At 44.3% G+C, this 144179-nt stretch overlaps 4 protein-coding genes across 4 annotated transcripts in view; 3 read left to right on the forward strand and 1 right to left on the reverse strand.

Annotated features, from left to right (window-relative positions):
• Positions 1-6526: 6526 nt before the first annotated feature.
• On the forward strand, positions 6527-20056 carry gng13b (guanine nucleotide binding protein (G protein), gamma 13b). The gene is made up of 4 exons (XM_055651084.1): positions 6527-6819; positions 10977-11038; positions 16428-16572; positions 19951-20056. The coding sequence occupies exons 3-4, from the start codon at positions 16475-16477 to the stop codon at positions 20054-20056; spliced, it is 204 nt and encodes a 67-aa protein (XP_055507059.1). The 5' UTR covers positions 6527-6819; positions 10977-11038; positions 16428-16474.
• Positions 20057-20169: 113 nt separating this feature from the next.
• chtf18 (CTF18, chromosome transmission fidelity factor 18 homolog (S. cerevisiae)) lies at positions 20170-81835 on the reverse strand. Its single transcript, XM_055651083.1, has 22 exons — positions 81598-81835; positions 78790-79044; positions 77756-77900; positions 75865-76051; positions 74982-75071; positions 72064-72116; positions 70090-70246; positions 69261-69488; positions 68091-68188; positions 66446-66569; positions 63920-64056; positions 61758-61851; positions 59499-59597; positions 57031-57161; positions 56750-56915; positions 56181-56405; positions 51784-51933; positions 41704-41834; positions 31693-31840; positions 30490-30606; positions 24744-24804; positions 20170-21203 (listed from the first exon to the last, which is right to left on the reverse strand). Exons 1-22 carry the CDS (start codon positions 81695-81697, stop codon positions 21061-21063), a joined length of 3039 nt encoding a protein of 1012 aa, XP_055507058.1. The 5' UTR covers positions 81698-81835; the 3' UTR covers positions 20170-21060.
• Positions 81836-82425: 590 nt separating this feature from the next.
• On the forward strand, positions 82426-94516 carry rpusd1 (RNA pseudouridine synthase domain containing 1). The gene is made up of 6 exons (XM_055651085.1): positions 82426-82663; positions 84160-84367; positions 85462-85585; positions 88326-88428; positions 89631-89732; positions 91725-94516. The coding sequence occupies exons 2-6, from the start codon at positions 84186-84188 to the stop codon at positions 92114-92116; spliced, it is 903 nt and encodes a 300-aa protein (XP_055507060.1). The 5' UTR covers positions 82426-82663; positions 84160-84185; the 3' UTR covers positions 92117-94516.
• Positions 94517-142613: 48097 nt separating this feature from the next.
• The window catches only part of mslna (mesothelin a), an 86498-nt gene continuing 84932 nt past the window's right edge, over positions 142614-144179 (forward strand). The window contains exon 1 of the mRNA XM_055651086.1: positions 142614-142674. The gene's annotated coding sequence lies outside the window, so the exon portion shown is untranslated. The remainder of the gene's footprint in view (positions 142675-144179) is intronic.

Genomic DNA, 144179 nt, shown 5'->3' on the forward strand with positions numbered 1-144179 from the left:
ATAGGTAACACACAAATCATTCAGCATCATAAGCCTTTATTTGTCATTATTGACAACGTCATCAGCAGTAGGGCATGCAGTCAATGAAACCATTGTCATACACACGGACGGATGTGTGTGGGAAGGAGCTGCAGATGCTGGAGTTTAAACTGAAGTTAGACACAAAATGCTGGAGTAACTCAGCGGATTCAGGCAGCATCTCTGGAGAGAAGGAATGGGTGATGTTTCGGGTCGAGACCCTTCTTCAGACTGATTTCTAGTGGGGCGAGAGAAAACTAGAACAGTTATGGGGGTGGGACAAAGCCGTGATAGGTGGGTGGCGCAGCGGTAGAGTTGCTGCCTCACAGCGCCAGAGACCCGGGTTCGATCCTGACCACAGGTGCTGTCTGTACGGAGTTTGTACGTTCTCCCCGTGACCTGCGTGGGTTTTTCCCCAAGACGTACCGGTTTGTAGGTAAATTGGCTTGGTTATAAATGTAAAATTGTACCTAGTGTGTGTCAGCACGGATTGGGTGGGCCGAATGGTCTGTTTCTGCTCTGTATCTCTAAGCTAAATTAAATCAAAGATCAGTTCCGCCACTTTGAGCAGCTGAGCCGCACTGGGGAAGAGAAGGCTGGCGGTTATCGTTTGCAAACCCAAGCACACGGTTTGCTTATTTCCCATGGAGTGTAACACGTCTCTGCCGGACCATGTTGTCACTCCTCACGCATGCACACACTTGCGCCATTTCCAACACGAAGCACTAACGCTGCAACTAAAATAGAAAGAATCCCCAAGTTTATAGCGCCTTTCACATCCTTGTGATTTTCACAGCACTTAACAGCCATGAGTTGCTTCGAAACGTATGCACTGCAGTTTAGTAGACATCACCAATTAATGTGTGGCAGAATGTGTAAACGGAGGAGCTGTCTTGAGCCCACAAAGGTGATCTTCAAATGTTACCAGAATGGTCCAGTTTAGAGATACAGCATGGAAACAGGCCCTTCGGCCCACCAAGTCCACACTGTCCCCACTCGTTCTATGTTATCCCACTTTCTCATCCACTCCCTACATACTAAGGATGATATACAACAGGCAATTAGCCTACACACCCATCTGCGGAGTTTGGGAGGGAACCAGAGCACCCAGAGGAAACCCACGTGGTCACAGGGAGAACATGCAAACTCCCCACAGACAACTTTACCGACTAAACCAACATTTAGACTTTGGACTTCAGAGGCACAGCACGGAATCAGGCCCTTCGACCCACCAAATTAGCACCAATCAGTACACTAGTTCTTTAATACTCACTAACGACCAGTTTTACAACTTACCATAGTAAATTAGCCCACAAACATGTACGTCTTTGGAATGTGGGAGGAATTCGGAGCTCCCGGAGAAAACACACGTGGTCACAGGAGAACGAATAAATTTGAGTGGTACATACTCCTGCCGTCTCCCCATAACCCCTGACACTCGCACTAATCAAGAATCTGTCAATCTCTGCCTTAAATATATCCACTGACGGCCTCCACAGCCATCTGCGGCAATTAATTCCACAGATTCATTAACCTCTGAGGATTGAAATTCCTCCTCATCGCCTTTCTAAAGGTTGTCGTTTTGTTCTGAGGCTGTGGCCTCTGGTCCTAGACCAGATTGTAATGTGGGATTCAGTATTGGGGGGGGGCAGGGCAACGGGGTTGAGAGGGAAAGATAGATCCGCCATGATTGAATGGCGGAGTGGACTTGATCCAGATGCTCGATGCAGGAAGATTGTTCCCGATGTTGGGGAAGTCCAGAACTAGGGGTCACAGTTTAAGGATAAGAGGGAAGTCTTTTAGGACCGAGATGAGAAAATCATTTTTTACACTGAGAGTGGTGAATCTGTAGAACTCTCTGCCACAGAAGGTAGTTGAGGCCACAGTTCATTGGCTATATATAAGAGGGAGTTAGATGTGGCCCTTGTGGCTAAAGGGATCAGGGGGTATGGAGAGAAGGCAGGGATGGGACACCGAGTTGGATGATCAGCCATGATCATATTGAATGGCGGTGAAGGCTCGAAGGGCCGAATGGCCTACTCCTGCACCTATTTTCTATGTTTCTATGACGGGCCAGACGGAATAATTTTCTCCTGGAACTTATGAACCTACGACAGGTCTGTCACCTTGTGATGCGGGGTGATACAGCTGATCGATGATAATTGAACAACAAGGACACACGGCTCGATTCATCGTGTCTACGGAGGGTTTCAGCACTTTAACACGGCAGCTGCAAGCAAACAATCATCAACCTATTTTTCATCCCTAATCGGTTGAATCAGGACAATGTTCTGTTTGCATTTGGCACTGATTGAATATGATAATCCCCGGGCCGGAGATTAACATTTTGAAACTAATGTATGGACATCACATTTGCTTAGACTTTGGGATTTTGGTTATTTGGAAATTCTATAAACAACTGTGCCAGCCTCCTCTCCAAGGGCGAGGTGGAGACAACGTCCAAATATGTTTGTGGGACAAACTGTGCTAAAAATAAACCCACGTTGGCCACTTATTAAAACACCTTTAATGATATTTGCAGCACCGACATCTGATTCGAGATGTCAGATTAAATATACAAATCGCCTTTATAAAATGCAATCTTTCTATTTTTTAGTGGGAGAAGGTATGACCTGTAAATTTATAAACTGCCGATGTTCCCAGAATGAGGGGATATAAATGGGAATAATTGATTTAATTGTTTTTTAAACTCCTCTCCCTGAGTGATTTCTCACACTTTCAACCTTAACGGCGAATAAATAAAATCCACACACATCACCACCTCCAGATTCAGGGGACAGTTTCTTCCCAGCTGTTATCTGACGACTGAACCATCCTACCACAACCAGAGAGCAGTGCTGAACTACTATCTACCTCATTGGTGACCCTCGGACTATCCTTGATCGGACTTTGCTGGCTTTACCTTGCACTCAACGTTATTCCCTTATCGTGCATCTATACACTGTAAATGGCTCGAATGTAATCATGTTTTGTCTTTCAGGTTAGCACGCAACAAAAGCTTTTCACTGTACCTCGGTACACGTGACAATAAACTAAACTTTTTTTTTTACAGGCATCTTCAGTTAATTTTTTTTTTTTTACAGGCATCTTCAGTTAAAACCATCATCTGCAGTTCCTTCCTAGCCATATCTGAAGATAGACACAAAGAGCTGGAGTAACTCAGCGGGACGGGCAGTATCTCTGGAGAGAAGGAATGGGAGATGTTTTGGGTCGAGACCCATCCTCAGTCTATATCCGCTCGGTCTGAATCTAAATGTTTGAGAGGTCATTGATTTCCGGGTGCTGACATTACCAACTCACTCAGACATTAATACTGAAAATGAATCTTTCTTGGGTGAAACAGGAAGAACAAGGAAACAGATCAGCGTTCTCCTGATGTCACACTTTGATTTTCATTATCTTGAAATATACTCACAGTACAGACTTGCAAATCGCATCACCAGTCCATGCCTCAACACTGTAATATCTGGAGGAAAACATCACATGGAAATGTTAAAAACCCTGCTAGATTTCATTTTCAGATAAGCAGAAACATTAGGAATGAGAAGGTATGCTGTCCATTACATCAGTCTTCAGTTCAGTTCATAGAAACATAGAAAATAGGTGCAGGAGGAGGCCATTCGGCCTGATCTAGCACCGCCATTCATTGTGATCATGGCAATCAATAACCCGTGCCTGCCTTCGCCCCGTATCCCTTGACTCCACTAGCCCTTAGAGCTCTATCGAACTCTCTCTTAAATCCATCCAGTGATTTGGCCTCCACTGCCCTCTGTGGCAGGGAATTCCACAAATTCACAACTCTCTGGGTGAAAACGTTTTTTCTCACCTCAGTCTTAAATGGCCTCCCCTTTATTCTAAGACTGTGGCCCCTTGTTCTGGACTCGCCCAACATTGGGAACATTTTTCCTGCATCTAGCTTCTCTCCAGTCCTTTTATAATTTTATATGTTTCTATCCAGTCCAGTTTATTGTGTACCGAGGTACAGTGAAAAGCTCTTGTTGTGTGCTAACGAAGCCAGTGGAAAGACAATACATGATTACAATCGAGCCGTCCACTGTGTACAGATACGTGATGAGGGAATAATGTTTAGTGCAAGGAAAGCCAGTAAAGCCCGATTAAAGATAGTCCTCAGGTCCCCGATGAGGTAGATAGTAGTTGACTGTCTGGTGAAACAGGCTTACTTCATTTGAGGGAACTGCAGATGCAGGTTGCCAAAGAAAAGGCACAAAGTACTGGAGTAATTCAACGAGTTAGGTAGAATCTCTGGAGAACTCTTGTTTGGTACGGGTGTCAGGGGTTATATATAATAGCCTCAGAATTAAAGGAGGTAACTTAAGAAAGGAGATGAGGAGAAATTTCTTTAGATTTAGGGCGGTGAATCTGTGGAATTCATTGCCGCAGACGGCTGTGGAGGCCAAGTCAATGGATAATTTTAAGGCGGAGATTGACAGATTCTTGATCAGTAATGGTGTCAGGGTTTATGGGGAGAAGGCAGGAGAATGGGGTTGATATAGGAAGATAGATAATTGAATGGCGGAGTAGACTTGATGGGCCGAAGGGCCTAATTCCACTCCTGGAGCTTGTGAATATGAACAGGTGATGTTTCGGGTTGGGACTGGAGAAGGATCCCGACCTGAAGCGTTGCCTACCCATGTTCTCCAGAAGCGCAGCCTGATCCGCTGAGTTACACCAACACTTTGTGCCTTATTTTCTTTACTTAATTGACTTGCAAGGTTCCTCATTTACTGAACAGCATATTACTCACACTCTGTTAAGCATCCGTTTGCATAAAGTGTGGTGCTCCTGGTATTTCAGTGAACTGTGCAACACAAAATGGTGCATAATGCATTCAGAGCAGAACTGCTAATAGCTATTCTGACTGGCAACACTGTTTGTCTTTTGTTACACATCTAATTTAGCAGTTTCACTCCCCCCCCCCCCCCCCCACCCCCCCCCCCCCCCCCCCCCCCCCCCCCCCCCCCCCCCCCACCCCCCACCCCCCCCCCCCCCCCCCCCCCCCCCCCCCCCCCCCACCCCCCCCCCCCCCCCCCCCCCTCCCCCCCCCCCCCCCCCCCCCCCCCCCCCCCCCCCCCCCCCCCCCCCCCCCCCCCCGAGAACATAGACAGGGCTTTTAATCATTTAACCTCCTACAGAACAGTAGCAATGGTGAGGTGAAAACAAAATACTCAAAGTGCTGGAGCTTGTCAGGCAGCATCTCTGAATAACATTGATAGCTGACGTTGTGTACACTGAATGTGTAGGAAGGAACTGCAGATGCTTGTTTAAACTGAAGGTTGACACAAAGTGCTGGAGTAACTCAGCGGGTCAGGCAGCATCTCTGGAGAGAGGGAATGGGTGACGTTTCAGGTTGAGACTCTTCTCCGAACTACTTGTTGTTGTTCATTATGGTGAGTACAGAGTCTTACGTTGACATATCTGTTGTGCTGCTGCAAATTATAATGTCATTGTTTGGTTTGGGGACATATGACTTTGAAACACTCTTGACTCTATAAGATCACCCCTCATCCCCCTGCACTCCAAGGAACAAACTTGCCCAGTCGCCCTATCTCTCGCTATAGCTCAGACTCTCAAGTCCTGGCAACATCTTTGTAAATCTTACAGAGTCATACAGTGTGGAAACAGTTCCTTTGGCCCAACTTGCCCACTCTAACCAACATGCCCCATCTACACGTCCCACCTGCCTGGGTTTTGCCCATATCCCTCGACACCTGCTCTTTCTGCCTACCATATGCCCACTGTATTCACGCCTACTATATTCTGTTGTGCTGAAGCAAAGCAAGGATTTCATTGTCCTATCTGGGACACATGACAATAAACTCTCTTGAATCTTTCTATGTATTTATCCAAATGTTTCTTAAATGTTGTGATAGTCCCAGCCTCAACTACCTCCTTTTGCAGCTCGTTCCATACACCTACCACCCTTTGTGTAAAAATGAATTGCCCCTCAGGTCCCTATTAAATCTCCCCCCCCCCCACCTCTCCCCCTCACTTAAACCTATGTCCTCTGGTCCTTGATTCCCCTACCCTGGGTAAACGCAGTGTAAACCCTATCATGATATTACACACTAATAAATTGCTTTTAGTTCTCTCAAACAGCCTGTTCCATCCACTCACCATCCTTTGTGTAAAAAATGTCCCCTCACCTTAACCCCCCCCCAAATCTCCCCTCCCCTCCCCTCAATCTTCTCTGCACCCTCTCCAGTTTAAGGGGAATTAAATTAGTCCAACTGTATTCCTCGTGTAGACACAAAAAGCCGGAGTAACTCAGCGGGACAGGCAGCAGCAGCAGCATCTTTGTGTAATTGACATGGCATCGCTGTCAATTGTGGTGGAGCCTCTGTAGCTGCTGAAAGCGACCACGGTCCACAGGGGACACAATCAAGGCAGCGGATGCTGGCGAGAGGAGGTGGTTTAGCTATGATACCATGGACGAGTGGTCCACGCCACACCCAGGGAGGGAGGGCACAGCCTCCAACGAGACGGCATCCAGACACATCTCGGCTCCTTGCACAGTGCGGGCAGGCGGGGATAGCTCAGCTGTGCAAGCCCTCTCCCTCCATCTGAATGAATTGGCAGCTGCATTAATAGATTACACCACGGATTTGCATTTCCGAGAGGGGAGAGTATAAATAACATCTGTATATATATATATATATATTCCGTTCCCATCTCTCTGGGCGGCAGCAAGGAGTGGCTTGGCGGAGTCAGCGCCTCGCGTTGTGGTTCTGACAGCACACACTCTTTCACACACAGAGCGAGGTGAGTGAAAATATCCTTTTAAAACCAACACCCATCTTGGCAATCTAAAGTGCTGAATATCCACGGGGGCCAAATTTTGACCCCAGGGTGGTGACGTTTGTCTCGGTGTTTTAAGATGGACACAGTGATTTTTTTTTTTGTTTGTCCATCTTAAAATGCTGGACATTGGATAATAATAGACAACGAGTTCTATCAGGATTTGCAGAGCCGTTGGAATAAGTCAGACAAGGAGGGTTTTTGATTGTCAGCGCCGTTCACAGCACCAGATTCCACATCACACCCACAGACTGCTGTGTTATTTAGAGGTGGGCATTTTATATAAATGGAAGCGGATTTGAACCTGCTATTTCGTTGTGTTCGGGGCCCTGGGTTGAACGGGGCATTGAAATCACTGCTTGAGTTTGAAGAGGGAGTCATGGACTCGGCGAAAACATGGACCCAGTATTTTTTTTGTAATTTACTGCAGCGATTCGCCAATTGTGGCTGTTCAAATAGGTGTGTTTAAGAAGGAACTGCAGATGCTGGAAAATCGAAGGTACTCAAAAATGGTGGAGAAACTCAGCGGGTGCAGCAGCATCTACGGAGCGAAGGAAATAGGCAACGTTTCGTCCCGAAACGTTGCCTATTTCCTTCGCTCCATAGATGCTGCTGCACCCGCTGAGTTTCTCCAGCATTTTTGTGTAACCTTGCTGTTCAAATAGACATCGGCGGCCAATTTCGCCCAGGCAGAAGAAGAGGCTGAGTTCACCTAGACAGATCCATGCGTTCCATAATACTCTGGATGGGAACGATTTTAGTCATGATGTGTAATATTTTGTTTTATAAGGAGTGGTTACAGATAAAGGATTAAGAGGTGTTGTAAATGATGAGAGGTTTTGATGGAGACAAGGACTGGACACAGGACCAGCCCAACTTGGTTTGCAGAAGGGTCTCGATCCGATACATCACCCATTCCTACTTCTCCAGAGATGCTGCCCGTCCCACTGAGTTGCTCCAGCATTTTGTGTCCATCTTCCGCCCAACGTGGTTAGTGAACGTGTCGGGGGGGTTATGGGGAGAAGGGGTTAGGAGGGAGAGATAGACCAGCCACGGTGGAGTAGACTAGATGGGCCGAATGGCCTAATACTACTTCTAGCATTTATGAACATGGACGTGATAGCTTGGTCGGGATGGGCAAGGTGGGCCGAAGGGCGTGTTTGCTATCCCTCAATTCCCAACAATGTTGTCACTAAAATGGTTGTTGGGAGTGACTTGTCACTTGAAGGAAGGGAAGGAACTGCAGATGCTGGTTTACACCGAAGACAGACACAAAATGCTGGAGTAACTCAGCGAGACAGGCAGCATCTCTGGGGAGATGGTCTAGGAGGTGGACGTTCCCAGTCGAGCCCCATCGTCAGACCTTCAGACAAGGAGAATGCACATGGAATCAGTGTGTATTTTCATTTTAGTCTTAATGTACATTCTTGTTTTTCCCAAACATGGCGTGAAATCGTCCACCTGTGATATTTCGTTGTGTTCGGTGAAACCGACCAGGCAGACCCCCACCCCCCCCCCCCTAAACCTGACCAGTCGCTCAGCTGGTAAGCTCCACTCGACACAAGATTGATTAGAGGAAGGAACTGCAGATGCTGGTTTAAACCGAAGATAGACACAAAATGCTGGAGTAACTCAGCGGGACAGGCAGCATCTCTTAAGAAAACATGGACAGCTGACGTTTCTGGTCGAAGCCGTTCAGACACTTCATCCGAAGAAGCCTCCGACTAGAAATATCACCTGTCCATGTTCTCTAGAGATGCTGCCCGGTCCACGGTGTTTTTCTTTGGTAAATCTGCATCTGCAGTTCCTTGTTTCTCCTTTGTATTCAGATGTTTATTTCCCTTTTATTTGAGTCCAGTCCTGAAGCTTCGCCCGTCCATTCTCTCCACAGATGCTGCCTGACCTACTGAGTTCCTCCAGCACTTTGTGTTTTACTCAAGATTCCACCATCTGCAGTTCCTTCTATCTTCCTTTTCATCTCTGCGGAGTGTAGATAAATTCATAAGATCTAGGAGCCATTCGCCCCATCAAGTCTACTCCGCCATTCAATCATGGCTGATCTATCTTTCCCTCTCAACCCCTTCTCATGCCTTCTCCCCATAACCCCCGACACCCGTACTAATCAAGAATCTATCAATCTCCTCCTTAAAAATATCCATTGACTTGGCCTCCACAGCCTCCACAGCCGTCTGTGGCAAAGAATTCCCCAGATTCACCTCCCTCTGGCTAAAGAAATCCCTCCTCATCTCCTTGTTTAAGTTACCTCCTTTAATTCTGAGGCTTTGGCCTCTGGTCCTAGACTCTCCCACTGGTGGAGCCATCCTGTCCACAGGCCTTTCACTATTCGGCCAAATGTTATTTATGTCAATGGATTATCCGAATCTAACCATTATCCCTTAAAAATCATTTCACATCAAATCATCTGTAATATTCTGTTCAAGTTCCAGCAGCTGTCGACTAAATAAAATGCAAAGCTGCCGGTTAAGTATCTGTGATTTGATCCACATGATCCAAGGAAACCTTCCACAGTTCACCTTTCCCACAACCAAATTAGGAAGCCGACACAAGGAACTGCAGGTAATGAAATTTCAGACAAAGCACAAAGTGCTGGGGGAACAGGTTGCATCTGTGGAGGGGAATGGAGTGGTGATGTTCTGGGGCTGGACCCTTCATCAGACTGATTAGGATGCATTGAAGGTGGAAGCAAAATGGTGGAGTAACTCAGCAGGTCAGGCAGCATCTCTGGATAAAAGGAATCAGAGATGTTTTTCGGGTCGAGATCCTTCTTCAGACCCTGCATCCATTGTGATGCTGACGTGCTCTCCATGTTGTCCATCCTGTAAGGGTACCATTGAGACTCGTTCAGAAGAACGTGGCTCTACTTGTGAAGGTACGAAGGTCTTGGTTACTGGCCGTTTAACTAGCTCTGATGCATTGGTAAATGGGGCCGATTCTCAAGAAAGATCACTGATGTGAAATGTTCACCCTCCCCCGTTTCAGTCGAGTGGCTAGTATTGTCGATAGTGTTGTCCAGCTTCTTGTGTATATTCTGATGTAAACCAGCATCTGCAGTTCCTTCCTACACACTTTGTCAAAAGTGTTTAATTGTCAAATGTACCGATAACGGCACTATGAAATTCTTGCAGCGGGTTAACAGGCCTGTAAGCACAATACACACAGATAATATAAATAACCTGTAGCCTAGCAGTAGAGTTGCTGCCTCACAGCGCCAGAGACCTGCGTTCGATCCTGACTACAGGTGTTGTCTGTACGGATTTTGTACATTCTCTCTGTGACCGCGTGGGATTTCTCCGGGTGCTCAGGTTTCATCTCACACTGCAAAAACTGCACGGGTTTTTCAGGTTAATTGGCTTCTGTAAATTGTCCCTAGTTGTCGGATAGAGCAAGTGTACAGGGATCGCTGGTCGGCTTGGACTCAGTGGGATGAAGGGCCTGTTTCCGTGCTGGATCTCTAAACTAAACACCAATACTAGTGCAGAAAAATGCCCAAAGTTCTTAGTGCAACCGAAGAGAGGTCACAGTCCATGGTTGATGGCTAGTGTTCAAGCTGTTCTTCCCAATAACCATCAGAATCAGTCTGAAGAAGAGTCCAGACCCAATTAACCCACATTGTATTAACCAACATTGACTAATTGTTCACAATTGCAATCAATAAGAATTATGTGCAGGTACATAAGAGTTGGCCTTAGCATCATGTGCAGCACATTGTGGACCGAAGGGCCTGCTCTTGTGCTGTACAGTTCTATGTCCCACTTATAAAATGCTCCTTAATACCCACTTCTCTGACAAAGCTTTTAGTCATTGGGCGAATCCTCTCAGTCTGAAGAAAGGTCTGGGCCCAGAAATATCTTCCTTTTCTCCAGAGATGCTGCCTGACCCGCTGAGTTACTCCAGCTTTTTGTATCTATCTATCTTTGGGTTAATCTCACTTTTATCGGCACACAATCAAATTTGGTTTGTTAACATCCTGTGAAGTATCTGGTATCTTTAGAAATGCAAGTTATTGCTGTTGTTCTTGGTATGCCTGGATTCAGGAATCATCCAATGATCGTTCAGACGGAGGTTACAACATGAACTAATTGACACATCTTTTTTTTCAGGTTGGGTCCGAGAGGCGGATGCAATAATCCACTAGAACAAGGATTTATAATATTTTATTAAGGTGAGTATCTCTCAGAGTTCTCACTGCCAGTATTGGGGTGGCACGGTGGCGCAGTGGTGGAGCTGCTGTCTTACAGCACCAGAGACCCGGGTTCCATCCTGACTACGATTGCTTGTCTGCACGGAGTTTGTACGTTCTCCCAGTGAGTTTTCTCCGAGATCTTCGGTTTCCTCCCACATTCCAAAGACGTGCAGTACAGGTTTGTGGGTTAATTGTCATAAGGAGTAGGAGTAGAATTAGGCCATTCGGCCCTTCTGGTCCACTCCGCCATTCAATCATGGACAAGGGGTCACAGTTTAAGGATTAGGGGGAAGTCATCTAAAAGTGATATTGTCATTGAAAATATAGAATTCGAGGACATGTCAAATGATTTCCTTCACCTAGACTGAAATATTAAATCATCATTTAACCTGTTAAACTTTAGAACTTAGCAGAATTTAGGTGTATTTTTTTTCTTTGTAAATCAACACCACACTCACTTCAAAGTCAACATCTTTTGCTCACAGTATTCCTCAATGCATAAAGCTATTTAGCACTATTGTAGTCTATTCATTTGTTCTTAAGGGGTTGGACAGGCTAGATGCAGGAAGATTGTTCCCGGTGTTGGGGAAGTCCAGAACAAGGGGTCACAGTTTAAGGATAAGGGGTAAGTCTTTTAGGACCGAGATGAGAAAAACATTTTTCACACAGAGAGTGGTGAATCTGTGGAATTCTCTGCCACAGAAGGTAGTTGAGGCCAGTTCATTGACTATATTTAAGAGGGAGTTAGATGTGGCCCTTGTGGCTAAAGGGATCGGGGGTACGGAGAGAAGGCAGGTACAGGATATTGAGTTGGATGATCAGCCATGATCATATTGAATGGCGGTGCAGGCTCGAAGGGCCGAATGGCCTACTCCTGCACCTAATTTCTATGTTTCTATGGCTGATCTATCTCCCCCTCCTAACCCCATTCTCCCCATACCTTCTCCCCATAATGTCTGACACCTATACTAATCATGAATCTATCTGTCTCTGCCATAAAAAATATCCACTGACTTGGCCTCCGCAGCCTTCTGTGGCAAAGAATTCCACAGATTCACCGCCCTCTGACTAAATAAATTTCTCATCTCCTTCTTAAAAGAACATCCTTTAATTTTGAGACTACGACCTCTAGTTATGAGCTCTCCTTTGGTAAACCAATTGGCTTGGTATAAATGTAAATTGTCCCTAGTGTGTGTAGGATAGGATTAGTGTGTGGGGATCGCTGGTCGGCACGGACTCGGTGGGCCGAAGGTCCTGTTTCTATGTAGTATCTCTAAACTAAACGTGACCTACACCATACCATCTTTTCAAATCAATTGTTTTTACCAAGCAGTGTTCTGTAATCATGTTCTATCTATACTTTCAGCGTTCACCCATATTTACTCAGTAGACCCCTGCAATAATTCAGAGCTGGCTCAGATCCTGAATCATCAAATGAAATATTGAAGAATTCCATTGTTCTGTTCCCAGAGCAAATGACATATAAACACCTTTGACACTTTAAAGTTGAGTAAGATATTTTAAATAAGTGGGAAACATATGGAAAATTTCACAATCATATGTGATGACTGGATAAAAGCACTATCTTTTGAAATCAATAGTGATAATATTGATGGTAGACAAAATTGCTGGACAAACTCAGCGGGTGCAGCAGCATCTATGGAGCGAAGGAAATAGGCAACGTTTCGTCCCGAAACGTTGCCTATTTCCTTCGCTCCATAGATGCTGCCGCACCCGCTGAGTTTCTCCAGCAATTTTGTCTGCCTTCGAATCTCCAGCATCTGCAGTTCCTTCTTGAACGTGATATTAATGATTCCTACTGACACATTTTCTGCTGAGATTGTAAGACAATTTTCTGCCCTAGGATAGACACAAAAAGCTGGAGTAACTCTGTGGGTCAGACAGCATCTCTGGAGAGAAGGTTTTGGTCCGAGACCCTTCTTCAGACTGAGAGCCTGGGTAGAGGGAAACAAGAGATATAGACGGCGATATAGAACAAATTAATGAAAGGTATGCAAAAACGTAACGATGATAAAGGAAACAGGCCACTGTGGGCTGGGTGAAAATGAGTTGTAGACAATGAAACTCAACAAGATGACTTTGAAGCTAGTGGGAGTAATGGAGAGAGGGGGGATGCAAGGGTTATTTGAAGGTAGAGAAATCAATATCATACCTCTGGGTTATAAGCTGCCCAAGCGAAATATATAGAGCTGTTCCTCCAATTTGTATTTGGCCTCACTCTGACAATGGAGGAGACCTAGGACTGAAAGGTCAGTATGGAAATGGGAAGGGGAATTAAAGTGTTTAGCAACCGGGAGATCAGGTAGGTCCAGGCGGGCTGAGCGCACGTGTTCAGCGAAACGATCGCTCAGTCTACATTTGGTCTCGCCGATGTATAAGAGTCCGCACCATGAACAACAGTAGATGAGGTTGGAGGAGGTGCAAGGGAACTTCTGCCTAACTTGAAAGGATTGTCAGGGTCCCTGGACAGAGTTGAGGGAGGAGGTACAGGGACAGATGATATAACTGATGGCCGGATAAAAGCAATGTCCTCCAAAATGAAAGGCAATAGTGACAATGACCCATTACTGAATCTCTACTGAGTCTGTAACACGGTCATCTACCCCTAGGAATTCCCTTTCCCTGTTTCTGCCTATCGCTCTTATCGGTGGGTTAGAAGGCTCACTTGGCTCCCACTCAAATTCCAGACAAGTTCTCATTCGGCAGGTCCAGATTCAGATTCAACTTTAATTGTCATTGTGCAGTGTACAGTACAGAGACAACGAAATGCAGTTAGCATCTCCCTGGAAGAGCGACATAGAATATGAGCAATAAATAAATCTATTTACGTGCATACAGTCATAGTGTTTTTCCTGGTGGGAGGAGTGTCCGGGGGGGGGTGATTGGCAGTCACCGAGGTACAGTGTTGAGTAGTGTGACAGCCGCAGGGAAGAAGCTGTTCCTGGACCTGCTGGTCCGGCAACGGAGAGACCTGTAGCGCCTCCCGGATGGTAGGAGGGTAAACAGTCTATGGTTGGGGCGAGAGCAGTCCTTGGCGATGCTGAGCGCCCTTCGCAGACAACGCTTGCTTTGGACAGACTCAATGGAGGGGAGCGAGGAACCGGTGATGCGTTGGGCAATTTTCACCACCCTCTGCAGTGCTTTCCGGTCGGAGACAGAGCAGTTGCCATATCATACTGTGATACAGTTGGCAAGGAACAAAATGTGTAAAGGACTTGATGTACGTATGTGCCTGTTCTTCTGATAGATTGATTGTAATGTTGGAAGTGGTTCCTCGTGAAGTGTTTCGGATTCAGCTAAAATATGAATACTGTTGATCAACAGGAGTCAGAGGCAGGAGTTGGGAGCACGTGTGGGAACTAACCCAGCCATAGCTCCAGATTTACAGAGAATCCCATGCATTAATTTATATTTATACGCAAAGCTGTTTAGCCGATTTCAGATGAAATGCCAAACCAATGCTCCATCTGCCGTGTCCGGTGGGGATGATAAATGCAGAAACATTTTTGGCATTCCCTCTGCTTTCGTGGATGATATTTACCCTCCACGACTAATTTATTAGTCAGTAACACATTGCATCTTGGGGTGTTTTGATACCTGCAAATCGCTTGCCCTGTGACCCATATTACAATTAATGGATTAAAAGGCACAGTAATGAAATAGGGTCTTTGGCCCATCGGGTCCATGCTGGCCATCGATCACCCGTTCTATGTTATTCCACATTCAAATCCACTCCTTACACACTCGGGGCAATTTACAGTGGCCAATTAATTAACAAGCCCGCACGTCTTTGGGATGTGGGAGGAAACCGGAGCAACCAGAAGAAACCCAGGCAGTCACAGGGAGAACGTGCAAACTCCACACAGACAGTCCATGAGATCTAGATCGAACCTGGATCTCCGACACTGTGAGGTAGCAGCTCTACCCACTGCGCCACTGTGCCGCCCTTAATTGTAATCTATCTATACATAACTAAAACTCTGATCTTGTTATCTTCCAGTTTGGCGGTCTTTCTATTTTCGCATAAACGGTTCGCGATAGCGCTACGATTTTTTGCCAGTTCACTCACCGTTCTCCCATGTTGCGAGTGCACCAAGTTTCGTTCCGATCGGTTGAATGTCGTAAAAGTTAGCGAGGTTTAAAAATCTTAAAATCCGCGCGTGCGCAGATCGATCTTTTCTGCGAGTCAGCGCTGCGCGGATTAGTCTCTTCCCCGTCACTCCCCGGGACAGTCCACCCCTTCCTGCGCCATCGCGTCTTTACTGGAGCTGAGGACAGCTGGTGGAGGATTCCAACAGGACTTTCGGAGGGACCCACAGCAGCCCAGCCCCGAACAGCCCAGCCCAGCCCCTCTCCAAGCAGCCCAGCCCCAAGCAGCCCAGCGTCGGAGAGCCGACCTGACCCGACCCACCCCGCGTTGGAGACACAGCCCAGAGTCGGAGACCCAGCCCAGCGTCGGAGATGTCGCCAAACGGAAAGCGGAGACTCTGATCCTGGTGGAGGAGAACGACCAGCGCCCGCTGCGAGTCCCCATTGCACCACCAATTCCAGCCACTACCCCTCTGGTCCCCCTCGCTGGCCTGGTTCCTCCCCTGTGATGGCCCCTTCTCCCCCATGGCACTCCCCCCCCCCCCCTGCCCACACAGGCCTCCCGTGTGACTGGGACCCAATGGGTCCCACTTAGTCCAGTGACATAATAGAAGCGCTTCATTAGTTTGAAAATTGTGGGTTGTGGAAGTACCTTAGATTATGCAAGTCTTTTCATCAGGTGGGGAATAAGATTAGCCCCAGCTATGATGCCTCTATCCCATACTATTAAATAGTTTATTAGTGCTCACTGGCCACAATAGTTGATTGTCTCTATCACAGGAAATGAGGTTTATATCCCAAGACGTAACATTCACCTGTCTTTATAGTTTGCAGGTACTACACAATGTTACTACTTTCGGCATTGTTTAGTTTAGTTTAGTTCAGAGATACAACGCGGAAACAGGCCCTTCAGCCCATTGAGACCACGCCGACCAGCGGTCACCCCCTACACTAACCTCCACACACTGGTGACAATTTGCATTTATACCAAGCCAATGAACCTACAAACCTGTATGTCTTTGGAGTGTGTGAGGAAACCCACGTAGGTCACGGGGAGAAGGTACAAACTCTGTACAGACAGCGCCCGTAGTCGGGATCGAACCTGGGTCTCTGGCGCTGCAAGGCATCAACTCTACCGCTGTGCCAATGTGTCACCAGCACTTTGTGTTTCGCTTGAGCTACTATTTATTCGCTGGGGTTTTTAATGCATTTTTTGAACTGCTGAGATTTGAATTTCTTTGCTTTTGACTTATTTCAGGCTTTTGTTTCCACTCAAAAAGAAAACACTTAAAATAACCCGTGGCCATGGAAGATTGGGATGCACCACAATTCAAGATGGAAGTCGATAGTCTGAAGTATCAACTGTCCTTCAAGAGGGAAATGTCTTCCAAAACTATCCCTGAGTAAGCTTTAACTTGTTTTTTGAATTGTGATTAAGGTTCCAAAAGAGAACAGATTGCCCTGAGATATTGGGGAATAAAACTGTTCTCTTCAACTTGCAACTCCTTACCTTACTTGAGATCCTATAAAACCACATTCACATTAAAAGTAAAGATTCAGAATTCTAAAGGTTTAATAGGATAGAGGTTGAGCAAATATTAAGTGCGGCACAGTGGTGCAGCTGGTTTATCTGCTGCCTCACCACGCCAGAGACCCGGGTTCATTGCAGACCTTGGGTGTTGTCTGTGCGGAGTTTGCACGTTCTCCCCATGTTCTCCCCCGGGTGCACCGGTTTCTTCTCACATCCCAAAGACGTGTGGGTTTGTAGGATAATTGCCCCGAGTGTAGATCAATCGGTTTTACTATTGCCAACCCGATCCGGATTCCATGCCGGGTTTCCACTATGCCATCTGGTGGTGTGCGATTAGCTAAGGCCTCAGTTTTAATCTACGATGCTGTACCTTGCAGATGCCATTGCCATGGTCTCTGCATGTATTCTTAATAAAATACCTTTTTATGAAGTTAAACAACTTAGTGTTACTTATACTTCTTACACCGAGGGTGTAGGGAGTGGAAGCAAAAGTGGAAACACAAAGAACTAGTGTGAACTAGATGGTCTGCATAGACCTGGTGGGCTGAAGGTTCTTTTTCTATGCTGCACCTTTCAAATCAATGCAATGGTGATAACCCATACCAATGGCATCAATACAAGGCAAACGACTCTAACAAATCTACAAGCAACCCCCAGCGTTACAGGATTTGGAGTAACAGAAGTTTGACCTGACAGAATTAATAAATCACCAGCAAAGATTTGAGATACAGAATAAAAATTGGCTCTTATGGAATTTGTGTGAAAAAATAAACAAAAAAAGGCAAAAGAAAAAGCAAACGTGCGAATTTTTGTCAAGAGTTTGCTAGATACCCGGGATCGCCTCACAGCACCGGAGACCCGGGTTCAATCATGACCCCGCGTGCTGTCTGTGTGGAGTGTGCATGTTCTCCTGGTGACCACATGGGTTTCCTCCAGTTTTCTCCCACATCCCAAAGACATGCAGGTTTGTAGATTAAATAGCCTCTATAAATTGTCCTTGGTGTGTGGGGATCGGATGCTAAAAATGGGATAGCATTGTGAACGGGTGATATACCAGGCCAAAGAGGCCATTTCCATGCTGTATCTATAAACTAATAACTCAGCAGGTCAGGCAGCATCTCTGGAGAACATGGATAGATGACGTTTTGGGATCGGGATCCTTCTGCAGACTGTGTTCGATTCAGAGCAGAGGGTTTTGTGCTTTCGACAAGGGAGAGTCTAGAACTAGATGGCATAGGCTCAGAATAAAAGGACGTACCTTTAGAAAGGAGATGAGGAGAAATATCTTTAGTCAGAGGGTGGTGAAACTGTGGAATTCATTCTCAGACAGCTGTGGAGGCCAAGTCTTTGGGTCGTTTTAAGGCGGAGATTGACAGATTCTTGGTTAGCAAGGGAGTCAAGGATTGAGAGGGAAAGATAGATCAGCCATGATTGAATAGTGGAGTAGACTGAATGGCCTAATTCTGCTCCAATGACTTATGATCTTTGGCTGTACTGAACATGGAAAATACAATCATTAGCTTTGTGTATTCTCCTTACAGAGAATGAGAATTGTTTCAGCATTTGTGCTGGATTGCATTCATAAAAAGAACTAAACCAGTCAAAATAATAAAACAAACCCAATTCATGAAAAATATTTATTAACAGTTCAAATCGGTAAATTTGTCAATAATTGTGTTATATACTTCACGTTTATATCCCATTCCCTTGTAGGGGAACACAGAGGCTGGTTCAGACCAATGCTTTTTCAATCACCTACGTCTCAGCTGATGGCTTCATGATTTGACCTTGTCCCAAACACACAACTAACAAACTCCAATCACACAAGTGTGCACGGTGGTGCAGCGGAGAGAGTTGCTGCCTCACAGCGCCAGTGTCCCGAGTTTGATACTGACCTCGGGTGCTGGCTGTGTGGAGTTTGCACGATTTTCCTGTGACCGCCTGGGTTTTCTCTGGTGGCTCCAGTTCCACCCCAAAGACATACGGGTTTGGAGTCATTATTAACCTCTGTAATATTGCCCCTAGTGCGTAGGGAGTGGATGAGAAAGTGGGATGACATGGAACTAGTCTGAAAGGGCATTCGATAATCGGTGTAGGCTCGGTGGGCCGAAGGGCCTGTTTCCATGCTGTATTTCTAAAGTAAACTCACAGAAATAAGGAAGTGCAGATGCTGGTTAATACATTACAGGACGTCAAGTGCTAGAGGAACTCAGCATGTCAGGTAGCATCTCTGGAGAACATGGATTGCTGATATTTCAAGCAGGACCCGTCTTCAGACAAATATGCTCGATTCAGAGCAGAGGGTGATGCGCTGACTACATAGGGGTCAAGGATAGCTTTTAGCTACATTATTGTTTTCCTCATTGGTGAGAAAGCATGATCTCATAGAACTAACATGAAAGGGCAATCGATGGTCAGCATGGACTCGGTGGGCAGAAGGGTCTGTTTCCATGCCGTATATCTAAATGAAACTAAAGCAATGGGGCCAGGGAGAGATGCATGATAATTTTCTAATGCGTTCTGCTGTTGAGAAGGAGTGTTAGGTATTTTCCTCAGCAATCGTCATGAAATTTGCAGCAACGTCTTGCGACTGGGATAAAAGCACAATCAATAGTTGGGCGAGCCAATTAGTCGGGCTCTTGCATAATGGACAGGTCTTTCTGGGAAATGATTTTAGGAAATAAAACTCTAGAAGAGGCAGTCAGGCTTACTCTAAATAGAAAAGGTCAAACTGGGATAATAGAAACAGGACGTTGTTTATGCTCTCAAATTCCACCAATTGTGATAAAATACTACGAGAGAGGTTTCTCAAAAATCCAGGTGTCTGGGGTTATGGGGAGAAGGCAGAAGAATGGGATTGAGGGGGAAAGACGGATCAGGCATGATTGAATGGTGGAGTAGACTTGATGGGCTGAATGGCCTAATTCTGCTCTGATAACGTATCAAACGAGGCAATTGTTACAATTATCTGCACAGGCAGTGAAGCCATTATTCTTCCTCGTATGATTTAAGAGTTCAGGGTAAACTTAATTTGAAGATAGACTGGAGTAACTAAGCGGGTCACACAGCATCTCTGGAGAAAAGGAATAGGTGATGTTTCGGGTTGAGACCCGTCTTCAGACCGAGAGCCAGGGGAAGAGCCACTTAATTAATTAATTTAATTTAACATCAACTGCTTTCATTTACTGTTTCCACGAATGTGAATTGTGCTACTAATCACCTCTCCTTTCTATTCCATCTCGCTCGGAAGCTTTGTGAAGTGGATAGAAGAAGGAGTTCCAAACGACCCATTCCTCAACCCAGAACTAATGAAGAGCAACCCGTGGGTAGAGAAAGGCAAATGTGCTATACTTTGACGTCTTCAAACTGCTCCTTGTGTAAGAAAATTGATTTGTAAAGAGAGAGACTCTCTAGGAGAATTTTGTTGGCAATGTCTTTTAAATTCTTAAACACATGCATCACGTTTTTTGTACATTTTATGGTAATTCCAAGCAAAGTCATTGTATGATTGATAATTAACTTCTTTGTACAAATAGAAAGAAGCAATGTAGATGACAAATAAAGCAATAATGAATGATAGAAGCCTTCATGTCATGTCTGTCAAGGCTGGAAGCAAACACCAAGAATTCAGATCAAAACCAGTTGTTCGATTGAATTGATTGAAAGATGCAGCATAGAAACGGGCCCTTCTGCCCACCGAACCCGCGCCGATCATCGATCACCCGTCCACGTTAGATTTACTTTACCACACTTTTGCGATCCACTCCTTACACACGAGGGGCAATTTACAGAGGTCCAATTAACCTACAAACTAACACGTTTTGGGGATGTGGGAGGAATCCGGAATACACGAAGGGAACCCATGAGGTCACAGGGAGGACGTGTATACTCCACACAGACAGCACCCAAGGTCAGGATCTGTCATTGTGAGGCAGCGACTCTACCTGCTGCGCCACTGTGCCACATAGCCATGGTTTTCAATACTGTAGATCTACAATTGGAGGTAGGCTGCTGGCAAATGGCATATTATACACATGTTATACATTATAGACACACACCTGGGCACCAATAAGCAACATTCAGCATGGATAGCTGCTTTTTTAGTAGAAAAATAGTTTCCAAACCTATGCATTGTTGAATACTGGTCTCTTGATCATGCTCACACCACAGCATTAGTTGCACAGGTTGGTGTTCAATATTACTGCCATTTGACGGGAACTTACGTCCCACAAGAAAAGGCAGTGGAACGCTTATCTTCAGACCCGTGTGAGCTCAGGCACAAGTGAGAGTTCTGTTCGGTACAAGAACACGCAAACTTCTAAATGACCGCTGCTCGTTATCTCAGCAACCTGCGGCACTCTCAGAGCAGATCCTTTATATAAACATTGCGCCTTACTGCGTTGGACATCCCTTCGTTGAATCGGAACCAGACATCGCTTTTTCCAACTGCTTTTCCAATAAATTTCTCGGCTGATTCCACCACAGGTTCGGCATTTCCAGTCACTGAGTGGCAGTGGGGGAAGAGAGAGAAAAATCAACATGTTGATCACTATGGAAAGCGCTTATTTTAATCAGACAGCTAAATTTGTCAACGAGTATCGATAAAGTACATTATAAACACAGAGGCAAAATGCAAAGTGCTGGAGGAACTCAGCGGGTCAGGCAACATCTGTGGAGGGAATGGACAGGCGATGTTTTGGGTCAGGACCCTTCTTCAGGCCGAAGAACTACAAAGGATGCAGTCATAGGGGGCCGGCAAGAACAAAAGGGGTCTGGGGGGGGGGGGGGAGTGGGGGTTGACGCCACAAGCAGCGGCAGGCTGTAGGTAGGACTGTACGGTGAACCTTCGTAACTTTGTCACCGCCAAAATGTGGCGACACTTGTGCGAGGTCGTCTACGTGAGGTCTTCTACGTGACTAACTGGATTGTATGCAAAACAAGCACTTCACTGTACCTGGGTACATGTGACTATGACGTATCAAAGCATCCCATATTTTCTCGGGTGAAAATTCTCCTCAAGGGCTTCCACAATTGGCCACTGGCAACAAGGACATGATTTATTTAGGAAGAGCTTTCATGATCTGAATAGAATTGAACTGAATTGAGAATTACAACATGTGGAAACAAGCCCTTCAGCCCACCGAGTCCATGCTGACCATCGATCAACTATTCACACTAGTCCACTTTTGCAAACACTGCCTACACACCATGGACAATCTTACAAATCAATAAATAAATAGAGGCTGGAAGATGCTGAATGTAGGAGTCAAAACATTAGGTTCTTTGGGTTTTGAGAGTTCCAGTGTTGGGCTCCTGTGAATGGGGAAGATGGATGCCTTGAATTCAGGGAGGTCACAGTGAAGGCAGAGCCTCGGACCATATTTGATTTTCAGGATGAACACTTAGCAACAATCGAATGGCAGAGCAGACTTAGGACTGAATGGCCTAATTCTGCTATGTCTGAGCCAGGATCGAACACGTGTCTCCAGCGCTGTGATGCAGCAACTCTACCGCTGCACCACCGTGCCGCCCCTTGTAACGGGCTTGTTAATGTATGGAGAAGTTTTGAGACCAAACTGCTTTTGACTATAAGTCATTGATCAAGACTACGGGAGCTGTCTGTACGGAGTTTGTAGGTACTCCCCATGACCTGCGTGGGTTTTCTCCGTGATCTTGGGTTTCCTCCTACACTCTAAAGACGTACAGGTATGTAGGTTAATTGGCTTAGTATAACTGTCGCTGTGCAGGAAAGAACTGCAGATGCTGGCTTAAATCAATGGTAGACACAAAATGCTGGAGTAACTCAGTGGCACTCGACCCGAAACGTCACCCATTCCTTCTCTCCAGAAGTGCTGCCTGTCCCGCTGAATTACTCCCGCATTTTGTGTAAACGGTCCCTGATGTGTGTAGGATAGTGTAGTCTACGAGCTGATCGCTGGTCGGTGCGGGCTTTGGTGGGATGAAGGGCCTGTTTCCGCGCGGTATCTCTAAACTAAACAAAAAAAAGTGCAGCCTGTAAAAGGCAAATAAATCCTTCAAAATACATTTTTCTTTCAAGAGGCTTTATCTCAGCTAAACTCAGAACAGGAACAAGATACTCACTAGCTTTGAATAATCACAGCCATTTATAACTATAAACTGAAAGATAGGAATATACTGCTCTGAGAAAGATGTTTGGGAAACGTCATTCAAGACACGAATCAGCTCTGGTAATGCAGTAAATTAAACAGCAAAAGTCCGCCTGTGTTTGATATTTATGTAAACCTTCGATTGAACCATCAATCTCTCACAATATCAGAGACTTCATTTTGGCACGTCACCATGGAAACCAAGTCAGACGGCGAGAGGAAGGCACTGCTCTGAACAACTGCTACAGGAGCACTTAAATACGCTGACCAACATGGCCCCACTCATAGAGCAGTGGTGAAGACAGGAGTCCTCACCAGAACCTGCTGGAAAGATTCCAGTCTGGGGCCACTTCATTTCAGTGACAGATGCGAGGATAGGATATTTTCTAAAATGCTGGATTTAAAAGAATTTCAACATTTTGACTGCATAGAGGAGGAGCTTGCAGATGGACAGATTAGCAAATGAATTGGAAGTATATTTTTACAGTGGGTTACAATTTGGAAAAGGATGGAGATCCACATTCAATAATAATGCTCAGCAGGTAATTGGATCTATAATTGCAAAGGAAACATGTCCAAGGCTGGTTAAAATGGATAGGGGAGATAGACTGATAGGGTAGGTCTACTTGGTTTAGTTTCGTTTATTATTGTCATGTGTACACAGGTACAGCGAAAAGCCGTATTGTCTCGTGCTACCCAGCCAACGAGAAGACTATACATGATTCCAATAAAGCCGGCCACAGTGTACAGGTGCAAGACAACGGGCACATTATTTAGTGCAAAATGGCAAACACAACCATTGAATGTCTGAAGAAGGGTCCTGACCCGAAATGTCACCTATCCACATTCTGCAGATATGCTGCCTGACCTGCTGAGTTACGCCAGCACTTTGTGTTCCAGTATTTAAAATGCAATTTTGTTTGGTCATTTATTGCAACGGGGTGATGAGGAATTAATACAGCTGCAGCAACACAGTGCGCTGGGGGGCAGTGTAGAGAGTCATGGTCTTATATAATCAAACTCCTTTGTCCAAATTCCTTGCTGACTGAACATATCATAAAAGAGGAAGCATATCAGCAACAGGGTCACCAACCCAGGTTGAACAAATTCCCAGAGATTTCCACCCTTGCCTCTTGTCTTACCCTAAAGTGCTTGTGCAAACCAAGCGCTTTTAGTCTTAACATGCATGTCTAGTTTGGTTTAGAGATACAGCAAGGAAACAGACCCTTCGGCTCACTGATACAGTGCCGACCCATCGATCACCTGTTCACACTTCTGAAGGGTCTCGACTCGAAACATCACCCATTCCTTCTCTCCAGAGATGCTGCCGGTCCCGCTGAGTTACTCCAGCATTTTGTGTCTACCTTCGATTTAAACCGGCAACTGTTCACACTTGTTCTATGTTATCCCACTTTCTCATCCACTTCCTACACACTGGGTGCAATTTATAGAAGCCAATCAACCTACAAACCCGCGTGTGTTTGGGATGTGAGAGGAAACCGGGGCACCCTTCTGGTCACAGGGAGAACGAGCAAACTCCACACGGACAGCACCCGAGGCCAGGATCGAACCCGGGTCTTTGGGGCTGTGAGGCAGCAACTTTACCGCAGCGTCACCGTGCTACCACAATCTTTCTTGGGGCGGGGAAAATAAGTCCATATGTCAAATAACTAATAAATAATGTTAAAAAAAATTAATCCAGCACACATCCTGTTCTGATTATTTGACTGGATTTGAGATAGCAACATCAGTGTTTAACAACCAACTCCTGGGAGACTGCAGCACGATTCTGGAGGATTGGGAATGCAGTCAAACAGCGTGGTGCTTCATTATACAGCAGAGGGCTGTTTGTTTCTGATCATGGAGACTTTTGGCTGCTGCTCATGAGGAGAAGGGTAATTAAGTGAGCAAGTACCTGTGGAGGTTGAAACTATATTCTTTCTGTCCATTCGTCGTCCAAAGAAGTCTCGTTCAGTCTGAAAAATAATGTACAAATCACACTTGAATACTTTTGAAGGAGTAGGTGTAGAAAATGTGAAAGAAGGGCATTAGTTTATCAATAAATAAACGACTATTGCAGCACCAAACAAGCCAAGTTGCAGAACACTGTGCCACTGGCAACGGGTTATAATGTCAATGATGTCCCTAGACTAAGGTGCAAAATGGGAGATCCTCTTCAGACCTCAAACTGCACTTGTTATGCGGACAGTGCACCCCATGTCAGGGGGAAAGGGGAACAGTTTGTCTAGTTTAGTTTAGAGATACATCGTGGAAACAGGCCCACCAAGTCCGCGCCAACTAGCGATCACCCCGTACACCAACATTATCCAACACATACTGGGTACAATTTATAATGTTTACCAAATCCAATTAACGTACAAACCTGTAGGTCTTTGAAATGTGGGAGGAAATCGGAGAAAATCCACGCAGGTCACAGGGAGAATGTACAACCTCTGCATAGACAGCACCTGTGGTCATAATCAAACTCGGGCCTCAGGTGCTGTAAGGCAGCAACTCTACCGCTGTGCCACCCAAAAGAGGAGCACTCTCTCACTGATCCATCACTGCCTTCATGGATAGAAAGTTATCTTAGGTGGTTTAAACATAACCTAGTCCGAGCTACAGAGACACAAGGAACTGCAGGTTCTGGAATCTTGCAGAAAACACGAGGAAAGTCCAGACCGAAAATGTCACTGCCCGTGTCATAAGATCACAAGACACAGGAGCAGAATTAGGCCATTTGGCCCACAGAGTATAAGCCGCCATTTGATCACAGCTGATTTGTTTTTTCCTCTCAACCCCATTCTCCTGCCTTCTCCCCATAACCCCTGACTTCCTTATTAATCAAGAGCCTATCAATCTCAATTTAAAAATACCCAATGACTTGGCCTCCCCAGCCGTTGAATCACACAGATTCACCACTTCCTGGCTTAAGAAATTTCTCCTCATCTCCGTTCTAAAGGTGATTTTTATTCTGAGACTGTGCCCTCTGGTCCTCGACTCTTCCAATACTGGAAACATCCTCTCCACGTCCACTCTGTCTAAGCTCTCCACAGATGCTGTCTGACCTGCTGAGTTACTCCAGCACATTCTATTCCAAGCTGTCCCTCTATGCTCCTCAATCACCCCTCAGCCTCCTGCACTCTATTGGATAAAGTCCTAGGCTGCCCAACCTCTCCCTGTAGCTCAGTTCCTCGAGTACTGGCCACATCCCCTTTCCAGCTTAATAACATCCTTCCCATCACAGGATGACCAAAACTGGACTCCAAATCCGGCCTCACCAACCACTCATACAACCTGTTTTTGTAGAATCCTGCTTTATAGTATTAAATTAATATTTTTAAAATTAGTTAATATTAAAACGAGGAGCGCAGAGTGAAAAGTGAGCAGTTATACCAAGGGGACAACATGTGTAGGAGGGAATTGCAGATGCTGGTTTACACCGAAGATAGACACAAAATGCTCAAGTAACTGAGCGGGTCAAGCAGCATCTCTGGAGAAACGGAATAGGTGACGTTTCAGGTTGAGAGCCTTCTTCAGATTGCAGTCTGACTGACTACAAGACCTACACCAAACCCAAACCAATTAGGAGCAGACGAGGGCATTCGATCCAATTTGTGATCCCAGCTACAAAGACAGATGTATACAGCAATTCGTTCTTACTCCGCACAATTAAAGCATGGAATAATCTCCACCCAACTATAGTTAGCCAAACAGATGCAACTACATTTAAAGTAGCTCTTTCTTCCCAATAACCCTTTCTGGCTTAAGCCCTCCCTTCACCACCTCCAGTTTAAATTCCATTTGGAATATTTTGGAGGCCCAAGAAACCAAGAACCAATAATATTCCTTTTTTGCAGGGAGGCTGCTGAGTTACTCCAGCATTTTGTCTCTATACCATGGGTGCCTGAGATTATGGGGAGAAGGCTGGAGAATGGGGTTAGGAGGGAGAGATAGATCAGCCATGATTGAATGGCAGAGTAGGCCGAATGGCCTAATTCTGCTCCTATAACTGAGAGATAATTATAAAACCAGCTGCTTTTAAATGTTGTTTGCTATGATGAGAGAGCAGGGTATCTGGAGAGGAGAGAGGTACCCCAGTGATCTTAGCATCCTCTCCTTCCCGTGAAGTTTAAATTGTGAGGCAGCACAGTCTCCCCAGGGCAAGACTGGCAGCCAGGCTCCTTTGCACCAACGCGCTGATATCCTGCTCAACAAGCTGCAGCTTGCTCCAATTAGTTGTTTATTTCCAGACAGTGCATCAGGCAGCAATCAAACATCCCAGAACATGTTTTAATGACAGGAGTTGCACAGAGTTGAAGCAGGACAAGTGGTAAAGATTCTCAGCAGACACATCAGAGTATCACGAGGCGTAAAGAAACGGACAATCTTAGGGTTACATTTTTCCGAAAAGGATTATCTCCAAAGATTAATTCTCCTCCCACATATATCATAACTGGTAGAGTTGCTGTCTCACAGCGCCAGAATATCAGCGACCCGACCTCAGGAGCGGTCCGCGCAGAGTTGGCCCACTTCTCTCCCAGTGATCGTATGGGTTTCCTCCGGGTGCTCCGGATTCCTCCCACATCCCAAAGACGCACGGGTTTGTAGGTTAATCGGCCTCTGTAAATTTTCCTTAGTGTGCAGAGAGTAGATAAGAAAATGGGACAACGTGGAACAAGTGTGAAGGGGTGACCAATGGGCTTGGTGGGCCAAAGGGCCCCTTTTCCACGCTGTGTCTCTAAACTAAAGATGCGATTGTCGAAGTACATCAGGAGTCCTCCAATATGGTGGTCATGGCCATCATTGGTCCTTCACACCAAGCCAATATAAAAATACTCCTGATCATTAATCATACTTGGCTGTGGGATCTGACTGGGCACGCAGGTTACATCCAAAACTAAATTAAAACAAAACCGTCATCTCTAAAATTATAAATGGAATCCCAAAGTGCTTTATTTTGCCTATTTCCTTTGCTCCATAGATGCTGCCTCGCCCGCTGAGTTTCTCCAGCATTTTTGTCTACCTTCAAGGAACTGCAGATGCTGGTTTACAAAGAAAAAACACAAAGTGCTGGAGTAACTCAGCGGATGAGGCATCTCTGGAGAACATGGATAGGTGACGTTTCGGATCGGGAACCTTCTTCAGACTGTTTGTGGGGGGAGGGGTGGGGGTGGGGGAGGGTAGCTGGAAGGGAGAAGGGGGCAGGGCAAAGCCTAAAGCCTACCAAGTGATAGGTGGAATACAGGTGAGTTGGGGGTTATTTGGCAGATGGGTGGACAAAAGCCAGAGACGGGAGCACGACAAGAGGCTGTGAGATTTTTTCCTGCGTTCCTGTGATACGTCGTCTTCAAAGATTTCCATCAATTTACCCCTTCAAATACAAAGGTTTTGAAATGTTTGCTGTGCATGGAGGCTCCTGCCTCACTATTTTGAGGATTAAGGATTTTCATTCTTGATCGGAAACAGAGCGCCAATCAAATAAGACCATCATGAGTCTCAGCTGCAATGCTTCCTCAGCCCATCAACCTACTAATGGTAGATGAGAATGAGCACTGTAGTAGAAAGGCTCAGAGACTGAGCTCAGTATGAATCGAGAGCAGAGTACATAGAACAAAACATCACAACACTGAAACAGCCCCTTTGCCCCACAGTGCTTGTGCCAAACATGATGCCAAATTGAACCAATCTCATTTGCCTGCATATAATCCAAATCCCTCTATCCCCTGCACTTCCATGTGCCTATCTAAAAGCCTCTCAAACATCACTATTGTATCTGTTTCCACCACTACTCCTGGCAATGCATTCCAGGCCCCCACCACGCTCTGTGTAAAAAAACCTACCCCGCACATCTCCATTCAACTTTCCCCCTCTCACCTTATAGCTTTGCCCTCTAGTGTTGGACATTTCCACCCCGGGAAAAAGGTTCTGACTGGCTACCCTATTTATGCCTCATAATTTTATATACTTCTATCAAGTCTCCCCTCAACTTCTGATGTTCCAGGCAAACGTCTTCTGGAGTGAGGAGCTTGAGGACCATCAAATAATTATATCCTTTTCATAAAACGTGTAATGCTCAAAACATACGATGAGTGTTTGATAGCCGTGGGCCTGCACTCGCTGGAGTTTAGAAGAATGAGGGGGGACCTCATTGAAACATACAGAATAGTGAAGGGCTTGGTTAGAGTTGATGTGGAGAGGATGTTTCCACAAGTGGGAGAGTCTATAACTAGAGGTCGCAGCCTCAGAATTAAAGGACATTCTTTTAGGAAGGAGATAAGGAGGAATTTCTATAGTCAGAGGGCGATGAATCTGTGGAATTCTTTGCCACAGAAGGCTGTGGAGGTCGTCAGTGGATATATTTAAGGCAGAGATAGATAGGATTCTTGATTAGTACGGGTGTCAGAGGTTATGGGGAGAAGGCAGGAGAATGGAATTACGAGAGATAGATCAGCCATGATTGAATCGCGGAGTAGACAATGGGCTAAATGGCCTAATTCTGCTCCTATCACTTATTACCTTGTAAACAGGCTAGGTAAAGGAAAAGAGCAAAGGGAGTGATGGGGTAATTGTGGATGGGAAGGCGATAAGGTTTCGGAAGAGAGGGGCAAAATGGTGCAAAGAGTTGAGGGAAGAAAGGGAAGTGGGTGGAAATTATTCAAGTGTAAAATATAAATGACTATATTTATCTTAAGGCTGTAATTTAGTTCAATCAAGGGTTTCACATTACCAAAAGCTTTGGGTAATACTTATGAGCAACAGTGGCTTTTGAACACATTCTCACCAAATGCTCGCTAAGTAAAGAGACTGTAGTTGAACTATGGTTTAGTAATTTAATAGCAGAGATTTAAAAATAGGAAAATCCACAGATGTTGTAACAAAAGATCGCTGACTGAGGGGAGGGTCAACTGACAGCCACAGGAGAGAATGGAACGCAATAAATAAATCTGGGGTTTTGCACTACTGATTGATATAAGGAGGTAGAATTTCCAACTTACATACAAGGAAGCTCCAAAAAAAAGAGGCTTATAACTACATTTGCCAGATCAAATCTGATTGATTAGAACGGGTGTCAAGGGTTATGGGCAGAAGGCTGGAGAATGGGGTTGAGAGGAAAAAATAGATCCTCCATGATTGAATGGCAGAGTAGACCCGATGGGCCAAATGGCCTAATTCTGCTCCTATGAATTATGAACTTATCAAGGCCCACACCTTTTGAGAGATGGCTTCATGCATACACTTGCCATCTCAAATGAATCGAAAGGTGATTGAGGTTAGGGTGTTTGAGATAGAGATTGAGTGGGGGAAGTGAAAACAGGCAGTCATCAGGGTTCAGTTTGCTAGAGTGACTCAGGGTGTCGGGACAGCATCTCTGGAGGGGCTCATGCTGTCGACCTCCACGTGGTGAGCCCTGACAACTGGCCTCAGTCAGGCGAACGACAACAAACAGAGACAGCAGAAGTGCTGCAGCTTGGCGCCAACCCGGAGCATGTGCCTTTTTTAGGGCGGGCACCAACACGGATGTCGAACCAGATAGCATCACCCTGCTGCAGACCTCCGCTGACTCAAACACAAGTAGAAGCATCTCTGGAGAAAATGGGTAGCTGACATTTTAGGTTGGGACCCTTCTGGATTTCTAAATCACCATAGACAAGCTTTACCTCGTCTCTCACGGTTGCCGACTTGAGAACCTTCTCCAGGCTTTGTTTGTGGTTTTTCACACAAGATGTGAAACCCTTTTTGCTCTCGGTTGGTTTTTTGTTGACGTCTCCAGTTTCCTGAAAAACAACATCAAATAAAATCAGCTGCCTTTACTGCCCGTTGTAAGTGAAGGCTTGAAGCAGCGCCCACGGCACGCGAGTTGAACATTGTTACGCGTATTACATGTACTACGGATGAAAGGCACGGGAAAATTATGCCTACCTAAGGTCGATAATTAAAATAATAACCATTTAATAATAAATACTGAATTTAGTAAATGAGTTGGAAATCTTTACTATTTATATTTAATAATTACCTTTTTAGAATTCTAGTCAGGGTAGGCACAGGTACATGGAGCGGAAAGGTTTAGAGCGATATGAGCCCAATGCAGGCAGGTGGGACTAGTGTAGATGGAGAATCTTGGTTGGCAAGTGGGCCAAAGGGCCTGTTTCCATGCTGTACGACACCATGACCCTGAGTTTAAATATTTAAAGTTTTGATCCTGTCCATGTTTAGTTGGAATAATATAGGTACTTGAACTACCCCCAGATATGGTGTGTATAGTTTAACATGATCGCAATTGCCGGCTAATTAATGGGATTTGTTTTTCCTGTACCTACACAAACAAGTATTCTCCAGGGACACAATTCACCTTCTAACTCTGAATCCACACTTTGTGGCTTGAGGTAACAATCTCTAAAGGCCTCATTAATCTGGCACAACACATCTGGGACAAAACTGCACGTCAAAAGAGAATTAATTCTGTGCTGAGTAGAAGGTTGACCCTGAACGCGACAAGTTTTGAAAGCTTTACAACATCAGCACAACGAATGAAAACTATTTTAAATTGCACTGGTAATATAATCATGCCTATGTAAGAACATATATTACACCAGATATTACTCACGTGGTCACAGGGAGACCATGCAGACTCCAGACAGACCAATGTCAGGATCGAACCCGGGTCTCTGGCGTCGTGAGGCAGCACCTCTACCCGCTGCGCCACCCGTATATTTGGGTTTCCTTTTCTGTGCAGGGTATGGCACCAAATCCCAAACATGCCGGCACCAAGACAGGGTTCAAGCTCAAATACTATCATTTCCTTGCAAAATCTGCACCTCTGATCCCTCAAAGCCAACAGGATCAATCTGAGGAGCTCTTACCTTCTTGTCTGTGTTGCGTGCATTCAACAAGGCTTCCACACGCCTCATCTTTTCCAGCTCAATCTCCCGCGCAATCAGCTGCTTGGCCTGGTAGGTCATCGGTCGCCGTGCAGGAAGGTCAGGGAATCGACAAACATCTTCCACGTTACTGAGAAACAAAGTTAGATCAGTTTAGTTTCGTGCTATGCTTTCCCAGTTTTGCATCCTACACACCAAGGATAATTTACAAAGGCCAATTAACCTACAAATCTGCATTTCTTTGGAATACAGGAGGAATTCAGAGCACCTGGGGAAAACCCATGCAGTCACAGGGAGAACTTACAAACCCAGTACAGACAGCACCTGTAGTCAGGATTGAACCCGGGTCTCTGGCGCTGTAAGGCAGCTATGTCACTGTGCCACTCTAATCAGGCTAATAACATAATCAATAAACTTGATGTACCATGATAGTTATTCATCTTGCCAGGGTACATTTTTATGCATCCATGTCTGTGCTGAACATGATTGCAAATTAAGCGAATCCCTACTGCCCGCACATAATGCATATCGCTCCATTAAACGCCTCCGGAACGCCACCATTATATCTACATCCACCACCATTCCTGTCAGCACGTTCCAGGTGCCAGCCACAGCTTAGGTAAAAGATCTTGCCCTAATTATCTCTTTTAAACTCTTCCAAGTCAGGATTGTATGCAACTGGGAGCAAACATGCAGATATCGCTGTTACCATGCTCTTGCTGCCATTTTGGCCTTCTTGGTTGCAGAGGTCACAGTTTGGGACGTAGTGTTCGAGGAGCGTGGGCGAGCTACTCCAGTGTATTTTACAGAGGGTATACACTACAACCATTGTGCACCACTGGTGGAGATAATGAATGTCCAGGTTTGATTAGATGCTGATCGTGTGAAACTGATGGATAACCTTCTTCATGGTGTGGGCAATCACTCAGCTCACCACTGGAATACGGCTCTTTGGTCCATTTTAAGACCAAAGACTGTGCTGAAATCCAGAACCAAGTGGTCATGGTGAAATCCAAGACAAGACTGCAGGTTCCCGGAATTTTGAGCAAAAAAAAAAACAAACTGCTGGAGGAACTTAGCGGGTCAAGCAGCATCTGAAGAGGGAACGGACAAGCAATGTTTTGTGTCACCATCCTTCTTCAATCTGATGGGTAGGGTGGGAAAGCTGGGAGAGAAAGGTGGGGGGGGGGGGGAGGGCAGTAATAGATGGATACAGGTGGGGGGGGAGGTGGTCAATTGGCAGATGGATAAAAATAGTGAAAAAGGCAAGAAGTGGAAAAGGAGAGAAAATGGTCTTAGATCGGGAGGAGTGAAATGTAAATCCAGGATCTGCATGGGGGGGGGGGGGGGGGGGGGGGGGGGGGGGGGGGGGGGGGAACAAAAGGGGAAGCCGGCATACTTTGTAACTTTGTCAATGCTGTAGGTGACTGCTATTTGTATACATTGTGTGTGCAAGCAAAGAATCTCACTATGCCTAGTCACACATGACAATAAAGTATTCCTATTCCTTCCTGCTTCAACCAACACCCCCAACAGCGTACTCCGGGCACTCACCACACTCCGTGTAAAAAAGAAAACTTGCTCCCCACAACTCTTTTTAATCTTTGCCCTTCTCGCCCTAAAGCTATCCCCTGTAGTAATTGATTTTTCCATCCTGGGAAAAAACTATCTAAGACTGCAGATGGGGTAGGACTTCAAATCCAGTGGGTATTTTGTCAGAAGTAACAGGGTTACATGAATGCTGTTTTCTGAGCCTGTACAACAATGAGTGGAAGAATCACAGGCAAAGTTCTTCAAGATTTTGTGATGGTTGCAAGCTCTTCATGAGAACCTGGTGGATTTGTGGGGAGACATGGCATCTTTCAGATTGTTTATAACGGCAGTTTTGCATGAATTGCCAGAAGCACCCTCCATTTTGTGCTTTTACATCAGAGCATTATATTGAAGATGTAACTCATTTATTTTGGCCATAATTTAACACCTCCACAGCACCACACAGGCCTGTGCCATATCTAATACTGATCCAAATTGCTCAGACACGAGTCAGCTCTTATTAATTCTTTTACATTCTGTTGGGAAATTAAATAAAAATGAATAAAAAGTTTTATAAATATCAACTTTATAGATATTGGGAATATTAAACATTATTTTTTGAAAGATAATAGAATCTACTACACAAAGAGCTTTTTCACTCAGAGGGTGGTAGGTATATGGAACGAGCTGTCAATGGTGGCAGTTGAGGCAGGCATAGTTTTAGGGCGAGAGGGGTAAAGTTCAAAGGGCAGCATGGTGGCACAGCAGTAGAGTTGATGCAACGGCGCCAGACTATGGTTCCCTCCTGACTATGGACGGTGTCTGTACTTTCTCCCTGTGACCACGCGGGATTCCTCCGGGTGCTCCGGTTTCCTCCCACACCCCAAGGACATACAGGTTTGCAGGTAAATTTGGGGTTAATAAAAACCTAAATTGTCCATAGTGTGTATGAAAGTTTTTAGGACGACAGATAGCACAATGGGCTAAGAGTTCGGCTGGCGACCGGAAGGTAGCCGGTTCAAATCCCGCTTGGAGTGCATACTGTCGTTGTGTCCTTGGGCAAGACACTTCACCCACCTTTGCCTGTAATGGAATGTTACGGCGGCAGGCGCGGGCACACCGCGACGCCCTGTGTCTCCCTTTCAAGGGAGATGCTAAAAATGCATTTCGTTGTCTCTGTACTGTACACTGACAATGACAATAATTTGAATCATTTCATTTCATTTCATTAGTGCATGAGGATCGCTGGTCAGCACAGACTCAGCAGGCCAAAGAGGCTGTTTCCGTGCTGCATCTCTAAACTAAATCAAATGCATGGTAATTTTAATTTTAAAACAGAAGAAAAAGAATTGTCGTGGCAGAATTTTGAAAAGAAACTTGACAAGTTAGATGACTAAAGGATAACTATCAGTCATGGAGTCTTACTGCGTGGAAACAGGCCCTTCAGCCTAACTTGCCCACACCGGCCATCTACACTAGTCTCACCTACCTGCGTTTGGCCCATATCCCTCTAAACCTGTCCTATCCGCGTACCTGTCTAATGTTTCTAAAAATGTTACGATAGCCCTTGCCTTAATTACATCCTCTGGCAGCTCGTTCCATACACTCACAACCCTTTGTGTGAAAAGTTACCCCTCAGATTCCTATTAAATCTTCCTCCCCTCACTTTAAACCTGTAGTGATTACAGTTGTGAGTGTCCTAGAGACCGAAAATAGAGGAGATCAGACCCTTCAGAGGTTACAAGGCTAGAGGAAATTACAAAAGCATGGAAGGCAAACACATGCAGGGATGTGAAAAAGGGTGAGAATTTTAAACCAAGATGCTGCTCGACTCAGAGTCTGTGCAGGTCAGGAATTGCAGGAATGACGTTTAATATTAATTTGACCCTTCTGCTGGATGAAACAAGCAATATTGAGGTCACATACAAACCCATTCAGTCACTGGTGCACAGTAATTCTCTAAACCAAAAAAACAGGGTGGATGATTGGATGGTTTTAGGCAGATTATAAAATGTCAATGATAAATATGGGAATCAGTTTAATGCTCTGTAAGGGATGACTAAATAAGACATTACATATTCACAAACATCAGTGTACTAAATTGACATTTGCTGGATTAGAAAGTAGTGGAAGGAATAAAATCCAGCCTCAGAGGTGACGTGAAGGGCATCCTATTTTTTCCGCAGATTTCTGTGCATCAGGGAGGTAGAAAATGAATGCAAAATTACAATTGTTAATGACTGCTTTTGCGTTAATTAATTGTGACCTTGCTTTATAATTGGGCCTTGGGCTCGCAATAAGGGGAGTAAATCGGTTCAGATAGATTCAATCATAACATAATAGATGGGAATATAGAAGGTGAATGCACAGACTTTTACCCAGCGTAGGAGAGTCAAAAATAAGAGGGCATATGTTTAAAGTGAGAGAGGTAAGAATTAAGGGCACAAATTATAACGTAGGGACCTTTATACCAAACATTCAACAGAAAGCACAATATTGATTAGTTTCTTTAGTATGGTACCAGATTTCCTTCCTCTGCCCTGGAATTTCTAAGCTTTTTCACAAGTACGTTTGAGCCCAGATATTGATCATGGGAAATTTTGCCCACATACAGGACATTTTAGTTTAGTTAATTGTCAAGTGTACAGAGGTACGGTGAAAAGCTTTTATGTCACGTGCTATCTGGACAGTAGAAAGACTATACATGATTATAATCAAGCCGTCCACAGTGTACAGATACAGGATAAAGGGAATAACGTTTAGTGAGGATAGTTAGAGTAGGAGGTGCTGCTGTTGGAATAGAGGTTTAAAAGATTGGAATGAATGATTTCAGATCCACTTCTGGGACAAACACAGAGAGTTGCCTTTGTTCACAAATGTCTATTGTTTGCAAACTGGGAAACACTGCTGATTCCACAAGGACTCTGAAGCAGCAGTCAGCACTGTTTGCTTTAGCCAGAGTAGCTAACAACAAAAGGCAAAAGAAAACTCTGTTAGTATTGATTTATTATTGTCACGTGTACCGAGATACAGCGAAAAGCATTTGTTTGTGGGATATCTAATCAATTCAGGTAATACTGTACATGAAAATAATCTAGCCTTGCACAAGTACAACAGGTAGAGCAAAGAGAAAAGTAGAAGATTGCAGAATATAATTTCTCAGCATTATGATGTTGCAGTTCCCGATCATATGTCCAATGTCCACAATGAGATAGGCTGGAAAAGCAGATGGTATCCTAGATCTCAGTTTCCTAGACTATGAAAGAACCATTCGGAAGTCTGATAACAGAGGGGAAGAAGCTGTTCCTGAGTCTGGTGGCAACTAGCATGACACAAATAACGAACTTGCATTTTATACAGCAACAAATTGACCATGGGACTTTCCAAGTTGTGCCCTTTAAGAACCTTCATTCAAGAACCAATTTTGGTGCAATTAATAGTGGTAAGAAAAGGTAGACAGAAATATCAGGATGGCTTCCTGTTAATTGGGGTCTTTAACAACTTCAAGAGGCAGAGGCTTCATCTGAAAGGCAGATGCTCAGAGTGCAACAGTCCTATCTTGTCTGCACTAGGGCATCAGTTTAAAGCATAAGCTTTGAGCCAATTGTTAGCTGAAATCTAAGGGCTTTAGACTGTGTAGATACTTTAGACTAGAGATACAGCATGGGAATAGTCCTTCAGCCCACTGTGTCCGTGCCAACCAGCGATCCCCGTATATTAGCTCTACACGAGGGGCATTTCACAATTTTTAACAAAGCAAATTATCCTACAAACTTATACGTCTTTGGAGTGTGGGGGGAAACCGGAGCACCTGGAAAATCCCAAGCGGTCACAGGGAGAACGAGCAAACTCCAGACAGACAGCACCTGTAGTCAGGCTTCTGACAAGAACTTCCACAACTTAATCAAGAAGGTTATTAAATACATCACATTATTCCACGAATGGTAGAAGTTTCAGAATCCCAACAGAAAATGCTGATTTTCTTTGAAGAACATTTTAAGTTTAAATCATTACAAATTAATTTATGACAATTTTTTAAAGGATTTCAGCAAACTTGCAGATAAGGACATAAACCACAAGAGGTAAGTTTTCTGAGGACCATCTTTTGATCCGCAGATGGTCTATGTATACAAATTCAGTTTTTACATTTTATCCCCTCTTTTCACCCTGCTTGATTCAACTCAGGTATACACTGTGAGACAGCTACCAAAAGAAGAAAATCACAATACCAATGCAAGAAAAAGTGGATGCCTTAACATAATAGATGGCAGCTTCAAACAATGCAAGATTGAAATGAAAACTCTAAGCTGCCACTAATTTTTTAAAACACAATTCCATCAGTGCATGCTACTGACTCCTTCTCTCAGCTGCTATCAATGGTTCTTTATTGTCATTTGTACCGAGGTACAGTGAAACATTTTTTTTGTGCATACAATTCAGCAAAGTTTTACCATACATCAGCACAATCTTAGAATAAGTACAAAGAATACAGAAATAGTCCAGAGACAACATACAAGAGTCGCCGGGTTTTGGTGCTATTTTCTACGTCCAAGTTGCTCTAAGAGCAGGAAGGAACTGCAGATGCTGATTTAAATCGAAGATAAACACAAAATGCTGGAGTAACTCACCAGGACAGGCAGCATCTCTGGCAGGAAGGAATGGGTGACGGTTAGGGTCTTCAGTCTGCAGGGTCTCAACTTGAAACGTCACCCATTCCTTCTCTCCAGAGATGCTGCCCGTCCTGCTGAGTTACTCTAGCAATTTGTGTCCAACTTTGTTTTAAGAGCACATGGCCATACAGGTCCTGGCGGCGTTGCAGGGTTGGCCTGGCTAGGTGAAGTTGTAGGTGAACTCCACCGCTCTGTGCTACTGCAGGCTGCTTCCAGTCCACGCACTCGGTCTCTTGGAGTGGCACCCGATCCAGTGATTTAGTTCCATCTTCTGTTGAAATCGAACTTGTGAACGGTGCAAACTTCTATTGTCAATAATTTCCAAATACTAGTTAGCTGGAGGAGATTACCACTCCTGTCTCTCCTCTCCTCAAGGAGAAGGTTGAACAGGTTGGAATCAGCAATATCAAATCAGCACCGCATATGTCAGCATCCGAGGCTTCGTTGCGCCAATGAAGTAGTCACCGTGACCCCAATGGTCCCTCTTACCATCCACTCCCCTTGCTTCCCTGGGACTTTTCAACTGCTAATTTGAGTTGAGGTGACCAGCGTGTCCATAATCGAGATCCTGCGAGAGATTTCTCAGTGCATTCTCCACCATCGACCGATGCTCCATGGCTGGCAGGTAGATGAAGGTGTAAGTAAGCCAGAGTAAGAAGAGAGCCACGGCCAGGGGCAGACCCCAGTTGGTGATCAGGATCGTCTCGTCACACCGCGCCTGGAATGTAAGCTGGTGAATGGGAACTGACAAGTGGTCAGTCTGAGACTGTGCTGCTGAGGAACACATTCCCCCTCACTCCGGCTAACTCACTCTGTGCAGAACCTGTCAGCGAGCTGACCCCCAAAGACAGGACAGAGGAGAGTTGAGGGCGAGCTGCCCGCGGAACTGATTAAACAGGTGTTTATTTTTGTCTTCCAGATGCCATGCGGCTCGTTATCCTCTTCCGTCGGCTGTGAGTCGATCAAGAATAGCTCACCCCACGCCAGGTTGAGAACACGGCCAGAAGGGAGGATTTTCTCTTCAGTTCTTGGAGAATCGGAGATTTGTGAATGTAAAAGGAAACGAGTGCAGAAATGCAACATCACTAAGCCATAAGCTGGAGGGAGGGATTTTCTGATATTAGCAGATAAATTTGACCTTTGGAGTAAACGACTTCCAGAACGGCACGTAATGAAATCACATGAATGCTACTGTAAAAACCTACATTACAGAAATTAAAAAAACTAGAAATCCGGCCAGCCTGGTGTTGATTTTCTTGTGTCAAGGGATTCAATGGGGTGAATAGCTCATGGGCTCAACGTCATATAGTGTGTTCTTTGCATCTTTCCCTCTGAGGGTAGCATTTGCACCTCTGATTTACAGGCTTGTGGGGCCCCATTCCAGTTAAGGGACGTTAACACGACATTCAGGCTGACTTGTTGATGCAGTATTATCTGTGCAAGGGCTGCATTGTGACACTAGAGCTGCTGCCTCGGAGGCCAGCATTCAATTCTGAGTACGGGTGCCCTCTGTGTGGAGTTTGCATGTTCCCCCTGTGAACAAGTGGGTTTCTTCCAGGTGCTCTGGCTTCCTACCACATTCCAAAGACGTGCAGGTTTGTAGGTTAATTGACTTTTGTAAATTGTTCCCTACTGTGTAGAACACGAGTTAATGTAGAACTAGTACGGGTGATAGATAGTTGCAGCGGACTCAGTGGGCCGAAGGGCCTGTTTTCACGCTGTATCTCAAAACTAAAATTAAGGAAGCAACATTGTTTGGCTGACATATTAAACTGTGGGTAGACACAAAATGCTGGAGTAACTCAGCGGGCCAGGCAGCATCTCTGGAGAGAAGGAATGGGTGACGTTTCCGGTCGAGACCCTTCGTCACACTGATATTAAACTGTGGCTCCAACTACTTTATCTGGCAGCACAAAAGATCCCCGGATAATATCATGAGGAAAAGCATTGGAGTCTTGTACAATACATATCCAACTAACAGACTAAAAATGATTATCGGTGGCTGCCGAGTTCCTCCAGCATTTTGTTGTTTGCTCAAGATTTCAGCATCTGTAATTTCTTTTGTCTCCATGAAATAATTGGGCCAAATGAGCCTCTTCAATGCTGTATATTTTAGTTTAGTGTTACGAATACTGAGGTACAGTGTAAAGCTTTGGTTGCGTGCTAACCAATCAGAGGAAAGACAATACATGATAACAATCGAGCATTCCACCGTGAACAAATGTAGGATAAAGGGAATAACGTTTAGTGCAAGATAAAGCTCAGTAAAGACTGATTAAAGATAGTCCGGAGATCTCCACTGAGGTAGATAGTAGCTCAGGACTGCTCACTAGTTGTTGATAGGAAGGTTCAATGCTTGGTCGCAGCTGGTAAGAAACTGTCCCTGAATCTGGAAGTGTGCGATTTCACCTCTTTCCTGATGGGAAGGGGGAGCAGAGGGAGTGATCGGAGTGTGACTTGTCCTTGATTATGCTGGTGGCCTTGCCGAGGCAGCATGAGGTGTCAATAGATGCAGTGTTTTGTAGTGATTTAATTAAAGTAGTGAGAGAATGTAGCCTTCCTTTAAGTTTATTCAAACCTTAAAGAAGTTGATCATTTTTAGTACAAAGTGGTGTGAATAGAAACAAGTGTTTCAATCTCCTTTCTAAAATGCAATTAGTTCTTGAATGAGCTTGGGACACCACAGGAAGTAAGTACTTTGTACTAAAAATAATCAACTCCTTTAAGGTTTGAATAAACTTAAAAGAAGGCTACATTCTCTCACTACTTTAAATAAATCACTACAAAACACTGCATTTAATGGACCTCCTCCTTCAATTTAATGCAGAAAAGCCACATAAGTGGCACAGCAGTACAGTTGTTGCCTTACATAGAGACATAGAAACATAGAAATTAGGTGCAGGAGTAGGCCATTCGGCCCTTCGAGCCTGCACCACCATTCAATATGATCATGGCTGATCATCCAACTCAGTATCCCGTACCTGCCTTCTCTCCATACCCCCTAATCCCCTTAGCCACAAGGGCCACATCTAACTCCCTGTTAAATATAGCCAATGAACTGGCCTCAACTACCCTCTGTGGCAGAGAGTTCCAGAGATTCACCACTCTCTGTGCCAGAGACCTGGGTTTGATCCTGACTACGGGTGCTGTCTGTGCGGAGTTTGTACGTTCTCCCCGTGATCTGCCTGGCTTTTCACTGGGATCTCCGGTATCCTCCCACGCTCCAAAGACGTACAGGTTTGTAGGTTAATTGTTTTGGTATAATTGTCCCTAGTGTGCGGGATAGTGTTAGTGTGTGGCAATCGCTGGTCAGTGCCGACTCGATGGGCTGAAGGGCTGAAGTCACCCATTCCTTCTCTCCAGAGATGTTGCTGATCCTGCTGAGTTACTCCAGCATTTTGTGTCTATAGTCGTTACACTGACTGGCTAGCACACAACAAAAGCTTTTCACTGTGCCGGTACACGTGACAGTAAACTAAACAACTAATACTGCAAGGCTCATAAAAATGAAAAATCTAGGCCACATAAAGTTCTGTGAATCTTCAAATCGGAATCATTCCAAGCTGGATAAATCCCACATGCCTCAATATAACTTTTACTTCATTACTTTTGTACAGAATCCCTCCCAAGCCATTCACGTGAGAAGCAATTACATCTAGTCTTCAAATGTTTTCAAGTTTAAAGATTTGACTTTGTAAAAGGCAAGTAGAAATATTTAAACTGATTGCAACTGTTTATCTCATAACCATACAAATTAAAGGGTGTTTGAGAAAGTAGAGACAATGCTTACGGATCTAATAAGTAGATGTACTGGCCCTCAAGAGTCCTCTCCTGGTGATAGGTAAGGTTATAAGACAGCATGGCTCCGATCAGGTCAGCTAGCTGTTGCTTTTCCCGAGCACTATATAGCTGGGTATTAACCTGAAACAAAATGTTTTATGTGTTACGTACAAGTTGCATAAAAATATCTCCCTTTTAAACATCCATGTTGGTTGCTTTTGAATGTAGCTAGGTAATTCAGTACATCTTTTTTATAAAAACTACTGTCGTGGAACATGGAAGTAGCACTCTGGATATCAAAACTGAATCAGGATTTTTTTTGTGCGATTGGTTTATTATTGTCACGTATACTGAGGAACAGTGTAAATCTTTGGAAAGCATGCGATCCAGTCAAATCAGATAAAACTGTACATACAATCAAGCTAAACTGCAGTAGAATAGAGTGAAGGGAAAAATACAGAGTGCAGAATATAGATCCCAGCATGGGTTAAATCCCACTTATCAAAATGAGTTTAATAAGATGGTAACACCTGTCTCTGCAGTTAAAATGTCACCTGACATTAGCATCAACCTCACCAAATTGCAATATTAATGACAAAAACAAAATAGATTATAGCAAAGTTGTTTTATTACAATTTTTAGGTTTGCTTCTTGTGTAAGGTTTGCTTCATTTTGCATTCAATCAGTAATAGAAATACCTTCATCTTGCCATAGTTTAACTGCCCTTCCTCCTAAATAATTTTTAGCTCGCATGTTTAGATAGTGTTTTAGCTTGGTCTGGAGCAAAACACAAAGTACTGGAGGAGCTCAGTGGACCAGGCAGCACCTGTGGAGAGAATTGATGGATGCTTTGGGTCAGGACTCTTCTTCAGACTTGATCCATCGGTCTGAAGGAGAATCTTGACCTGAAACATTGTCCTCAGTCTAAGGATGAGGAGCCCCCACCTCAGTCTGAATAAGAATGCCAACCCAAATCCTCATTGTGTATTCAATGAGGATGGTGAATCTGTGGAATTCATTGTCACAGAAGGCTGTGGAGGCCAAGTCAATAGATATTTTTAAGGCATAAATAGATATTCTTGATTAGTACGGGTGTTAGGGGTTATGGGGAGAAGTCAGGTGAACGGGGTTAGGAGGGAGATTCATCAGCCATGATTGAATGGCGGAGCAGACTTGATGGGCCGAATGGCCTAATTTTGCTTCTATCACTTATGAAATTTTGTCATGTCTACCTAGGTACAGGGAAATGCTTTGTTTTACATACAACCCAGTAAAATCACGTAGCAGACCGTATCTAGGCAGGACACCACGTTTTGGCAGGTCACTCCACAGATGCTGCCTGGCCCGCTGAGTTCCCCCAGCTCTGTGTTTTGCTCAAGATTTCAGCAACTGCAGTTTCTTGAGTCTAATTATATAACCGTATAACAATTACAGCACGGAAACAGGCCATCTCGACCCTTCTAGTCCGTGCCGAACACATAATCTCCCCTAGTCCCATATACCTGCGCTCAGACCATAACCCTCCATTCCCTTCCCATCCATATAACTATTCAATTTATTTTTAAATGATAAAAACGAACCTGCCTCCACCACCTTCACTGGAAGCTCATTCCACACAGCTACCACTCTCTGAGTAAAGAAGTTCCCCCTCATGTTACCCCTAAACTTCAGTCCCTGAATTCTCAAGTCATGTCCCCTTGTTTGAATCTTCCCTACTCTCAGTAGGAAAAGCTTTTCCACGTCAACTCTGTCTATCCCTCTCATCATTTTAAAAACCTCTATCAAGTCCCCCCTTAACCTTCTGCGCTCCAAAGAATAAAGCCCTAACTTGTTCAACCTTTCTCTGTAACTTAGTTGCTGAAACCCAGGCAACATTCTAGTAAATCTCCTCTGTACTCTCTCTATTTTGTTGACATCCTTCCTATAATTAGGCGACCAAAATTGTACACCATACTCCAGAATTGGCCTCACCAATGCCTTGTACAATTTTAACATTACATCCCAACTTCTATACTCAATGCTTTTAACATTACATCCCAACTTCTATACTCAATGCTCAATTATACTCAATTATGGTCTAATTATTTCAGAGAATTCAAAGCGTTGTTTCAATGGGTTGTTTATGGGTTCAATGGGCTCCAAAATGTTGTTGAGGAAACAACAATTCCAAGAAAGAGCAGATTCACTTTTATGGAAAATCCTGTAGGACAAGCAATGATTCTTTTGCTATTTTCCATTTTAATGATGTTTTGTATTATTTAATGTGCCCAGAGAATACACTGGGCTCATTTGCACATTAATTCTGCATGACAATTTTAGTTGAACATTCTGTCTCTGCAATTCCCCAACCTAGAACTGACTTGCACAAATGTAGAAGAAAGAACTGCAGATGCTGGAAAAATCGAAGGGAGACAAAAAATGCTGGAGAAACTCAGCGGGTGAGGCAGCATCTATGGAGAGAAGGAATTGGCGATGTTTTGGGTCTCTTGGCACTCCCGCCTCACCCGCTGAGTTTCTCCAGCATTTTTTGTCTACCTGCACAAATGTAGGTTTTCCAGAGTGAAGGGCAATTTGTACGAGTACATATAACAATGTTAATGCAATGAGCATCAGGAGGGCTTGTGTTTTATCATTCACAACATTGCTATTATAAAAATCTTAAATTCTAAAAGGTCTGAAGAAGGGTTCCGATCTGAAAGGTCATTAATCCATGTTAGAACAGTACAGCACAGGAACGGGCACATCAGCCCACAATGTTTGTGCCAAACATGATGCCAAGATAAATTCATCTCATTTGCCTGTACAGGACCCATATCCCACTATTCCCTGAACTTCCATGTGCCTACCTAAAGCCTCTTCAATGCCACTATCGTATCTGCTTCCACCACCACCCCTGGCAGCATGTTCTAGACAACCAAACTATTATGTGTGACCTTCCCCGCATGTCTCCTTTAAACTTTCTACCTCTCATCTAGGTGGGCAAAAAAAAATCTAGCTTTTCATCGGAAATTATCCATACTTGCCATGGAAGAGATAAGGGCTTTTCTAAAGAGTTTCAGTCTCAATAACACTAATCTCATCCCAATTTAGAGCAAAGCACACTTGATGTTGAACATTTATCAAATAGCTGGCCATTCCATCAAGAACAAACTATTTGGAGGATATCAGAATAAGGAGATATTAAATTAAAAATACGACAAAGAGAGGTTAATGCAAGAAGGAGATGTGGCATAACTTCATACAGAGAAAAGGCAAAAGAAAAATCTAATGAGATCAAGTTTAAAAATACATGCTAAGCCCATAGAAGGGTGGCATAGTTGCTACCTCCAGCACCAAGGATTGGGGTTCAACCCTGATCTCAGGTGCTGTCCGTGTGGAGTTTGCATGTCCGCTCTGTAACTGAGCAGGTTTCCTCTGGGTTCCTCCCACATCAAAGACGTACGGGGTCGTAGGTTAATTGGTCCCAGTGTGCAGGGGATGGTTGAGAAAGTGGGGATAACATGGAACTCAGTGTGAACGGGTGATCAATGGTCGGCATGGACAGTGGGGCAGAAGGGCCTGTTTCAGTGCTGCTCTATCACTAAACATAAGGAGAACAGTCTCGACCCGAAACATCACCAATTCCTTCTCTCCAGAGATTCTGTCTGTCCCGCTGAGTTACTTCAGCTTTTTATGTCTATCTTCGGTTCAAACCAGCATCTGCAATTCCTTCTTACACATAAGGAAAAGGAAGACGGGGTGCAAACACAAACAATTCAGGCAAAGTATAAATATATACAGCAAGAAACATGCATTTACATTTCAGTGGTTTACTGTCAACGTGAGCCCGTGGAACATGATCCAAGTCAGGAACTCAGCTGTGGGAATCCTGCCAGGCGCAGCTTTATACATTTTAGATTTATTTAATGAGTTCATTTCCTGAATTCAATTTTATCGTTTCTTGGCTACTTCACATTACCGACAAAATCAATTTTGTGACCCAGTTCTGGGATATTTTGATAATGCTGCCGGAAAACCTCACAACTACTTTTGGCGCAATGTCATAGCATCCATGTTCCTCTCTCACAGTGTTAGGGTGAGAGGGACAAAGTTTGGGGGAGGTGTGTGGGGTTTGTGTTTTTTTTTTTAATACACAGATGGTGGTGAATGCCTGGAACATGCTGTCAATAGACAATAGGTGCAGGAGCAGGCCATTTGGCCCTTCGAGCCAGCACCGCCATTCAATGTGATCATGGCTGATCATCCCCAATCAGTAACCCGTTCCTGCCTTCTCCCCATATCCCCTGACTCCGCTATCTTTAAGAGGGTGATAGTTGAGGCAGATATAATAGTGGCATTTAAGAGACTTGTGGATAAACACATGAATGTGCAGGGAATGGAGGGATATGGAGTACGTGCAGGCAGATAAGAGATGATCTTGGCATCATGTTTGTCAGTCACTGTGGGCTGAAAGCCCAATCCTTGGGCTGTAATGTTCTATATTCGCTAGCATTAACCTACTTTTCATCTGCCATGAAGCCTCTGGGAAGTTTATGGCATGGATAGCTAGATAAACAGTAGGTTATCATGCGTTTCAATAGGAAGGTCTCTAATGGAACAGACATTCTGCCTGGGCTAGGATAGCCACTGTACAACTCAGCAAGGGCAGGAAAAAGCTAAATAGATTTGGGACTTGATCCATTATCAGGAATAATGACGATGATGACCCCTGCTTGATAAATACACAAATAATCTGTACACTGAATGGCTTGATTATAATCATGTATTATCTTTCCATTGACTGATTAGCACACAACAAAAGCTTTTCACTGTACCTCAGGTACACATGACAATAAACTCAACTAACTAAACACGCACCTACTTTTAGAGTGCAGTTGAACAAAAACAAACACTTTCATGCTCAGGGATGGAACGGCAGGTGCTCTGTTGACACCACACAGAGCTGAGATTGAACGTGGTACCTCAAGGTTCAGAGGGCTGAACAGAATATCCACAAGCAGCTGATAAAGCCATCTTCAGAGCAGAAGGTTGAACGTTTAAAGATTGCAAAATTATTCACAAGTTTCAATGATTAGGCTCAGATCAGTTTTAAATATCTCATTCAATAATCCTCTGGATAGAGTTTTTGTTGACGACAAGGCGGGTAAAGCAAATCCCAAAAGCTAGTTGTGAAACATCTCAAGAGTAGCAAATACCAAAAATGTATAACTCGTTGATAAATTCCACATGAATAATTTAGAATGAATCAGAATAATGAAGGGAATTATCATACCGCCAATCAACATGCCACACACATTACTATGAGCTTGTGTGAGCTGCTATCATCTTGTGTACATGTACTACTTAACTCAACCATATGCACAGTGCATGCAAAAAAAAAAGATGAAGAGAGGCAGCCACATTAGTAATATGGACTGTGCAAATGGCAGGAGCAAAATCTGATTTGGTATTTCACGCTTTTGCAGCACGTCACTAGGGTGATAATGAAGTGTGGTCACGAGTAGCAAAACCTTACATTGTCTATTTAAATTTTACTGCACAATTTAGTTTTAGCTTCAGAGATGCACCATGGAAACAGGGCCTTCAACCCACTGAGTCCATGCTGACCACTGATCACCCATTCACATTAGTTTCACATTGTGACACCATGGTGGCGCAGTGGTAGAATTGCTGCCTTACAGTGCCAGAGCCCCGGGTTCCATCCTGACTGCGGGTGCTGTCCGCATGAAGTTTGTACGTTCTCCCCGTGACTGCGTAGGTTTTCCCCGTTTCCTCCCACAGTCTAGAGACGTACTGGTTTGTAGGTTAATTGACTTTGGTAAATATTGTAAATTGTATCTTGTGCTAGTTTATGGCGATCACTGGTCAGCGCGACTCGATTGGCCGAGGGAGCTGTTTTGGTGTTGTATCTCTGAACTAAACTATTGTCCTCTGCTGGGAGCATAGTAACAACTCAAAGTGTTCGGTGTTTATTGTGATGCTAGAAAATAGGATTAATTTCACCTTTACACTCACTGGCTTCATTCTGGGTTGGATAGTAAAAGGCATTTATTCATACAAAGTCGAGGCAGCATTACTAAAGTGCATTGCAAACTGCAGCTCAGTCCCGATGGGATTGTGAGATTCATTGGCTCCTTAGTGCAAAGATCCATTAGTATGGATATGATGAAGGCAGCAGACAGTTATCCTCATTGGAATCTTTCTTTATTAGGTAGAATGCCCAAACTGCACAACCTGCAGGATTTAGAGTGCAGTACTAAGGGCCAGATAAACAATCAAATTATTTTTGGAAATGATGTTCACATACTGAGTAAAATGTCAGGCAACCTTGGTCTAATAATCCCTTCCGCCAACAAATTATTTTCCTGGCCCAAATAATATTTTCGTCTTCCCCATTTCTTGTGAATGATAGTTTCTTGCTGGGATCCCTATTTACAGGAGGCACACACCCTCAGCCATTCAGACAGCCTTAGTGTTAACAACTTATTCAGCTTCAATTCTGACCGTCATGTTTTGTTCTGTACACGGGGCGGCATAGTGTCGCAGCTGGTAGAGCCGCTGCCTCACAGCGCCAGAGAACTGGGTTCTATCATGACTATGAGTGCTGACTGTGTGGAGTTTGCACATTCTCCCTGTGACCCTGTGTTTTCTCTGGGTGCTCCTCCAACATCCCAAAGACGGGCGGGTTTGTAGGTTAATTGGCCTCTAGATTGCCCCCCAGTGTGCAGAGTGGATTGTGTAAACGATGGTTGGCATGGACACAGGCAACTTCTTTGCTTTCAGTTTGAAAACCCTCATCACTTTTCTAAAACATTTTGATATTCAATTTGTAACTGTTAATGCAAAGAAATCGCTCTCAAAAATTGGAACAGCGTCCTTCAGGGTTCTTTTCGCAGACACATTGCTTGATTTTTTTATTGCTCACGAAAAATAACAGCAAACACAGAGTTGCATAATTGAGGACTGATCTAATGTAGGTTGTTACTGAAAAGGAATTAATTCAAAATGACCTTGTTCCATCAAGCATATTAACCAATGACAGACACAAAATGCTGGAGTAACTCAGCGGGTCAGACAGAATCTTTGGAAAAAAAGGATGGGTAATGTTTCAGGTCGGGACCCAACTTCAGACACGAAGAAGTCCCGACCCAAAACGTCACCCATCCTTTTTCTCCAGAGATGCAGCCTGACCCATTGAGTTACTCCCGCACTTTGTGTCCAGCTTTGATATAAACCAGCATCTGCAGTTCTTTGTTTCTATATTAACCAATGAGCCAGACATCATTTATTTTCTCCTGTAACTCCCTGTAAGGGATGGGTGTTGTGGACAACAAGTTGTTTATTTTTGCCTGAACTTGGCTGCCCCAGGTAGATGGTGAAATTGGTGCACATTACAGAGGGAAATTCGGCATTCGCAAACCATTTTGGTGTGAGGTTGGATTCGCCAAAATAAGCTTTGAGGAATGAAAATCCAATCGGTTTTATTTAAATTTGTTTACCTCTTACTACAACTTTACTTCTTCATTAATTACTTTGCCTCCAGAAATTATGGCAAGTTTCCATTGCTGAATTAGGAGCTAGTTACATTTTTTATGACAATGTTATTATAAACAGCCCTCGATTTCCCAGCATATTTTAAAACCAAATTCCCACAATGGAATTTGAACCCATGCTCTTCCTTTTATTAGCCCAAGATGAATGATCCTGCAGCAAAGCCTTTATATTTCTTCAGCACAAGCATGACAATTACAGGAAGCCCATGTGAAATACAGATCTTGGGGCAGCCCCGTGGTGCCGCAGTAGAGTTGCTGCCTTACAGCGCCAGAGACCAAGGTTTGATCCTGACTACGGGTGCTGTCTGTATGGGGTTTCGATGTTCTCCCTGTGACGGCATGGGTTTTCTCTGGGTTCTCTGATTTCCTCCCACATTCCAAAATTTTTTCGGTTAATTAGCTTCGGTAAGTTGTAAAATTGTCCCTGGTGTGTCGAATAGTGTTGGTGTACGGGGTGATCGCTGGTCGGCAGGGACTCAGTGGGCCAAAGGGTCTGTTTCTACTTAATTATCAACCACAAACACTGTTCTTTATAGAACCTCCTTGAGAACTTCCTGAAGGGTTACAACCCGAAACGGCGCCTATTAACTGCCTACACAAATGGTGCCTGACAAGCTCTGTTTTACTCAAGGTTCCAGCACCTGCAGTTCCTTGTATTCTCCGTCATGTTTATTTACCTTGTCTCATAATGCAAGTGTATAAGTCACCTCATTTAATGTACTTGTCACATACCGGCCACTCTGGAAAGAAGTTTCTCCAGAATGCCCATTGGATTTATTTGTGAGCATCGTTCATTAGTGTCTATTAACATTAGATGACGTAAACTATCATCATTTGCGTTTACACAAACAAACCTTTGATTAAGTCATCCCTCAGCCTTCTCTTTGCTGAATAATTTGACAGAAGATTCTCGTACAATCAAACATCAACGAACACTCAAAAACATACTATTATTTAACAAAAGGACAATACATTACGTCAGCTAAAAAAGATAAATCTGCCCTATTTTGTTTCCTGTAGTAAGTATTTCAAATCAGCAGGGAAACAATTGATAAGTGGGCCTGTCAGTCGCTGCCCCAAATCTATCATGTTTCGGAAAATTTAAAGCAGAATAACCGTATTTATAACCAAGGTTGCTTTCAACCAAGTTGAAGAATTATGCCATTAATCCATTAAGGCCTAAGAGTTGGTGTAATTGGGAACCATCATCAAATGGTTATTTATGCTTGTCTAAATGGTTACAAGCTATTTAGACAAGCATGGTGACACGATGTTGGTGTCAAAGGAGATCAGAAAATGCTTGAAGTTTAAAACTCAGTTCTAGTTTTATTTAGAAGATAGACACAAAAACCTGGGGTACCTCAGCGGGTCAGGCAGTGTCCTTGGATAAAAGGAATAGGTGACGTTTCAGGTCGAGACCCTTCTTCAGACAGATTCGGGGAGAGGGAAACGAGATATATGAAAAGGTACATAGAACAAATTAATGAAAGATATGCAAAAAGACTGATCAAAGCCATAAATTATGTCCAAGGAGGAGCCCACTATGGTCCATTGTTGGTTGTAGGACAGGTAGGGGATGCAAGGGTTACTTGAGCTCAGAGAAATCAATATTCATACTGCTGGGTTGTAAGCTTTCCAAGGAAAAAATAGTTTAAAATAGTCATGCAGCATGCAAGTTGCCCTTTTGGTCCATCATCACTGAACCAGCCTTTCCAGAGCTATTACTATTGTAAGGGCCCAAGCGAATGGAAAGGTTAAAAGCCCTGTCCCACTGTACGAGTTCATTCAAGAGCTCTCCCGAGTTTAAAAAAATTAAATTTGTGGTAAGCACGTAGAATGTACGTAGCGGGTACGTCGGAGCTCGGGGACGTCTCTTAACGGCTCGTAACGCTAATGGCAGGTACTCGGGAAACGCGGTAAGCTCGGGAAGACTCGTGAAGATTTTTCAACATGTTGAAAAATGTCCACGAGAGCACCGAGAATCTCCGAGTTTGAATCAGGGCCAAACTCGTGGAGAACTCTTGAATGAACTCGTACAGTGGGACGGACTACGCAAGGCTAGGACTATCACTTGGAGCTCTTAGCTGGATCTTAGGATCTTATACACATCAGGTGATCTTGGATGTTTATAAAATCATGAGAGGAATAGATAGGGTGAATGCACAGTCTTTTACCCAGGGTAAGGAAATCAAGAACCAGAGGACATATGTTTAAGGTGAGAGGGGAAAGATGTAATGCAAATCTGAGGGTCAACTTTTTCCACTCGGAGGGCGGTGAGTATATGGGAAGGAAGTTAAGGCAGATAGTACAAAATAATTTAAGGATATTTATCAAATGCGGGCTAATGGGTCCAGCTTAGATGGGACATCTTGGTCGGCATGGACATTTCCGTGCTGTATGATTCTAATATGAACGTTAGATCTCCCTGCATGACATGTAAATTCAAACGGCAAGAAAACTTAGCCCAACAGGAGACTGAAAACGCGCTGTCACCATTGCCGAAGGTCTGAATCGCCAAACTACATCTCAAGACTCACCGGTCGCAATTTTGGAGAGAGGATATCGAGCATAAGGCAAAGGATCTCTGAAACAAGCGCCTTCAGTGTGAGGCGACTGCGGATGGCAGGGCTGATCTCTCCGACCATGGACATCAGCAGGTTCTGCATCTGACCCTGTTTAGCCTGAGCCTGTGGAAGCAGAAGGAAAACGGTGCTTCATTAAAACCAACTAAGTCACTGTGAACTAAATCATTCTGTCAATAGAAACATAGAAAATAGGTACAGGAGTAGGCCATTCGGTCCTTCGAGCCAGCACCACCATTCAATATGATCATGGCTAATCATCCAAAATCAGTACCCCGTTCTGCTTTCTCCCCATATTCCTTGATTCCGTTAGCCTTACGAGCTAAATCTAACTCTCTTTTGAAAACATCTAGTGAATTGGCCTCCACTGCCTTTTGTGGCAGAGAATTCCACAGATTCACAACTCCCTGGGTGAAAAGGTTTTTCCTCATCTCAGTCCTAAATGGCCTCCCCATTATTCTTAAACTGTGACACCCAGGGTCTGGACTCCCCCAACATCGGGAACATTTTTCCTGCATTTAGCCTGTCCAATCCCTTAAGAATTTTATATGTTTCTATAAGATTCCCTTTCATCCTTCTAAATTCCAGTGAATACAAGCCCAGTCAACACATTCTTTTGTCATTCTTTCATCACGGTGCTTCGTGAATGAACAGAAACTGGTGCCGTTTCTGCTAATGATCTATGACAGGAACATAAAAGGTATTCAATGGAGTGGTGGGGCACCTTCTGCGGTGCAATGACGCACCCTACGTTGTTGACCTGGGTTGAAAGTTGACCTCAGGTACTGTCTGAGTGGAGTTTGCATGCTCTCCTTGTGACTTCTTCAGCCTTCCTTACACAATCCAAATAAACAATACGGTAGATAAATTTGCCACTGTAAATTGAACTTAGTGTGTAAACAAATGGTCGAATTCCATGGGGGAGTGTTGGTGGTGATGTGGGAAATTGTTTTTTTGAAGATTGGACTGGGCTGCATTCACACCTCTGCAATTGCTCGCAGTCTTGGGCAGAGCAGACGCCAAGCAATAAACCATTCCGTTAAAAATTTGGGATTGGTAGGATGTGTGACGATTATCGTACATTCACCAAGCAGATCTTATCTAGTTTAGTTTAGAGATACAGAGGAGAAACAGGCCCTTCAGCCCACCAAGTCCGGCCGAACAGCGATCACCCTGTACACAGACCTACACACACTAGGGGAAATTATTCAGAACTTACTGAAGCCAATTCCATACGTCTTTGGAATAGAAACATAGAAACATAGAAATTAGGTGCAGGAGTAGGCCATTCGGCCCTTCGAGCCTGCACCGCCATTCAATATGATCATGGCTGATCATCCAACTCAGTATCCCGTACCTGCCTTCTCTCCATACCCCCTGATCCCCTTAGCCACAAGGGCCACATCTAACCCTCTTAAATATAGCCAATGAACTGGCCTCAACCACCCTCTGTGGCAGAGAGTTCCAGAGATTCACCACTCTCTGCGTGAAAAAAGTTCTTCTCATCTCGGTTTTAAAGGATTTCCCCTTTATCCTTAAGCTGTGACCCCTTGTCCTGGACTTCCCTAACATCGGGAACAATCTTCCTGCATCTAGCCTGTCCAACCCCTTAAGAATTTTGTAAGTTTCTATAAGATCCCCTCTCAATCTTCTAAATTCTAGAGAGTATAAACCAAGTCTATCCAGTCTTTCTTCATAAGACAGTCCTGACATCCCAGGAATCAGTCTGGTGAACCGTCTCTGCACTCCCTCTATGGCAATAATGTCCTTCCTCAGATTTGGAGACCAAAACTGTATGCAATACTCCAGGTGTGGTCTCACCAAGACCCTGTACAACTGCAGTAGAACCTCTCTGCTCCTATACTCAAATCCTTTTGCAATGAAAGCTAACATACCATTCGCTTTCTTTACTGCCTGCTGCACCTGCATGCCTACCTTCAATGACTGGTGTACCATGACACCCAGTTCTCGCTGCATCTCCCCCTTTCCCAATCGGCCACCATTTAGATAATAGTCTGCTGTCCTGTTTTTGCCACCAAAATGGATAACCTCACATTTATCCACATTATACTGCATCTGCCAAACATTTGCCCACTCACCCAGCCTATCCAAGTCACCCTGCAGTCTCCTAGCATCCTCCTCACAGCTAACACTGCCCCCCAGCTTAGTGTCATCCGCAAACATGGAGATATTGCCTTCAATTCCCTCATCCAGATCATTAATATATATTGTAAATAGCTGGGGTCCCAGTACTGAGCCTTGGGGTACCCCACTAGTCACTGCCTGCCATTGTGAAAAGGACCCGTTTACTCCTACTCTTTGCTTCCTGTTTGCCAGCCAGTTCTCTATCCACATCAATACTGAACCCCCAATGCCTTGTGCTTTAAGTTTGTATACTAATCTCTTATGTGGGACCTTGTCGAAAGCCTTCTGGAAGTCCAGATACACCACATCCACTGGTTCTCCCCTATCCACGCTACTAGTTACATCTTCGAAAAATTCTATAAGATTCGTCAGACATGATTTACCTTTCGTAAATCCATGCTGACTTTGTCCAATGATTTCACCACTTTCCAAATGTGCTGCTATCCCATCTTTAATAACTGACTCTAGCAGTTTCCCCACTACCGATGTTAGACTAACTGGTCTGTAATTCCCCATTTTCTCTCTCCCTCCCTTCTTAAAAAGTGGGGTTACGTTTGCTACCCGCCAATCTTCAGGAACTACTCCAGAATCTAAAGAGTTTTGAAAGATTATTACTAATGCATCCACTATTTCTGGAGCTACTTCCTTAAGTACTCTGGGATGCAGCCTATCTGGCCCTGGGGATTTATCGGCCTTTAATCCATTCAATTTACCCAACACCACTTCCCAGCTAACCTGGATTTTTCACTCAATTCCTCCAACTCCTTTGACCGGTCCCCTGCTATTTCCGGCAAATTATTTATGTCTTCCTTAGTGAAGACGGAACCAAAGTAGTTATTCAATTGGTCCGCCATATCCTTGTTCCCCATGATCAACTCACCTGTTTCTGACTGCAAGGGACCTACATTTGTTTTAACTAATCTCTTTCTTTTCACATATCTATAAAATCTTTTGCAGTCAGTTTTTATGTTCCCTGCCAGTTTTCTTTCATAATCTATTTTTCCTTTCCTAATTAAGCCCTTCGTCCTCCTCTGCTGGTCTTTGAATTTCTCCCAGTCCTCCGGTATGCTGCTTTTTCTGGCTAATTTGTACGCATCATCCTTCGCTTTGATACTATCCCTGATTTCCCTTGTTATCCATGGATGTACTACCTTCCCTGATTTATTTTTTTGCCAAACTGGGATGAACAATTTTTGTAGTTCATCCATGCAGTCTTTAAATGTCTTCCATTGCATATCCACCGTCAACCCTTTTAGAATTAATTGCCAGTCAATCTTGGCCAATTCACGTCTCATACCCACAAAGTTACCTTTCTTTAAGTTCAGAACCATTGTTTCTGAATTAACAATGTCACTCTCCATCCTAATGAAGAACTCAACCATATTATGGTCACTCTTGCCCAAGGGGGCACGTACAACAAGATTGCTAACTAACCCTTCCTCATTACTCAATACCCAGTATAAAATAGCCTGCTCTCTCGTTGGTTCCTCTACATGTTGATTTAGATAACTATCCCGCATACATTCCAAGAAATCCTCTTCCTCATCACCCCTGCCAATTTGATTCACCCAATCTATATGTAGATTGAAGTCACCCATTATAACCGTTTTGCCTTTGTCGCACGCATTTCTAATTTCCTGTTTGATACCATCTCCAACTTCACTACTACTGTTAGGTGGCCTGTACACAACCCCCACCAGCGTTTTCTGCCCCTTAGTGTTTTGCAGCTCTACCCATACCGATTCCACATCCTCCAAACTAATGTCCTTCCTTTCCATTGCATTAATCCCCTCTCTAATCAGTAACGCTACCCCACCTCCTTTTCCTTTCTGTCTATCCCTCCTGAATATTGAATATCCCTGGATGTTCAGCTCCCAGCCTTGGTCACCCTGGAGCCATGTCTCCGTGATCCCAACTATATCATAGTCATTAATAGCTATCTGTTGGAGAAAACTGGAGCACCAAGAGAAAACCCATGCAGTAACAGGGAGAACATACATGCAGTAACATGGAGAACTCCCTACAGACAGCACCCATGGTCAGGATCAAACCTGGGTCTCAGGCGCTGTAAGGCAGCAACTCTACCATACTGCCACTGTGCCCCCATTCTACCACTGCGCCACCCCAAATACATCGGTTTTCTTAGTCTGGATTAGTATCGAAAAAATCCATAAATTATTGAGTAAGGACACAGGGACTCCCCTCACCTCATAGTGGCTGTTTGGATAGGAAATCCTGGCAACGTTGGTGGCAGCGAAGAGCATGTGAAAGGCGACGGGAAGGAATGGAAGATACCGCATCAGCTGGAAGTTCTGCACGCTCATCACTTTCTCGTTCAGGATGTCCGTAAACTCCAGCCACTCCAAAGCCAGACAGACTCCACTGAACGAGGGGTCCTTAAACCTCATGCTCAGGAAATTGTCGTACAAACCCTGTGACACAAGCAAGGTAGCGATTTATTACAGAAAATTTTAACACTTCCGACACAAAGGAGAACACTCACATTAGAAGTTCATAAGTGATAGGAGCAGAATTAGGCTATTCGGCCGATCAAGTCTACCCCACCATTCAATCATGGCTGATCTCTTGACCGCTCAACCCCATTCTCCATGGACCCCATGGATAAGATTGCCATCTCTGGAGAACATGGTCAGGTGACGTTTCGGGTCGGGACTCACCTTCACACCGAATACATATTAGAGAATATTCATCGGGATTTTCTCCCCCCTCAGAACCAAAAGAATAAATGTTGCCAATTACAGGAAAAGTTGTTTACCCGAGTGATCTTCTCGTGCTCTCCTGTGGAGATGGAGAGATGAAGGATGTGATTAAATCTTTGTGCTGCTGCGCTGATTGGAATTCTTGCAGCAGTGTTGAGAGGGTCTTGGTCACCATCGGTCCACATTTCACTCTGTGAGCTACCTTCCTGGCTGATCCGCGCCCTAATAGCAGAAAAACCCAAGCACAAGTTCACTCAGATCCACCATCCCTACAGTCAGAGCTGGCACCTGTCACAACACCAATACAAATGATGTAATCTCCCAGCTATTCTGTTACCTTTGAAGTTTTGGGAGTTGAAAGATTTCTTGCCAGACGGAGAATAGGCTTTTGTTCTGGTCTTTGAGTCCTATCGTAGTGGTCCGAATCATCTTCATACTCAGTTCTTTCGTCCCTCTTCCATGGAGGAACTACAAATGCAAAGCAGCAATACAAGCAATAACATTCACGGCATGAGATTATACTTAATTCCAAAAAAAAACATAGCTCTGGAGGTGTTGGGGTAACTCAGCTGCTCAGGCAACATCTCGGGGAAAAAAAGGTAGAGGTGAGGTTCCGGGTCGAGAGCATTCTTCAGACTGAGAGTCAGGGAAAAGGGAAACGAGAGACATCTTGTCCTATATCTCTTTTCCCTTTCTCCTGACTCTCAGTCTGAAAAAGGGTCTCAATCCGAAACATCACCCACCCCTTTTCTCCAGAGATGCTGCCTGGCCAGTTGAGTTACTCCAGCTTTTTGCATCTATCTCTAGTTATAATTTAAGTTTATTATTGCTATGTGCTATTTAATGAAATCAGATAATATTAAGTGTATATACAATTAGGCCAAACTCAAGTAGAATACGTGGAATGTAAGGAACGATAGAGTGCAGAATCTATACTTCTCTGGACTGAACCATGACAGTTCCTGAGATAAAGTACACAATGAGGTAGAGGAAAATCAGAGTATACAATTGGGACTAGAGTAGATGGGCAAATACTTCAACATGGACGTGGTGGGCCAAAGGGCCTGTTTCTGTGCTGTATGATCACGATTTAATAATTTGCCTGTAAAGATCATTTTTATGCAAGGCCAAAAAATTAAAATAATGGAGGTCAGATAGCAACAAAGAGCGAGAAACAGAGTTTCAGGACACGCCCAGGCCGAATAGTGAAAGGCCAGGATACAGTGGATGTGGAGAGAACGTTTCCACTAGTGGGAGAGTCTAGGACTAGAGGCTGTGGCCTCAGAATAAAAGGACGTACCTTTAGAAAGGATGGAGGAATTTATTTAGTTAGAGGGCGATTAATCTGCGGAATTCATTGCCACAGAAGGATGTGGAGGCCATCAATGGATATTTTTTCAGATGGAGATTGATATGTTCTTGGTTGGTAAGGGTGTCTGGGGTTATGGGGAGAAAGCAGGGGAATAGGGTTGAGAGGGAAAGATAGATCAGCCATGATTGAATGGCAGAGTAGACTTGAAGGGCCAAATGGCCCAATTCTGCTCCGAGAACAAGATCTTTCATTAGAACTCGATTTATGACATTTTCAGCATATATATATATATATATATATGTTTGCTTTTTGGTCCCTTATAAAGGCAAGTTATTTCTCCCAATGCTAACAATCTGACAACCTGGCAGGTGCAGGTTCTGAAGAAAATTAGCAAGAAATGGACTGGGAACTGAGAACTCAGGGTTGGAGTTCCAGGAATCGGTTAAGTGAAATTGTTTTCCTTCTGCAAAGTTTATTCGATTGATCATTTGAAGAATCATAGACAGACCTTGTCCAAAGTGGATAGCATCAGCCTTTGGACCGCACTCACAGGGTTTATGCACAGCACTTATTATTTGCTTTTTAAAATATTAATTTGATGTACAGATCAATGAGGGATGCTTCCTCTGTTTGTTCCTAGGCTTCTAATACTGCAGTGGGAGGCACAACCTCTGGAATCAAACAGCAAAGGAAACAGTTTGCTAATTGTACCACGGCACCACTCAGTAACCAGGAAGACTTCAGGTCCCAAATGTGAAGAAACCACAAACAAGCGGGCCCATTAACCAGTCATAGCGTCATACAGTGTGGACACAGGCCCTTCGGTCCAACCTAGCCCACACTGACCAACATGTCCCATCTACACTAGTCCCATCTGCCTGCGTTTGCCTCACATCCCTCTAAACCTGTCCTATCTTGAACGTTGCAATAGTCCCTGCCTCAACTACCATCTCTGGCAGTTCGTTCCATACACCCACCACCCTTAGTGTGAAAGTTTCCCCTCAGATTCCTATCGAATCTTTCCCCTTTCACCTGTGGTTCTCGATTCCCCCACCCTGTGCATTTATCTAATCTATTCCTCATGATTTTATAAAATCACCCCTCATCCTCCTGCACTCCAGGGAACAGAAGCCCAGCCTGCTCAACCTCTCCCTTTAGCTTAGACAGAAACCCAGCAACATCCTTGTAACATCCTCAGTCTGAAGAAGGGTTTCGGCCCGAAACGTTGCTATTTCCTTCGCTCCATAGATGCTGCTGCACCCGCTGAGTTTCTCCAGCTTTTCTGTGTAACCCTCCTTGTAAATCTTCTCAGTACCCTTTCCAACTTGGTGACATCTTTTCTATCAGTCAAATAGGAATCACCAAAGAGGAAAAGGTCAAGAAATTGTACTGATCAGAACAATAAATGGCATCAATCAGAAGGTGTAGTTAATAACTATTTGCGGCAAAATAAATTCTGCCATTCAGGTCAAACAATCAATTCAGCATCATACCTGTAATGTGTTCACACACGAACGTATGTCATTTTCAGCTTTGTCACACAGACTCATGAGAATTCCTAGGTCTGCCTTCATTCCTTTTTTATTGGCAATCTATCATGAGGAAGACAGTGAAAAAGTGCAATTATTCTTAAAAAAAAGGTAAACTTATAAACAGCGGTAAAGTTGCTGCCTTACAGCGAATGCAGCACCGGAGACCCGGGTTCGATCTCGACAACGGGTGCTGTCTGTACGGAGTTTGTACGTTCTCCCCGTGACCTTTGGGTCTCTCCCCGTGACCGTGGGTTTTCTCCGAGATCTTTGGTTTCCTCCCACACTCCAAAGACGTGCAGGTTTGTAGGTTAATTGGCTTGGTTAACGTAAAAATCGTCTCTAGTGGGTGTAGGATGGTGTTAATCTGCGGCGATGGCTGGTCGGCACGGACCCGGTGGGCCGCAGGGCCTGTTTCCACACTGTACCTCTAAACTGACACTGCCCAGCAGCCAGCTAGATTTAATGGTGAGCAGCCAAGATTTCCCAGAGCTCAGATAACGCATCAGCTGTACAGACAGGAGCAACCTGATCCGGAACCTCTCTCAGCACTCAAAATATAGAAACAAGGGACTGCAGATGCTGGTCTACCAAGCAAAGACACAAAGTGCTGGAGTAACTCAGCGGGTCAGGCAGCATCCTTGGAGAACATGGATAGGTGACGTTTCTGGTCGGAAAGAGAAAGGGTTCATCAAGCTTGAACGGGTGCAGGGAAAATATACGAGGATGTTACCAGGACTCAAGAGACTGAGCTATAGGGAAAGGTTGAGTAGGCTGGGACACTATTCCTTGGAGTGCAGGAGGATGTGGGGTGATCTTATGGAGTGGTACAGAATCATGGAGGAATAGATCGGGTAAACACACCGAATCATTTGCCCAGAGTTGGGGAATTGAGAAGCAGAGGACATAGGTTTAAGGTGAGGGGGGAAAAGATTTAATGGGAACCCGAGGGGTAACTTTTTTTTTTACACAAAGAGGGGAGGGTGTATGGAACAAGCTGCCAAAGGTAGTTAAGGTAGATATTATTGCAAAGTTTAAGAAACATTTAGACAGGCTTAGAGGAATATGAACCAAAAGCATGCTGGCCGGTGAGGGTAAGTTGGGCCAAAGGGCCTGTTTCTACTCTGTATCAGTCTATGACCCGCTGAGTTACTCCAGCATTTTGTCTCTCCCCAACACTCCCGGGTCTCTGAGTGTCGCCCCTTCGTTGCCAGCATTACTTCCCTCCCCCTCCCCTCCAAAATATCCAGATGTCCTGCCCCCTCCTCCCCCATCACTTCAACCCTTTCAAATCATAATCTCCGCCAACCACTGCCAGTCCTGTGAGATTCCAGCCCATCTTCCCATTAAAAAAAGAAAAGATTTGCTGCAAGGTTTGACAAGATCCCTACATTACCCCTCTTGGCCGAGCACTCTGCAAATACTGGGTGCACTGTTTGCCACTCTCAGTAAACAAGAGACTTTCCTGATCCATGCCCATGCATCAAAATGTGAGTTTACGTGGCCCAGTTTTGTCCGCTCTATATTCTAAGCCAATTAAGGACAGAGATGACAACCAATTCCATTTTAGCGCCTCCAAATATACTTACTCTTCAGAAGATCATAAATTCTTGGAGCAGAATTAAGCCATTCCTGCTCATTGAGTCTGCTCTGCCATTCGATCATGGCTGATCTATCTTTCCCTCTCAACCCCAGTCTCCTGCCTTCTCCTTATATCCCCAGACATCTTTACTAATCACACCTCTTAACAAATGGAAACACAGAAAAAACAGTAACTTATTCATCCTATTGACATAAACAGTCAGAACCTTTTTCCCCAGGGTGGTAATGCCAAAGACTCGATGCCATAGCTTTAAGGTGAGAGGGCAAAGTTTAAAGGATATCTGCGGGCAATTTCCTTTTTAACTGGGAGCGTGGTGGGTGCCTGAAACGCACTGTCAGGGGTGGTGATGGAGGCAGATGAGATAGAGGTGTTTAAGGGGCTTTCGGATAGGTACATGGATATGCATGGAACAAAAGGGTGTAAACCATATGTGGGATGAGAAGATTAGTTTATCTTGGCATAATGTCGCCGTAGGCATTGTGGGCCTGTTCCTGTGATGTATTGATCAATATCCCATTTCCGCATTCTTTATCCATTCTTAAAAGGCCGGTTTAAGTGAGCACTGCATTTTCAGCAAGCTGCTTTTCCCAATTGCTCTGACCCTTTGGCCTAGTACTAACCTCATTCAGCCTTTGTACGAGCCTGGAGGGAAGAGTTGGAGGGAAGACCAACGTGAAAGCTTGCTGCCTCAGCTGTCTCAGAGAAGGTACATACCTGTCAGGAAAGAACATCGGACAATTACATTCATCAGAGTGATCCAGGTAAGTGCATAGTGGTATCACATTTTTTTTTAAAAAGCAAACTGCAATAAGGAACAGCAATGCTTTCTCCTCTTAAAAAAAGGTAAAAAATGTATTTACTCAATGCTTTTGGTAACAGTAGGACTGTCCAGAAGTCAATAGACAATGGATTAGACTCAGGAAGTGTTGCAAGTACAAAGCAACACAATAATAACTAGACAATATGCTATACTACCATGATCTGAGAATGACTATTGGACATTTTGCTGAAGAGAGCTTCACCTTTCCTCTATAATCACTGCCATGGGTTCATTTACATCTTCCAAGAGGTATTAGGATCTCTCTGGAGCATCTCAAGAACAGTCTAGCTTCTGCAGGGTGTTGAATGAATGAATGATATCTTTATGAATAAATGAATGAATGAATGATTGAATGATATCTTTATTTCAAACGATTAAAAAAAGAAAAGAAAAGATGAAAATGAATAAATAAAAGGAAAATTATATATATACACATATATATATACATAAATACATACACACATACATACATATACATATATACATACATATACATAACATATATGTACATACATAAATTAAAAAATCAAAAGCCAATTTCAACATAATACACATTAGACTCGTTCGAAAAGGGATAGGAAGAAGCCTATGCTTGTCAAGTCCTACCCCCATTCTTCACCATTAACAAATGCAAAATTCAATAAAATAAACTAAACAGACAATTCAAATAAAACTACTCCAATCAAGCTATTAAGAAAAAAAGAACAAAAAAAGAAAAGAACAAAAAGACCAATCACCATTAACATCTGTGAGATTTACATTCTCCTTCCTCATTACTGTACTTTTCAAAGATATATCTTTTGTACATTTTTTAAAATTGCATTATATTCATACTTTGTTTAATCGTTTCGTCAAGACCATTCCACAAAACCACCCCACAAATGGAAATACACATACTTTTTAAATTGGTCCGAGCATAATGCTGTTTCAAGTTTAGTTTCCCTCTAAAGTTATAACCCCCCTCTCTGTCTTTGAACAGTTTTTGTATGTTTATGTGTTAAGTTGGCGCAGCTGGTAGTGCTGCCGCTGCACAGCTCCAGAGACCCAGGTTCTATCCTGACTTTGGGTGGTGACTGTTCGAAGTTTGTATTTTCTCCCTGTGACAGTGTGGGTTTCCTCCGGGTGTTCTGGTTACCTGCGGGTGTTCTGGTTACCTGCGGGTGCTCCAGTTTCCTCCCACACCCCTAGGACGTGCGGCTTTGTAGGTTAACCAGCATCTGTAAATTGCCCCTAGTGTGAAGGGAGTGGATGAGAGGTAGGATAACATAACTATTGTGAATGGATGATAATGGTCAGCTTGGACTCGGTGGGCCGAAAGGCCTGTTTCCAAGCTGTATCTCTAAACTAAACCAACAATGGAGTGGCACTCACTTAGTATTTACTGGAGCATTGGCCTAGATTGTCAGTTCAAGTCCCAGGAGTGAGACTTATTCACAAAATCTTCTGACTCATGAGAATTCTATCGCAAATAAGGTCATACAAGGCAATCATACCATTTCACATAATAATCATAGCTATACATATTTAGACTACAATCTCACACAAACACACGCACGTTATACTTTGAGATGTACCAACCACACCATTCCCAAATAAGGTCATACAAGGCAATCATACCATTTCACATAATAATCATAGCTATACACATTTAGACTACAATCTCACGCGTTATACTTTGAGCTGTACCAACCATACCATTCCCAAAATGGGTTGAACGGAGAAGGCAGCAATAGACAAAATTCTTGATTAGTATGGGCATCAAGGGTTATGGGGGGGAGAGGCAGGAAAATGAGATTAGGAGGAGAAATCAGCCATGATTGAATGGCAGAGTATAATCCACTATAACGGTTTACAAAGGTTTACCAGGCAAATGAAATGCCTGCTGGCTTGAAGTGTCAAATTTCCACATTATACCATCAGAAAGCTGTGTGCAGAAATCTGGTCATTAACAGCTATACTAACTGATCATTGCAGATACAGATGATTGGCCTCCGTAAAATTCCTCCCTCTTTTTTCTTCTTCGTCCCTGCACCCACGGGCGTTTTAGCTTCCTTCCCGTCTTTACGGTTAACGAGACTCAGGAGAGTGTTGATTGCAGCCTGGCAAAGAAAAGTAAGAATTTAACTCCAGACTTTCCAGCCAGGAGACCTGGAGGTTGCATGGGGATCAGCTCTGACCTTGAGCAGGGGCACAAGCAGGTTCCGCTGCAATATAATAACCCCAAAAGATCTCTCAAAACCAACAAATTTGCTTGAGGGTTTTTTTTAAATGTACTAATCACTGATCACTGCCGGCAGTGCCAGCCTTGATTGTACACTAGTATCTTTACTGAATCCAGTGATTTATCGAACACAACATTTTCTGTCCCCTTAACTGAGGTTCTAAAAATTTTTCAACCCCATTTAGAATTTACACTTGAGTTCCAGTGCTTTAACAGGTCCTTTGGTCTGCGCCAACAAGCAATCACCCCGTACACTGGCACTATCCCACACACTAGACTACAACTCCGACCCCCGACGCATGTGGCAAGGCATCCAGGCCATCACGGACTACAGACCCTCCAACATCACCCCCACATCCAGCGACGCCTCCTTCCTTGAGGAGCTTAATCACTTCTATGGCCGCTTCGACAGGGACAATCTAGAGACAGCCATCAAGGCTGTGCTACCTGCCGATCACCAACCCCTCACACTCACCCCCTACGACGTGTACGTGGCACTGAGTAGGACTAATGCACGTAAGACTGCTGGCCCTGACGGCATCCCCGGGCGCGTGCTCAGAGCCTGTGCTGCGCAGCTGACAGACGTCTGGACTGACATCTTCAACCTGTCACTTGCCCAAGCAGTTGTCCCCACTTGCCTTAAAGCCACCTCCATCGTGCCAGTGCCAAAACACTCCACTGCGGCAAGCCTCAACGACTTCCGCCCAGTTGCACTTACCCCCATCATCACCAAGTGCTTCGAGAGGCTGGTCCTGGCACACCTCAAAAGCTGCCTACCCCCCACACTGGATCCCTATCAGTTTGCCTACCGCAAGAACAGGAGTACGGAGGATGCCATCTCAACGGCACTTCACTCCGCCCTCTCCCACCTCGACAACAGAGACACTTATGTAAGAATGCTGTTCATCGATTACAGCTCAGCATTCAACACCATTATTCCATCAAAACTGATCACCAAACTCGGTAACCTGGGCATCGACCCCTCCCTCTGCAACTGGATACTGGACTTTCTAACCAACAGACCCCAGTCTGTGAGGTTAGACAAGCACACCTCTTCAACCCTCACCCTAAACCACGGCGTTCCTCAGGGCTGTGTGCTGAGCCCCCTCCTCTACTCCCTCTTCACCTATGACTGCACACCTGTACATGGTACTAACACCATCATCAAGTATGCAGATGATACAACGGTGATTGGCCTCATCAGCAACAACGATGAGCTGGCCTACAGGGAGGAGGTCCAGCACTTAGCAGCATGGTGCGCTGACAACAACCTGGCCCTTAACTCCAAGGAGACCAAGGAGCTCATTGTAGACTTCAGGAAGTCCAGAGGCGGCACGCACACCCCCATCCACATTAACGGGACGGAGGTGGAACGTGTTTCTAGCTTCAGGTTCCTGGGAGTCAACATCTCCGATGACCTCTCTTGGACCCACAATACCTCTACTCTGATCAAGAAGGCTCATCAGCGTCTCTTCTTCCTGAGGAGACTGAAGAAGGTCCATCTGTCTCCTCAGATCCTGGTGAACTTCTACCGCTGCACCATCGAGAGCATCCTTACCAACTGCATCACAGTATGGTATGGCAACTGCTCTGTCTCCGACCGGAAGGCATTGCAGAGGGTGGTGAAAATTGCCCAACGCATCACCGGTTCCACGCTCCCCTCCATTGAGTCTGTCCAAAGCAAGCGCTGTCTGCGGAGGGCGCTCAGCATCGCCAAGGACTGCTCTCACCCCAACCATGGACTGTTTACCCTCCTACCATCCGGGAGGCGCTACAGGTCTCTCCGTTGCCGAACCAGCAGGTCGAGGAACAGCTTCTTTCCGGCGGCTGTCACTCTACTCAACAACCTCGGTGACTGCCAATCACCCCCCCCCCCCCCCACCCCCCCCCCCCCCCCCCCCCCCCCGGACACTTATTATTTTTTTGATTCAAATCGTTTGCTATGTCGCTCTTCAAGGGAGATGCTAAATGCATTTCGTTGTCTCTGTACTGTACACTGACAATGACAATTAAAATTGAATCTGAATCTGAATCTGACTAGTGACAATTTACACAAGTCAATTAACCTAGCAACCTGCACGTCTTTGGAGTGTGGGAGGAAACAGAATCCCCCAGAGAAAACCCATGCGGTCAGAGGAAAAACGTACGAACTCCGTACAAACAGCACCCCTAATCATTATCGAACCTGAGTCTTTGGTGCTGTACAGCAGCAACTATACCGCTGCGCAACGGTGCCGCACTTTAACTATCCTAGAACAGCGACTTACAGTGGGAGCTCCATCAATTTCATCAATGATCAGGCAGTTTGGCTTTTCGTTTGCTCCGAGCACAGATTTCATTTGGGTGGCACTTTCAATCCTGGTTTTGAATATCTCAGGACTTCGGTCATCACTGTAGAGGACATAAGTACATTTACTGCATGACAAAACATAAATAACTTGATATGAAACTCGGCTCACCATTTTACAATCCGCGAATTGGCCTCCTCGCCTCTTAGGTTTTGCTTTACTATTTTTACAAGGTAGTGAAAGTTTTGTTTTTATGCTACCTTAATTGATTAGATATACCTAACACAAATACAATCAATATAGAAACAAGGAACTGCAGATGCTGGTTTCACAAGGAAAGACACAAACTGCTGGAGTAACTCAGCTGGTCAGGCAGCATCCCTGGAGAACATGGATAGGTGATGTTGGGTCGGGACCCTGCTTCAGAAGAAGAGTTCTGACCCAAAACCTGAATAGGAAAAATTGTACTCACTAAGTCACCACAAACACCCAATAGAAAACTTTTCTTTGCTATTAATCCACCATGAGGAGGTTGCAATGCAGAAACAATGAACAAAACGTCAGGAATGAGACAAACATGAAGGAGTAACAGGTGTCGGAAGAAGCTGCAGATACTGGGTTACACCGAAGGTATACACAAAACAGTGATTGAAAGTAAGCATGCAGGTACAGCAGGCAGTGAAGAAAGCTAATGGCATGTTGGCCTTCATAACAAGAGGAGTTGAGTATAGGAGTAAAGAGGTCCTTCAGCAGTTGTACAGGGCCCTGGTGAGACCACACCTGGAGTATTGTGTGCAGTTTTTGTCTCCAAATTTGAGGAAGGACATTCTTGTGATTGAGGGAGTACAGCGTAGGTTCACCAGGTTAATTCCCAGGATGACGTGACCGTCATATGTTGATAGAATGGAGCGGCTGGGCTTGTACACTCTGGAATTTAGAAGGACGAGAGGGGATCTTATTGAAACATAAGATTAATATGGGTTTGGACACGCTAGAAGCAGGAAACATGTTCCCGATGTTGAGGGAGTCCAGAACCAGGAGCCACAGTTTAAGAATAAGGAGTAAACCATTTACCGGCCAGAAGGCAGGAATGGGGTACTGATTGTGGATGATCAGCCATGATCATATTGAATGGCACTGCTGGCTCGAAGAGCCGAATGACCTACTCCTGCACCTATTGTCTAAAATGCTGGAGTAACTCAGAGGGACAGGCAGCATCTCTCGATAACAGGCAGTTGAGGAAATCGCTCATCTTATTTGCAAATAGAATTTCTATAATTCCTGGTATTTCCACTACAGTTCAAAAGTAACTTTTTACAGCACCATAGCACAAAATGCAGGAAGAACTCAGCAGTTCAGGCAGCATCGTCAGCGCTTTCTGGACCCGGTATGGGAGGACCGCCATGAAGGAGGGGGAGAACAAAGGGGGACCATGTGTGCGGGTACTTTATAACTTTGTAAGCCCCCTTTACCGGAGACAATTTGCATACCTTGGGTATGCAAGCAAAAAATGTCACCGTGACTTGAATAATAAATTATTCAATTCAAGTCTGCTTATGATTCCTCCATTCACAACTCCCTGCGTCTCCATTTTACAGTAATATGTTAAATTCCTCATTCTCACCTTGCGTTCATCTCCACCACATTGTACCCAGCGTGGCTTGCAATGACATGAGCCAATGTTGTTTTCCCCAGACCTGGAGGCCCACTCAACAGTGCTACCTAGAGGCAGGAAAAGGACCAGCTGATAAAACTTTGACACGAGTTAAATAGATGAACAATAAGCGAAAATCCATTGATCATAGCCATAATATGTTGCAAAACTTCATGAAATAGGAGAAAAATCGGTCCATTCTGCCCATCGAGTCTACTCTGCCTTTCAATCATGGCTGATCACTTCTCTCAGCCCCTTTTCCTGTCGTCTCCCAGTAACCTTTGACAACCTTACGAATCAAGAACCTGTTAATCTCTGCTTCAAAAATACCCAGTGATTTGGCCTTTACTGCAGTCTGTGGCAATGAATTCCACAGATTCACACCCTTTCCCAAAAGCAATGATGTCCTTGTATTCTGAGACTGTGCCCCTGGTCAAAGAAACGTAGAAAATAGGTGCAGGAGGAGGCCATTTGGCCCTTCGAGCCTGCACCGCCATTCATTGTGATCATGGCTGATTGTCTACAATCAATAACCCGTGCCTGCCTTCACCCCATATCCCTTGATTCCACTAGCGTCTACAGCTCTATCTAACTCTCTCTTAAATCCATCCAGTCCCTCCTTTCCTTCATCCTTCTAAACTCCAGAGCCGCCAAACGTTCATCATATATTAACGTAATCGTCCCTGAGATCATTCTCGTAAACCTCCTCTGGACTTTCTCCAACGCCAGCACATCCCTCCTCAGATATGGGGTCCCAAACTGCTCACAATATTCCAAATGCAGTCTAACCAGTTCTTTATAAAGCCACAGCTTTACATCCCCGTTTTTACATTCTACTCCTCTCAGTACTTCGGTATTTAACACTTCAATACTAAAAATCTGTGCCCCTGGTTCATATAACGCGAGTAGATAAAATGAAAGGACTTGTACCTGTGTTGCACCATTTATAAGACTAGATCATCACAAGAGAAGTTACTCATTTATGTACTTCTTGTTTTTAAGATTACAGACAATACTAGCATAATGCACAAATCCATTTAAAATTTCATGTTTATTCCAAAGACGCATCACATTTTCTGGTCACCCCTGCACACTTGTTTAAAAAAAATGTCAATGGCTTAGTACTTGATGTCCAGTTACCTTGCATTTTGGTCTGTTGTGAGCATCTAGTTCAGCATCCAGCATCTCCTCAGTAATCTGTGCCTTGGTTTTCCATTTGTTCTGCTGCTGCTGCTGCTGTTGCGGGTATGACTGTTTCAGAGACGAATGCTTGTCCATCACCGGTTTGCTTTTCCTCACAATCTTTTCTCGGCCGAAGACCACAGTGTCCCACAATTTCAACCACTTCAGCAGGCAGCGATTGGTGTACTGCAATGGCAAACAGGCCCTTAGAACATGAAGTAAAGGTCAGTTTGATAAACTTAGCTCCACACAGGTATACGAGCAAAAGAAGCAAATTGCTGCTAAAGAATGAGTCATTAAATCGTGCCACACGGAAACAGGCCCTTCGACCCAACTTGCTCATGCTAACCAAAGATGACCCTTCCACACTAATCTAATCTGTCTGTAATATAGACTGGTCTAATCTGCCTGTAAGGGTCCATATCGCTCTAAACCTTTCTCATCCATGTACCTGTCCATACTTTCACTATACTACACTAACACATATGCTCAGTTGAGGTTCTGTGAATGGTGCTTTTGGCCTTGTTAAATATTACAGGTTTAAGCCAGTACGAGATATGTGAGGCAATTTTTTTTTAAAAACACAGAACTTGGTGGGTTCTCTGTTAACCTTACCGAAAACCTGATGGACTACCAAGGCACAGGATGGTCAAATCCTGGAACTTTAAGCGTAAGAAGAAAAAAGTCCCTTGGCATTAATTTATGCCAAAGAACCTCTCCCAGCAATCCTAGTTTCGTACAATTACCATCACAGAAGGATTAGCTGAGACTCTGCAACATTACTTACATCATCACTGAGCAGCTCTGTGTATTGCCTTGGAGTGAATCTATCTACCCACAGAGAGCTGGAATTAATTTCATCAACTGCTTCATCTTCACCTGCAGCAGTTTCTTCTTCACCTGCAGCAGTTTCTTCCTCTTCACCAAACTCCTTGTCAATCTGACTTTACGAATAAAACAAAAATCAAGAGAACAGAGAGAGAAAGGAATTATTTAACGGGGTTCGGTTGTGAAACAGATGTATTTATAACTCGTTATCACTTAGCCCACCGTCAACAATGGACCATTTCCTTGATCATCGTTACTTTTTTGCATCTTTCATGCATTTGTTCTATTTCTCTTTCTATCACCGTCTATATCTCTAGTTTCCCTTTCATCTGACTTTCAGTCTGAAGAAGGGTCTCAACCAGAGACGTCACCCATTCCTTTTCTCCACAGATGCTGCCTGACCAGTGAGTTACTCCAGCTTTTTGTGTCTATCTTCTATTTTGTAGGTATTCACTTTGACTGGTGCATATTCCAAAAGACAGCACAGAGTTTTATTAGTGAATTAATTAGAGAGTCAAGAGTCAATTTAATTGTCATTTGGACCCCTGGAGGTCCAAACGAAATGCCGTTTCTGCAGCCATACATTTCACACAAATAGACCCCAGACACAACATAATTACATTTTACATAAACATCCATCACATAGCTGTGATGGAAGGCCAAAAAAAACTTATCTCTCCACTGCACTCTCCCCCCCCCCGATGTCAGAGTCAAAGTCAAAGCCCCCGGCTGGCAATGGCGATTGTCCCGCGGCCATTGAAGCCACGCCGGGTGGTGCGAGGTCGCACACCGGGTCTTGGTGTTGGAGCCCCCGGTGTGCGCTCGCAAAGTCCCGCGGCCATTCCAGCCGCGCGGGGCAGTGGTGTCAGGCCCCGCTCCAGGAGCTCTTCAACCCCGCAACACGGGCGGGAGAATTCGCCGTTTCAGGAGCCCCGAAAAGCGGTCTCCCTCCAGGGAACCGCGGGCTCCCGGTGCCGCCGTCCGCAGACCCGCAGTAGCAGCCTTCGCATCAGCAGCAGCAGCGGCATCGGCAGCAGCAGCAGCAGCGCAGCAGCAGCAGCGCTCCTCCACCGCTCCACCCGCTCCGGTCTCGGCCAGCTCCGCGACGGTGAGGTGAGTCGGCACCAGAGTCCCCGGCTTCTTCCCGTTGGAGGCCGCTCCTCGTTGCGGCCCCAACGACAACGGAAACCCGACGAGAAAAGGTCGGGTCTCCAGTGCAGGGAGAGATTCAAAAGTTTCCCCCACCCTACCCCCGCCCCCCCACACACACACCCCAACATAAAATAACAAAAACTACATAAAAACACAGACAAAAAATAATAAAACGCGGACAGGCTGCAGAGGCCGCTGCTGACCAGAGTCGCGCCGCCTACCAGACATTAAGTTGCTGGTCTATCTTGTGTTGTCTCTCTTTCAGTTGGTTGAGCTGCTGTCTCGCAGCACCAGAAACCCGGGATCGATCCTGACTACGGGTGCTGTCTGTGTGGAGTTTGCACGTTCTCCCTGTGACCGCATGGGCTGCTTCCGGATGCTCCAGTTTCCTCCCATATTCCAAAGACGTGCAGGTTTGTAGATTATTTTTGCCTCTGCAAATTGTCCTCTGTGTGTTGGGAGGGGATGTAAAAGTGATACAACACAGAACTAGTGTGAACAGGTGATCGAAGGTCCGCATGGAAGTGGTGGACTGAAGAGTCTGATTCCAAGCTTTCAACCAAAGTCCTGTGTTGTTTATCAACCATTTCCACCAAGTGTGGCACTTCAGCAATGGATTCTCGCATTTTCATTATTATTTATCTAATGCCCGCTGCACTATATCCCCACTTCTTCTCCGGATTTGTTGCTATTTCTTATAGAGTGCTTATATGCACGTAACAAATAGCTTAGGGAAAGTACATCTAAAATGCTTGTTTTTTATCATGGTACCCCGACTTACCTACTCAGCATCTCACTCAGCCTCTGCGATTCCTCTATCACCTGTCGACGGTGCTAGATAAACACACACAAAGATTAACAATGAAACGTTCAGCCATGAGGAATCATGCATTGAGAAATACTTGTTCATATGTCTAACTAACTCAACTCCCAAACACAATTGAACAGACGCAGCGAGATACAAGGAGCTGCAGATGTTGGTTTACAAAAAACCCCCCACAAAGTGCTGGAGTAACTCAGTGGGTGAAGCAGCACGTCTGGAGGACATGGATAGGTGATATTCAGACTATCCAGAGTCCGAAGAAGGGTTCACACGCAAAACGTCACCTATATTTGTCTGAATTCCAGATACTATCTGACCTGCTGAGTTACTCCAGCATATTGAATTTGTTTAAAGTAGAAACTTCATGGGGGCAAAAATCAAATTAAACCAGAAAACAAATATCCTAAATGAACAATTATAGTTAACAATTCAAAAGATAACAGTAAGTTTTAAATTGTCCTTTAATATCTTATTTCAACTTCAGAGGGTGTTGATGGAGGAGGATGGTGGGAAATGATGGGTCAAAATTGAAGGTCAGGGAAAGATATTAGAAGAGGGGAATTTTGGAGAGGGGCGAAGGGACCATCACTGGGAGGCTGAAGAAGGGTCCCGACCTGAAACCTCACCATGGACAATTTCTTCCCAGCTCTTACCAGGCAACTGAACCATCCTATCACCAACTAGAGAGCGGCCCTAACCTACCATCTACCTTATTGGAGACCCTTGGACTATCTTTAATCAGACTTTGTTGGACTTTATCTTGCACTAAATGTTATTCCCTTTATCCTGTATCTGTACACGGCTTAATTGTAACCATGTATAGTTTTATCGCTGACTGCATAGCATGCAACTAAAAGCTTTTCACTGTACCTTGGTACATGTGTCAATAATAAACAAAAATGAATGTTCTTCAGAGATGCTGTCTGACCCGCTGACAGCTCTGTGTCCTTGCATGGAAATAGTTAAATGGCTGCAATGGCAGTGTGGAACTTGCAAACACAATGCTGTATGACTTTACTTAAATGCCTTCAACACTGACACCTGGAGGCATGATCGGTGGAAGCAAGGACTTCTGAACAGATTTTGCCAAAAATCAACCAAACAAGGAGATTTCTGAAGATAGACAAAATGCTGGAGTAACTCAGCGGGTCATCTCTGGAGAAAAGGTATAAGTGACGTTTCGGGTCAACACCCTTTTTCAGACTTTCCTGCATTTGGTAATTATTTTGTAAAGAATACGCAGTACATTCATTACAAAGCACATCAGCGCCTCTACTTCCTGAGATTACGGAGAGTCGGTATGTCAAGGAGGATCCTCTCGAACTTCTACAGGTGCACAGTAGAGAGCATGCTGACTAGTTGCATCGTGGCTTGGTTCGGCAATTTGAGCGTTCAGGAGCGGAAAAGGCTACAAAAAGTTGTAAACACTGCCCAGGCCATCACCAGCTCTGACCTCCCCACCATCGAGGGAATCTATCGCAGTCACTGCCTTAAAAAGGCTGGCAGCATCATCAAGGACCCACACCATCCTGGCCACACTCATCTCTCCGCTGTCATCAGGTAGAATATACAGGAGCCTGAAATCTGCAACATCCAGGTTCAGAAACAGCTTCTTCCCCATAGCCATCAGACTATTAAAAATAACTTCAAACAAACTCTGAACTCTACCAGCCTATTACACTTTATCTGTTTAATTATGTGTATATATATGGTCTATGGTATATAAACACACAGATCTGTTCTGTATTTATGCCTACAATATTCTGTTGTGCTGCAGCAAGCAAGAATTTCATTGTCCTATCTGGGACACATGACAATAAAACTCGACCCTTGACTTGACTCTTGACGTTGTTTTTTAAGATGTTTTCTCTGACACTGACCCCCCTCGCCTGTGTTCGCCTAATACCTACCATACTTTGCTCTGCCCCTTCTCTCTTCCAGCTATTCGCCCCTCCCCACAATCAGACTGAAGAAGCATCCCAACCTGAAAAGTCACCCATTTATGTTCTCCAGTTACACTGTATGACCCACTGAGTCACTCCTGCACTTTATGCTTTTTTTGTAAACCATCATCTGCAGTTCCAAATTTAACTGATGCATTGTTAGCGTGCGGTCCAATGTATGCCAGCTTGCAAAATGCATTGGGTGAGTAGATGATACAGAATAGGGATTAGCAGCGGAGTCTGGAAGAGGCATTTACCACAGAGGTTTACTCAGGAAAGCAATGAATCATCTTTGTGCGGAGTGGATAAAAACATGTTACAGAGATGTAAATACATCTGATGGAGTGGATAGGGTTATAGCCACAGATTACTATCAAATAGATTGCCACAACACACTTGTCACCCATTAAAATAAATCTGTACCAATAGCTCCTCAAAACTATGTAACATTATCCAGCAGAAATTCCTTTTTTCTTTGCCAAAGATATTTAAGCAAAATTATCACAAAAGCTAAGGTGGCAATTTGTATCAGTACTTGTCACCTGCTCAGTTCAGGCCATTTCTGCCAACAGAGAATTGCAGCAAAAAGAGTAAGACATGTGCTCACCTTAGTTTCCCCAATCTATTACGCAAAATTTGGGAGCCACAGGTAATGAGTGGAGAAGTCCACAGGATTTATTGCAGGCTGTCGTGCTGCATTAGATCGCTATCTTTACTTTAGACTTTAGTTATATATGGGAGAACGCATAAACTCTGTACAGACAGCACTCTTAGTCAGGTCTCTGGCACTGTAAGGCAGTAGCTCTACCGCTGTGCCACTTTTCCACCCCCTCGGTTAACAGGGTCTGCTCCCAAATGGCTCAAACCAGAAGCCACCAGTTCATCATTTCACTCTACACAAGCAATTATGAAATTTACCAGTGGATTCATTACCTCTTCAGCAACTTGTTCCTTCAGATAGGAGAAAGGTACTCCCAGCAAGTGCAGCTGCCTCTGTCCACTCCAGCGATGAGTATTGATCGACTAAGATGAAACATTACATTATGAGCGCAGCAAGTCAAAGTATCATTGTTGCTACTTATTCCTCCAAATGTATAAATGTATGAAGTTCACGACAGCTCTTGAATGGATGAACACTGGGCAGAAGAAGAAGATAGGGGAAAGGGGCAAGGAGACATTTTGAAACTAAGTGTATCCCCCCCCCCCCCCCCGCTGATGAAAATCCTTGAATAACTAGGCGAAGTAGCAAACTCACTGCATGTGCGATCTTGTCCTTGTATTGGTAGTTGGTTTTTAAATGTCAGCTTGCCCTTTGTCATCATCACCCTACCAGTGCTCCACGCCTTCAAGAGCTGTCTACAACTTCAAACATTATACATCTGGAGGAATGTAGCCAACACTACAAAGATTACTCGGCAATTACTCGGGACTTATTTCAAAAAGTGTCCCAGCTCTGTCTTTGCAGCATCAGTGGATTTATAGTCTTCAATAATTAGCTTAAGGCCACCTGAGCAACATCCAAGCCAGCACTGAATTGTAAATACTAAATACTTTTACTGGGTTGATACTATAAGAACGCAAACACTGTTTCTTTTTAGTCACCTTACCAAATTCTGAGGCATCAGCTTAAACAGAATTCCTTCCAAACTACTCAAGGTTACATCCGTACAATTTACATTAAAAAATTGAGCTCTTCTTGATTACATTAATAGTGCCCCTGTGAATCTGCATGAATAAATCCAACATGTAATTTAATTGTAGACTACTAATATGAAAATACACGTTTTGAAACACACACGCCCATCAAAGCTTTCACCTTCTGCCCTGCGTCTTCATCTTCTAAGACCAAGTAAACCCTTGTTCCATCAGTCGATGTCACTTTGATGTAATCTTCCATAACCGGAGGGCGTTTTAGAACCCGCTTCTGCACCTTAACAGGAAATTCTTCCATGGGGACCACATCACTGATACCAAGGATGTCCTGAGCAGATGTCTTTGGACACCTTGAAACAAAAAAAAAAAACAAGCAATTAACACATTTTGAACAATTTAGAATGAAATATTTGCATATGCAACGTTTCTTGCATCATAATAATCCTAAATCATAATATATCGGTCACACAATAAATTCACATATGAATTATTATAATTGTTGACTTGGCAACGGTAGCAGGCATTTGAGGCCAGCAAAATCTCAAAATGTAAACTGTAGGATATATTAAATACATTTTGGAAGCACTAAGTGCAAAAGTGATTTCCTGGATTAACAGAACACCCCATTGGATTGGGACTCCTCTTCATATTTTTTACTCACAATCCAGCATCTCCAGCACAAGTGAATTGTTTTAATTATTCACACATAACCTGAAAGATTTTGTTTATTGCTACACGTCAGAACACAAGCTAAAACTTCAATGGTAACAACCTTGTTTTACAACTGTACATTAAGTTGGTGAGATCACATTTGGAGTATTGGTCTTGGTCATCGTACTTAAATTGGAGTGAGTGCAGAAAATATTCACAATGATGTTGCTGGGACTGGAGGATAATTATAAAGTGGCTGGGCCAATTTCATATAAACATCGAAAATAGGTGCAGGAATAGGCCATTCAGCCCTTCGAGCCAGCACCGCCATTCAATATGGTCATGGCTGATCATCCAAAATCAGTAACTCGCTCTAGCTTTCTTCCCATATCTCTTGATTCCATTAGCCCTAAGAGCTATATCTAACACGGTTTAATGCATCATGTTGAAGTTGCCACCTCTGCTTTTTGCTCCGTCACGTCTGCTCTATAACCCACAGGGAAATTGTACCTCAATGATAGAGTGATGAGTGGGCTGGAAGTAGAACTGGTCTGACCCTTGGCATCAACTCGATGGCTGGTAAAATGGGCAGCCAAAGGCATAATTAAGAAAGTTAGCAGGCTTCCAAAGTGCCATGCTCCATTTGATTACGGGCTTGGTGATGAAAGCTGAATAATGAATCAATAAGCTAAAGAAATCATTTTTTTCCCCGGAGCAAAGGAGGATGAGAGGTGACAGTTTAGATGTTTGTAAAATCATAAGGAGCATGGACAAGGTGAATGGTCACCATCTTTTTCCCAGCATGTCAAAGTCTAAAATCAGAGGGCATACGTTTAAGGGGAGAGAAAGAACCTGAAGGGCAATTTCTTCCACAGAGGGCAATAGGACAATGGAGGAAGCTGCCAGAGGAAATATTAGAAGAACTTACAATTACAGTGTTTGAGGTATTTGGCCAAGCGCATGGATATGATGCCAAAAAGTCAAATCATATAAGGAAGGTTCAAAACCCCCTGATCTGGTTTCTGAGAGTTAGAAACATGATACAGCTTACTCAAGATGAATGAGAAAAGAGCATATAATTAACAAGTCACAGGGAAGGTTTACAGGGTTGTCATTCATTAGAAAGCGCGATGCCAAGTCTTGTCACTATTAGTTCTGAGGAACTGGGCTGGATATGGCAGTTTGAATGCAAGGACAAAATATGGATTGTTGCTATTCCACTCTCGAGAGATAGCTGAATGAACAGAAGCAACTACAGTATAAATTACAACGCTAGAAGGGACCCAACCCCAAAACATTACCTATCTATGTCCTCCAGAGATGCTGCCTGACCGCTGAGTTACTCCAGCACTATATATTTTTTACAAACCAGTATCTGCATTTCCTTGTGTCTCCCAACCTACCTGGGGTGTTGGATCTGGGGCAAGTCATCTGGTGATGATGGTGGAGTAATCTCATCATCTGATGGGTGAAGTTCAGGTGGGCTGACTAGTGACTCAAATTCCAGTCTCTTCACAGTATCCAACCTTGGTTTCTTGTGCTTGGGAGCTGCAGCAATTAAATAAACCACTCTAGTAAAACCATTTGACGTATTAAAAGAGATATAAGCAATGCAAATAATTTATTCTCGAAAGAGGAAGTAATCATTGAATGTGCAAATGAAGGGAGTTTTGTACATGCTTCAATCCAACCCATTTCACTGTGAGAGAGAGCTATTTAGGAAATTTGGAGTAGGCGAGCTAAGGCACTGAAGGGAGAGATACAAGCAGATGAAACCATGAGGGAAAAAGCACAAGGAGCTGGAGGACCTCAGATGGTCAGGCAGCATCTGTTCAGGGAATGGATAAGCGATGTTTCGAGTCGGGACTCTATTTTAGTCAGGCTGAAGAATGGTCCCGACCCGAAATGTCACCTGTCCATTCACTCCGCAGATGCTGCCTGACCCTCTGAGCTCATCCAAAATGGTGTTAAATTCAAGACTGCACCATCTGCAGCTCCTTGTGTCTCCTAACAATTAAGGCATGTAGCTTCAGAGAGATAAGCACCGAGAGCAATCCTTGTAGTGACCCACTAACACAGAAGACGACATTTTCCACATTTCCACCACCTCCCTCTTATTCTGTAAGACTATGTTCTGGGTTGACAATAGAGATAAACAATCACGCTGAGAGTTCAGGCAGAGGACAGTACAAAAAAAAATAATCTGAGTCCCTTTGTCTCTTGCTCCTAAACTCCTGAATTGCATTTCCGATGGGCATAATTCAATATTAGCAAATATTTTGGAAAGGCTTCCTACACATTACTGGCTTGGATTCAATCCAGTTCAACAATAAGCTCTGTAACTGAACATTTCCAAAGAGATTCCACTGCGAAAGAAAAACTGCAGAAGAAATTGAACATCCGTGACCACATTGTGGTTCACTGATTGTTTACGTACTCAGTCCTTGCTCTTCATCCTGGTGCTGTAGATTGTCGTGCAGTTCCTCTTCACGAGGCAAGTGGAGGACATCACGATTTCGTTTCTGAGGGGCAGGGTCTCTGGTGCTGTCCTGCAGCTCGTTGTGCTCCTGGACCAGGATCCTACCACTTGGCTCGTTCCTGCTAACGACATCGCCCGATGCAATGGCTTCTTCGAAGGTCTGTTTGCCCTGTCGAAACTTAGACTCCTTAAGTGTTTTGCTGGGTTTGTCATCTGAGGGGAAAAATTAAAACAACGTTAAAAAAAATTCTCAAACCTTCATGACTTTAAACAAGTTTCATATTTTGAGGCATTATGGTCACAGGAATTTAAGATATCAAATCATTATTTTGGTGGGTGGGTAAATATCAGATTCTACTCCAGGATTTGCCGGCTGTTATCAGACTAATGAATGATCCTCCCAGGACCTGGTGTCTAGTCCCGATCTTCCTACCTATCTCATTGCACTTTTTCTCTGTAACTGTAACATTTTAGTGCTGTGACAATTTATCCTGCACTTTGTTTTTATTCCCCCACTAACTGGGCAGCACGGTGGCACAGCAGTAGAGTTCTGCCTTACAGCGCCAGAGACCCGGGTTAGATCCTGGACAGACAGCGTGAATTATTCAAATTAATCGCACTTAAACCAAGATTTTTTTTACTGCTACATGTCAGCATAAAAGTTAAAACTTCAATGGTAAGGACATTATTTTACAGCTGTGCATGAAGTTTGTGAGATCACTTTTGGAGTATTGGTCTTGGTCACCATACTTAAGGTGGAGTGAGTGCAGAAAAGATTTACAAGGATGTTGCTGGGACTGGAGGACAATTATAAAGAGACTGGGCCCATTTCCTAGCAGCAAAGGAGGCTGAGGAATAACCATTCAAAAGTTTGTAAAATCATATGGAGCATTGACAAGGTGAATGATCACAGCCTTTTTACCAGGGTATGAAAGTCCAAATCAAGAGGCTATAGGTTTAAGGGGAGAGGAGAAAGATTTACAGAAAACATGTGGGGCAGTCGGAATATGGAAGACTTTGAGGGGCAGCTGGGACTCTGGTGCTGCTCTGCAGCTCTTTGTGCTCCTGTACCTGGATCCTACCACTTGGCTCATTCCTGCTTAAGATATCACCTGATGCAATGGCTTCTTTGAAGGTCTGTGTGCCCTGTCAAAACTTAAACTCCTTAAGTGTTTGGTGGGTTTATCATCTAAAGGGAAAGTTAACAAAGTTATTGGGACAATTATAACTTGGGAAGGCACAGCGGCAGAGTTGCAGCCTTACAACGCCATAGACCCGGATTCGACCCTGACTACGAGTGCTTGTCTGAACAGAGTTTGTATGTTCTACTCGTAACCTGCTTGGGTTTTCTCTGGGAACTCCAGTTTCCTCCTACATGCCAAAGACGTTGGAACGGTTAATTTGGCTGGGTATAAATGTAAATTGTTCGTAGTGTGTGTAGGATAGTTACCATGCCGGGATCGCTGGTTGGCGCGGACTCGGTGGGCTGAAAGTCCTGTTTCTACGCTGTATCTCTAAACTACTGTTGTGCATGTGTTCGGCTTGATTGTATTCCTGCATAGCATGATTTGACTGAATAACATGCAAACAAAAGCTTTTCACTGTATCTCAGTACAATAATAAACTAATATCCATTTGGATGGGAGCAAGCATCCTGTGGATTAAACGGGCAAAACTGAGGACCAACGAGCAGAAATGATGTCCTGTTTCACAACTTATTTGCAGGAATATAATTGTCAAACCTTTATTGCTTTGGGAGGATAATTAACTTTGATAGACATAACAAATTGAGCAGATTTGTAAACATGTGTGCTTGTTTATAGACCAAGATAAAGATTTCAGTTTAATTATAGTTTTAAGGAGCTGTCCCACTTGGGCGACCTAATTGGCGAGTTTAGAAGAGTTTGAAAATATGATATGTTGAAGACCTCCTTCGACTATGTTGAAGACCAGCTACGACTAACTTTGGGAAAATTGGACACCAAATAGTGGAGAGTGAAGACAGACCTCCTTCGACTATGATGAAGACTATCTACGACTACCTTCAACTAACTTCGACTACCCTCGATTACCTACGACTAACATGCCGACCTATTACGACTAAACCTACGAGTAAACAAAGTATCGATTTTTTCCATGGCGACCTTTTTTTACTCGCGGGGATTTTTTTAACATACTGAAAAAAACGCCACGACCTAGCTGAGGCCTCGGGTACGCGGAGACTACTCTCGAGCATGGAGAGTTACGAAGACCTCCTACGACCTTGTGTCAATCATGCTGCGGGTATGAGTCGAGGGCAAACTCGCCAGAACTCGCGGATTAGGTCGCCCAAGTGGGACAGACCCTTTAGAAATACAGCACAGAAACAGACCCTTCGGGCCGCATCGACCAGTGATCCCTGTACACTAGCACTATTATGCACACTTGGCCAATTTTTACTATTCTTTCCGAAGCCAATCAACCTACAAGCCTGTACGAGTTGAGTGTAGGAAGAAACCAGAACACCCAGAGAAAATCCACCTGGACGGTGAGAGAGGGGGACAGAGAGGGAGAGAGAGAGGGGGAAGGGGAGACGACAGAGAGGGGGGGACGGAGAGACGGAGAGAGAGGGGGGGAGACGACAGAGAGAGAGAGAGATGGGGACAGAGAGAGCGAAATGGGGGGAGGGGGAAAGAGAGAGGGAGAGGGGGAGAGGGACACACAGACGTAGATGAAGCTGTGATCTTCCCCCTACATTCAGTAGATGACTGCAAGGTATCCCTTTACCATGGTTCGGCACGTTTAATTCAGACAGAACTTCCAGCTCGTCGGCAAACTGGCTCTCGAACTCATCCTCCACGCCGTAGAGGTGCCAGTCGTCCTCCATGTCCCGCTGGCCCGGACCTGCCGTTCCACACAAAGATCCAGCTATAGGATCTTTGGTTCCACACACTCAGAGAGAGAGAGACACACAAGTCGCCCGCCGCAGACAAACCTCCCGCCCGGCGCCGTCCACTTCCGGCCCAGCCGCCCAACGCCCGCCTCCTCTTGCTCCCGATTGGCCCGCGGACAGTCCATCACGCGGCATCGCCCCCACCCATTGGCCGGAGCGGCTGTCCGTCACGGTAGTTAAGGCGTTGCTTCCTGTCGCGGGCGGCGCGTGCGCCCGGCGGCTCAGCGGGACGACCGTTGGTTGACAACTTGACGGGAGGGGCCGCCGGCCCAAGGCGCTAGCGCGAGGAGATTAAGGGGGAGAGATCCAGGGTGACATCTGGGAGTCCAACGGTGATGGGCATCCACGCCTCGCACTGGTGAGTAAGGCCAGCGCTTTACCCCTCAGGCAATTGAGGAAATTCGTGCCGGTATCCTCCACCTACGCAGAAAGCGGGGAGGTTAGCTCTAGCTAGGCGCAGAGAGTAGTGTTAAGTACTAGTTCACATGAGGAGACTTAAGGGAATAGAAGGACTGGCCGGGAGAAAGCCGGAACGGGGAAGGTTGAGAAGAGTTTGATTCCAGAGGATGATGGCGGTGCTGGCTCCAAGGGCCGAATGGCCTACTCCTGCACCTATTTTCTACGTTGACTTGAATAGAGGGATAAGTCCAGGAGATGAGTCTTGGGTGACTGAGGCATCTCAAGAGTCAAGAGCGTTTTATTGTCATGAGGAATTGGAGTGGAATTAGGCCATTCGTAGCCACTCTCAGGCTGAAGAAGGGTCTCGACCCGAAACTTCAACCATTTCATCCCTCCAGAGAAGAGATAATGCCAGTCTCGCTGAGTAACTCCAACATGTTGTGTATATCTACGATTTAAACCAGCACCTGCTGTTCTTTCCTATACATTTTATATATATATGTACGTATGTGTTCATATTTTTTACTTTGCACTATTGTCTGTCTGTTTGTTTACTTAATAAAGTAAACAGACTGACAATTATATATATAATATCAGTGTTTGAAAACACAATACTGCAATGTATTCAGTATATACATGTAGTGTGTATGTATGTATATATATATGTGCACACCGAGACATCACCTATTCCTCTCCTCCAGAGATGCTGTCTGACCCACTGTTACTCCAGCTTTTTGTGCCTTATTTTTGACTGCAGTAATTGTCTGTCTGTTTACTGTATTAAGTAAACAAACAGACAGACAATACTGCAAAGTCAAAAATATTAACACATACATATTCAGTGTGCATATATATGTATGAAAAACAAAAATACTGCAAAGTCAATATTTATATTTTGTTTTACACACACACACATATTATACTAGACCAAGTGGGACCCGTTGGGTCCCGTTTGGGGGGGGGGGGGGTGGCCTGCGGGGCAGAGAGAGAGAGAGGCAGAGAGAGAGAGGGCTTTATAAGTATAGATATATACTGAATATGTATGTATTATTAAACAAACAGACAAATAAACAATATCACTGAAAAGTCAAAAATACGAGATAGTTTGGAGCTTTTTTCGAGGTCTATTTTTGATCTCTGGTGATCAATTGTCACCTGTGCGAAGTGCAAACGCACAGTAAGATTGTTTTCTTACAAATAGTCCACTAAGTATTGCCATACCATCCCCAATTAGCAAATGTATGGAAATAGTCTACTGAGCCTGCATGCAAGAGGTGCCATGCTTTGGCACCATCTGACAAGTCCAGTTATGAGCGGTGCCCGATTTAGGCAAACCCCCAGTCTGCTGCTGGTCTCCAGCCATTGCCTTCCTTGGTCCACCGATGAATCGATGGGATGTGTCAATAGCAGCACTGAAGGAGTGCGGGAATCAAGGACCAGAAGGCGTAGACTCAGAATGACAGGATGTAGCTTTACCATGGAAATGAGGAATTTCTTCAGCCAGGGGGTGGAATTCATTGCCATAGACGGCAGTGGAGGCCGTTATTGGGTATTTTTAAAGAGGAGATTGATAGGTTCTTGACCTCCCATGTATCATTGTCACAGTCTGTGGTGGAGGTCGTGTCATAGGATATTTTTAAAGCGGAGATTAACAGATTCTCGATTCTGGGCGTCAAAGGTTGCGGGGTGAAGGCAGGAGATTGGGGTTGAGAGGGAAAAATGGATTGACTATGATTGAATTGCGGAGCAGATTCGATGGGTAGAATAGCCTAATTCTGCTGCTATGTCTCATGGTCTTCAATGGTGCTTTATTTATCACGTGCAACTGCCAGCGAAATTCTGTTTGCATATTTACACATGCAGCTGCCACCATGTGTTGCCGCCCTTTCCAAATCCAGTCTGCCCGCGAGCTCGGTCTACTGGAGCAGTTTCTGACTTATTTGTCCTGAAAGTAGTCGAGCTAAATGGTAATCTTCAAGTTCTTCATTTTCACTCAGGGCTACTTTCTGTACGTGGTCTGGATATGGAGCCTGCCAGCATTGGGAACCTGTGTATTTTGTACCAAAGCTCCGATTTCCTGGTGGTGAATAAACACTGGGATGTCCGCATTGACAGTAAGATGTGGTATGAAAAGCTGACTGTCCAGTCTCAACTGAAGCACCAGTTTCCTGAGCTTGCAGACCCAAACACGTACTACGGGTTTAGGTGAGTACTTTAAAAAATCTGTTTCACAATATTTGCATGTTAAAGGTGGTCGTACTTTAAATTTAGCTTATCTGCACTGTTGGAATTTAAAGAAGGTAAATTAAACTCCATTTTATTGCATCAAGTTCTATGTCCGCAGCGTTCAAGTTGCTGCCTTACAGCGCCAGATACCCGGGGTTGATCCTGATTACAGGTGCCGTCTGTACGGTGTTTGTAAGTTCTTTCTGTGGATTTTCTTTGGGTGCTCTAATGTCATACCACATTCTTAACAACATGCAGCTTTGAAGGCTAATTGGCAAATTTACCAATTTTCCCTTATGTGTAGGATTGTGCTAGTTAGTGTATGGGGTGATCGCTGGTCGGCGTGGACTCAGTGGGCTGAAAAGCCTGTTTCTACGCTGTATCTTTAAAGTAAAGTCTAAAGAGTGGGCTGAGTGTGGTTCATCAAGAGCAGGACAAGGCGCAGGTAGACACTCAGAACCTTTTTCTCCAGGGTGAAATGTGAAAGACGAGAGGAACTAGCGTTAAGATGAGTGCGGTAAGGTTTAAAAAAAGGTATGCGGAGCAAACTTTTTTCCACAGAAAGTGGTGGGTTCCAAGAACGCGTCACCACAGGTGATGTTGGAGGCAGATGCGATAGTGGCGTTTGAGAGGTTTTAAGATAGGCGATGGATATGCAGGGAATAGTGCAGACATTGTGGGCCGAAGAGCTGTTCATGTGTGTGTCCTGTTCTACGTTCTTTATGATTTTAGAATATCCCACTCCATGCTGCAGGCAATTAAGTGTTTTTATTGTTACCGGGAATCAATTTAGGTGTGGATACAGTCTGCTCACAGGGCTCCTTGTTATTTTTGAGTTGGGATGTGACCTTCTTGACTCCTTGTTGGTTAGAAGGGGTGGAAAGGTTAGCCTGAGTGGGCTGTAATGTGAAGAGGTCAAAGGTGTTTGGGTTAAAGAAAGTCTTCAAAGTATTCCTTTCAATTGATATCACCTGTCCCTCTCACTCTCTCCCAGATGAACATTGTGTGCCGAAGATCTTTTCCTGTGCTGCACTGTTCAATGTATTACATTTTATTTTTGTGTTTCTGGGCAGATTTTGTCATCAGCTGGATTTCTCAACAAGTGGGGCGCTGTGCATTGCTCTTAATAAGATGGCAGCTGCCAAGGCCTATCGGTGTTTCCGAGATCGTCTGGTAACCAAGATATACCTGGCTTTGGTACGCTATTTAGATGGCTGCACACATTTTCACTTTAACACGATGGTTCGTAAACACATCATCCTGTTCTAAAGGCTTAAACAACAAAATACTGCACTAGGTTGAAATATATAAGTACACGATTCATTCATTCTCCCTTTCCCATTCGTAGACAGAAGGAACTGCAGATGCTGGTTTACAAAAAAAGACACATGCTCAAGTAACTCAGCCAGTCACGATCCGAAATGTCGCCTATCAATGTTCTCTGGAGATGCTGCCTGACCCAATGAGTTACTCCAGCACTTCGTGACTTTTTTGACTTCCATTTGTACCGGAAGTGGTGCATTAACGTTTGCTGCCACCAGGTGCCCTTGTCACAGCAGAGAATAATTACTCTGCCAGCTACAATAATCAAGAACAGAGCAACAATGAACACCTGAGGTTATCTTGGCTCTGCTGAATAATTGGTTTGATTTGCAAGTTTCCACATTTTTCCCCTTTGCTTAGTCGAGTGCCTGACCACAGAGGAAGTCAAGCTTCTGTGCCTAATGTTGAGAAATCTATAAACGTGCAAAACACAAAGTCCTGGAGGAACTCAGACAGCATCTATGGAGGGAATAGACAGGCAACGTTTCTAATTGGGACCCTTCTTCAGACTGATAGTAGAGGGGGGAGGAATCTGGAAAAGAGCGGGTGGGGCAGGGCAGAGCCAGGCAAGTGACAGGTAAATTGAGAGTTAGGGATGGTGACTTTGCAAGAGGCAGGCTTAGAGGACGTGTAGTCAAGATAACTGGGAGTCGGTGGGTTTGTGGTAGTTGAATTGACGTCAGTTGATAGTTTGTCCCATGATGGAGGCAGCGAGATCAAAAAAGCAGAGAGGTGTCAGAGAGAGACCAAGTGGTTTTTGAGGGCAGGATGGAAGTTAGTGGTAAAGTTCAGTTTAGCTATATCTTTTGAAAAAAGGCACTTTGGCCCACCGAGTCTGCACCAACCAGCGATCTCCACGCACCAACACTATCCTACACACACTAGCGGCAATTTATTATTATACCAAGCCAATTAACCTACAAACCTGTATGTCGTTGGAGTGTAGGAGGAAACCAGAGTTCCTGGAGGAATTCCACACAGGTCACGGGGAGAACATACAAACCCCATACAGACTGCACACGATTAGGATTGAACATGGGTCTCTGACGCTGCAGGACAGCAATTCTACCGCTGCGCCACCGTGTCGCCCCACAGTTGATCAAATTAGGAGGCAGTCCTGATGCAGTTGTCGATGTAAAGCAGAAAGAATTGGGGAATGGTGCTGGGCTACGTGTGGAAGAAGGACTGTTTAACGTAACCAATAAAGAAACAGGCATAGCTTGAACACATTATAGATGGTGCCTTTATTGGTGACATGAACAAAGATTGAGGGCAAACACTGATCCCTGTCGCCCACCACTGAGCACACAGTTGGCTAACCTAAAACTGAGCTATTCAGAACTTTTTTTTAATGACTGTTAATCAAAGTTTCTCCAATGTTAATATATTATCTTAAAACTCATTGCTTGTACATAACTTATACTTTTAACCTGGTACCTTACTGAATGTCTTTTGGAAATCCCAATATACTATATTGATTGGTTACTCCATCAATCCTAGTGACATCTGCAAAAGGATCTAATAAATTTGATACATGTGTCAAGTTTAGTTTATTATTGTCACCTGTACAGTGAAAAGCTTTTTTGGTGTGTGCTAGTCAGCAAAAAGACTTTACATGATTACAATCAAGCCGTCCACAGTGTACAGATACAGGATAAAGAGAATAACATTTAGTGCAAGAAAGTCCAGTAAAGTCCAATAAAAGATAGTCCAAGGGTCTCCAATGAGATGGATAGTTGATTATTATTTTGTCCAGAAGTTTTTCACACGCGTGACCTTTCATTAGAACTGAGCAAACTTCTTTACAAAATAAGTTTTTTTTAAATGACACAAAGTGCTACTCAGTGGGTAAGGCTGCATTGTTCGAGAACATGGATCGGTAACGTTTCAGTTTGGGACCCTTCATCAGACTGATTGTAGAAGAGGGAAGCTGGAAGACAGGTGGGGCTGGACAAAGCCTGGCAAGTGTTAGGTGGATATTGGTGTGATGGGGATAGGTTTTTCCATTGCAAGATATTTGGACCACGCCAGAGTTGAAAAGACAAAAGACGAGGAGAGATTAGATCAGGAGAGATGAGATGAAGCATGAAATATGAAAATGTTTTAAATTGCCACTGACTCGCCCAACCACCCACCCGTTAATGTCATAAACAGCACAATCACTTTGGCAACTTTGGACTCGCCCTATCAGAGATATTCCCTTTGACATATCCACCATCCATCCCCACCCTCCCCACATTTGAAAACTAACCTGTATTCTCTCTTTCCAGCACTGACAAATGTCACATCTTTACTTACTCACGGGTGATGCCTAACTTTCTGAATGTTTGCAGCATTTCCGTTGTTAGAATTCTCTTTAAGTCTGCATTTTTTACATGGACCCTAGCTGTTTGTATGGGGTTAGGCAGAGCATTTTCTCCTTGGCTTCAACAACAAATTTCTATGTGCATTAGTTTCCTAATTTTGAAACTGCAGTCCTTTTAATTCACTGCAATTGTCATCAATGGTTCGAAGTACAGAAAAAGAGAAACAAGCTTAATTGTCATGCATTTGTAAAGTGTGTCTTGGAAAAAGGATTGTTGTGTACGTAATCTAACACTCATCTTTTCCACAGGTCAGAGGTCACGTCTCTTTGGGCAGAATGGCCATCAATCATGCAATTGGCAAAAGTACAACAGTGGGAATGACCCACATGATGTGTACTGTTGGAATGCACGGTAAGATTGATGGATACCGCGGCCCCAGGAAGAATTGCTTGATTGATACTTTATTCTCACATGTGCCGGCAGATGATCTCGGGATGGGTGGAGCCCATATTGGCCTTCTCCAGCCAACATTGGGCCATTATGGGCTCCACCATTCCTGTCACTCATTTCGGTCTGAAGACGGGTTCCGATCTGAAACATCGCCTATTCCTTTTCTCCAGAGATGTTGTCTGGCCCACTGAGTTACTCCAGCTTTTTGCGTCTATCTTAGGCCAAACCTGGGCAGGAGGGACTGGTGTAGATGGGGGCGTCTTGGTCGGCATGGGCAAGTTGGGCCAAAGGGCCTGTTTCCATGCTCCATGACTATTTGCTTTATTCTAGACCTCTCGCCTCCTCCCCCCCCCCCCTTGTTTGTCTTCGCCACCAGGTACTTATCCATAGTAGGAAGTTAGCATCTTGAAAGAATAAGTGTGGAAATAATGATTTATCAATCTGACCTTGGGTTTTAGAACCGTGAGGGAACATAGAGAGATTGAGCAGTAATTGGAGAAGGTGCACTGTCTCAATTTTAACAGAGATGGTGTGTAATAGTATAGGTTAGAATAGGAAGAAGAGGCTGAAGGGAAGACCTTTTTTACACACCATACACAAAGTGTGCAAAGCGTCACCTACAAAATAGTTCCCAATAGTCTCAGTTTGATCACTCGGCGGCCTCCACGCCGGGTCCCTTTTTGTTCTCTCGGTGGCATGTCCTTGACCAACCTTCAACACCCACCGCCAGCCCATCCGGCACTCATTGCATGCCCGTACTTGGCCGATGGCACAGGGTCGTCTCTTGGATGGCTCCACGGCACTCACCGGGTGCTCCTGACCCGTCGATCCTGTTAGTGCTATCCAAATGTGCCGCTATTTCATCTTTTATTATTGACTCCAGCATCTTCCCCACCACCGACATCAGAATAACTGGTCTATAATTCCCTGTCTTCTCTCTCCCGCCATCCTTAAAAAGTGGGATAACATTGCTGTACGTTGTATGTTCCAGTGAATTTCACAATGTGAATAATAAGAAAAATGCATTTAAGCACTGTCCGGGCTAGGAGTTTTAACTTCCTGGATAAATCATACAAGTAACTTGTTTGAGTTTTATCTGTTTGAGTTTTTAAGGAAGACAAATCTGATCTTTAAATTAGTTATTTTTGTGTAATTATACCAAGGTTGTCAAAATCCCAAGCCATGCCAGACTGAACTGACTGTTTTGGAAAGAGGTTTCTACAGTGGAGATCCAGTTACAAAAGTACTCCTCCAACCTTTAACAGGTTAGTAATCCTGCTCAAAACTTTACCTGCATCTTGCATACATAGGTAACTGTGGTCACAGCACCGAGCCTTGCGGTAGCCCATTAGTCACTGCCTGCCATTTTGAAAGGGACCCGTATGGTATGTTAGCTTTCATAGCAAAAGGATTTGAGTATAGGAGCAGGGAGGTTCTACTGCAGTTCTACTTTGTGCAGGGTCTTGGTGAGACCACACCTGGCGTATTGCGTACAATTTTGGTCTCCAAATCTGAGGAAGGACATTGTTGCCATAGAGGGAGTGCAGAGAAGGTTCACCAGACTGATTCCTGGGATGTCAGGACTGTCTTATGAAGAAAGACTGGATAGACTTGGTTTATACTCTCTAGAATTTAGGAGATTGAGAGGGGATCTTATAGAAACTTACAAAATTCTTAAGGGGTTGGACAGGCTAGATGCAGGAAGATTACTCCCGATGTTGGGGAAGTCCAGGACAAGGGGTCACAGCTTAAGGATAAGGGGGAAATCCTTTAAAACCGAGATGAGAAGAACTTTTTTCACACAGAGAGTGGTGAATCTCTGGAACTCTCTGCCACAGAGGGTAGTTGAGGCCAGTTCATTGACTATATTTAAGAGGGAGTTAGATGTGGCCCTTGTGGCTAAGGGGATCAGAGGGTATGGAGAGAAGGCAGGTACGGGATACTGAGTTGGATGATCAGCCATGATCATATTGAATGGCGGTGCAGGCTCGAAGGGCCAAATGGCCTACTCCTGCACCTAATTTCTATGTTTCTATGTTAACCCCTACTCTTTGTTTCCTGTCTGCCAACCAATTTTCTATCCATGTCAGCACTCTACCCCCAACTGGTGTATAATTCAATGTTCCCGGTGACAGGTCCGTGCTCTGCATCTACTCAGCCAGGCACTGGCTGGATATATATAGACACTATGTGCTGGAGTAACTCAGTGGGTCAGGCAGTTTCACTGGAAAAAAGGAATAGGTGATGTTCTCACCTGATGAAACATCACCCTGTTCCTTTTCTCCAGAGATGCTGTCCATACCTGCTGAGTTACTGCAGCATTTGTGTCTACCTGAGGTATAAATCAGCATCTGCGGTTCCTTCTTACACACTTGTTGAATGTGTGGAGGCAGTGAGTTCCAGACCCCTGCAGTTGATTCAATAATTTCCATCTCAAAACTCCTCCAATCATTCTGCTAAATCATTTAAAGTTAAGCTGTACTGTTACTGACAAATCTGCAAAGGGAAATACGATACGATAAACTTTATTCATCCACGGAAATTGGTCTGCCAATAGTCACCACACAACAAGGTACACGAAAACCTGAATTTGAAAGAGAAAACAAAAAGAAAAAGACAAGGGACTGTTGGCTGGCTGCCGTGTGTACAGCGCCTTAACCGGAATGGACAAACAAACGAACGCAGGCTTATCCGCTGGGCAGAGGATTCTAAACTAGAGTGCCTCCCCCACAACGGGTCCCCCTTTTGTTCTCCCACCGTCCGTCACGGCGGTCCCCTCACGCCGGGTCCTCCATTGTCTTCCCCTCCCGCCCCCCTCATGTTCATCGACTGCTGATCGCGAGTCGATTGCGAGGCCCCACCATCACCGAGGCTCCCGCTGCCACCGAGAATTGGAAGGCAACAACTTGGAAGGAAATAAATGGAAGAACAGGATTGATTGGATGAGATTTGGCATAGGATTGATGGGACTGGCCTGAGTGGAAAGAAAAATGCAATTTGTCAATTTCAATGCCGTGTCAAATTCAATGTATTCCATTAAATTATGGGTAGTGTTAAGGAAATTGGTCAATGAATTAGAACAAGTGTATATAGAGTGATACAATATGGGTATCTAGAAAATGGATGCTTCTGACCGATGGAGAAATTGTGTAAGGAACAATTCTCAGGAATGGAACTCTTACCCAAGGTCTGCCTGTATTTTCTTCCAGAGTTCCGCAGAGGTAACATTTCAACGTATCTTGCTCTCCTTTGTTTAGGTCGGACGCATCAGCTGAGGGTTCATTGCAGTTCCATCGGGCATCCTATTGTGGGTGACTTCACCTACAGCTTGAAGACAGATAACGACCCTTATCGCATGATGCTTCATGCCTATCACCTGCAAATCCCTGTGGAAGGAGAGCCGATAGAAGTGACCACACCCGACCCCTTCATGCACACGGTGGACAACAACTGGGAGATGGGCTCGCATGTCAATAACCTGCACAATATCATCGGGGAACTCAAAGAGAAATACATAACAGAACAATTTGAGAGGAGCAGTACTCTTGAAGTTCAGGCTGACAAAATACCAGTGAAAAAGCCTCGTGAAGAGACAAAAGAAGAAAGGGAAAAGTGTTTGCAGTGGTTAAATGAGTGGGCGGTGAGCTAATGTTTATGACCTTTCGTGAATGGGGAGTTGCCATGAAGTTTTCAACAGTGGTTGTTGGCAAGATGGATAGATGCCGCAGGACCACCACATTATTGGAAATAACCAGATTTGCTGTGTGCTGATGTTGCTTTACTGGTGTTGACCAAATTCACACCTTTTGTGTCAAGCATTTATTGAGTTAACATACTTGGTGACATCTTTGAGAGTTGTTCTTCCTCCATGTTGTTCCAAATACCCCTGCACCACAGAAATGTACTGTTGAACAGACTATATACTTTAGTTTAGTTTCGCTCAAAGTGGAAACAGGTCCCTCAGCCCAACAAGTCCACACCGACCAGCGATCCTCGCACATTAACACTACCCTATGCACACTAGGGACAATTTATATTTTATACCAAGCCAATTAACCTACAGAAAAAAATATTTGGAGTGTGGGAGGAAACCGAAGATCTTGGAGAAAATTCAAGCAGGTCACGGGGAGAAAATACAAACTCCGTACAGACAAGCACCCATAGTCAGGATCGAACCCGGGTCTCTGGCGCTGTAAGTCAGCGACTCAACTGTTGTGCTACCATGCCTTCCTTATGTCATATATGTTATTGACATACCGCCGTTCTTATAATTATTTTTAGAAAAATATATACTCCTGAAGTGAAAAACTTATTTTTGACTGAACCACCAGCAAAGTACAGAAAAAGTAATTACATTTGGATATTCAATTTATACACACAATGTACGTGGACCAGTTTTCTCTTTAACCGGTGGGGGAGGGATGGAGAGAGGGAATGTCAGGGTTACTTGAAGTTAGAGAAATCAATATTCATACCACTGGGTTGTAAGATGTTCTGGATTACTAGCAATGACTGTTGGTTTACGTGGTTTTCAGCTTTCTGCCATGGTACAGCAGCTGTGATGTGTAGGATAGTGTTAGTGTGCAGGGATCGTTGGTCGGCGTGGAATCGGTAGGCCTATTTCCGCATTGTATCTCTAAACTAAATTAATTAATTTATGATTATTAACTCCACTGGAATTCCACCATTGATGCATCTTCAACTCCGATATTAACATTCTGAAAGGACTGTTCCCTCCAAGTCTCCCTGTACTCTATTCCATCTCCACTAACTGTTCCCTTTTGTGGTACTAACCCATTCAACCATGAGAGATGCAAGACATTGCTCTTTTAACTCCTTTGTGTAGGAAGGAACTGCAGATGCTGGTTTACACCGAATATAGACACAAAATGCTGGAATAACAGCCGGACAGGCAGCATCAGAAGGAATGGGTGACTTTTCAGTCTGAAGAAGGTGGAGACCCTTCTTCAGACTGGAACGTCACCTATTCCATCTGATGCTGCCTGTTCCACTGAGTTACTCCAGCTTTTTGTGTCTATCTTTTAACTCCTTGTTGGGCAACACAGAAAGAATGATGTTGATATTTTGGACACAACTGTTCTAAACAATAGGAATCATCAAAAAAAAACTTCAGTCGCCAGCCTATCCACTGTGATAGAGACAGAGAGAGATCGAGAACGGAGAGAGTGGTGTCAGAATGGTGGGCATCGTGAATTTGAGGGCTGAGGAAGGGTGCAACGTGAAACACACCCTCCAGAGATGCTGCCAGACCTGCCGAGTTACTTTAGAACGAGCACTTTGATTTGTTCTAAACGGTCATGGCATGAAAAGTAAATCTGTGGAACTAAGGAGGGTGTGCCTTTTATACCTGGCTAAATAGTTGATAAGGGAGGAGGGTACAGTGCCATTTACAGAAAATAATAACAACACTATAGCTTACAACACAACGTTCCCCTCCCCTTCCACCTATATTCCTCATTCTGGCATCATCTTTCACGTCTCTTCTATCCTTATCTCACATTTTTTGTTTTTCATCTTTCACATTTGTTGAATTACCCCCCACCCGCCCACCTGTATACATCTAACTCATCTATCCACCTATCACTTACCAGGATTTTCCTGCCCCACCTCTATTCCAGCTTACTTACCCCCTCCCCCACTACAATCCGTGTGAAGAAGGGTCCCGACCTGAAACGTCGACTGTCCATGTTCTCCAAAAATGCTGACTTGATCCAGCATTTTGTGTCTTTTTCAACGGGTTGTTTAGGAGCAATAGAGAAGCAGTTAATGTTTGAGATAAATAACCTTTCTGCAGAAGAGCATTCATCCCGTGTTGCTCTCTCCACAAGTGGTGCTTCCCAACCTGCTGAGTATTTTTGACATTTTTTTTTTAAGGTTTCCAACTATACTGCTAGGTTTTGGGGGGGAAAACAAACTCAGTAATCATAGAGTCATACAGCGTGGAAGCAGGCCCTATGGCCCAACTTGCCCACACCGATCACCATGCCCCATCAACACATTGTTCCCGATGTTAGGGAAGTCCAGGACAAGGGGTTTAAGGATAAGGGGGGAAAACGAGATGAGAAAACTCAGTAATCTCTGGAACTCTCTGCCACAGAGGGTAGTTGAGGCAGTTCATTGGCTATATTTAAGAGGGAGTTAGATGTGGCCCTATGGAGAGAAGGCAGGTACGGGATACTGAGTTGGATGATCAGCCATGATCATATTGAATGGCGGTGCAGGCTCGAAGGGCCAAATGGCCTACTCCTGCACCTAATTTCTATGTTTCTATGTTTTCTAACACGAGTCCCACCTACCAGTGCTACATCCATATCCCTTTAAAGCTATCCTATCCATTTACTTGTCCAAATGTTTGTAAACGTTGTGATGGTACCTGCCTCAACTACCTCCTCTGGTACCTCATTCCATATATATACACCACCTTTTGTGTTTAATAATAAAAAGTGTAAAGTTCCCCTCAGGTTCCTAATAAATATAACCCCTCTCATCTAAAACCAATGTCCCCTGCTTCTTGATTCCTCTTCCCTGGGTAAAAGTCTCTGTGCATTTACCATATCTATTTCTCTCTTGACCTTCTGCACCTCTATAAGATCACCTCTCATCTTCCTGTGCTCCCAGGAATAAAGTCTTAGCTTGCTTAGCCTCTCTCTAAAGCTCAGGCCATCGAGTCCTGGCAACAAACGTACAATGTTATTTTTTTTAATAAAAAGAAAACTGACATAATCGGCATCTATTTAATAAGAATTTGATTTTGAAAGGCTAACATTATGTCTTTTTTGAATACATGGGATTCTTACATACTAAATAGTGAAAGGCCTGGAATGAGGGAATGTGGAGAGGATGGGAGAGTCTAGGACCAGAAGCCATAGCCTCAGAATAAGAGGATGTACGTAAAAGAATGGGCAAATTCTGCTCTCTGAACTTATGAAACACATTTTGCTTTTCTACTGCAAGTAATTTTATTTCTTCTGGTCATGTCTGTATTCTGTATTTAACCACTATTTTCAGGATAACTACAAAAGCCAAACCCTGCTGCTCATGTACACAAGTGAGGATTGTGGATTTGTTATGTAGACATTTCTGCCTGATCCTGATATACTAGCTTATGAACCTGATGGTAAAACACACAGAGTGTTTCCAGTGATATGGAACGCAGCTTTGTTAGCCCGGTACCAGTGTAGTGCATACGTAACACAAATTACTGCTGTTGCATCTGTTCGAAAGAAATTTAACATTTATTAGTTATTGAATTTAAGTGAATACATGTGACCCAAGGTATGCAAATACCTGTAGTCACACACAAAGGGTGCTTTCAAAGTTACAATGTACCCCCACGCCAGGTCCCCTCAGATCTAACCCACCCCCCCCATACGGCGGTCTCCCAACGCCAGGTCCTCCTTTGTTCTGTTTTTTTATATTGTACTGCTGTCAGGACATAGGTCTCGATAACATTTCCTTGCTACAATCCCAAATAAGACAAACATAAACCACTGGAAATACTCCAGTTCATGTAATGCACATGGAAATAGAAGCAGAGTTTCTGCAGGTAGAATAGACAACCTTTTTCCCAGGGTGGATAGGTCAAAGACTAGAGGACACAGCTGTAAGTTGAGAAGGACAAAGGAGATGTGCAGATAATGTGTTTTTAGGTGCATGGAACATGTTGCCAGGAGTGATGGTGGACGCAGATCTGGTGGAAATAAAAATGAACTGCAGATGCTGGTTAATACCAAAGATATAAAGAACATGCTGGAATAACTGTGTGTCAGCAATCCCGACAATACTCCCCTTGCCCACTCCAATCTCAGCACCTTTGAACGCACGGCCCTTCAACAGCTCCAGAGATGCTGCTTCACCCTCTGATATTTTGTGTCTATGTTCAGATACAATTGTCTTTTAAAGGCTTTTACAGTGCCCTCCGTATTGTTTGGAACAAAGACCCATAATTTTTTTTATTCGCCTCTGTACTCCACAATTTGAGATTTGTAATAGAAAAAAATCACGTGGTTAAAGTGCACATTGTCACATTTCAATAAAGGCTATTTTTATACATTTCGGTTTCACCAACAGCAGTGTTTGTACATATTTATACATGAAAGTAGTCATGTTTAGTATTTTGTTGCATATCCTTTGCATGCAATGACTGCTTGAAGTCTGCGATTCATGGACATCACCAGTTACTGGGTGTCTTTGGTGATGTTCTGCCAGGCCTGTATTTCAGCCATTTTTAGCTTATCTTGTTTTGGGGGCTTCAGTACCCTTCAGTTTTCTCTTCACCATATAAAAGGCATGCTCAATTGGGTTCAGATCGGTTGATTGACTTTGCCACTCAAGAATTGATCATTTTTTAACTTTGAAAAACTCCTTTGATGCTTTAGCAGTATGTTTGGGATCATTGGCTTGCTGTAGAATGAACTGCCGGCCAATGAGTTTTGGGACATTAATCTTCATCTCATCTATCCACAAGATCTTTTTCCAGAACTGAGGTTGCTCTTTTAAGTACTTCTTGCCAAACTAACCTGGCCATCCTGTATTTTTGTTCATGAAGTCTCCTGCCATTATTGTTTGGTCATTGGTCATTGACAAATCCATACCTTACTCCTGAAGAATGATTCTGATCTGTCAGACAGGTGTTTGGGGGTTTTCTTTTATTAAATAGAGAAATCTTCTGGCATCAACTGTGGAGGTCTGCTTGGCCTGCCAGTCCCTTTGCGATTGATAAGCCCACCAGTGCTCTTTCTTAATGATGTTCCAAACAGTTACTTTTGGTAAGCCTAAGGTTTAGCTGATGTCTCTAACAGTTTTATTCTTGTTTCTCAGTCTCATTATTTGCAAGGGCCTGTATGGGTTGCGGGCGTCACCTTCGCTTTGAAGTGGAGGCCACCCGAGACAGCAACACTCCCAGCACATGGTCCACAGCAGCCCTAACCCTCAAGATAGAGGAGCATGAGGTGAGGCGCACTCTGCGGAGCATCAATCCAAGAGAAGGCCTACTGGTCCTGAAGGCGTATATGGAACGCGTGTTGTGAAGGATGAGCAGACAGATGGCTGGTCTTTACAAGGAGTTTTTTTTTACAGTCTCTGGGAACAGTCCAGGAAGTTCCTTTTTTCATTGGCACAACTTTGGTCCTCGTGTTGATGAACAGCAATAAAAGTTTCCAAAGGTGATGGAAAGATTGGAAGAAAGACTAGGTGCTGAGAGCTCTTTTATACCTGCATTAAACACACCTGAGCGATTACAAATGCCTGTGAAGCCGTGTCCCAAACATTATGCTGCCCTGAAATGGGGAAACCATGTACAAACAGCTGTAATTTCTACATGGTGCGAAACCATATAGAAATTTGCCGAACTTAATAAAATCTGACAATGTGCACATTAACCACATGTGATTTTTTTTTTTTTCGATTACAAATCGCAAATTGTGGCGTATGGGGCAAATAAACAAATGATGGGTCTTTGTCACAAATGTTACGGAGGGCTCTGTAGATAGGAATATAGGTATACCAGCAACAGAGTGATATGGACCATGTGCAGGTAAAAGTGATTGGTTTAACTTGGCATCATGTTTGGCATGGATATTATGGGTGCAAGGGCCTGTCCCTGTGCTGTTTTATGTGTAGGAAGGAACTGCAGATCCTGGTTTAAATTTAAAATAGACACAAAATGATGGAGTAACTCAGCTAGACAGGCAGTCTAGACTGGAGAGAAAGAATTGGCGACGTTTTGGGTCAAGACGCTTCTTCCGTCTGATTTGTGTCTATCTTCGGCTGGAACAACTCAGCAGGTCTAGTGGCAATTTTGGAGGCAATCGAATTGTTGACGTTTCAGGCCGAAATACCTTAACCACAAAGACTGCATGGGTTCAATAGGTGTGTTATAGTCACATTGTCATACAGCAAGGAAACAGGCCCTTCGGCTCAACTTGCCCATGGCGACCACATTGCCCCATCTACACTAGGCCCATGTGCCTGCGTTTGACCCATATCCCTTCCAAACCTTTCCTATCCACATACCTGTCCATATGTATTTTTTAATGTTCATATAGTACCTGCCTCAGCTACCTCCTATGGCAGCTCCTTCCATGTACCCACCTTATAGTACTGTGTGGCTGGGGCAATTGGGACACGATAATCGTCGGTGAAGCCTCAGTGGCCGTGGAGGAACCTCGCGGCGATGGGACCTCGGTGGTGGTGAAGTCTCACGGGTCGACCCACGGTCGGTGAGAGTGCAGGAGGACCGCTGTGAGGAGTGGGTGGGGGAGAACAAAAGAGGATCCTGGCGGGGACTGCCATGAGGGGAAGACAATGAGGAGGGGAGGGGAGGTGTGGGAACAATGGTCAATGGAACTCGGCGTGGGGGGGGGGGTACCGCTGTGTGGGGGGGAGGGGGGAGGCAGGAAGAAAGATCAAAGGGAGGAACTGGTGTACGTTGTAACTTTGTCAGCATCATAGGTGGCCGCTATTTGTATACCTTGGTTATGCAAGCAAAGAATTTCACTTACCTTGTCCCATGTGACAATAAAGTATTCCATTCCTTGGCTGGATCTAAAGGTATTGCCCACATCTCGTGAATGATTGCAACAGGGAGGAAAATTTTTGAATATTTAATTTCAAACCATTGCACAATATTCAAAACACTGGTTTTCTGCAAGTCATGGGTGGTTACCGCCTTTGGGGTCAATATTATTTTTTGTTTCAGAAAACATTTTGTTTTGTTCTATATCTCTGGGTGGATTCCACCCGTCGGCAATTACGCGACAAATGAAGAAAAGCACGTTTGATATGAGATTTGAAATGTGACAGTGTGTGTATACACATACTCGCAAATACGCACACATATATATATATATGTTTGTGTGATATATATTTATACCGACACGCACACAATCGTAAACAGAAAAAACCCCCAAATAATAATGTGATAATACTCTATAGTACAGAGCTCATTTGAGGTTGTAGTGTTTAATTGCCGAATGGCTGTGGGGCCGAAGCTGTTCCTGAACCTGGACGTTACTGTTTCCAGGCTCCTGTACCTTCTTCCCGATGGCAGGGGTGAAATGAGTATGTGGCCAGGGTGGTGTGGGTCTCTAGTTATGCTGGCTGCCTTTTTGAGGCAGCAACTCTGGTAAATCCCTTCGATGGTGGGGAGGTCAGAGCCAGTGATGGACTGGTCAGGGTTCACAACTTTTTGCAGTCTTTGCTCCTGGGCATTCAAGATGCTGGAACAGGCTGTGATGCAACCAGTCAACGTGCTCTCTGCTGTACACCTGTAGAAGTTAAAGAGAATCCTCTCTTGACATACCGAATCTCTGTAATCTTCTCAGGAAGTTGATGTGCTTTCTTTATAATTGCATCAGTGTGCTGGGTCCAGGAAAGGTCTTTGGAAATAGCACTTTGAATACTGGGTTCTGAATCTAGCATTGCAGTATGAGGAGCAAATAGGGCACAAAGTGCTAGAGTAACTCAGCAGGTCAGCCAGCATCTCTGGGGAACATGAATAGGTGATGTTTCAGGTTGGAACCTTTCTTTAGATTGGTTGCTGGAAGGGGGATGGAGGAGAAATCTGAAATAGAAGTGGGGGGAGAACAAAGCCTGACAAGGTTATTTTATCTTAGAGATACTGTGTGGAAACGGGCCACCGAAATGGCACAAGAGAAGTAGAGTTAATAGGACCTGAAGTAAGTCGGCACTCTTCACTTTGGCAGTGGGATTGGATGGTGAAAGGTATGGTAGGTACGTCATTGGGGTCATCAGGGGGGCACCCTCCTTTGATGTTTCATTGATAAGCCCACAACGTCTCCAGAGGGTTCAACGGTGATAGCTGGCATCCCAGTTACACCCCCCTCAATTCCATATCCTCCTGTCTTCATCTTGCAACCCAATTATTGTCTTTCCTTTTGATCCAAATCCAATTGCTGCTTTTTTCAACTGAATTTGACAATGACTTGATTGCTTGTTGGAGGGAGCGACCCCTCACCCCCATTTTCTTCAATAGACTGGTCGTAGATGTAGCAACAAATCCCCTGCATCCCACTTCTACAGGGAAAACCTTGGTCTTCCAGCCATTCTGGGCAGCTTCAGTTGCCAGTTCAGAGTACTTGGTCTTTTTCCTCTCATAAGCTTCTTCAACACCATCTTCCCGTGGTACTGTCAATTCCACAACGTATGCTAACTTGGCTGTTGTGGACCACAGGACCATGTCTGGCCGGAGTGTTGTAGCCACAATGTCTGGGGAAAACAAAAGCTTTTTTTCCAAGTTCACGTCCATTTTCCAATCCCGAGCAGGCTGCAGAATGCTTGCATCCTTTGATGTTATCTGCTACTCTGGAGGTTGGCCTGCTGGTACAAATGTTGTGAAGTGGACATTTCCTGCCAATGTTTGTGGGTAAGCATTTGTGGCCGTTCGCCTCTGTTCCAGGATAGATGTCTGCTGTCTGAGAACTTGGTTATGCCGCCCTTGGGCGAGGCTCGTAGTGCATCCTGTTAAGATGTGCCTTAGTGATGCAGGTGCTTGCCAAAGGGAGCAAGCGGGGTATTTTCCGAACCACTGCTTCAGGTTCTGGGGTGATGGTAGAACAACATAAGTGGCTCTGATGACAAAACTTAGCCGAGATCCCTCCATTTGCCAGATGTCACGCCACCCGAGTTTCCTCTTTTCCAGGCTCTCCCAGTTAGTCCATTGACCCGGCTCGGCCATTGAGACGGCGTTGGCGTGTCGCTCTGCCTCCTCCCGCCTTCTCACCTCCAACCACAACGACAAGAAAACGTACGTCGATGAAAGCGATTTGAAACTTATGCAAAATAAATCTCTGTATGGTATAATTTGTGGAGCCCCCCCCCCTTTAGGATAAACCTGGAACAATCTGACAAACAAGTCCGAACCGAACCGAAACGTCACCTCAATGTTCTCTAGTAATACTGCCTGAGGCACTCAACTGGCCTTCTGTTGGTAAACCAGTATGTGCAGTTCTTTGTTTCTACAAAGAAGTCACATATTTAACTTTAAGTGACCCTTGCATCCCCTCTCCGTATCTCCCCCCACCCTACTCGTTATACTAGTTTCACCGTTCACCTGGTGAGCTTCATTGTCTTTAACTCTTTTTCACCAAGCCCACAGCTAACAGTGCAAAACAAGTATTTATTTATCATCGTTACTTTTTTGCACATCATTCATTAATTTGATCTAAGGTAGACTAAAGTGTTGGAGAAACCCAGCGGATGAGGCAGCATCTATGGAGCGAAGGAGTAGGTGACGTTTCGGGTCGAGACCCTACTTCAGACTGATCTATATCTCTCTACATCGTACCGTCTATTTTTCTCGCTTCCCTTTCCCCTGACTCAGTCTGACGAAGGGTCAAGACCCGAAACGTTACCTATTCCTTTTCTCCAGGGATGCTGTCTGACCCGCTGAGCTACTCCAGCTTTTTGAGTCTATCTTCATTTTTGTTACTGATATTGTTTTCTTGGGGGTGCAGAATGTTATATCATCTGTAACACCTTGCACATAATGACATAATGTTATTTGTACAATGGTACATTCTGACCATCCTTAGATCAGCTTAGAGTTGGCAGGCCTTTACTTTCAGCAGGTACACAAAAATGCTGGAGAAACTCAGCGGGTGCAGCAGCATCTATGGAGCGAAGGAGATAGGCCACGTTTTGGGCTGAAACCCTTCTTCAGACTGATGGGGGGTGGGGGGGAGAAGGAAGGAAAAAGGGAGGAGGAGGAGCCCGAGGGCGGGGGGATGGGAGGAGACAGCTCGAGGGTTAAGGAAGGGGAGGAGACAGCAAGGGCTAGCAAAACTGAGAGAATTCAACGTTCATGCCATCCGGACGCAAGCTACCCAGGCGGAATATGAGGTGCTGTTCCTCCAATTTCCGGTGTTGCTCACTCTGGCAATGGAGGAGACCCAGGACAGAGAGGTCGGATTGGGAATGGGAGGGGGAGTTGAAGTGCTGAGCCACAGGGAGTTTTGTGTACCTTCGATCTTCCAGCATCTGCAGTTCCTTCTTGAACACTTTACTTTCAGCAGCTGTGTATTTGAATGAATGGGAAAATCTCAGCATCATTTTAGCTTGCACATTATGATGTGTAATGCTGGTTTAAACCAAAGATAGACACAAAAAGCTGGAGTAACTCAGTGGGTCAGACAGCATCTGAAGTCAGTCAGTCTGAAGAAGGTTCTCGACACGAAACGTCACCTATTCGTTTTCTCCAGACATGCTGCCTGATCCACTGAGTTACTCCAGCTTCTTGTGTCTATGATGTACTGTAAAATGTTCGCATCAGTAAACTGTGGCTTATTCCTGAGTTACCATGAATAGTGAAAAAAGCTGGAGTAACTCAGCGGGTCAGACAGCATAGTTGGAGAAAAGGAATATGTGACATTTCGGGTCTTGACCCTTCTTCAGACTGAGAGATCAGGGTAAAAGGTAGCGAGATATATAGATGGGGATATAGAGAGATATAGAAGTAATGAATGAAAGGTATGCAAACAAGTATCAATGATGAAGGAAACAGGCCATTGTTAGCTGTGGATTAAGTGAAAACTAGTCACAGACCAATGAAGCTCACGAGGAATAACATGAACAGTTCCACAGAGATTTGCGGGTCTGTTAATCTGCATGGTAACCACTGCATTCCGTGGTTCAACCCTATCTTGAACTTGGGGTCATTGCTTTAGACATTGCTTGGTCTTGGCAGAGACTCAGTGACAAGGTTGTTGTCTCAAGTCCTATTCCGGAGGCTTGCATATAAAATCTAGCCCAAACCTCTATTGCAGCATTGAGTAAATGTTAAACTGAGTTAGGTGCAGTTGCTTGAATGAGGTTTTGAACCACAGTTATGTTTGCCTTGACAGAGGGATGTCAGACTGCTCTCTGGTTGTGGTCGCATGATTCAGTTGCCAGCTGTTATCAGGCAACTAAATTATCCTACCACAACCAGAGAGCAGTCCTAAACTGCTATCTACCTCATTGGTGACCTTCTGACTATCCTTAATCGGACATTGCTAGCTTTACCTTGCACTAAACGTTATCCTTTTATCATGTGTCTATACACTTTAAATGGCTCAATTGTAATCATGAATTGCCTTTCCGCTGACTGGATAGCAAGAAGCAACAAAAACCTTTTACTGTATCTTGGTACATGTGACAATAAACTAAAGTGCACTGAATATACTAAGCTGATAATACTGGGATATCAAGTAGCACTGTTTGGAAGTGTAAGATATATACATTGCTGACCATACCTGGACAGCATAAATATATGTATTTCTTGGGACCATGTCAGAAAGACAGCACAGTGGTGCAACTGGTAGAACTGAAGATAGACACAAAAAGCTGGAGTAACTCAGCGGGCCAGACAGCATCTCTGGAGAAAAGGAATATGGGGCAGAGAAAAAGGACTGCTCTCTGGTTGTGGTAGGATGATTCAGTTGCCTGATAACAGCTGAAAACTGAAACATCCTACCACAACCAGAGAGCAGTCCAACATCCCTCTGCCAAGGCAAACATAACTGTGGTTTAAAACCTCAGTCAAATAACTGTACCTAACTCAGTTCAACACTTGCTCAATGCTGCAATAAAGCTTTGGGCTATATTTTATATTCAAGGAATATTTTACGTTAAGAAAAAGGGGTAGGCCATTTAGGACTGAGATGAGGAAAAATGTTTTCACCCAGGGATTTATGAATCTGTGGAATCCTCTACCACAGAAAGCAGTGGAGGCCAATTCACTGGATGTTTTCAAGAGAGAGTTAGATTTAGCTCTGAGGGCTAACGGAATTAAGGGATATGGGGAGAAAGCAGGAACGGGGTACTGATTTTTGGATGATCAGCTATGATCATACTGAATGGCGGTGCTGGCTCGAAGGGCCCAATGGCCTACTCCTGCACCTATTTTCTACGTCTCGGGTCAAGATTCTCTAGACTGAGTCAGGGGAAAGGGAAACGAGAGATATAGACGGTGATGTCGAGAGATATAGAGCAAATGAAAGATATGCAAAAAAAGTCACAATGATGAAGGAAACAAGTCATTGTAGGCTGTAGAACCACTGCCTCACAACATCAGAGCGGATTTGTAGGTTAATTGGCCTCTGCAAATTGCCCCTAGAACTAGTGTGAACGGGTGATCAACGGTGGTTTGTAGGTTAGTTTCATAAAATGGGAGAATTCAATGTTAAGGTACACAAAAATGCTGGAGAAACTCAGCGGGTGCAACAGCATCTATGGAGCGAAGGAAATAGGTAACGTTTCGGCCCGAAACGTTACCTATTTCCTTCGCTCCATAGATGCTGCTGCACCCGCTGAGTTTCTCCAGCATTTTTGTGTACCTTCGATTTTCCAGCATCTGTAGTTCCTTCTTGAATTCAATGTTAATACTGTTTGTAAGCTTGTCAAGCGGAATGCATGTTGATGTTCCTCTAGTTTCTGTCTCATTGTTGTTACTTGCATTCCACTACTGGCACATTTTAAAAGAACGTAATTAGGCTGGAACAAATTGGTCTTGCATATGACACTGAAAAGCTATTGCATAAATAAAATTTTCTTTCTTTATTAAATCACGCAGCTGACAGGTACAAATATGCCTGTGACCGACAGATGAGATTTTTCCACAACCAAAAACATCTCCGACAAACATTTTATTAGATTAGATTAGATTAGATTAGATTAGATTAGATTAGATTAGATTTGTTTATTGTCATTCAGACCTTTCGGTCTGAACGAAATTCTGTTTCCCTGCAGTCATACATATAATTAAAAAAATGACAAAAACACACAATCAACACAAATTTAACATCCACCACAGTGAGTTCACCAAACACCTCCTCACTGTGGTGGAAGGCAAAATCTTAAAGTCTCTGGCTCTTCCCTCTTTGTTCTCCCTCTGCGCCGAGGCGACGGTTCAAACTCTGCGGGTGGTCGCTGCCTCGCCACAGCTCAGAGGCCGAGTCAGGTCTCCGCTGCTGCTGCTGCTGCCGCCGCTACAGCTTCGGTGCCGAGTCAGGTCTCCGCTGCTGCTGCTGCTGCCGCCGCCGCCACCACTCCAGGACCGAGTCGGGTCTCCGCTGCTGCTGCCGCCGCTACAGCTCCGTTGCCGCCAGCTCCGCCATTAGGCCTCGGCGCAGACGGAGACGGGGGATACGACCGAAGAAAAAGTCGCATCCCCCGAAGGAAGAGGCCAAAGCATTGTTTCTCCCACCCCACCCACACACATACACAACTTAATAAAACAAAATTAACTAAAACATGGCAAAGAACAAAACGAAAGAAAAAAACAAAAAACAGACGGACTGCAGGTGGGCCGCAGCTGTTAAGCCAGCGCCGCCATCTTACATCTTACAATTGGTATTAGAGGATACTTGCGTATGAATAGGCATCTTTGGTAACAGAAGATAAATCCAAAGTTCACCACAGGTTGGATTAGTATGAATATTGCAGGATATTTGCGGATATATTTAAAAAAACACGCTATGTATTTTCATATTCAGGAGCAGAATTAGGCTATTCAGCCCATTAAATCTACTCTGCTATTCAAACATGGCTGATCCATCTTTCCCTCTCAACCCCATTCTCCCGACTTCTCCCCATAATCTCTGACACCCTTACTAATCAGCTAGTATTTTCACAGTTTTTTGCAATAACAGTATTTTCAATGCTATTTGTGAAAAGTAATCATCTTCAGTCCAAAGGGCTAAAAGGTGACACTTGTTTTGGTGTTGGTTAAAGGAGTCATAACTTTTCTTGGCCTGTTGCCTTGATCATCCTAGGCATACTCGGTCCTCTGGGCGAAACCTTCTTTGTGTTTTTCTAAGTGTTTTTTCCCCAATCCGGCACAGTAGAGCCACTGCCTCACAGCAATGGAGACACCGGTTGGTTCCTGACCTTGGGAGCTGTCTGTGTGGAGTTTGCACATTCTTCCACGTGGGTTTGCTTCGGTTTCCTCGCGCAGCCCAAAGACGTACAGAATTTGTAGGTTAATTGTCGTTTATAAATTGTGCTCAGTTTGTAGGGAGTGGATGTGAAAGTGGGACAACATAGAACTAGTAGTTGGGCTCATACTCGGTGAACAGGAGGGCCTGTTTCCATGCTGTATCTCAAAACTAAACTAAACTAAACTGCACCCTCTTGATGTCAATGCCTCCCGCGTACACGGTCTGCTTGATCCCAGCCCTATTGCCTCTGCAACCTTGTGCTCAGGTTAGTTTTAGTTGTCGGTATCCCTTTCAATAAGGCAACATTCTCCCTGGGGGGCAGCAGACAGAAAATAAAATTGACGTAACAAGTATTTTCTGTTCCAACAATGTGATGTCAATGTGTAAACGTCCATGGGCACGATTACCTTGACAACGAAGATAGACACAACATGCTGGAGTAACTCAGCGGGACATTTCTGGAGAGATGGAACAGGTGACGTTTCCTGTCGAGACCCACCTTCAGATCATAAAGGTCATCTCAAGAAGGGTCTCCACCCGAAACATCACCTATTTCTTCCATCCAGAGATGCTGCCTGTCCCGCTGAGTTACTCCAGCATTTTGTGTCCATTTCCAGCAATTTTGCCTGTGTGCTCACTCTCCCGGTGAAGCAGGTGGAAAGCCTACCAAGACATTGTTTCATGGGAGCAATGAGTTTTAGTAGTGCCTTTGTTTAAGAAAGAACTGCAGATGCTGGAAAAATCGAAGGTAGACAAAAATGCTGGAGGAGCTCCATAGATGCTGCCTCAGTCGCTGAGTTTCTCCAGCATTTTTGTCTATTAGTACAGGTAATGCCTTTAGTATTTCTTGTGTGCTTTAACCATTAAAAAACAATGACAGAAAGGAGTCATAGTGTCATCACCTCAGGGGAAAGATTTAATAGGAGACCAAGGGCAACTTTTTCACTCGTAGGGTGGTGAGAATTGAATTGAATTGAATAAATGTTATTAGCCAAGTATGTATACATACAATGAATTTGCCTTGATGCTTTGCTCGCAAGTATCAATTATGGTATACAGTAGACAATTGAAAATAAAACATTATTATTTAAACATGTGAAGAATGAAATAAAATACCAGAGCAAAAGGAGGCTACAGACTTTTAGCTATTGAGTAGAGCTACTGCTCTTGGAAAAAAAGCTGCTTTTATGTCTGGCTGTGGCGGCTTTGACAGTCCAGAGTCGCCTTCCAGATGCAAGTGCTTCAAATAGTTTGTGGCCAGGGTGAGAGGGGTCAGAGATGATCTTACCCGCTCGCTTCCTGCCCTTGCAGTGTACAGTTCGTCGACGGGGGCAAGGTTGCAGCCAACAACCTTCTCGGCTGATTGAACGATGCGCTGCAGCCTCCGGATGTCGTGCTTGGTGGCTGAGCCAAACCAGACCATGATCGAGAAGGTGAGGACAGACTCTATGATGGCCGTGTAGAATTGGACCATCATTGCCCGTGGCAAATTGAGTTTTCTCAACTGCCGCATGAAGTACATCCTCTGTTTGGCCTTTTTGACTGTGGACTCCCGTTTAAGATCCCTGGAGATGATGGCTCCAAGGAACTTGAATGGATCCACAGATGTGACTGTGGTGTTGTTGATGGTGAGTGGGGTGAGGGGAGGGGGAGCTCTCCTCAAGTCTACAATCAATTCCACTGTCTTAAGAGCATTGAGCTCTAGGTTGTGGCGATGGCACCAGGATGCCAGCCGTGTCACTTCCTGTCTGTAGGCAGATTCCTCCCCATTCTGAATCAGTTAATCGGGGTTGTGTCGTCTGCAAACTTGAGAAGCTTGACTGAGGAATCTGTGGAGATGCAGTCATTGGTGTTGAGAGAGTAGAGGAGAGGGGTGAGTACGCAGCCTTGCGGTGCTCCTATGCTGAGGGTCAGCGGGTCTGAGACATGCTTTCCCAGCCTCACATGCTGCTTCCTGTCTGTCAGGAAGTTTGTGATCAACTGACGGAGGGGTTCAGGCACAGTCAACTTGGAGAGTTTGGAGTGTAGTAGCTCTGGCACAATGGTGTTGAATGCAGAGCTAAAATCCTCAAACAAAACCCTGGGAACCTATGTAAGGTGCTGGAGGATGAAGTGCAGGCCCAGGTTGACTGCATCATCCACTGATCTATTGGATATGCAAACTGCAGGGGGTTTGTGATATTTTTCAGGTGGGCCAGCACAAGGGTATATGGAATGAGCCGCCAGAGGAGGTAGTTGAGGCAAGTACAATTACAACATTTAAAAGGATCTTAGATAGGTACATGGATAGGAAAGGTTTGGAGGGATATGGACCAAATGCAGGCAAATGGGACTACCATAGATGGGGCATCTTGCTTGGCATGGTTTATTTGGGCCGAAGGGGCTGTTTACATGCTGGATGACTTTATGACATGGGTTTACAGGGAGAGGGGCAGAGTTTATAGGAGGTGTATGGAGAAAATGTTGTTTTGCACAAGGGCGGTGGGTCCCTGGAGTGTGCTGCCTGGGGTGGTGATGGAAGCAGATACGATAGTGTTGCTTAAGAGGTTTTTGGATTGTTAGATGGATATGCAGGGGATGGAAGGATATGGATCACGTGCAGGCACAGGAATCTTCTTTATCTCGACCTAATGTTGGGCACGGGCATTGTGGGCCGAAGGGCCTGTTCCTGTGCTATGCTGCTCTACGTTCGATGATAAGGGGTTGGCTGTTGAACAATGAAAAGATGGTTGAGGGGAAGAAGCTATTCTTGAATGTGAAGGTAATGTTTCTCAGGCTCCTGTACCACCTTCCTGATGGCAGCGGTGAGATGAGAGAGTGGCCCGGGTAATGTGGGGCCTGTGATCATATTAGCTATCTTCTTGAGGCAGCGCCTCTAGTAGATCCCTTCGATGGCACTGAGGTCAATACACCTGGTGTTAGAGGCAATGTCTGCTCTTCCTATGTTCTTGGGCGTTTGAACTACCGAAGCAGATCATGATGCATCTAGTCAGCATGCTCTCCATTGTACACCTGTAGAAGGGTGATTAAAATACTTGGCACTGTGCTGAATCTTCTCAAACCTCTAAGAAAGTCGAGATGTTGCCAAGAGTGGTGCATAATTGCATATGTACGTGGGACCTAGAACATTGATGCAATTACAAATAAGAATGTGAGTATTTTTGTTTTATTTTCTTGACAGGTGTTCAGTGGTAATAGTGCACCTGTCTCCAGGTAATCCCTATGGAACACAGAACAACATTTAAATGACACACGGACAGGTATACGGGTCCTGAATTTAAAGAAAGGTAACTGATGGTATGAGATGGGAATTGGCCAGGGGGACTGGAAAATGATACTTAAAGGGTTGACAGTGGATACACACTGGAAAAGATTTAAAAATCGCATGGATGAATTACAACAATTGTTCGTCCCTGTTTGGCGTAAAAATAAAATGGGGAAGGTGGCTTATCCGTGGCTAACGAGAGAATTATAAAAACTGACTGTAAAAGTTTCTTTAGATATGTGAAGAGGGTTTAGTGAAGACAAATTTAGGTCCCTTGCATTCAGAAACAGGTGAATTAATGATGGGAAACAAGGGAATGGCAGACCAGTTAAATAAGTACTTTGGTTCTGGCTCCATTAGAAATACTAGGAGAGTATTTGTGTCTGTGGAATTCTCTGCCTCAGAGGGCGGTGGAGACCTGTTCTCTGGATACTCTCAAGGAGAGCTAGAAAGGGCTCTTAAAGATAGCGGAGTCAGGGGATATGGGGAGAAGGCAGGAACGGGGTACTGATTGGGAATGATCAACCATGATCACATTGAATGGCGGTGCTGGCTCGAAGAGCCGAATGGCCAACTCCTGCACCTATTGTCTATTGTCTATTGAGACTGAGGATCTAGCGTGACTGAGAAACTGAAGGAAATTCACATTAGTCATGAAATGATGTTGGGTAAACTGTCGGGACTGAAGGCAAATAAATACCCAGGTCCTAATGGTCTGTATCTCGGAGTACTCAATGAGGTGGCCTTAGAAATTGTGGATGCATTGGTGACCATTTTCTAATGTTTTATAGATTGTGGATCAGTTCCTATGGACTGGAGGGTAGCTAATGTAATCCCACTTTTTAAAGAAAGGAGGGAGAGAGAAAACAGGGAATTATAGACCAGTTAGCCTGGCATCGGTAGTGGGAAGATGCTTGAGTCGATTATTAAAGATGTAATAGCAGCGCATTTGGATTCAAAGTCAGCATGGATTTATGAAGGGAAATCATGCTTGACATAGAAACATAGAAATTAGTTGCAGGAGTAGGCCATTCGGACCTCCGAGCCTGCACCGCCATTCAATATGATCATGGCTGATCATCCAACTCAGTATCCCGTACCTGCCTTCTCTCCATACCCTCTGATCCCCTTAGCCGCAAGGGCCACATCTAACTCCCTCTTAAATATAGCCAATGAACTGGCCTCGACTACCCTCTGCGGCAGAGAGTTCCAGAGATTCACCACTCTCTGTGTGAAAAAAGTTCTTCTCATCTCGGTTTTAAAGGATTTCCCCCTTATCCTTAAGCTGTGACCCCTTGTCCTGGACTTCCCCAACATCGGGAGCAATCTTCCTGCATCTAGCCTGTCCAACCCCTTAAGAATTTTGTAAGTTTCTATAAGATCCCCTCTCAATCTCCTAAATTCTAGAGAGTATAAACCAAGTCTATCCAGTCTTTCTTCATAAGACAGTCCTGACATCCCAGGAATCAGTCTGGTGAACCTTCTCTACACTCCCTCTATGGCAATAATGTCCTTCCTCAGATTTGGAGACCAAAACTGTACGCAGTACTCCAGGTGTGGTCTCACCAAAACCCTGTCTAAACTGCAGTAGAACCTCCCTGCTCCTATACTCAAATCCTTTTGCTATGAAAGCTAACATACCATTCGCTTTCTTCACTGCCTGCTGCACCTGCATGCCTACTTTCAATGACTGGTGTACCATGACACGCAGGTCTCGCTGCATCTCCCCTTTTCCTAGTCGGCCACCATCTTGACTAATCTTCTGAATTGTTTTGTGGATGTAGCAAGTAGAATAGACAAGGGGGAGCCAGTGGAAGTGGTGTACCTGGACTTTCAAAAAGCCTTTGACAAGGTCCCACACAAGAGATTAGTGTGCACAATTAGAGCACATGGTATTGGGGGTAGGGTATTGACATGGATAAAGATCTGGTTGGCAGACAGGAAGCAAAGAGTAGGAATTAACGGATCCTTTTCAGAATGGCAGGCAGTGACTAGTGCTCAGTGCAGGGACCCCAGTTATTTACAGTATATATTAACAATTTAGACGAAGGAATTAAACGTAACATCTCCAAGTTTGCGGATGACAAAAAGCTGGGTGGCAGTGTGAGCAGCAAGGAGGATGCTATGAGGCTGCTGGGGGACTTGGATAGGTTGGGTGAGTGGGCAGATGCGTGGCAGATGCAGTATAATGTGGATAAATTGTATTGTATTGTATATCTTTATTGTCATTTCCTGAGTATTCGCATACCCAGAGGAAACAAAAAAACGTTGCTCAACCAGTGTCCATTCAGTGTGCATGAAAAAATAAATAGAAATAAAAAATACATGTATCATGAACAAATTTAACACTCTACTAAACATTCAACAGCCGTTCCAACCGGCAGCGGCACAACAGTGGCTCTGCTGCAGTGTGAGGGTTTGTGCGCGATACTTGGCAGGGGGCAAAGTCCATTTAACAGTCTTATAGCCTGTGGGAAGAAGCTGAGGAGCATCCTGCTGGTTTTGCAGCTAATGCTCCTGTACCTCTTCCCAGATGGGAGGATGGAGAAAATGTCATGCGATGGGTGGTAAGGGTCTTTGATGATGGAGATGGCTCTGTTGATACATCTCTTCCTGTATATGTCCAGCAGGAAGGGGAGTGGAGCACCAATAATCCTGCTTGCGGTCTAAATCTCCTAGGTTATCCACTTTGGTGGCTTCAATTGTCCAACCAAAGTGCTATAAAGCTGCATTATGACTTCCTGACTCTTATACCCAGTGCTCCAACCAATGAAGGCAAGCACATCATACGCCTTCTTGACAACTCTCTACCTGTTTTGCCATTTTCATGGTGTTACAGACTTGGACCCCAAGATTGCTCTGTACATCAATGTTGCTAAAGGTCAAGGCAATAATTGTATATTTTTCCATTATATTCAACCTCCCAAGGTGCAACATTTCACATTTGCTCGGACTAAACTCCATCTGCCATTCTTCCGCCCATTTCTGCAGCTGATCCATATCCTGCTGTGTACTTTGATAGCCTTCCACACAATATGTGCCCCAGCAATCTTGGTGTCATGTCCAAATTTTTACTATACCTTTACATCCGCATCATTCATATATATCACAAACTGCAGAGGTGCGAAGAGAGACACAAAACGCTGGAGTAACTCAGCGAAGAGAGATCCCTGTAAAACTCCCTTGGTCACTAACCTCCAGATACAGTTTAGTTTATTATCATGTGAACCGAGGTACAGTGAAATGATTTTGTTCCATGCTAACCATTCAGCGGAAAGACAATACATGATTACAATCAAGCCTTTTATAGTGCATTGATACATGATAAGGGAATAACATTTAGTGCAAGGTAAAGCCGGCAAATTCCGATCAAGGATAGTCCGAGAGTCATCCAAGGGGTAGATAGTAGTTCAGCACTGCTCTCCGTTTGTGGTAGGATGATCCAATTGCCTGATAACAGCTGGGAAGTAACTGTCCCTGAATCTGGAGGTGTGCGTTTTCACACTTCTATACCTTTTGCCTGATGGGAGAGGGGAGAAGAGGAAGTGGCCAGGGTGCGACATATCTTTGATTATGCTGCTGGCCTTGCTGAGGTAGCGTGAGGTATAAATGGAGTCAATGGAAGGGTGAGATTTGTTTTTTCCCACAACCCACTATTTTCTCTCAGTAAGCCAGGTCTGAATCCATACAAGAGGGACACAAAATGCTGGAGTAAGTCAGCGGGTCAGGTAACATTTCTGGAGGGTAGGAATGGGTGACGTTTCGGGTCGAGACCCTTCTTCACCTCTCAGTCAGAGTTACTCCAGCAATTGTGTCTTATCTTCAGTATAAACCAGCATCTGCTGTTCCTTCCGATCCATATTACCAAATCACTGTTAATCTTGTGCATTGTAAACTTCTGAATCATCCTACTATAGGGAACCTAAATTTCACATCTACCGGAACCAAAGTTCTTGACGTGCTGATCGAGAAATAGTTAAGAGAGATAATTAGATCTCATGTTGAACATTCCTCACCGTCCAGTTAGAGTTAGCACGCAAGATAATGAATGTACCTGACAGGTGAATCAGCGTGCAATGGTGTATGTGCTGCTAACATCTAATCTGGTCAATAAATCTGGTACATTTCTGCCATGGGATTACCAGCCTAACATCAGAGCACCTACTGATAGTGGCGTTTGAGATAGAGTAACTAACGCACCCCCCCCCCACCTCCACCACCTCTTCCCCCTGTTTCCTACCTGGGCTCTCACTTATTTCTCCTCTCTACTCCCCCTCCCTTCCCCACACTGATACCTTCATCCCTCTGACTTTACAATCCGCAACTCTTCAAACCTGTCTCATGTTTGAACAAGGGTCTCGACCCGAAAAGTCACCCATTCTCTCCGGAGATACTGCCTGTCCCGCTGAGTCACTCCAGCTTTTTGTGTCGGTCTTTGGTTTAAATCAGCATCTGCAGTTCCTGCTTACTCATGCCTTCCTTTCTTATCTCTGACGTTTGTTCCAACCATCTGCCTGTCAAAACCGCCCCTTACCTATGTTAGGTAGACAAAAGTGCTGGAGAAACTCAGCGGGTGCAGCAGCATCTATGGAGCGAAGGAGATAGGCAACGTTTCGGGCCGATTCATGGGTAATTTAAGGCCCCATTTCCGTAACCGGCTTCCGTCTCCGCTCCAAAGATCCCGTAGGATAATAGTGCGGAGACGGAAGCCGGTTACGGAAACATCTCGTAAAAATAAAAGTTCTTTGGTAAAAATCTTCTCCTCATTTTCAGAATTTTAATTTATTAACACAAACTGTTCCCCCGCAACGTTCATTACACTGCAGGTCGGGTCGGGTCTGGTTACGGAAATGGATGAAAAAAAAACCCCACGTTCTGTTCCGTTGCGTACTACACATCAGCCCATTGCATTTAGCAGGAGTGGTCTATCTTGCTCCGTTATAGGATCTTTGCTACACACTAGGGACAATTTACAATTTTACCAAGCCAGTTAACCTATAATCCCCCACATCTTTGGAATTTGGAGGAAACCAGAGCACCCAGAGAAAACCCACATGTTCTCAGGGAGAACGTACAAACTGTACAAACTCCATACAGGTTGATTGAAGCATGCAACATGGAAACAGGTACTTCGGCCCACCAAGCTGGTGCCAACCATCAATCTCCCATTCAGACTAGTTCCCTGTTGACTCATTTTCTCATCCACTCGCAACACACTCGGGACAATTTACAGAGGCCAGTTAACCAACAAACCTGCACTGATTCTACCACTCTGCGCTTAAGGGTTAATTTACATCACAACTCACCAACCCATACACATCTTTGGGATGTTAGTAACATCTGCTCAATGAAGCAAATACAATCCAGAGCACACAACAGTGTTATAATTAAGTGTAGACGCAAAATGCTGGAGAAACTCAGAGGGTAAGGCAGCATCTATGGAGAGAAGGAATGGGTGACATTTCGGGTCGAGACCCTTATTCAGACTGATGTCGGGGAGGAGGGAGGGGAGGAGGTGCGGGCAAAAGATAGAAAGTGGGCAGAGACAGTAGGAGGTAGACAAAAGTGCTGGAGAAACTCAGCGGGTGAGGCAGCATCTATGGAGCGAAGGAAATAGGTAGCGTTTTGTCCCAATTGTCTACCTTCGATTTTCCAGCATCTGCAGTTCCTTCTTGAACAGAGACTGTAGGATTTGGGAAAGTGGGCGTGGCAATAGGACTTCTCACACAGTGTTATAATTAATGTCATTTAGAGGGAGGTGTTCAAAAAAAATAATATGACACAATATCGTCTCCTAAGGGGTTACAATTCTGCTTGTTTACACAAAAAAAGTAATAGCTAAGATATTCGAGTTTGTTTTTTGGAAACCTCCCTCAAGGACAGTAAAAAACAACAAAAAAGCACATCTCTGGGCAAAAGTCAATGCAAACCCCAATAACAGGAGAAAAGTACAAAGAATAGTATGACAAAATCCACATTAAATGCAGCAAAGTAGAAAAATGGAACGAGACTAGCAAGAGGTAGCAAAAAGTAGATCAAACAAAAATGTTTGACAAAGTGCTGAAGTAACTCAGCGGGTCAGGCAGCATCCGCAGAAAAAAGGGGGAGATGATGTTTCGAATCGGGAACCTTTTTCAGACGATCCGAAACATCATCCATTCTTTTTCTCCAGAGATGCTGCCTGACCTGCTGAGTTACTCCGGTACTTTGGATCTGTCTTTGGTGTAAACCAGCATCTGCAGTTCTTTGTTTCAACAACCAAATAGGGTGCCCAAGAAAATGCCGGCTTTCTAAAAGTGATATCGTCATTGAAAATATAGAATTCGAGGACAAGTCAAATGATTACCTTCACCTAGACTGAAATATCAAATCATGATTTAACCTGTTAAACTTTAGAACTTAGCAGAATTTAGGTGTATTTTTTTTCTATGTAAATCAACACCACACTCACTTCAAAGTCAACATCTTTTGCTCACAGTATTCCACAATGCATAAAGCTATTTAGCACTATTGTAGTCTATTCATTTGTTCTTAAGGGGTTGGACAGGCTAGATGCAGGAAGATTGTTCCCGGTGTTGGGGAAGTCCAGAACAAGGGGTCACAGTTTAAGGATAAGGGGGAAGTCTTTTAGGACCGAGATGAGAAAAACATTTTTCACACAGAGAGTGGTGAATCTGTGGAATTCTCTGCCACAGAAGTTAGTTGAGGCTAAAGAGATCGGGGGGTATGGAGAGAAGGCAGGTACGGGATACTGAGTTGGATGATCAGCCATGATCATATTGAATGGCGGTGCAGGCTCGAGGGGCCGAATGGCCTACTGCTGCACCTATTTTCTATGTTTCTATCTATCTATCTATCTATCTATCTATCTATCTATCTATCTATCTATCTATCTATCTATCTATCTATCTATCTATCTATCTATCTATCTATTTATAGTCTATATATATATAGTGGACACAAAATGCTGGAGTAACTCAGCAGGACAAGCAGCATCTATGGAGAGAAGGAATGGGTGACATTTCGGGTCGAGACCTTCTTCTTCAGAAGAAGGGTCTCGACCCGAAACATCTCCCATTCCATCTATCTAGAGATGCTGCCTGTCCCGCTGAGTTACTCCAGCAATTCGTGTCTATCTTCCCTTTAGACCAGCATCTGCAGTTCCTTCCTACACTGAACTTTTTGTTGGTGTTTAGTGTGGGTTTTACAGAGTACCTTGTTTACATTTCTGTTATGCTGCTACAAATAAGATTTTTTGTTGTTCTGTTCTGTGACATGTGAGAATAAAACACTCTTGACTTGACTCTTGAAGCCGTGTATCCCTTTATCATAATTTCAATCCTCTTGTATGCTGTCCTCAAAGTAAAAATATTAATTATTTTCTGTATCTCTCCTTTGACAACACTCTCTCTTTAAATGGCAACATCTTTCTTAGGACGTGGTGCCCAGAACTGCTCACATTATAGCACAATGCCCAAAGCTTTGTTCATCTTTAGCATAATCTTAAACCTCTCATATGTCTTCCCCCAAGTAGAAAAGTGAATTACTTACCCTGCCACTCCTTGACCTTTTCATGTTTTGAATATTTTTAATGCACAACCATTTTTAATGGTTTTATTGAAAGGGAGTGAAATATCACTGGGGAATGGGAGGAATGTAAAGTTGATATTACAATTAGATGAGTCATGATCTTATTCAATCGAGTTGAATGACTGAAGTGGCAGGGTAGTGTCACCTCGTCTTGCCCCGTGTTTGTATCTTTCATTAACATCTATCAAAGATACAATCTTTTGGACCCCCAATTCTTATTGGACCTTCTCTGTTCGTGTTTAGTTAAGCTTGGTTTAGTTTAGAGATATAGCGTGGAAACAGGCCCTTCGATCGACCGAGTCCACACCGAACTCTACAGCTGTGCCACCGTGCCGCTCTGTACCTTAACCACTTTTAAAGTACAATAAATGGATGGACTCTTTCTTTATCTGCAGTGAAATATATTTGCAAGAATGGTGTCCATTCATTGAATTGACTAATGGAACTCTTATTTAATGCTTATCGCTGCACTGATTATAATATGGCCGCATCTTTGTATTATTGCCACAATATGGAAATGCAACTTTTTATCCTCTCGAAAAAAACCACATATGGAATATGGTGAATAATTACAACTTGAAGATTGCTACTTGACCCACAAGTTGTATCAAATCAGTGGGAGAAGCTGATTGTCACTACTTTGTCTCTTGCCACTCGGTCAATTTTTGAGGCTGGGCCGTTCCTTGTTATTCAGCTCCTTGAACTTTAATGTTACCCAACAGAATTGATTAATTGAGAGATGCAGCATGAAAACCAAACTCATGCTGACCATCGATCCCCCATTACCAATAGTCCTACTCTCGGTTCCACTCCTAATTTACATTGGCCAATTTACCAGGGGATTTGTCATCTAAGTGCAGCACAGTGGTGCCGGGATGGCACAGTAGCACAGCAAGTGGAGCTGTTACCGCACAGTGCCAGAGTTCGATACTGCCCTGTGGTGCTGTCTGTGGAGTTTCCACATTCTCCCTGGATTTCCTCCCACATCCCAAAGATGCGCAGGTTTGTGGATAAACTGGCCAATGTAAATTGGGAATGGATACGAAAGTGGGATAAATTGGGATAACATTTATAACTATTGGTAACGGGTGTTCGAAAGTCGTCATCGACATGGTGGACCAAAGGGCTTGTTTCCATGCTATATCTCTGAACCAAGTGCTATTATTTTCTCACTACTGCCGACACTAAGCTAGTAAGTCCCCATCTTTGATACTACCGTTTTAATCTTCAAATGTCTGGGAGACTCTTCCTCTTCTCATATAAATTCTAGTTCAATATAGTCATTTGACATGTCCTCTGTCTCTATATTTTCAATTACAATATCACTTATAGAAAGCCAGCATTGTCACGGGCACTCTCTTTGTGTGACCTAGTTTTGATATATCTTGCTAGTCTATTTCCATTTTTCCACTTTGCTGCACCTAATGTGGATTTTGTCGTACAATTCCTTGTACTTTTCTCCTGTTATCGGGATTTGTGTTGCCTTTTGCCAACAGATATGCTTTTCTGTTGTTTTTTTACTGTCTTTGAGGGAGATACGCAAAAAAACTAACCAGATTATCTTAGGTATTAGTAAGTATTAACATTTTTTTTGTAAACAGGTAGAACTGTAACCCCTTAGGGAGACTATATTGTATCACATTATTTTTATTTTAACACTTCCCTGTAAACCAAAAGTCTGTAGCCTCCTTTTGCTCTGGTATTTTATGTCATTCACATGTGTAAACTATAATGTTTTATCCTTAATGTTTTATGTTTTATTCTTAATTGTTTACTGTATGTCGTGTTGTTACTTGTGAGCAGAGCACCAAGGCAAATTCCTTGTATATGTACATACTTGGCCAGTAAACTTATTCATTCACTCATTCCTTCATTCATCATTCATTATAACATCAGATGCTGGGGAATCTCAGTGGTTCAGGCAACAACTCTGGAGGAAAGAAGTAGGAAAAGAAATAGGTGACTTCTTGGGTTGAGACCCTTCGAAGAGTCTCAACCTGAAACCTCACCTGTTCCTTTTCTCCAGCGATGCTGCCTGATCCACTGAGTTACTCCAGCATTTTGTGTCTGTCTTTGGTGTAAGCCAGCATCTGCAGTTCCTTCCTACACATTAATTATAACATCGCTGTTTGCTATGGGTGGCATTTGCTTCGTTGGGTAGATGTTACACCTTTCTGTTACCATTTCATGTGGGGCAGCAGTAAAACCCCAGCGACCATGGTTTGGTGCTGTCCTCTGGCACTGTCTGTGTGGAGTTTGCACACACTGCCTGAGACGCTGTGGATTTCCCTGGAAGCTCTGGTTTCTTCCAACGTTCCAAAGATGTGTACGGGTTTGGTGAATTGTGAGGTGAATTATCCCTTGTGTACAGGTGATTTTAGTTTAGTTTAGAGATACGGTGCGGAAACAGGACCTTCGGCCCACTGAGTCCACGCTGACCACACACTGACACTATCCTAAGCACACTAGGAAGAATTTACAATTTTACCAAAGACAATTCTCCTACAAACCTGCACGTCTTTGAAGTGTGGGAGGGAAACCTACGCAGGTCAAGGGGAGAATGTACAAACTCCGTACAGACAGCATCCCCCTTGGTCAGGATCAAACCTGGGTCTCTGGTGCTGTGTGACACCCACTCTACTGCTGCTCCACTGTGCCGCCCCAGTGAGTGGTAGAATCCATGGGGATTTGATAGGAATTAAATAAGAATAATAGATGTCAATGGATGCTTGATTATTGACACACACACAATGGGACAAAGGGCCTGTTTCCATTCTGCATAAATCGAAACTCTCCATTTCAATGCCAGAAAATATAAGGCATTCTCTTTTGCATGTTTGGGCGTTTCTCACAATACCTTAACAGATTTAATTTAAAATTAATTTCACCATGCCTTGAAATTATGCTGTAGCTCATATCTAAGACATGCAACCTTCTTTTAAATCATGAGATCATAAGTGATAGGAGCAGAATTACGCCATTCGGCCCATCGAGGCATCCAACATTCAATCGTGGCTGATCTATCTCTCCCTCCGAACCCCATTCTCCTGCCTTCTCCTGCCTTCTCCCCATAACCTCTGACACCCATACTAATCAAGAATCTATGAACATTGAACACACACAATGATTTAGGTCAAGCAACAAGCAACGCTAATTTCATGCGGTGTATGCAACAGAATGAATGATTAAGTCCTGATGCACAGTCTTGACTGGAAACGTCAACTATCCCTTCGACTCCACAGATGCTGCTTGACCTGCTGAGTATTTCCCAGCTGTTTGTTATTGCTCCAGATTCCAGCATCTGCAATCTCCCAGGAATCCAAGCTCAGGTTAAATGTTTAACACAAAGAGCGACACGATGGCGCATCGGTGGAGTTGCTGCTTTACGGCCCCAGAGACCTGGGTTCCATCCTCACTACGGGTGCTGTCTGTACGGAATTTGTATGTTCTCCCTGTGACCGCCTGGGTTTTCCCTGGGTGTTCAGCTTTCCTCCCACATTCCAAGGACGTGCAGGTTTATCGGTTAATTGTCTTTGGTAAAAATTGTAAATTGTCCCTAGTGTGTAGGTTAATTAATGTGCGGGGATCGCTGGTCGGCACGGACTCGGTGGGCCGAAGGGCCTGTTTCCACGCTGCATCATTAAACTAAACTAAGGTTTTTTGGTCAATTGGTAAATGTAATTAGCCTTAGCAGAGGTGTGTGAGAGGGAGCGTTGATGGGCTTGAGAGTGACTAACTTAGAGGGAAGTAATAAGCGAGTTCGGTATTTCAATAAATGCAAGAAATCATGGGATTTGTCAAAGGTCATTTGGGAAAATAAAAGCGGACACAGTGCTGTATAAACTGTGTATAAATTGTTAACTATTCTACCAGTTAATTAATCTAGATTCCTGTCAACTCAATAGCTTTCTTGTTCTGCTGTTGACACACTGCTCACACAGTCCCAGTTCAAGTTCAGTTCATTAATCCGCAGTTATGAGATATTCAAAAAGTTAAAAAATATATTATTTTCATTTAATCTTCAATGTGTTTGCTACTGGAATAAGAAAATATGAACCATTTTCTTATCTTTATTCATAATATATGTGTAAAAATATATTTAATCTGAGGCAGGCAGCGACTGTGTCAGTGTTGTGGGCTGATGCTTTACCTACAGGCGGGTGTGAATGTACCGTTAAGGCAAAGATTCATCTCTGAGGAAAACTGAGTACAGGGTTGGCCCTGTGAAGGAGCCACCAATCTGATATAAGCCATTTAACTGCGAAATGCCTGCCCTTTAGTATTGGATAGATTGAGTGGAGGGTCTGTGCTGTTCCAAGTTTGCGGTGGTTGCGGTGCGTTTCCCCCCAGCCATCTCGCCCAGTGCACATTGACCAGCACAGTTCGCCAGCCCTTGTTAGCAGAGGCTCTTTGTGCAGGTGTTCCCTGAAGCCCAAAGGTTTTGTGGAGGTTCTGCGTTAGGATCGGGCACGCAGCGAGCTAGCGAGAGGGTTGTCAAGGGCTGATTTTAATGGGTCGTTATTAAACTGTTCCATCTGTGTGGCATCGCCAGCTCTCTCTCTCCCAGATCCCCCACCCCAACTGTCGACAAAGTCTGACGGAGAAAATGCTCCCACTCATATTACGGGTTGGCTCCACGTTTGGCCGCCCGCTGGGGTGGGCGGCACCTCCTTCAAAGAGAGCGAGAACAGGTCCCGTCAGCTGGGGAGCTGCGACCCACCCCTGAGTGAAGCCGCTAGTTTGGCTGCAAATTCTCATAATTGGTTTACCACACAACTTGTAATTCGTGTAAATCAATATTGAATTTCAATGGCTGTGACTCAGGCTAATGCCAGGGATTTGATAATTGACAGGTTCCTTCCAGGCATTCTTGCATTTTCAAGGCTGGTGCTGTATTGAGTCAATAATTTAAATAGATAAAATTGTGGATTTGTGTAGCCTGCAGTACGCTGTGGCCTACTGCTGACATATCTGACGGATAAATATATTTATAAATCTCATTGAAATTAATACGGAGGTCCGTACACACGCAGCAGCTGAACTGGTGAGAAAGTTTATCCCGAGTGACCTATGACCTGGGCATGCGCAGTTAAAATACCGAACTCTCTTATTGGGGTAGTGATTGCTCTCAGGGCTGGCCTGAATTGCATAATTCTATTTAGTCAGTAGGAGAAATACATGTCATAAGTCATAGGTGTAGAATTAGGCCATCCGGCCCATCAAGTCTACTCCGCCATTCAATCATGGCTGATCTATCTCTCCCTCCTAACCCCATTCTCCTGCCTTCTCCCCATAACCTCTGACACCTGTACTAATCAAGAATCTATCAATCTGACGGCCTCCACAGCCTTCTGTGGCAAATAATTCCACAGATTCACCACCCTCTGACTAAAGGAATTTCCCCTCATCTCCTTCCTAAAAGAACGTCCTTTAATTCTGAGGCGATAACCTCTAGTCCTAGACTCTCCCACTAGTGGAAACATCCTCTCCACATCCACGCTATCGAAGCCTTTCACTATTCTGTTTGTTTCAATGTACCAGAGAGGGAAGGTGCCAATCAGCGGAGCACCCCGCACACACAATGGAATAAATAGCTTAAGTCAACAAGCAGGTTGACATCGTGGATGTCAGGGATATGGGAAGAAGGCAGGAAAATGGGGTTAGGAGGGAGAGATTAATCAGCCATGATTGAATAGCGGAGTAGACATGATGGGCCGAATGGCCTCATGCTGCTCCTATCACTTATGACCTTATGAAGCAGCTGCTAATGACAAAGGCCGAAAGTGTAAAGCCACACAAAAAAAAACGTCAAATGCTAGTGAGGTGAAATCTGAAAACCTGAAGTGGTGAAGCAAGCTGAGCACCTGAGAGATACTCAGTGAGTCAGTCAGTGGGAAACATTAACTTTTATTGTAGAACATTAAGTGTACCGGACTGGTAAAGGGAAGGATTTGTCCCACCGCAGATCACCGGAGCAGCTTGAATGTCCAGATGGTTTCCTCTCCTACTTTAATGAAACAAAACTATGCATGCCTTTGTCGACGGATTAGATGTAGATGTTGGCTTTGTGCACCGAGAACATGAGGATCAGGCAAAGAAAGGGTGGTAGCATTCTGATGAACGGAAATGTTAAAGGGGCTGTCCCACTGCGGCGACCTAATTGGCGTGTTTAGAAGAGTTTGCCCTCGACTCATAGTGGCAGCATGGTCGACACAAGGTCCTAGGAGGTCTTTGTAACTCTCCTTCATGCTCGAGAGTAGTCCCCACGTACTCGAGACCTCAGCTGGGTCGCGGCGTATTTTTCAACATGCTGAAAAATGCCTGCGAGTAAAAAAAGGTCGCCATGGAAAAAAAATCGATATTTCTTTTACTCATAGGTTTAGTCGTAGTAGGTCGTAGTAAATCGGCATGTTATTTGTAGGTAATCAAGGGTAGTCAAAGGTAATTGAAGGTAATCGAAGGTAGTCGTAGATCATCTTCAATATAGTCGAAGGAGATCGAAGGAAGTCCTCTTCACTCTCCACTATTCGGTGTCCAATTTTCCCGAAGCTAGTCTTCAAAGCGAAGGAGGACTTCTACATAGTCGAAGGATGTCATCAACATGACACTATTTCAAAATCTCCTACCCTCTTCTAAACTCGCAAATTAGGTTGCCGCAGTGGGACAGGCCCCTAACTTTATTTCTTTTTCCATCAATAATGTCTGATCTGATGAGTATTTCCAGCATTTTCAGCTGTTATTAAATAGTACTGAGGTTTGATGACGTTTTGTATTGTAGAGCAAGCTAGAAATGTCAGTCACCACCTCATGGGGCGGCACGGTGGCCAGCGGTAGAGCTGACTACTGGCGTTGTCTGTACAGAGTTTGTACGTTCTCCCCGTGACTGCGTGGGATTTCCCCAGTACCTCCGATTTCCTCACACGTTCCAAAAACCTAGAGGTTTGTAGGTAAATTGGCTTTGGTAAAATAGTACATTTTCCCTAGTGTGTGTGCATAGGATAGTGTTAGTGTGCGGGTTGGCGCGGACAGGGTAAGTCGGACAACCTGTTTCCGTGCTGTATTTAAACTAAAACCTCCCGCTCCACAAAAATGCTCACTCTAAATCTGTGTGATCTTCAGAAACTCTACTTACAAGTACAATAACCCACTATTACGCTTTACAAAAAGAAAGACAAGGTGACTTGAGTAACTAGTCCTGTCAACCTGTTGCTCTAACTGTATCTGTCAGCAACAATTAGAGCAACAGTGTTGCTGTTGCTGATAATGAAGCATTGGGAGGCCCCGTACCCATACTGTATCTCTAAACTAAACTAATCAAGGCCTCTGTTTAATTTAGTTTTTGGTCACGTGCACTGATTTACACTTTTTGGTGAATGCTGTGGAAAGTCAATGCATGATTATAATTAAGCCATCCATAGTGTACAGATTATTTAAGGGTATAACGTTTAATGCAAGATAAAGTCCAGTAAAGTCCAATTAAAAATAATCCAAGGGTCTCCAATGAGGTAGATGGTGGTCATGGCCGCTCTCTAGTTTGTGATAGGATGGTTCGGTTGACTGATAAAAGCTGGGAGGAAGCTGTCTGGAGGTGTGCGTATTAAACTCACGTGAAGTTCAAACCAGAAAAAGCAGAAAAAAGCAGCCTACTAGAGGACTGGGAGAAATTCAGAGACCAGCCGAGGAGGACAAAAGGCTTAATTAGGAAAGGGAAATAGATTATGAAAGAAAACTGGCAGGGAACATAAAAACTGACTGCAAAAGCTTTTATAGATATGTGAAGAGAAAAAGATAAGTTAAAACAAATGTAGGTCCCTTGCAGTCAGAAACGGGTGAATTGATCATGGGGGACAAGGACATGGTGGACCAATTGAATAACTACTTTGGTTCTGTCTTCATTAAGGAAGACATAAATAATCTGCCGGAAATAGCAGGGGACCGGGGGTCAAATGAGATGGAGGAACTGAGTGAAATCCAGGTTAGCCGGGAAGTGGTGTTAGGTAAATTGAATGGATTAAAGGCCGATAATTCCCCAGGGCCAGAAAGGCTGCATCCCAGAGTACTTAAGGAAGTAGCCCCAGAAATAGTGGATGCATTAGTGATAATTTTTCAAAACTCTTTAGATTCTGGAGTAGTTCCTGAGGATTGGAGGATAGCTAATGTAACACCACTTTTTAAAAAGGGAGGGAGAGAGAAAACGGGGAATTACAGACCAGTTAGTCTAACGTCGGTAGTGGGGAAACTGCTAGAATCAGTTATTAAAGATGGGATAGCAGCACATTTGGAAAGTGGTGAAATCATTGGACAAAGTCAGCATGGATTTATGAAGGGTAAATCATGTCTGACGAATCTTATAGAATATTTCGAGGATGTAACTAGTAGAGTGGATAGGGGAGAACCAGTGGATGTGTTATATCTGGACTTTCAGAAGGCTTTCGACAAGGTCCCACATAAGAGATTAGTATACAAACTTAAAGCACATGGTATTGGGGGTTCAGTATTGATGTGGATAGAGAACTGGCTGGCAGACAGGAAGCAAAGAGTAGGAGTAAACGGGTCCTTTTCACAATGGCAAGCAGTGACTAGTGGGGTACCGCAAGGCTCAGTTCTGTGACCCCAGCTATTTACGATATATATTAATGATTTGGACGAGGGAATTGAATGCAATATCTCGAGACACGAAGCTGGGGGGCAGTGTTAGCTGTGAGGTGGATGCTAGGAGGCTGCAAGGTGACTTGGATAGGCTGGGTGAGTGGGCAAATGCATGGCAGATGCAGTATAATGTGGATAAATGTGAGGTTATCCACTTTGATGGCAAAACCAGGAAAGTAGACTATTATCTGAATGGTGGCCGATTAGGAAAGGGGGAGATGCAACGAGACCTGGGTGTCATGGTACACCAGTCATTAAAAGTAGGCATGCAGATGCAGCAAGCAGTGAAGAAGGCGAATGGTGTGTTAGCATTCATAACAAAAGGATTTGAGTATAGGGAGCAAGGAGCAAACAGTTGTACAGGGTCTTGGTGAGACCACACCTGGAGTATTGCGTACAGTTTTAGTCTCCTAATCTGAGGAAAGACATTCTTGCCATAGAGGGAGTACAGAGAAGGTTCACCAGACTGATTCCTAGGATGTCAGGACTTTCATATGAAGAAAGACTGGATAGATTTGGTTTGTACTCGCTAGAATTTAGAAGATTGAGGGGGGATCTTATAGAAACTTACAAAATTCTTAAGGGGTTGGACAGGCTAGATGCAGGAAGATTGTTCCCGATGTTGGGGAAGTCCAGAACAAGGGGTCACAGTTTAAGAATAAGGGGGAAATCTTTTAGGACCGAGATGAGGAAAATCTCGCAGAAGGTAGTTGACTCCATCTACAATTCAACCTGCCTCAGCAAGGCCACCAGCATAATCAAGGACGAGTCTCGCCACTCTCCCGCAGAAGGTAGTTGAGGCCAGTTCATTGGCTATATTTAAGAGGGAGTTAGATGTGGCCCTTGTGGCTAAAGGGATCAGGGGGTATGGAGAGAAGTCAGGTACAGGATACTGAGTTGGATGATCAGCCATGACCATATTGAATGGCGGTGCAGGCTCGAAGAACCGAATGGCCTACTGCTGCACCTATTTTCTATGTTTCTATGTTTCTAAACGAAATTCACATGAAGTTCAAACGAAAGAGGGAGTGGCGAGACTCGTCCTTGATTATGCTGGTGGCCTTGCAGAGGCAGGGTGAATTGTAGATGGAGTCAACTACCTGGAGGTTGATTGGGTGATCTAGAGATAAAGATAGATGGGAAGGAACTCAAGTGAATCATAAGTGCTGACTCACACTGTGTGGCTGAATAGACTGATTCTGTGATTAGTATTGGGAACATTGATGGAATGAACGTCACCCTATCCATGTTCTCCAGAGATGCTGCCTGACCTACTGAGTTACTCCAACACTTTAATTGATAAATTGATATTGGGAATATGGATATTATTCTGGAAAAATACATGATTTGACATCTGATTATGGAATATCTAATATCCTTCTTTGCAAAGTTAAGGGCCTGTCCCACGAGCATGCGACTGCAAGCGGCGAGCGTGACCAAACCGGAAGCGGGGGCCGCGCGGAGGTCGAGTGATCCCGTACGAGTTGACGTGAAGTTCAAGCAAAGTCCGCGGGAAGTTCGCGCTCGGCGTACGCTGTCAAGACGCTGCGTACGACGTCGAGACGTTGCGTACGGCCTCAATGCGGCTGCGGGCCGGCAGGTCATTGCCGTGTGGAATTTTTGAACAGTGTCAGTTTTCCAGAGCCCCGCGCGATGGCGGGACCAGCTCCGCACAACTCCATACGGCTCCGGCGATCGAAGTGGGACCGGCCCCGCGAGGCCGTACGGCTCAAGCCACCACGTTAAGTCGCGCTTGCCGCATGCAGTCGCATGCTGGTGAGACAGGCTCTTTAGAGAGCAGTGGAGGTTTGTGGAAGGCTATTTGGCTCTGTGAGCTGCTTTGATACTGAGCAGTCAGAGAACTGTGGATCAGAATGGCAACATTTTAGCTGTAGGTGTGAGTGCTTGTTTAAGTCGTGGAGTCACAGAACAAATGGTGTTATTAAAATCAATTGACTTTCAACTTTTAGATCAGAGACTCAAGAGATACAGCGTGGAAACAGGCCCTTCAGCCCACCGAGTCCGCGCCGACCAATGATCCCTGCACACCAACACTATCCTACACACACCAGGGAAAATGTTTAATTTTTACCAAAGCCAATTAACCTAGAAACCTGCACGTCTTTGGTGTGTGGGAGGAAACCAGAGCACCTGCTGCACAGGGAAAACGTACAAACTCCGTACGCACCGCACACGTGGGCAGGAACGAACCTGGGTCAATGGCGCTGTAAGGCAGCAACTCTACCGCTGCACCACTGTGCCCCTATTGATCTGTGACTGTCGTGTTATCTTGTAGTGTTAGTCATTTCTAAGACATGTTAGAATACTATATTGCCTGATTGGATAGGTGCTTCGTGCTGGAAATATATTAGCCTGTAATTATAAATCCTGACAAGAAGCACCGGGAGAATTTAAATCACATTATAAAGACGTGTGGCTGTTATTGAACATAGAACGATGCAGCACAACACAGGCCCTTCAGCCCACAATGTCTGTGCCGAACATGATGCCACCGCCATCTCTTATCTGCCTGCACATATTCCATATCCCTTCTTTCCCTGCATGTCCATGTGCCTGTCCTAAAGGTTGTTAAATGCCATTATCGTATCTGCCGCCACCACCATTCCCAGCAGCGTTTTCCAGGTACTAACCACCCTCTGTGTATAAAGAATAAAAAAGTTGCCCCGCAAATCTCCTTTAAACTTATAATACAATACAATACAAATTTATTTGTCACATGCACCAACTAAGGCACAGTGAAATGAATTTGCCATGCAGCGGTACAGTTGAAAAAATGAACACACAATACACAATCAACACAAACATCCACCACAGCATTCTCCACTGTGGTGGAAGGCAACAACGTTCAGTCAGTCCTCCTCCTTTGTTCACCCGTGGCCGTGGCCATAAACCCTCCGCAGTCACCGCTATGGACGGCCGGATGTACAGGCCCCTCGTCGGGATGATCGAAACTCCGACGTCGGGACGACCGAACACTCTCCGCGGCCTGGAGTGCCCGAATCGGCCACCCTCCCACCGAAGACCGCGGCTTCGGAATGTTATAGGCCGAGGGCCGGCTGTTGGAGCTCAAGGGATCCCAGGCTCCGGATGGTAAGTCCACGCACGCGGCTAGAAGCTCTGCAGACCGCAGCCCCACGATGCCAAAGTCACCAGGCCTGCAAAACTTTACCCCTCGCAACTTAAAGCCATGCCTTCTAGTATATGATTTTTTAAAATCGTGGGATAAAGGCTTTGGCCGCCTATACTATTATGGCTCCAGAGAGGTCATCATTGCCTTCCACTCTGGGTTAAAGCCATTGTTAAGGACACAGCGTTGAAAATACTAGGGCTGTGCAACGATGGTTCCAGCCCACAGTGTCCTAGGTTTGGTTTAAACGTGGTTGCTCAATTGCCAAGTGTAGCAGCAACAATATCCAATCCACATTGAGAACATTTTGTATGGGGCTGGAGAAAACTTCAAGTACACAGTTGGAAGATCATGTTGGTATCTTCAAGAGCTAATTGCTGTCTACAGGTGCATCCAGTCGAACTGTTCTGCTCTCATGATTCACAGTAAATATATTACCCTTGCAGGTATAAATCCTGGCAAGAAGCACCAGGGGAAATTAAATCCCATTATAAGGATGCATGGCTGATTTAGAACATAAAGCAAAGCGGCACAAAAACAGGCCCTTCGGCCCACAATGTCTGTTCCGAACAATTATCGACAACCTCTTATCATGTGACTGCCCTTGCGCTATTAGTTACTCATTTATGATATGCTATGATATGCCATTTATTGTCACTATACATGTACAGTGAAACTGAAAGCTGCTCGTACTCAGTGCATACATACAATTTAGCACAAAAAACAAGAAACAGAAAAACAAAACCAGAAGGGAGAAGGGGGGGGGGGGGGGGGGGGGGGGGGGGGGGGGGTAGGTGCACAATTCTGCGGCGCCACATACATATATACATATATACAGATGGAAGTCCGGGTGTTGGGCAGTGAAGTCAGTGCATGTGTGAATTTGAATTAAGAGTAGTTATAATTCTCGGAAAGCAACTATTTCTGAGATTTAATTTAGATAGACAGCGTGGAAACAGGCCCTTCGGCCCACCAAATCCGCACCAATCAGTGATCCCTGCACACTTACATGATCTTACACGAGGGGCAATGTTTACATTTCCACCATGCCAATTAACCTGCAAACCTGTACGTCTTTGTAGTGTGGGAGGTCACGGTGAGAACCGTATAGATAGCACCCATAGCTTGGATTGAACTGTAGTCTCTGGCTGTAAGCGCTCGAAGGCAGCAACTCTACTGCTGCACCACCTTGCCGCCCGTTCTTAACGTTATCAAGAGCAATTCTGCTTCGACAAATCTTTACACGAGTGCCACATTTTTGTGAATGCACATAGATATCCTACCATTAAGAATGTCTAAACAGATCATCTGATATGAAAATCATGTCAAAATATTCAACAAAGAGTTCAGGGAAAGGTTCCTTTGCACCAGAATAGTTACAATATTGAACCCATTCCAACAAGGAGAACATCACAATTAAGAGGCAGTCGAAAAATATATAATGGCGAAAGTAATGGCAGGATATGCTTAGATTAGTTTAGAGTTACGGAGTGGGAACAGGCCCTTCAGCTACCATGTCCACGTTGACCAATGATCACTTGTACATTAGTTCTATCCTACATCATAGGACCAATTTACAGAAGCCAATTAACCTATAACATGCTTGTCTTTCGAATGTGGGAGAAAACTGGAGCACCTGGAGTAAAACCATTCAGTCACAGGGAGAACGTGCAAACTCCATACAGACAGCACCTGTAGTCAGATTGAAGCTGGGTCTCTGACGCTGTAAGGCAGCATCGCCACTGTGCCGCCCGATTCTCATCTTCAGCTTTATACCAACCAAAGCTAGAGCCCGATGCATAACTCTGCTGATCTTTATTTTCAAGAAAGTTTGGCTGATGGGGGAATTCTGAATTCAGACTCGAAACGTCACCCACTCCTTCCGTCCAGAGATGCTGCCTATTCTGCTGAGTTACTCCAGTATTTTATGTCTACCTTCAGGTGGGACAGCAGGCAGCATCTACAGGGGGGAGTATACCACTCACTCGATGTTGTCTCTGCCTCTCCCTCCGCAGATGCTGCCTGACCCACTGATTACCCACCAGCAAGACTCTTTAAAAAAAAATCCAAATTCCAGCATCTGTGCTGACTTATCCGCCCCAAGATTAAGCCTTTTGTTCTCTAATTCTTTATTTATTCTTTATTTCCTGGTATTGTTACTCTTTTAATTAGTTGGCATGAATTTAATGTTCCTCAATTAAAAATATTATTAGTTCTGTTTCCTCGGCCAAAATCTTTTCAATTATTCAACTACTTGTCAATTGTTTCAAGAATGTTTTCGATGATGTTGCAATCAAGCAAAAGGGTGTTGCAATGGAACTGGAAGGAGAAGTTAGGTAAGAAATACCATGCACTTTTGTTCAATGTCATCATCATAGAGTCAAAGTCATAGCATGATACAGAGTGGAAATAGGCAAAACGCCCACACCAATCTAAACTAGTCCCACCTGCCTGCGTTTAGCTCAAATCCCTCTAAACTTGTCCTATCCATGTACCTGTCTAACTTTCTTTTTTCTTCTTTTTTTCCCCATTTAAAAAAAATAATATTTTTATTAGAAAGCAATGTACAATAGTATAAACCGGGGCATATGACAAAATACATTTAATGTACATCTTGCATTTTAAATTTAACAAGAAAAAAATAGAACAAGAGCGAGAAAGAGAGAGAGTGAAAGAAATAGTGTAAACCCCTAGACTACCAGATATTGCAGTCCAGGAGTGAACGAGAAAAGGCCTATAGAAGAATAAGAGGACAAAAACCAAAAATAATAAAGAAAAAGAAAAAGAAAAAGTGACGTCTAATTGTTTCTTAAACGTGGCGATAGTACCTGCCTCAACGACCTCCTTCTGGTTCCACACAACCACCGTATTGTGTGGAAACGTTACCTCTCCGGTTCCTATTAAATCTTTCCTCACCTTTAACCTGTGTCCTCCGGTTCTCGATTCCCCTGCTTTGGGAAAGAGACTCTGTGTGTACCCGCTCTATTCCTCTCATGATATTGTACACCTCTATAAGATCACCCCTCATCCTCCTGCGCTAGCCTGCTCAACCTCTCCCTATAGCTCAGGCCCTTGATTGTTGGCAACATCCTTGTAAATCTTTTTAGGTTTCATAATCTAAAAAGGCCGAGTGATCTTTTTAGAATCTACTCATTATCCTTCAAAACTGCTAATACTGCAAGTAAGAATTTCATTTTAAGGATAGGTGCAAAAATGCTGGAGAAACTCAGCAGGGGTGAGGCAGCATCTATGGAGCGAAGGAATAGGTGTCGTTTCGGGTCTGAAGAAGGGTCTCGACCCGAAACGTCACCTATTCCTTCACTCCATTGATGCTGCCTCACCCGCTGAGTTTCTCCAGCATTTTTGTCTACGTAAGAATTTCATTGTTCTGTTTCAAGCCACATAGGAATAAAACACTTTTGACTTGAAGATCTATAAATGTGTTACTGCCTTCTCTTTCACCCCCCCCCCCCCCACCCCCACACCCATCAATGTTATTAACTCTATGTGTGGTGTGACTATTCCTGACAAGCCCTGACTGTATCTCTTGCCATGCACGGCATCAGATGTACAATCCAGCACGTTCAGTTTATGTTCAGAATACGCCCCAATCTCCATTTACGGGGAAAGTATGGAGAGAGTGCCCAGCTTTAAGTTTATGGGCACTCACATTTCAGAGGACCTCACATGGTCCACCAAAACCGCTGCGCTGGTCAAGAAGGCACAGCAACGACTGTTCTTCCTGAGGACATTAAAAAAGACTGGTCTGCCCCAATAGCTGCTGACAACGTTCTACCGCTGCACCACAGAGAGCATATTAACGTATGGCATCTCTGTGTGGTATCTCAGCTGCACGGAGGCGGAGAGGAGAGCTCTTCAGCGCGTCGTCCACAGAGCGCAGAGGATCATTGGGACACAGCTACCAGCCTCGGAGGGCATCTACCACTCACGGTGCCTCAGGAAGGCCGTCAGCTTCCATAAAGACTCATCACACCCTTGTAACGGACTGTTCGAACTACTTCCCTCCAGCAGACGTTACAAGGCCTTCTACGCCCGAACCTCCAGTCTCAGAAACAGCTTTATTCCCAGAACTATAGCGGCTGTGAACCGGCCCTGCTGAGTGCCCCCCATCCCCCCTGGACTGTCTCCCTCAGATGGGCACGGCACACAGCTTATTTATTTATTTTACTTTTCTTTTACAACGGTTGGAAGCTGCATACTAAATCTCGTTGCACTGATGTGCAATGACAATAAAATATATTATTATTATTATTATTATTATGTTTCATCTTTTCAGCATCTTCGGTGGTTTGATATTCGACTAATATCTGGTTTTTAAATAAAATATTAGCAAACATGCCACTGACATTTCTAAGGATTTGGGAAGAAGATTAATGTAAAATGTAGGAGTGTGTAGGAAGGATCTGCCAGATGCTGGTTTAAACCAAAGATAGACACAAAAAGCTTGAGTAACTCAGCGGGCCAGACAGCATCTCTGAAGAAAAAGAATAGGTGACATTTTGGTTTGAGACCCTTCTGAAGATGCTGTCTGACATAAAAACATAGAAACATAGAAATTACGTGCAGGAGTAGGCCATTCGGCCCTTCAAGCCTGCACCGCCGTTCAATATGATCATGGCTGATCATCCAACTCAGTATCCTGTACTTGCCTTCTCTCCATACCCTCTGATCCCCTTAGCCACAAGGGCCACATCTAACTCCCTCTTAAATATAGCCAATGAACTGGCCTCAACTATCCTCTGTGGCAGAGAGTTCCAGAGATTCACCACTCTCTGTGTGAAAAAAGTTCTTCTCATCTCGGTTTTCTCGGATTTTTCCCCTTTATCCTTAAGCTGTGACCCCTTGTCCTGGACTTCCCCAACATCGGGAGCAATCTTCCTGCATCTAGCCTGTCCAACCCCTTAAGAATTTTGTGTAGGTTTCTATAAGATCCCCTCTCAATCTCCTAAATTCTAGAGAGTATAAACCAAGTCTATCCAGTCTTTCTTCATAACACAGTCCTGACATCCCAGGAATCATCCCTGACCTGCTGAATTACTCCAGATGTTTGTGTTTAATATAATATATGTCTATATACACACACTTAACTTTTTTTCCTTGTTTATTATATTGTTTACAGTGTACTATGTTTATATATTCTGTTGTGCTGCTGCAAGTAAGAATGTCATTGTTCTATCTGGGACATATGACAATAAATCACTCTTGACTCTTGAAGTGGTGACTATATGCACCTGTTCATCATTCCTCTCCTATCTTCCTTTTCTGCATTGCTTCTCACTAAGGCACTGTATTCAATATCTCAGGGCTGGGTGTTGAGGTCAGACCAACAGAAAACAGACCAAGGTACCAGTGACTGTAGTAATTTTATACATTGATCCAGAACGCTGGGTATAAATGGTTATGAGTACTCTAGTTTATTTTATTGTCACGAGGTACAGTGAAAATCTCTTTTTGTTGCATGCTATGCCGTTAGCGGAAAGGCCATACTTGAATACAATCAGGTTGCTCACGGTGTACAGAGACAGGTTAAAGGGAATAACGTTTAATGCAAGATAAAGTCTAGGAAAGTCTGAATGAGGGGATAGTCCGAGGGTCTCCAATGAGGTAGATGGTAGCTCAGGACCGCTCTCGAGTTGGTGATAGGATGGTTCAGTTGCCTGATAACAGTGGGGGAAGAAACTCTCCCTGAATCTGGAGGTGTTCGTTTTCAAACTTCCAGGTTACAAGAACTCAATACAACATTTTGAATTTATATTGTGGAGTTTCAGCAGGCATTCCAGATTAGATTAGGTAATGGAAAAAAACATTGTGTTTGTGCGTCATATGTTAAATGTTGAATTGTCGATCGTTTAGCCACTGGAACAATGCAGAATGTTTTGTCTGAAGAAGGGTCTCAACCCAAAACGTCACCCATTCCTTCTCTCCAGAGATACTACCTGTCCCGCTGAATTATTCCAGCATTTTGTGTCTACCTTAGAATATTTCCTCATCGTTACTGCTTATGCGATCTTAAAATAGCCAACCCCGATAGTTACCAAGGGCTCGTAACTTTTATAACCTGCCTTACCTGTTCCTGTTTATAAATCACGTGAATTCCCTGTGTTTGTGGATAAGCAAAATGACAGAAGAGGTGACAACCAGGGGTTGAGTTGGTGTAAACACCTGAAAGGTTAAACTGAAATCCAATCCGGTTCTCAACTTAAGCATGACAGAAATAGGTGGAGGATTTCAGTGATTCAGTCAGCAGCTATGGAGGGAAGAACAATGGGCATTCCATTGGGTGGGGTTTCATGCTTGGCACAGAGGTTGTGGGCTGAAGGGTCTGTGCTTGTGCTGTATTGTTCTACATTCTTCATCAGGCTGGGTTGACGATGTTTCGGTTGGGGACCCTTCAGACCCACTAGTTTCTCTCTTCTAATGTTTAACACTATTTTCATTAGCTGTTTCCGAGCTGCAACTAACACCTTAAACTTGGCCAGCTTTACTTTAGTCTTTACTTATAATAACAAACCATATAACAATTACAGCACGGAAACAGGCCATCTTGGCCCTACAAGTCCGTGCCGAACAACTTTTTACCCTTAGTCCCACCTGCCTGCACTCATACCATAACCCTCCATTCCCTTCTCATCCATAAGCCTATCCAATTTATTTTTAAATGATACCAACGAACCTGTCTCCACCACTTCCACCGGAAGCTCATTCCACACCGCTACCACTCACTGAGTAAAGAAGTTCCCCCTCATGTTACCCCTAAACTTCTGTCCCTTAATTCTGAAGTCATGTCCTCTTGTTTGAATCTTCCCTATTCTCAAAGGGAAAAGCTGGTCCACATCAACTCTGTCTATTCAGAGATCTTGTGCGGAAACCACACTGACCAGCAATCACCCCACGCATTAGCATTGTCCTGCACACTCGGGACAATTTACAGAAGCCAATTAACCGACAAACCTAGGAGATGAGGAGAAATGTCTTTAGTCCGAGGGTGGTGAATCTGTGGAATTCTTTGCCACAGAAGGCTGTGGAGGCCAAGTCAATGGATATATCTAAAGCAGAGACTGGCAGATTCTTGATTAGTACGGGTGTCAGAGGTTATGAGGAGAAGGCAGAAGAATGGGGTTAAGAGGGAAAGATAGATCAGACAAGATTGAATGGCGGAGTAGACTTGGGCCCATTGGCCTAATTCTGCTCCTATCACTTCTGAACTTTTGAACTTGGGGTTGGTTCTATAACTGGTCCTTATTATCTGTCCCAAAGGCATAAAACGTCCCAACTGAGTCAATGTTTTGTGAGCACATTGTAATTAGTGCTTAACGAGTAGGTAACAATGTGTGACATCAGAATTAAATAGGAATATTTTAGATACCTTGATAAGAATGGTGTGGTCAAAAAAAATAAAAAATCATGACCAGTCCATGTTGCTTGTGAGGTGTATTAACATTCTTTTTACTTTTAGTTCTTTATAGATACAACGTGGAATGGGCCCCTTCGGCCTACTGAGTCCGCGCCAATCATCCATTCATACTAGTTCTATGCTATCCCCCTTTTGCATCCACTCCCTACACATTAGGGTCAATTTACAGATGCGAATTAACCTATAAACCTGCACGTCTTTGGGCTGTTTGAGGAATCCGGAGCACCCGGAGGAAACCCACGTGGTCAATAGACAACAGACAATAGACAATAGGTGCAGGAGTAGGCCATTTGGCCCTTCGAGCCAGCACCGCCATTCAATGTGATCATCCCCAATCAGTATCCCGTTCCTGCCTTCTCCCCATATCCTCTGACTCCGCTATTTTTAAGAGCCCTGTCTAGCTCTCTCTTGAAAGGATCCAGAGAACCTGCCTCCACCACCCTCTGAGGCTGAGAATTCCACAGACTCACCACTCTCTGTGAGAAAAAGTGGTCACAGAGAGAACGTGCAAACTCCACACAGACGTTCCCCAAGGTCAGTATGGGGCCCGGTTCTCTGGAGCATTAAGGCAGCAGCTCTACCAACTGTACTGCTGTACACGACATACCTTTGACAGCTTGTGGGGGAACATTTTCAATACATTGGGACCTAAAAGCACCATCTCCCTTCTGGATAACAAGGCACAAAGTGCCGGAGTAACTCAGTGGCTCAGGCAGCATCTCTGGAGAACATGGATCGGTGATGTTTCACACACAGACATCACCTGAGGTCGGGATCAAACCCGGGTCCCTGGCACTGTGAGGCAGATGTTCTACCAGCTGTGCCATCGTACTGTCCTGCAGCATGAATTTTCACACGAAAGCAAAAAACGTAATTTCTTAGAAATTAATTTGTAAGCGAGCTGAGAATGTGAAGGGCAGCACTTGACAAATACAGAGGTGTACAGTGTCGGAGAGTTCCCCAAGGGAACTCTGAAGCAACAAAGGATTGGCTGCTGTAATAATGTTACTTAAGGTCACTTCTCTGAGAATCGGAATTCCTTTACAAGATCCTGCCGTAGAGTGGGAGAAGATTCTAATCAATAATCTCCTCAAGTGCTCTCTTGCATTTGTCTGGATTTCAGGCACCTGCACTAGACACCACTTAGGGTCATAGAGTCATACTCTATGGAACAGGCCCCTTGGCCCAACTTGCCCACACCAGCCAACATTTCCCACCAGTGTCACCTGACTGCGTTTGGCCCATATCCCTCTAAACCTACCCTATCCATGTACCTGTCTAAATGTTTCTTAAACGTTGCAATAGTCCCTGCCTCAGCTATCTCCTCCGGCAGCTTCTCGCAACAGTTCACTGTCCATCCCCTGCGTTCCACACTGCCCGCCATGTGCTGGCATCACCAGGCCCACGTTCTGACTCTGACACTCCCGCGATTCAGGCAATCTATCCTTTCCACGATTTTATAAACCTCTGTAAGGTCATTCCTCAGCCTCCTATCTTGCAGTGGCAGTAAATCCAGCTGAAAAAATCTCTCTATATAATTGCAAACCTCCATACTAGGCAGCAGCATTCTCTGTTGTAGCCCCATCCACCCTGCAGTGTGGTGTGACCAGAAATGTACACAATGCTTTAAGCGCATTCCATCTTATGTTTTTTACATCTGCAACATTATATCCCAACTCAAGGAAGAAACTAAAAGCTGGAGTAACTCAGCGGGTCAGACAGCATCCCTGGTGAAAAGCAATAGGTGACATTTCGAGGCTAGACCCTTTCTGAGCCTATTCCTTTTATCCAGAGATGCTGCCAGACTCGCTGAGTTACTCCAGCATTTTGTGTCTATCTTTGGTTTAAACCAGCATCTGCAGTTCCCTCCGACACATTTCCCCTACTCAAGGCCTTAGCCTAATAAAGGCAAGCGTTTAAGGGCATGGAAATGTCTTCTCACTACCATATCCATTGGTGTTGTCACTTTTCGGGCGTTATGGTCTTGCTCCATAAGGAGCCTCTGTAAATCAACGATCTTAAGGTCACTGCCACAGGTCGATCTCCCCTGACCTCACTTTGCCATGATTAAATCCCATGTATCAAACCTTCCAGATCTTGATTTGTACTGGTTTCTGGGGTTATGGAGAGAAGGCAGGAGAATGGGGTTGATGGAAAAAATATATCAGCCATGATTGTATGGTACAGTAGACGATGGGCCAAATGACTTAATTCTGCTCCAATCACTTATGAATTTATCTCCGACACAGCGGGTAGAGCTGCGACCTCACAGTGCCAGAGATCCGGCTTTGATCCTGACCTCCAGTGCTGTTTGTGTGGAGTTTGCACGTTCTCCCTGTGAACCCTCTGGTTTCCTCCCGTTGCTCCGGTTTCCTCCCACTCCCCAAAAATGTGTGGGTTTGTAGGCTAATTGGCCCTCTGGTGTGTAACGGAGTGGACGAGTAATGTAATAACATACTAGTGTGGACAGATGCAGATGTTGGTTTACAGCGGGTCAGGTGGCATCTTCAGACAACATGTCTCGTGACAATTCAGGTCAGGATCCGTCTTCAAACCCAACGTCTGTAGAAGGTTCCCAACCCAAATCGTTACATCTTCATGTTCCTCAGAGATGCTGCCCGACCCGCTGAGTTACTCCAGCACTTTGTGTGTCTTTTGGTAGGATAATATAGAACTGGTGTGAACAGTTGATGGATCTGGTGGGCTGTAGGGTCTGTTTCAACTCTGTATCCCTAAATCATGTCTCGCTGTTAAATGTTTTAAAATTACTTTAGCTGAAACTTCGATATTTTGTTCTCAGAACCTTTATTATAAATGAATACCGAAAGTGTGCTGCCCTGAAGTACAAATAAATTACACATCCCTCCTTTTGTTTTCAGGCCACCACCTTATGACTCTTTGTTGAATACTTTCTTCCCGCACCTTTCCAAACCTGATTGTCTAGTTTGTTGCATCCTTGTTTTACACAATAACGCTGGTGAAATTTCTCATTCTGATGCTGAGGTTTAAGGAATGATTTTTAAAGTCAGTCTTCCTTTTTTTTGTTCGCAGGTAATAATTTTTTATCGTAATGCAAACTTTCGGAATGTCATCTGAATGAATCGCCCAGACACAAGCAAAATTTAAATAATGTTATTTGTATTAAAATCAAAAAAGATATGTTGCAGAAAAATAAAATGTTACTAGTTCTTGAAATACAGTATAATCTGCTCAGAGCTCGTCATGGACCTTTACACGTCAGAACAAATATTTAAACAAAGTAAAGCCTTTCAAAAATTAAAACAAAAATGTTGATATTATATTTCACATCTAAAATTCCTGTTTTACAACTTTTCCTTGTTCAGGTGAAAAGTCAAAACCTGAAATAATTGACTGTTCCTGTATGCACAGATGCTGCACGATCTGTGGCGATTCAAATGACATTATTTATATTTAAGTGACATTATCTATATATTAAAAACAAAAGTAACATTGCAGAAAAAAGGTTAGCGGAACTTGTACTTCCAGCACTTTTTGTGTAAATTTCCAATTTCTTCAGCATTCAGGTTTTTTTTGCTTTCCACATCCAGATCTTTTTGATGTGTAGGAAGGAACTGTAGATGTTGGTTTAAACTGAAGATAGACATTAATTGCTGGAGTAACTCAGTGGGACAGGAAGCATCTCTGAAGAGTAGGAATGGGTGACCTTCTTCCCGCTGGTGGAATCACCCTCTCCACATCCATTCTATCCAGGCACTCTTTCGATGCAATCTGGGGAAACAACAAAGGTAAAATAAACCATTGTTCTCTAATAACTAATTAATTGACAAGTAGAAATACCTTTCACATTTTTACTTCCTGACCACTTCATCTACCCATGGCCCCTCTTTCATATACTTCCCAAGATCCCTCTGTTCCACAACACTCCCCAGAGCCCTGTCCTTCACTGCCCTTGTAATTCTTGATTTCCGTCTTTGTCTATTTTGGTGTCATCTTCAAACTTACTATCATGCCTTATATATTTTCATCCAAATTGTTGATGCGGATGACAAACTGCAATGGGCCCAGCTCTGATCTCTGAAGCACACCAGTACTCACAGGCTTTCAGTCTGAAAAACACTCTTCCACCAATACTTGAATCCAATTGTGTATGCAGTCATCTAATTCTTTCTGGACACCATGTGATCTAACCTTCCAGAGCATCCTACCATGCAGGACCTTATCAAAGGCCTTGCTGAAGTCCATAGAGACTATGTCTATGGCCTGCCCTCATCAACCTTCTTGGTTACTTCTCCGAAAATCGTAATCATATTCTAACACACAAAACCATGTTGATAATCCTTAATGATTCTCAGTCTTCCCAAATGCATGTATATACAATATTATCCCTCAGAATCCTCTCCAGTAACTTTCAGTTAGGCATACCAGTGTATAGATCCCAGGTTTTTCTTTGCATGCCTTCTTAAATTGAGGTGCAAAAATTGAGTTTCTAAGTCGGCGTATCTCAAGTCAAGTCAAGTTTATTTGTCACATACGCATACGAGATGTGCAGTGAAATGAAAAGTGGCAATGCTTGCGGATTGTGCAAAAAAACAAACTACAAAACAGAATAGAACAGAATCAGTAATTACATATTTGTGAGAAAAAAACAGCAATTTTAAAAAGACACAACACAACAGTAAATTGGTACAGTAAGTTAGTCCCTGGTGAGATAAGAGTTTACAGTCCTAATGGCCTCTGGGATGAAACTCCTTCTGATCCAATCCCATTATTTTGCCTTCTCCCCGTAACCTTTGACGCGCTCCATCTATCTACACCTTAAAAATACCCAATGTCTTGAACTCTGCCTTCTGTGGCAAAGAATTCCACAGATTCGCCACCCTCTGACTAAAGAACTGTACAAACTTGGAGCTAAGTTTCAGCAAGAAATTCCAAAAGCGGAACTTCAGTTTAGTCTATTGTCCCGTGTACCGATGTACAATGAAAAGCTTTTGTTGGGTGCTAACCAGTCAACAGAAAGACAATACATGATCACTAATGAGCCATTTACAGTGTACAGATACATGATAAATGAATAATGTTTAGTGCAAGGTAAAGCCAACACAGTCCGATCAAGAAGAGTCTGAGGGTCACCCACGAGATAGATTGTAGATCAACACAAAGTGCTGGAGTAACTCAGCAGGACACACAGCATCTCCGGAGAGAAGGAATGGGTGACGTTTTGGGACGAGACCCTTCTTCAGACAGATACTGCCTGTCCTGCTGAGTTACTCCAGCATTTTGCATCTATCTTCAAGGTAGATAGTAGTTCATGATTGCTCTGGTTGTGGTAGGATGATTCAGTTGCAGCATTAGAACAATAATCTGTATACCTTGTAGCAATAGGGATGATTCCTGGAAGAATGATTCCAGGAATGAGTGGGTTAGCATATGATGAGCATTTGACAGCACTGGGCCTCTAGGTTGAGAGGGGGGGGGACATTGAAATTTACAGAATAATGAAAGGCATAGATAGAGTGGATGTGGAAAGGATGTTTCCACTTGTGGGAGAGTCTAGGACCAGAGCTCATAGTCTCAGAATTAAAGGGCGCTCTTTTAGAAAGGAGGTGAGGAGGAACTTCTTTAGTCAAAGGGTACTTAATCTGTGGAACTCATTGCCACAGAGGGTTGTGGAGGCCCTCAGTGGATATTTTTAAGGTTGGGATAGACAAGTTCTTGATTGGAACGGGTGTCAACGGTTATGGGGAGAAGGCAGGGAAATGGGATTAGGAGGCAGAGATCAGCCATGAATGAATGGCGGAGTGGACTCGATGGGCCGAATGGCTCAATTCTACTCCTATAACTTGTGAACTTGTAATAACATGAATAAAGACTTGAAAAGCCAAGTTTCTGGGCAATGCATTGTGAATTTTTGACTCCATGCTGGACTTCTGCGTTCATGCAGCCCAGCCCATCGCCACCGCTTGTGTGACCATGTTGCTTAGTGTTAGATTCACCGCGGGGTTCAGGAACTCACCGTCCAGAGGCACAGACTTGAATTCCTTTCCTTTTATTCCTTTCTCTCTGTCAATCCCGCACCACCAGGCTGCTCTGACGTCGCTAAACCCCACCCAACTTGAATGAAACTCGCTGCTTGCCACTCACCTGAGCACTGTCCCTCATCATCCCTTCAGCTGCGCATGAGGTGAGTGGTGTTTTACTGAGTTGTTCAAAATTTCATTTCAAAATTTTAAATAGATAGCACCGCAAAAAAAAAAACAAGGCACGAAGATAGAGAGAGGAGGAGGAGGAGAGGAGGGGGGAATCATTTATTTATAACGTGATCTGTAAAGATAGAATAGGGAGAAGTTAGTGGGAAGTGATCCCTTTTTGCAAATAATTTCGCACCAAGAAGGATTTCTCCCGCGGTCTGTTAGCAATAATGTTCACCTTGTACAAGTTCTTTATTTATTTAGCGGTGGCGATTAACAGAAAAGCGAAGCAGGTTCGTAGGTTGATTGTGGGGAAGGCAGAAGTTTTTGATGTATTGTTGAAAGCCTGGATGATATTTCACAGACTTGGACCTGCATGTAGACTGGATTGAAGTGCAAAAGGTTGAGGTTTACGGCAGAGAGAACGAGGTTTATTTGGAAGGATAGTTTCTGTTTACAGGGAAGTCAAATCGAGTTTACTGTCAAGAAAAAGGATCCCGTCCCGAAACCTCATCCACCCCTCTTTCTCCAGAGATGCTGTCTGACCTGCTTTGTGCCTGTCGAGTTTATTGGCAAATGCCCAAGTATGGTGAGATAGACCTGCAATGGAAATCTTGCTTGGGGCGACATCATAGGCATTTTGACGGCACGCATAAACCCAAATGACATATAATTTATACAAATATCATACAAATCAGATGTCAGTGAAAGAGACTGGAATGAAACCATACATTAGTGGATGAACGTGATTTGAAACCAAACTCTTGATCGCACAAAAGGTGGTTCATAGTTTTTAGAAACATAGAGAATAGGTGCAGGAGTAGGCCATTCAGCCCTTCGAGCTAGCACCGCCATTCAATGTGATCATGGCATCCAATAACCCGTGCCTGCCTTCTCCCCATATCCCTTGATTCCACTCGCCCCTAGAGCTCTATCTTAACTCTCTCTTAAATCCACCCAGTGATTTGGCCTCCACTGCCCTCTGTGGCAGGGAATTCCACAAAGTCACAGCTCTCTGGGAGAAAACGTTTTTTTTTTCACCTCACTCTTAAATGGTTTTCCCCTTTATTCTAATACTGTGTTTAGTTTAGTTTATTGTCATGTGTACCAAGGTACAGAGAATAGTTTTCTGTTTGACGAGATAGGATTAGGGTTTGTGGAGAAGATAAACACAAAAAGCTGGAGTAACTCAGCGGGTCAGTCAGCGTCTCTGGAGAAAAGAAATAAGTGACGTTTCGGGTCCACCTGAAGAAGGGTCTCGACCCGAAACGTCACCTATTCCTTTTCTCCAGTGATGCTGCCTGTCCCAGTGAGTTACTCCAGCTTTTTGTGTCTATCTTCCGTTTAAACCAGGATTTCCAGTTCTGTCCCATGCACTATGGGTGGTGTGGGTCTTCAGGCTTCTCTGTACCTCCTGCCTGACGGTAGCAGTGAAAAGAGGGCACAGCCCGGATGGTGATGATCCTCGATGACAGATGCCGCCTTCTGGAGGCAGCTC

This window comes from Leucoraja erinacea, chromosome 20 (assembly GCF_028641065.1).
Source record: "Leucoraja erinacea ecotype New England chromosome 20, Leri_hhj_1, whole genome shotgun sequence".
NCBI classification, from domain to species: Eukaryota; Metazoa; Chordata; class Chondrichthyes; order Rajiformes; family Rajidae; genus Leucoraja; species Leucoraja erinaceus.

Coding starts and splice junctions, on each gene's coding strand:
- chtf18 (XM_055651083.1), bottom strand. CDS start 81,697: ATGGAGGACGACTGGCACCTCTACGGCGTGGAGGATGAGTTCGAGAGC. Junction 31,841..41,703: donor TACATCTACTTATTAGATCC/GTAAGCATTGTC, acceptor TTTGTTTCTCAG/TAACGTGGAAGATGTTTGTC. Junction 21,204..24,743: donor TATAGTTTCAACCTCCACAG/GTACTTGCTCAC, acceptor ACTGCCACTCAG/TGACTGGAAATGCCGAACCT.
- rpusd1 (XM_055651085.1), top strand. CDS start 84,186: ATGGAGCCTGCCAGCATTGGGAACCTGTGTATTTTGTACCAAAGCTCC. Junction 85,586..88,325: donor CCAAGATATACCTGGCTTTG/GTACGCTATTTA, acceptor TCTTTTCCACAG/GTCAGAGGTCACGTCTCTTT. Junction 88,429..89,630: donor GTGTACTGTTGGAATGCACG/GTAAGATTGATG, acceptor AATTATACCAAG/GTTGTCAAAATCCCAAGCCA.
- gng13b (XM_055651084.1), top strand. CDS start 16,475: ATGGAAGATTGGGATGCACCACAATTCAAGATGGAAGTCGATAGTCTG. Junction 16,573..19,950: donor TCTTCCAAAACTATCCCTGA/GTAAGCTTTAAC, acceptor CTCGCTCGGAAG/CTTTGTGAAGTGGATAGAAG.